The 144179-nt window shown below is 43.2% G+C and overlaps 1 protein-coding gene across 1 annotated transcript; it reads right to left on the bottom strand.

Moving 5' to 3' along the window:
* Window positions 1-30773: 30773 nt before the first annotated feature.
* LOC138356763 (peroxisome proliferator-activated receptor gamma coactivator-related protein 1-like) lies at window positions 30774-119458 on the bottom strand. Its single transcript, XM_069313085.1, has 3 exons — window positions 118923-119458; window positions 38725-38838; window positions 30774-30910 (listed from the first exon to the last, which is right to left on the bottom strand). The coding sequence occupies exons 1-3, from the start codon at window positions 119308-119310 to the stop codon at window positions 30774-30776; spliced, it is 639 nt and encodes a 212-aa protein (XP_069169186.1). The 5' UTR covers window positions 119311-119458.
* Window positions 119459-144179: the final 24721 nt, after the last annotated feature.

Here is a 144179-nt window from a genome sequence, read left to right as displayed (position 1 = left end):
GGCTGGTGGTGGTGAGAGAGACATATGGTTAGTTGTTCTCAGACCTTCAGTGGTGAAGGGTGTGTCCCAGCTGGCCGCCACCAGCCGCCACCCGCCGCCCACCACCAGCCGCCGCCCACCACCAGCTGCCACCCGCCACCACCCACCACCAGCCGCCACCCACCACCAGCCGCCACCCGCCACCACCCACCACCAGCCGCCACCCGCCACCACCAGCCGCCACCAGCCGCCACCCGCCGCCACCCACTGCCACCCACCACCCGCCGCCACCCGCCACCCACCACCAGCCGCCACCCACCACCAGCCGCCACCCGCCACCACCCACCACCAGCCGCCACCCGCCACCACCCACCACCCGCCACCACCAGCCGCCACCACCCACCACCAGCCGCCACCACCCACCACCAGCCGCCACCCGCCACCACCCACCGCCACCCTCCACCGCCACTCACCACCCGCCGCCACCCGCCACCACCCACCACCAGCCGCCACCCACCACCAGCCGCCACCCGCCACCACCCACCACCAGCCGCCACCCACCACCAGCCGCCACCCGCCACCACGCACCACCAGCCACCCGCCGCCACCCGCCGCCACCCACCGCCACCCACCACCAGCCGCCACCCGCCGCCACCCACCGCCACCCGCCGCCACCCACCGCCACCCACCACCAGCCGCCACCCGCCACCCGCCACCACCCATCACCTGCCGCCACCCGCCACCAGCCGCCACCCGCCACCCGCCACCACCCACCACCAGCCGCCACCCGCCACCACCCACCACCAGCCGCTGCCACCCTCCACCGCCACTCACCACCCGCCGCCACCACCCACCACCCGCCGCCACCCGCCACCCACCACCCGCCGCCACCCGCCACCACCCACCACCACCTCTCCGTTAGTAAATAATTATAATTGTTAGTAAATAATAAAAGAAATATAAATTATTAGATTTTTTTTACCCTTAAATTGGATTTAATATTTAAATTGAAAATAATAATATAATATAAAATATAATTTAATTTCAAGAAACTTAACTTTAAACACAAAGATGTGAAAATGGTTCAGATTATTGGCTCAAACCTTTCATAAGAGATTCATATTGGTGTATGAATGGATTATGAATGACTCATCTTAGGAGTGTAAAGTTGCCACAACATCTCAAATTAGTGTTAGATACATATGTCTTGGTTATAAGTTTTGGAAACCTATTTAAGTCCACACACAATATCGTATCTGATACGATAAAACAAACGTTTCGAATACTTTCAAATACTTTCCAGATATGTTGTGGCAACCTAAAATTGTTTGCTGGGTAGTTCTCACATCCATATGATTGGGTCTTCGAAGCGGGATAGTCTAGAGAGCTAGACTATTATTAAATAAAAAAATCAGTAAACAATATCTTATAAACAAATACCCAGTCACAGACTGGCCACCCAGCTTAGTCTCAGTGGTTTTCACCGAGTTTAACCATGAATTGTGTGGCGTTTTTATATCTTCAGAGTGACACCGCATAAAATAACTCCAGCCAAATTGAGGCTACATCTTCGCAGAGTTTATCCACACAAAATTTGTAGTGTTTATTAAATTATTTTCTCTTTTGAAAGTGTTAATAACCCTTCCATGAGTATGGATATGTTAACAGAAAGTCGAAATTGTACTTAAACCCGCCAAACACACACCGAAACTACGACGTTGGTACAACGTTCAAACAAGTTTTAACACCTCCTTACCAGTTATAACAACCAATATAGAAAGTTGTAACAACGTTCTAATACGTCATAAACATGTTAAGCCAAGATGTAACAACTTTATTACAAGTTGTAACGAGCGGAAAATAGAGACAGTTACAGTTTGTGTTTCCAGGGTTACTTTGGTTGCAATGGGGTCCGGAAAATGGCTTGTGACTTCATGATTTGGTGGTCGTCCGTGACACAGACTCCCGGAGCCAGTCGCCTGCCAGCTTCAACATGCACGAGTTCCCACAAATATTTTTTGTTCATTTGCGTTCATTTCCATATACATTTGTTTTGTTTTTTCCTGCCAATCCTATGTATAATGAACACATACACAATATTATGGCAGTAGAACATCCGCAATGTCCCAAGACTGTGTTATATGTGTCTCATATGTGTCTACATATATTGCTCATATATCTGATGTTTCATGTTCATTTATGTATATTTTCAACATATTTACACACTATACACTATCAAACACTATATACATTCACCATCAACACACTCAGAACTCTGCAATTGTGAGCTGCCACCCTTCTCTCACTCCTCTAACACCTAGCTTACTCCTTACACCTTACTCGCCAACGTTCCTCTCTGGAGTTCTAATTTCATCTTTTCCAGCTGGAACTGTCTCTCCTTGTCATCACGCTGTTGCTGCATCTGGAGCTCTAACTGGAACCTCTCCAAGCTCCTATTCCGGCTACTCCTGCTACTGCGGCTACTCCTGCTGCTCCTACTTGATCCCTGGGATCTCACTTCATCCTGCCCATCATCCTCCTTTCCACTTTCAGCTCCTTTCTGGGCTCCTTGTTCTGCTGCTTCATTTTTGGCTCTTAACTGCCTCAGGATCTCATCCTTCATCCCAGCTACTTTAGATGCTTTCAACCTGATGCCACATTTTTCTGCTATTTGTTTCAATTGATCCCTCGTGCAACCTTCCAAGTCCTCAGGCTTGCCTGACTCCACAAACGCTTGCACCTTATCCATCTTTGTCCTGTGAGTCTCCCCAAGAGAGAGAATATACACCTGCGGTCACACAGTTTATCTATTTCAGCAAGGGTGTACAAATCCACTCTTGGACAGGGTGTGGGTGTGTCAGTTCACTCTCCCGGACACAGGCCCCCAATTTATTATAGTTGGTGTTGGTTGGTGGTGTTGTCGCTGTCGATCCTTCTCTACGGACAACCCAACCCACAACTCGGTAGAGTGCTTATACCTCCCTAGGAGATCACCCTTGGCGCTTCTGGCTCTTGGAGAGGGGCTCAACGTCACACGTTTAGGGGATGCGGCTCCAACACTTAGCCTCGTTGTCACGTGCACATACCCACTCGAGCCGCTGTGACTCCCCACTCTCTCCTTAGGTGATATGATCTCCTCAATCCCCTTTTGACTTATTAGTATTACCTTCTACCCTGTCCACAGCAGTGGTTCTTGTTTCTTTCTCTCTCTCTCTCTTCTTCTGTACTATTTCATGGGAAGCCTCACTAGGACAAGGGCAAACACCAGCAAATTGGGATACATTTACTGGACAAAGCACATACACAATACATACACATATAATAATAATGAATCCGATACTCTATAATATTACAATCGGGTTGCACTCCAACACAACCAGAACTCTACCATCAGCTTATCAAGTGGTATCCTATCTCCTGGTTCACCACCTGATACTATCAACCTCCTCAAGTTGATCAAGTCTACATACACTGTTGCACCATCAACAAGAGAAATATATATATATATATATATATATATATATATATATATATATATATATATATATATATATATATATATATATATATATATATATATATATATATAAATGTGTACAATGAAAATCAGCATGTGAATGCAATAACATATATCGGCATAAATGTTCCTTGATACACCGCAATGATCAATTGATCACCCTATCAGTCCTAGAACGCATACAACTGCAGGTAACCCAGCCTACGCCTGCAACTCTAAACTTCAGTATAAAACACTCCTTGACATAAGAATGCAAACAATCACTCACCTCTCACTGCGTCTTGCACGCTAATGACAACCAAACACTATCAACTCCCTACAAGTAATCCACCAGAACTTCCCTTCCACTTCTGGAAGTTCACTACCCTGATATCTTCAGGTTCTTCCGGGCTTCACTACCAGGATCCTCTGCAGCTCCTCCAGGCTGCTATCATGAAGTTTCCTTGAGCAACTATGGTGCTCTACTACTTCTGCTAGGTTTCTCCACAGCTCTCTTGGCTGCTACACCATGAAGTTTCCTCGAGCAACTATGGTGCTTCACCACCTCTACAGAAGCACGTGACACTCCTCTTCACCGCTTCTCCTCACAGCTCGAGGTCCTCTGCTCCACTACCTTGGAGTCTCATCAGCTACTTCGTCTGTGCTGGCTTCGAAGTTCTCAGCAACTTCTTCACCAAAGACAAACCTGCAACCCATCGACACTCCAATAAAAATGTTTCCCCTTTAACACATAAACAAAAAGAATCACACAATATGTTTGCCTCAAATCTCTATCTGTCCTCTACATACAGTGAGAGTGGACTCCCCCGTTTTGGGCGGGTCCATACTCCACCTCGCCCGGCGGCGGTCCTCACTCACTCCGCCTCACTCACTCAGGGAGGGTCCTTCGCCGTCTGGAGCTCTCAGTCACCTGCCAGCTCTCAGAGGGGACGGACGTCGCTCCGTGTTCCTCCCTCTTCACTCTCTTATTTTAGGCTTTCTGCCTTATTAAAACATGTCTAACTTATAAATAAACATTGCTACTGTCGCTGGGCACACGACCAACTACAAGCAATCACTATGAACTGGCGTATACTGGGCTTACCACAGATCGTCTGGTCGAGGGCGCTATCCCTCTGACAGAGATTGGTCAAGGCGCTTCCACGGCACACAATAATGCCTCTGGGCGGTTTAAAACTCTCCCCTTCGACCAGGACTTGAGACCACAATGTTCCCAGCTCAGTTCCACAGCTGGCACGTCTGCACACTTCTCTTCTCTTCGAGATATATCACTAGGGGTTCCCTTCTGACGGGAGCTCAACGGAGCGCGGCTTTCCCCTGCGATGTCTGGCACTCATGTGAGGTCAAAGCCCCTCCAGAATCGAGCCTCACGCCTCCAGCAAAATATCCACATCTCCTAGCCAGTCATTTATCTGTTTTCTTCTTCATTGCCCATAATCTTAAATTGTTATATATATCCAAGCAACTTTTTTACATATGGGTTATTACCTCAATATTTGCTAGACCTTCTAATCAGGTCAGGCTTGCTGAATAACTCTCAAGGAGGGAGACTCGTTTCTCCTGCAGGCTGAGATCATAACAATATGTATATATATATATATATATATATATATATATATATATATATATATATATATATATATATATATATATATATATATATATATATATATATATATATATATATATATATATATATATATATATATATAAATATATATATATATATATATATATATATATATATATATATATATATATATATATATATATATATATATATATATATATATATATATATATATTATTAAATATGACCGAAAAAGTAAGATTAATAATTCTAACACGAATTTTCTCAATCTTTCGTACATTTCTTTTCACTGTTGGAGGTAATTCAAAAATCAATTCTCCAAAATTCATTTTTATTTCTATTCTGACGTGACACGAGCGCGTTTCGTAAAACTTATTACATTTTCAAAGACTTTAGTTTACAAATACACAACTGAATAGAACTTACACATCTTCGATTTTGTTTATATCTACATTTGAGTGAGGTGGATGGGGTGAGGTGGCATTAATAGGGTATTAATTTCATCAACACAAGACAGAACAAGAGGTGGCATTAATAGGGTATTAATTTCATCAACACAAGACAGAACACGAAACAATGGGTATTGAAATGGAAGTGATTGTAGAAAGCCTATTGGTCCATATTTCTTGATGCTTCTATATTGGAGCGGAGTCTTGAGGTGGGTAGAATATAGTTGTGCATTAATTGGCTGTTGATTGCTGGTGTTGACTTCTTAATGTGTAGTGCCTCGCAAACGTCAAGCCGCCTGCTATCGCTGTATCTATCGATGATTTCTGTGTTGTTTACTAGGATTTCTCTGGCGATGGTTTGGTTGTGGGAAGAGATTATATGTTCCTTAATGAAGCCCTGTTGTTTATGCATCGTTAAACGCCTAGAAAGAGATGTTGTTGTCTTGCCTATATACTGGGTTTTTTGGAGCTTACAGTCCCCAAGTGGGCATTTGAAGGCATAGACGACGTTGGTCTCTTTTAAAGCGTTCTGCTTTGTGTCTGGAGAGTTTCTCATGAATAGGCTGGCCGTTTTCTTTCCGTTGGCCCGGAAAGTAGAGTTGGAAATTCTGTTGGACGACATATTCGACCTCGAGACACAAAAGAAGGTCACTACCAAAGATACCTTACAAGCAGAACTTATTGCAGAAGGAGGAAAGAATCAAGGCAATTACAGAAGCACCATACTGTCCCCCGAGCTCAAAGCGGCAGCTAAAAGCCTTCGTGAGAACAAGGAGATAGTTGTCAGGAGAGGTGACAAGTCGCCAATATATGTCATTCTTAAAAAAGACGAATATCTGGCGAAAATGAACCACATACTCTCTGACCAAACTAAGTTACAAATGGTAACGAAGGACACTACAGCCGAATTGAAAGCAAAGGTCAACAAACTGATCGAAACTGTGAACGCCAAGAAATCCGGACTCCACCTGCCAAAGATCATTGGGGAATATAAACCTGGATATGCGCATGGAAATGTCAAGACACACAAGCCTGGAAACCCACTTCGGCCAATCATTAGCCAGATACCCACACCCACGTACAGACTGGCGAAGCGACTCAACCGCCTGCTGACTCCTTATGTTCCTTGCGCCTTCAGCCTGAAGTCTCCAAAGGAATTTGTTGACTTACTGCGGGGCACACGGGCCACAGGGATAAGAGCCTCGTTGGACGTAGAATCGCTGTTTACCAACGTACCTGTGGACGAGACAATCGGGATGATAGCCGACAGAGTGTGTCGTGATCCAGCCTGTACTCCTCTTGACATACCCGAAAATATTCTAAGGAAACTACTCCAAGCTTGTATTAAAGAGGCACCCTTCTTGAGCCCGGATGGGCACATGTATAAGCAAGTAGATGGGGTCGCCATGGGTTCTCCCCTAGGTGTCCTGTTTGCAAACTTCTACATGGGTACCATCGAGCAAAAAGTCTTAGTCGACATGAACTTGAAACCGGCCATATAATGCAGGTATGTTGACGACATTTTTACACAGGTACCTGATGTCAGACATCTGCAGGAGCTGAAGGAGGCATTTGAGCAGAGTTCCATGCTGCGTTTCACTTACGAGATGGAAAAGGATGGGAAGCTGCCCTTTCTAGATGTAACAGTCATGGAAAAGAGCGGAGGTTTCCACACTGCAGTCTACACTAAGGAAACGAACATAGGAATGTGCCTAAATGCCAACAGCGACTGCCCAGACAGGTGCAAGAGGAGTGTTGTTAACGCATATGTCGACCGTGCTCTAAGCCACAGCTCAGAATGGAAGCAAGTCGACGAAGAACTCTGTAGGGTAAGGCAGGTCCTAGTCAACAACGGCTTCTCCAATTGTTTCGTCGAAGACATCATAAGAAGGAAAGTGAAACGCCATGCAACCTCTAAAGAGACAACTAACACAACACCTATACCCCCTATTAGACTATTTTACAGGAACTTCTTTTCCACAGCTCATAAAACAGAGGAAAGGGTCCTGAAAGATATTGTTAATAGAAACGTTATCCCTACAGACAAAAATCAGAGGATACAACTGACGATTTACTATAAAACCAGAAAAACAGCCAGCCTACTCATGAGAAACTCTCCAGACACAAAGCAGAACGCTTTAAAAGAGACCAACGTCGTCTATGCCTTCAAATGCCCACTTGGGGACTGTAAGCTCCAAAAAACCCAGTATATAGGCAAGACAACAACATCTCTTTCTAGGCGTTTAACGATGTATAAACAACAGGGCTCCATTAAGGAACATATAATCTCTTCCCACAAACAAACCATCGCCAGAGAAATCCTAGTAAACAACACAGAAATCATCAATAGATACAGCGATAGCAGGCGGCTTGACGTTTGCGAGGCACTACACATTAAGAAGTCAACACCAGCAATCAACAGCCAATTATTGCACAACTATATTCTACCCACCTCAAGACTCCGCTCCAATATAGAAGCGTCAAGAAATATGGACCAATAGGCTTTCTACAATCACTTCCATTTCAATACCCATTGTTTCGTGTTCGGTCTTGTGTTGATGAAATTAATACCCTATTAATGCCACCTCACCCCATCCACCTCACTCAAATGTAGATATAAACAAAATCGAAGATGTGTAAGTTCTATTCAGTTGTGTATTTGTAAACTAAAGTCTTTGAAAATGTAATAAGTTTTACGAAACGCGCTCGTGTCGCATCAGATTAGAAATAAAAATGAATTTTGGAGAATTGATTTTTGAATTACCTCCAACAGTGAAAAGAAATGTACGAAAGATTGAGAAAATTCGTGTTAGAATTATTAATCTTACTTTTTCGGTCATATTTAATAATATATGTCTACAGGAAAGACTGCTACCAAAATATACTAATATATATATATATATATATATATATATATATATATATATATATATATATATATATATATATATATATATATATATATATATATATATATATTTATATATATATATATATATTTATATATATATATATATATATATTATTAAATATGACCGAAAAAGTAAGATTAATAATTCTAACACGAATTTTCTCAATATTTCGTACATTACGCTTCACTGTTGGAGGTAAATCAAAAATCAATTCTCCAAAATTCATTTTTATTTCTAGTCTGACGAGACACGGGCGCGTTTCATAAAACTTATTACATTTTCAAAGACTTTAGTTCACAAATACACAACTGAATAGAACTTACGTATCTCCGATTTTATATCTACATTTGAGTGAGGTGGAAGGGGTGATGTGGCATTAACACAAGACAGAACAAAATGTGGTATTAATAGGGTATTAATTTCATCAACACAAGACAGAACAAGGGTATTAATAGGGTATTAATTTCATCAACACAAGACAGAACACGAAACAATGGATATTGAATAGAAGTGTTTGTAGAAAGCCTATTGGTCCATATTTCTTGATGCTTCTATATTGGAGCGGAGTCTTGAGGTGGGTAGAATATAGTTGTGCAATAATTGGCTGTTGATTGCTGGTGTTGACTTCTTAATGTGTAGTGCCTCGCAAACGTCAAGCCGCCTGCTATCGCTGTATCTATTGATGATTTCTGTGTTGTTTACTAGGATTTCTCTGGCGATGGTTTGGTTGTGGGAAGAGATTATATGTTCCTTAATGGAGCCCTGTTGCTTATGCATCGTTAAACGCCTAGAAAGAGATGTTGTTGTCTTGCCTATATACTGGGTTTTTTGGAGCTTACAGTCCCCAAGTGGGCATTTGAAGGCATAGACGACGTTAGTCTCTTTTAAAGCGTTCTGTTTTGTGTCTGGAGAGTTTCTCATGAGTAGGCTGGCCGTTTTTCTGGTTTTATAGTAAATCGTCAGTTGTATCCTCTGATTTTTGTCTGTAGGGATAACGTTTCTATTAACAATATCTTTCAGGACCCTTTCCTCCGTTTTATGAGCTGTGGAAAAGAAGATCCTGTAAAAGAGTCTAATAGGGGGTATAGGTGTTGTGTTAGTTGTCTCTTCAGAGGTTGCATGGCTTTTCACTTTCCTTCTTATGATGTCTTCGACGAAACCATTGGAGAAGCCGTTATTGACTAGGACCTGCCTTACCCTACAGAGTTCTTCGTCGACTTGCTTCCATTCTGAGCTGTGGCTGGGAGCACGGTCGACATATGCGTTAACAACACTCCTCTTGTACCTGTCTGGGCAGTCGCTGTTGGCATTTAGGCACATTCCTATGTTTGTTTCATTAGTGTAGACTGCAGTGTGGAAACCTCCGCCCTTTTCCATGACTGTTACATTTAGAAAGGGCAGCTTCCCATCCTTTTCCATCTCGTAAGAGAAACGCAGCACGGAACTCTGCTCAAATGCCTCCTTCAGCTCCTGCAGATGTCTGACATCAGGTACCTGTGTAAAAATGTCGTCAGCATACCTGCAGTATATGGCCGGTTTCAAGTTCATGTCGACTAAGACTTTTTGCTCGATGGTACCCATGTAAAAGTTTGCAAACAGAACACCTAGGGGAGAACCCATGGCGACCCCATCTACTTGCTTATACATGTGCCCATCCGGGCTCAAGAAGGGTGCCTCTTTAGTAAGAGCTTGGAGTAGTTTCCTCAGAATATTTTCTGGTATGTCAAGAGGAGTACTGGCTGGATCACGATACACTCTGTCGGCTATCATTCCGATTGTCTCGTCCACAGGTACGTTGGTAAACAGCGATTCTACGTCCAACGAGGCTCTTATCCCTGTGGCCCGTGTGCCCCGCAGTAAGTCAACAAATTCCTTTGGAGACTTCAGGCTGAAGGCGCAAGGAACATAAGGAGTCAGCAGGCCGTTGAGTCGCTTCGCCAGTCTGTACGTGGGTGTGGGTATCTGGCTAATGATTGGCCGAAGTGGGTTTCCAGGCTTGTGCGTCTTGACATTTCCATACGCATATCCAGGTTTATATTCCGCATGGAATATAAACCTGGATATGTGTATGGAAATGTCAAGACGCACAAGCCTGGAAACCCACTTCGGCCAATCATTAGCCAGATACCCACACCCACGTACAGACTGGCGAAGCGACTCAACGGCCTGCTGACTCCTTATGCTCCTTGCGCCTTCAGCCTGAAGTCTCCAAAGGAATTTGTTGACTTACTGCGGGGCACACGGGCCACAGGGATAAGAGCCTCGTTGGACGTAGAATCGCTGTTTACCAACGTACCTGTGGACGAGACAATCGGAATGATAGCCGACAGAGTGTATCGTGATCCAGCCTGTACTCCTCTTGACATACCAGAAAATATTCTGAGGAAACTACTCCAAGCTTGTACTAAAGAGGCACCCTTCTTGAGCCCGGATGGGCACATGTATAAGCAAGTAGATGGGGTCGCCATGGGTTCTCCCCTAGGTGTCCTGTTTGCAAACTTCTACATGGGTACCATCGAGCAAAAAGTCTTAGTCGACATGAACTTGAAACCGGCCATATACTGCAGGTATGTTGACGACATTTTTACACAGGTACCTGATGTCAGACATCTGCAGGAGCTGAAGGAGGCATTTGAGCAGAGTTCCGTGCTGCGTTTCACTTACGAGATGGAGAAGGATGGGAAGCTGCCCTTTCTAGATGTAACAGTCATGGAAAAGGGCGGAGGTTTCCACACTGCAGTCTACACTAAGGAAACAAACATAGGAATGTGCCTAAATGCCAACAGCGACTGCCCAGACAGGTACAAGAGGAGTGTTGTTAACGCATATGTCGACCGTGCTCCCAGCCACAGCTCAGAATGGAAGCAAGTCGACGAAGAACTCTGTAGGGTAAGGCAGGTCCTAGTCAATAACGGCTTCTCCAATGGTTTCGTCGAAGACATCATAAGAAGGAAAGTGAAAAGCCATGCAACCTCTGAAGAGACAACTAACACAACACCTATACCCCCTATTAGACTATTTTACAGGAACTTCTTTTCCACAGCTCATAAAACGGAGGAAAGGGTCCTGAAAGATATTGTTAATAGAAACGTTATCCCTACAGACAAAAATCAGAGGATACAACTGACGATTTACTATAAAACCAGAAAAACGGCCAGCCTACTCATGAGAAACTCTCCAGACACAAAACAGAAAACTTTAAAAGAGACTAACGTCGTCTATGCCTTCAAATGCCCACTTGGGGACTGTAAGCTCCAAAAAAACCAGTATATAGGCAAGACAACAACATCTCTTTCTAGGCGTTTAACGATGCATAAGCAACAGGGCTCCATTAAGGAACATATAATCTCTCCCCACAATCAAACCATCGCCAGAGAAATCCTAGTAAACAACACAGAAATCATCGATAGATACAGCGATAGCAGGCGGCTTGACGTTTGCAAGGCACTACACATCAAGAAGTCAACACCAGCAATCAACAGCCAATTATTGCACAACTATATTCTACCCACCTCAAGACTCCGCTCCAATATAGAAGCATCAAGAAATATGGACCAATAGGCTTTCTACAAACACTTCTATTCAATATCCATTGTTTCGTGTTCTGTCTTGTGTTGATGAAATTAATACCCTATTAATACCCTTGTTCTGTCTTGTGTTGATGAAATTAATACCCTATTAATACCACATTTTGTTCTGTCTTGTGTTAATGCCACATCACCCCTTCCACCTCACTCAAATGTAGATATAAAATCGGAGATCCGTAAGTTCTATTCAGTTGTGTATTTGTGAACTAAAGTCTTTGAAAATGTAATAAGTTTTACGAAACGCGCCCGTGTCACATCAGACTAGAAATAAAAATGAATTTTGGAGAATTGATTTTTGATTTACCTCCAACAGTGAAGCGTAATGTACGAAAGATTGAGAAAATTCGTGTTAGAATTATTAATCTTACTTTTTCGGTCATATTTAATAATATATGTCTACAGGAAAGACTGCTACCAAAATATACTAATATATATATATATATATATATATATATATATATATATATATATATATATATATATATATATATATATATATATATATATATATATATATATATATATATATATATATATATATATATATATGTCGTACCTAGTAGCCAGAACTCACTTCTCAGCCTACTATGCAAGGCCCGATTTGCCTAATAAGCTAAGTTTTCATGAATTAATGGTTTTTCGACTACCTAACCTACCTAACCTAACCTAACCTAACTTTTTCGGCCACCTAACCTAACCTAACCTATAAAGATAGGTTAGGTTAGGTTAGGTAGGGTTGGTTAGGTTCGGTCATATATCTACGTTAATTTTAACTCCAATAAAAAAAAAATTACCTCATACATAATGAAATGTGTAGCTTTATCATTTCATAAGAAAAAAATTAGAGAAAATATATTAATTCATGAAAACTTTGCTTATTAGGCAAATCGGGCCTTGCATAGTAGGCTGAGAAATGAGTTCTGGCTATTAGGTACGACATATATATATATATATATATATATATATATATATATATATATATATATATATATGTCGTACCTAGTAGCCAGAACGCACTTCTCAGCCTACTATGCAATGCCCGATTTGCCTAATAAGCCAAGTTTTCCTGAACTAATATATTTTCTCTAATTTTTTTCTTATGAAATGATAAAGCTACCCATTTCATTATGTATGAGGTCAATTTTTTTTTATTGGAGTTAAAATTAACATATATATATGACCGAACCTAACTAACCCTACCTAACCTAACCTAACCTATCTTTATAGGTTAGGTTAGGTTAGGTAGTCGAAAAAGTTAGGTTAGGTTAGGTTAGGTAGGTTAGGTAGTCGAAAAACAATTAATTCTTGAAAACTTGGCTTATTAGGCAAATCGGGCCTTGCATAGTAGGCTGAGAAGTGAGTTCTGGTTACTAGGTACGACATATATATATATATATATATATATATATATATATATATATATATATATATATATATATATATATATATATATATATATATATATATATATATATATATATATATATGTCGTACCTAGTAGCCAGAACGCACTTCTCAGCCTACTATGCAAGGCCTGATTTGCCTAATAAGCCAAGTTTTCCTGAATTAATATATTTTCTCTAAATTTTTTCTTTTGAAATGATAAAGCTACCCATTTCATTATGTATGAGGTCAATTTTTTTTCATTGGAGTTAAAATTAACGTAAATATATGACCGAACCTAACCAACCCTACCTAACCTAACCTAACCTATCTCTATAGGTTAGGTTGGGTTATGTAGCCGAAAAAGTTAGGTTAGGTTAGGTTAGGTAGGTTAGGTAGTCGAAAAACAATTAATTCATGAAAACTTGGCTTATTAGGCAATTCGGGCCTTGCATAGTAGGCTGAAAAGTGCGTTCTGGCTACTAGGTACGACATATATATATATATATATATATATATATATATATATATATATGTCGTACCTAGTAGCCAGAACGCACTTCTCAGCCTACTATTCAAGGCCCGATTTGCCTAATAAGCCAAGTTTTCATGAATTAATTGTTTTTCGGCAACCTAACCTACCTAACCTAACTTAACCTAACTTTTTCCGCTACCTAACCTAACCTATAAAGATAGGTTAGGTTAGGTAGGGTTGGTTAGGTTCGGTCATATATCTACGTTAATTTTAACTCTAATAAAAAAAAATTGACCTCATACATAATGAAATGGTTAGGTTTATCATTACATAAGAAAAAATTAGAGAAAATATAATATTTCATGAAAACTTGGCTTATTAGGCAAATCGGGCCTTGAATAGTAGGCTGAGAAGTGCGTTCTGGCTACTAGGTACGACATATATATATATATATATATATATATATATATATATATATATATATATATATATATATATATATATATATATATATATATAAATATATATATATGTATATATATATATATATATATATATATATATATATATATATTGTGACGGGAAAGTGTTGGAGTATAGATGTTCGGCAGTCCTCCAATGGCAGGTGTCAATGCCTGGTCACACTTACAAAAAAAAGATAGACTGCTTGCCTGTTGTCTGTGGTATGTTAGAGGGAGGAACCCATAAAACACAAAGTATGAACAATGAAACTTTAATATATTTACTTTAAACATAAATAAAAATAAAGACAAATCTCGGGTAAATGACTGGTGTAATTAAATGACAAAGATAAATGCAAAAACACAATAGATTAAATATAATGGTGAAATTTTGCTGAGAATATTGGCTTTAGCTGAGACCTCCCTTAGTATACGAATGTCAGAGAGCTTAGTATGCCAGAGAGAGATGTCAACTCTAAGAGCACAAAGAATATTCTGAAGTTGATGGCTGCTTCAGGCTCAGACGTCGACTCAGGTAGATGGCGCAGAGGTGCAGGGTGCAGGTGCGCGGTCGGCGAGTCACCAATCAGGAGCAGGCAGGCTGGGATGGGTAGTTTGGTGGTTGACGACGAGCCGGCGTGGAGGGTGTGTGGAGTAGGGAGGTTTTTGGGTACGTTTTGCATCCTGGTCAAAACGTTTTGTGCTACTGGTGACGTATCTTAAATGTAGCATCTTATACATGTAGAATTGACGTAACTTTAGGTAGGGAAGAGCAGGCTCAATTTCTCTTGAAAGAGATTATCATCACATCTCTCTCCCGAAGCCTGCGGTTCCGAGTGAAGTTATGTCTTCAGGAGGTAGAGTGATAGGTGGAGCTGCCTCTACCTCATAGACTCTGGAGAGTGCGTCTGCTATGATGTTGTCAGACCCCTTGATGTAGAGATCTCCAGGTTGAAATTCTGCAGGTATCAAGCCCATCGTAGAAGCCGTCGATTGTTGAATTAGGCTTGCTGCAGGAAGCGTAGGGGATTGGTGTCCGAGTAGATGGTAGACCGAGCACTTTTCAGGTTTGGTTCGAAGTGCTGCAAGTTCAGGACGATGAGTAGCTCCCTTTCGATCGTGTTGTAGTTCCTTGTAGCTGTAGTAGCTAACAGGTAGAATCTCCTCGCCTCGTTGTTGCATCAGGTCACCCCCGATGCCGGTACCACTGGCGTCGACTTGGAGGATGAAAGGCTTCGTGATATCTGGCGAGGCGAGAATAGGATTAGAACATGGTAAAGGAGCACTATTATAGTCCTGTAAAATGGGATGAAGATCAGGTAGGATTTCTGATTTGGAAAGCACCGACTCAATGTTAATGCTTTTGGGAGAAGCAGGGAAGTTTTCACTGTGGAGGTATGGACCTTTAACTGTGGAGACTGATACCAAGACCGTGGGGGGAATACCTTGATACTGCTTCAGGAGGTTGACGTGGCACAGCTGGGTCTTCCGCCGCTTATCTGGAGTCTCAAGAACGTAGTTGTTGTTGTTTCTGCACTCCTTAATGCGGTAGGGTCCTGAAAACTTGCTTTGCAATGGAGAACCTGGGATAGGAAAATATGCCAACACGAAGCTCCTGGTTTAAATTTCCTTAATTTGCTGCTTTGGTCAAAATGAGTTTTCATCCTCTCCTGTGCTTTCAATAGATTGTCATTAGCAAATTTACGTACTCTCTCTAGAATGAGTTTTAAGTTTTGAAGAAACTGAGGCACATTCTGGGGGTCACTGAAGGTGGCATTACGATAGAGAGTCCTTGAAAGCTTTGAGAGGAGTACGGCACTTACGTCCGTAGAGCATCTCATAAGGAGATACTCCTAGAGACTCATTGGGGAGACTTCTGAAAATACACATAATGAGATCAAGTTGTTTATCCCAGTCCTTCAAGGTGTCATTGCAGAATTTCTTTAGGAGTGCTTTAATAGTCTGATGACTACGTTCAAGAGAACCCTGTGAAGCAGGATGATAGGGGCTGGACAGTACCTGTGTATACATGTTGAACTCCTCCAGTGTCTTCTTGAAAGTTGGTGCCACAGTCGCTTTGCACCTCTCTTGGAAATCCATACTGGGTGAAGATCTTCAAGAGGTGTTTCACCACAGTAGCAGCCGTAATGTTCTTTACTGGAACTGCTATGGTGAACCTGGTGGTAGGACACATGATAGTTAATATATATCCGTTGCCAGAACTGGTCCGGGGTAAAGGACCAACACAGTCTATGATGAGTCTGTGAAAAGGTTCCGCAGGCACCTGGATGGGTTTTAGTGGAGCCTGGGGAATAGAGATGTTAGGTTTACCTGCCTTCTGACATGTATGACACTGTTTTACGTATTTTTTAACGTCTTTTACCATACCTGGCCAGTAGTAGTCTTGTCTGATTCCGTGGTAGGTTTTGTTGAAACCATAGTGAGAGAGAGCTCCGTGGGCCAGGTGTAGAATATCGGGCCGTATGCTGGTGGGAATCACTAGTTGTTCGACATTGGCCCAATCGTCATCCTCCTTCAGCTTGCTGGGTCTGTATCTGCGGTAGAGCAACTGATTTTCTAGGAAGAACCCAGGGATACTGTCAGGTTGAGTCTCAGCCTGGAAGAATAATGGTGTTAATGATTGATCTTCCCTCTGTAACTAACGGAACTCCAACTTGGTAAGATTTGGAGGTAGATTCTGAGGGTCTTGAGAGACAGCGGTAGCAGTAGAATCAGCTGGTTGGGGTCGTGCAGCTTGTGCACGGGTGGTCACCAAAGCTGGAAGAGAAACTTGATCACTTTCTTGGACCTCTGCTGTAACACATTCAAAGATGGGATTATCCATTACAGAATTACACACCTGGGGTTTGTCCGTGATGATCAGGTTGGGCGGTTGCAGATCTTCTGCCAAGTCGTTGCCCAGGAGAAGTTGCACTCTAGGCATGGGAAAAGGCTTTTCCCTGATGGCGTCTTGGACTTCATTGGACACGAAGGGACAATCCAGGTGGACTCTGGCGAGAGGATATGGAGTGGTAGCAGTGAGGTCAGTGATAAGGACGGTTTCCCCGGTGTAGGTGACGTTAGGCTCAGCCGATTTCATTATGATGGACTGATGAGCCGCTGTATCCCTCAAGATCTTCAATTCGAAACGTCCCTCCGAATCTGTACCGTTGGTAGAGACAGTTCCAGGATACAGGTGTTTACTGAAGAGAGAAAGATCATTAACATGAACACCAACATTCATCACAGGCTTACCGGACTTAGGAGGAGTCTGTTTGGGTTTAGTAGATTCATTGCTCTTGTATTGAGCCTTCACACATCTATCTATGGTATGTCCATAGAGTTTGCAATACTTACAATACAATTGTGAGCTCGCTTCCTCTGTACTCACTTTATCGTAACTGTACCAAAACTTCTTACTGGGAGGTGGTGATGGTGTCAGCCGGTGGATGAGGCTGTAGGTGTCAGCCGACTTCGCACATTTGATGTAGTCGGTTTCTTCTTCATCTGCTAAATATAAACGGACGGAAGGGGGAACACGTCTCAAGAATTCCTCAACTAGCATGAGGTTGATGAGTTTTGCAAATGTAGAGACATGTGCTGCTTCCAGCCATTTCATAAAATATCTTTTCTTGGTATTGGCAAATTCTAGAAAGGTGGTGGTACTTGCCTTAAGATGATCACGGAATTTTCGTCTGTAGCTTTCGGTGGAAAGAAGGGAGGCATCCAAAACTGCTTGCTTCAAGGTCTGGTAGTCATTCCCAGACGGTAAGGTACTGAGAGTAACTGCAGCTCTACCTGCAAGATGCACTCTGAGAAGGGTAGACCATTGGTCAGCAGGCCAGCTAAGTTGATTAGCTAGGGTCTCAAAGGTGGTAAAAAAGACATCAATCTCTGTCTCAACGAATGGTGGCATTAACTTACTTGCATGGGAGATATTGAAACTTACTGGAAGACTGGCGGTAGCTTTCTGGCGTTGAGTGAGGTGTGTACTTTCCAACGTGAGTTCTTGTTGACGACATTCTATAGCCATTGCCGCTTGCTGTTTGTCATGCTCGCGTTGTATCTCCAGGTGGCGTTGTTTTGCTTCAAGCTGTACTCGCTCTCTGAATAGGGTCATCTCACGTTCTTGCTCTTCTTTCCTCATTGCAGCTTCTCTTTCCCTCAGTTGTAGAGCTTCTTTCGCCAGGGCAGCCTCTCTTTCTTGTTCTTCTTTCCTCAAGGTGGCCTCTTGTTCTTGTTCTTCTTTCCTGATTGCAGCTTCCTCTTTCCTCTGCTCCCTTTCGAGCTTGGCGAGTTCAAGTTTGAGTTTCATAGTTGCCAAATCAGGTTTATCTGCAATAGAATAAGTTTTGTGAGTTTCAGAGTCAATTGTCCCTTCATCTAAGAGGTGATCCATGATTAAGTTATATAATTCATTTTTGTTGGCTCCATGGGGAACATCTAGTTGATACTTGTGTACAAGAGTTTGTAATTCAGTCCTCTTGGCACGACGTAATGTCCCTATTTCACCTGCTGGATCGTTACGGAAAGCTTGGAGACGAAACATGGTGAAAGATAACAAATAAATGTACAACGAATATTGTTGTGATATGGTAAATGTCAGAAACAGGATAACGTGGCAACTGGTAACTATCCTGTGGAATTTTAATCTTTAACAATTAACGTTAATTATAGGATGGTAAATGATTAGTCAATCAAAGTCGCAGGAAATCTTGTACCTGGTACTCAATGTAAGAGAACAAGGGCAAGAAAATCCTACTAAATAAATGAAACTGAGTTTCTAAAACAAATGAAACATTTAATTGCTCCAAAAGTGAATTAGGTAGTCCAAGAATGTAGGCATACCTTGCCGAGTCTATAGAACATAAGCAAGGGTTTCCCACTAAATGAATATGATACTTACAGAATTAGCGAACTTTGTGCTCTGTAAAAAGAAAGCTAATTCCCTACCTAAGTAAATATCATCATCTCTGACCGACGTGTAGGGGTGCGAGTGTCAACTAGTGACGAGAACTGCTGCTGAGGTCCCAACTCAGCAACGTAGTCCGTGCTAGAGGAACTATGGCCCTCTTATCCTCCTTCGGTCGGATTGCAGAAGATAGGGTGCTTTAACCCGAAGACAAACCAAAGTACCAGGATACCACAATGATGATCTGCCGATAATATGAGAAATATCCTAGGGACAAAAGGTGGTAAACACGAGTAATAACACAGAAGGAGAGATAACCAATTAAGAGAATGACTGAGGCCTACAGTCACCACGTAATCCAAAGTTATCCCACACTCACCATATGCTACTCTCGGAATGCACAATACACACAGCACCATATAAATATGAAAATTAATGATAATATTGAAAAGCAACTTTAGCAAAGCGAAGTACGCTTACTACAAATTGACGTTCTGGTACTAGTACCTGAGTAAAGCTCACGGACAGGCCCCCGTTAAATGTGACGGGAAAGTGTTGGAGTATAGATGTTCGGCAGTCCTCCAATGGCAGGTGTCAATGCCTGGTGACACTTACAAAAAAAAGATAGACTGTTTGCCTGTTGTCTGTGGTAAGTTAGAGGGAGGAACACGTAAAACACAAAGTATGAACAATGAAACTTTAACATATTTACTTTAAACATAAATAAAAATAAAGACAAATCTCGGGTAAATGACTTGTGTAATTTAATGACAAAGATAAATGCAAAAACACAATAGATTAAATATAATGGTGAAATTTTGCTGAGAATATTGGCTTTAGCTGAGACCTCCCTTAGTATACGAAAGCCAGAGAGCTTAGTATGCCAGAGAGAGATGTCAACTCTAAGAACATAAAGAATATTCTGAAGTTGATGGCTGCTTCAGGCTCAGACGTCGACTCAGGTAGATGGCGCTGAGGTGTAGGGTGCAGGTGCGCAATCGGCGAGTCACCAATCAGGAGCAGGCAGGCTGGGATGGGTAGTTTGCTGGTTGACGACGAGCCAGCATGGAGGGTGTGTGGAGTAGGGGGTTCTTGGGTACGTTTTGCCTCCTGGTCAAAACGTTTTGTGTTACTGGTGACGTATCTTGAATGTAGCAACTTATACTTGTAGAATTGACGTAACTTTAGGTACGGAAGAGCAGTCTCAATTTCTCTTGAAAGAGATTATCGTCACAATATATATATATATATATGAATGAAAACTCACACCCCAGAAGTGACTCGAACCCATACTCCCAGAAGCAACGCAACTGGTAACTACAGGGCGCCTTAATCCGCTTGACCATCACGGCCGTCAAAAGGAAGTGATAGCCGAGGCTATTTGAGCCACTTCCCCGACGGCAACTCGGATGGTAATCTTGGGCATAGCATTTCACCAAATCACCTCATTCTTTGGGGCACACGTGAGGAACACAAATGCGAACAAGCCTGAATGGTCCCCAGGACTATATGCGAATGAAAACTCACACCCCAGAAGTGACTCGAACCCATACTCCCAGAAGCAACGCAACTGGTAACTACAGGGCGCCTTAATCCGCTTGACCATCACGGCCGTCAAAAGGAAGTGATAGCCGAGGCTATTTGAGCCACTTCCCCGACGGCAACTCGGATGGTAATCTTGGGCATAGCATTTCACCAAATCACCTCATTCTTTGGGGCACACGTGAGGAACACAAATGCGAACAAGCCTGAATGGTCCCCAGGACTATATGCGAATGAAAACTCACACCCCAGAAGTGACTCGAACCCATACTCCCAGAAGCAACGCAACTGGTAACTACAGGGCGCCTTAATCCGCTTGACCATCACGGCCGTCAAAAGGAAGTGATAGCCGAGGCTATTTGAGCCACTTCCCCGACGGCAACTCGGATGGTAATCTTGGGCATAGCATTTCACCAAATCACCTCATTCTTTGGGGCACACGTGAGGAACACAAATGCGAACAAGCCTGAATGGTCCCCAGGACTATATGCGAATGAAAACTCACACCCCAGAAGTGACTCGAACCCATACTCCCAGAAGCAACGCAACTGGTAACTACAGGGCGCCTTAATCCGCTTGACCATCACGGCCGTCAAAAGGAAGTGATAGCCGAGGCTATTTGAGCCACTTCCCCGACGGCAACTCGGATGGTAATCTTGGGCATAGCATTTCACCAAATCACCTCATTCTTTGGGGCACACGTGAGGAACACAAATGCGAACAAGCCTGAATGGTCCCCAGGACTATATGCGAATGAAAACTCACACCCCAGAAGTGACTCGAACCCATACTCCCAGAAGCAACGCAACTGGTAACTACAGGGCGCCTTAATCCGCTTGACCATCACGGCCGTCAAAAGGAAGTGATAGCCGAGGCTATTTGAGCCACTTCCCCGACGGCAACTCGGATGGTAATCTTGGGCATAGCATTTCAAAGGCGCCATAGCATTTGATTAAGGCGCCCTGTAGTTACCAGTTGCGTTGCTTCTGGGAGTATGGGTTCGAGTCACTTCTGGGGTGTGAGTTTTCATTCGCATATAGTCCTGGGGACCATTCAGGCTTGTTCGCATTTGTGTTATATATATATATATATATATATATATATATATATATATATATATATATATATTTATATATATATATATTTATATATTTCGTACCTAGTAGCCAGAACTCACTTTTCAGCCTACTATGCAAGGCCCGATTTGCCTAATAAGCCAAGTTTTCCTGAATTAATATATATTCTCTAATTTTTTTCTTATGAAATGATAAAGCTACCCATTTCATTATGTATGAGGTCAATTGATTTTTATTGGAGATAAAATTAAAGTAGATATATGACCGAACCTAACCAACCCTACCTAACCTAACCTAACCTATCTTTATAGGTTAGGTTAGGTTAGGTAGCCGAAAAAGTTAGGTTAGGTTAGGTTAGGTAGGTTAGGTAGTCGAAAAACAATTAATTCATGAAAACTTGGCTTATTAGGCAAATCGGGCCTTGCATAGTAGGCTGAGAAGTGAGTTCTGGCTACTAGGTACGACATATATATTTATATATATATATATATATATATATATATTTATATATATATATTTATATATATATATTTATATATATATATTTATATATATATATTTATATATATATATTTATATATATATATTTATATATATATATATATATATATATATATATATATATATATATATGTATATATATATATATATATATATATATATATATATATATATATATATATATATATATATATATATATATATATATATATATATATTACACTTATTTGTATAATTTGCACGACGTTTCGAACCTCCATGGTTCATTCTCAAGTGAACAGATCTTACAATACTAGTTGATTTTATACCCGCATTAGGTCAGGTGATAATACAATGAAGGTGAAAAACATGGGGGGATACATAAGGGATAAACATAGGCGCTGCAGAAGGCTTATTGGCCCATACGAGGCATCTCCTATCTAAACACAAAGATTAATCCAGTGTAATTGGCCTGTTATGTTGGACATTGTCTTCTGTGTTGGCATCGATATGTTCTTGTCTTGTCCTTACTCTCATGGTGGGTAGAGTAAATAGTTCCGTGATTTGGGTGTTCATGGTAGGTCGCTCTATTCTTATGTGAATTGCCTCAAGAATTTGTAATCTTCTTGAATCTTGGGTTTTGTCTATTATGCAAGTATTCTTGTTCAACATTTCTCTTGTTAGAGTAATGTCATGGGCTTGTCTCATGTGATTCCTAGGGGCACCAGATTGAAGATGGCATGTCAAACGCCTCGTCAGCTTGGTCGACGTCATACCTATGTACTTACATTGAAGGTTACATCCTTCGTGGGGGCAAGTGTACATGTATACAACGCTTGACTGCTGTAGAGGGTTCTCCGTCGGCTTCGGGCTGTTTTTGATAAGGAGTTCGGAAGTCTTCTTGGTTTTGTAGAATATTATCAGGTTTATGTTTTGGTTAGGAGTAGTGCTTTTTACTCCTTTACGGATTATTTCTTTCATTATTCTTTCCTCTTTTATATGTTCACTGTGCATGGTTGATTTGTAATATAATTTTATTGGGGGTGTTGTGGTTTCTGTTCTAGGTTCTGAATTATACCAACGGTCCAAGTGTCTTCTTATAGCAGCGTTTATTTCCGCGTTGCTATATCCGTTGTTCACCAATACCTGAGTTACTCTTTCAAACTCTCTACTCACGTTGCTCCATTCAGAGCAGTGGGTAAGCGCTCGACGAATATAAGCATTGAGAACACTGGCTTTGTATCTTTGGGGGCACTCACTTCTACCGTTCAGGCATAATCCTATGTTGGTGGGCTTGGTATATACGTTGGTGCTTAAAGAGGTTCCTGTTTTTGTTATTAGTACATCCAAGAATGGCAGACTGTTATTTTCACTATTTTCATGTGTAAATCGGAGTACTGACTCTCTCTCTAGGTGTCTTTTTAGGTCAATTAGTTCATCTGAGTCTTTTACTATTACGAATATGTCATCTACATAACGGCAGTATACAGTTGGTTTTTGTCTGCTACTGAAGACCCTATCTTCGATGGTTCCCATATAAAAATTAGCAAATAAAACTCCTAAGGGGGAGCCCATTGCTACTCCGTCTATTTGTAAATACATGTCTCCTTGTGGACTGATGAAAGGGGCTTCCTTTGTACATGCTTCGAGAAGACTTTTCAAGTGTGGCTCAGGTATGTCTAATTTGGGGGTGCTCTCGTCTCTGTATACTCTGTCCAGTATCATTCCTATGGTTGTGTTGACTGGGACGTTGGTAAAAAGGGGTTCAACGTCCAGGGAAGCGATGATTCCATCGGGCTGGGTAGATTTGATCAATTCTAGGAAATCTGCTGATGATTGTAGACTAAACTTACTTGGAGTGTATGGAGTTAGGAGTTCATTGAGTTTCTTTGCCAGGTGATAAGTTGGGGTTGGTATTTGGCTGATTATAGGGCGTAGTGGGTTACCTGGTTTATGCGTCTTAACATTGCCGTAGGCATTTCCTAAGCCATAGTCGCCTTGAAGTTTATTGAAATGCACACTACCTTTCTTTGCGTTGATTGCTGTAATTGTTTTGTTTACTTTCCGCTTAAGGTCTTCTACGGGGTTCCTCGTGATTCGTTGAAATTTGGAGTCGTCACTTAGGATGTCGCTAATTTTGTTCATGTATTCATGGGTAGGAATCAATACATATGCTGCTGTTTTGTCGGCTTTTCTTATTGTTACATCTTTCAGAATTTTTAGTTGTTTCGCTGCTTCTTTGAGTCGTGGGGTTAAGATTGTAGATGAATATGTTCCTCGTTTTTTCCCTGCTTCTACAAGTAGTTCAGCTTGAAGTGTGTCAGTGGTGATGACTTTTTTGTTGTCTTCTAGCTTATGGATATCGTCCAGAAGCATTTCGATTTCCAGGCGTTTTTGATGCATCTTTGGTTTAGATAAGAATTGACAATTTAGACCAAGATTTAAGAGGTCTCGTTGGTCCTGGGTAAGATCATAAGAAGTCAGGTTAAAGTAGCCATCTTTAGGACGAGGGATTTTTAGCTGTCCACCGTTTAGGGATGTTAACTTACGGAGTGTCTTTGTTTCTACAAAAATCTGAAAGACGTAACAATAAGAAAAGCCGACAAAACAGCAGCATATGTATTGATTCCTACCCATGAATACATGAACAAAATTAGCGACATCCTAAGTGACGACTCCAAATTTCAACGAATCACGAGGAACCCCGTAGAAGACCTTAAGCGGAAAGTAAACAAAACAATTACAGCAATCAACGCAAAGAAAGGTAGTGTGCATTTCAATAAACTTCAAGGCGACTATGGCTTAGGATATGCCTACGGCAATGTTAAGACGCATAAACCAGGTAACCCACTACGCCCTATAATCAGCCAAATACCAACCCCAACTTATCACCTGGCAAAGAAACTCAATGAACTCCTAACTCCATACACTCCAAGTAAGTTTAGTCTACAATCATCAGCAGATTTCCTAGAATTGATCAAATCTACCCAGCCCGATGGAATCATCGCTTCCCTGGACGTTGAATCCCTTTTTACCAACGTCCCAGTCAACACAACCATAGGAATGATACTGGACAGAGTATACAGAGACGAGAGCACCCCCAAATTAGACATACCTGAGCCACACTTGAAAAGTCTTCTCGAAGCATGTACAAAGGAAGCCCCTTTCATCAGTCCACAAGGAGACATGTATTTACAAATAGACGGAGTAGCAATGGGCTCCCCCTTAGGAGTTTTATTTGCTAATTTTTATATGGGAACCATCGAAGATAGGGTCATCAGTAGCAGACAAAAACCAACTGTATACTGCCGTTATGTAGATGACATATTCGTAATAGTAAAAGACTCAGATGAACTAATTGACCTAAAAAGACACCTAGAGAGAGAGTCAGTACTCCGATTTACACATGAAAATAGTGAAAATAACAGTCTGCCATTCTTGGATGTACTAATAACAAAAACAGGAACCTCTTTAAGCACCAACGTATATACCAAGCCCACCAACATAGGATTATGCCTGAACGGTAGAAGTGAGTGCCCCCAAAGATACAAAGCCAGTGTTCTCAATGCTTATATTCGTCGAGCGCTTACCCACTGCTCTGAATGGAGCAACGTGAGTAGAGAGTTTGAAAGAGTAACTCAGGTATTGGTGAACAACGGATATAGCAACGCGGAAATAAACGCTGCTATAAGAAGACACTTGGACCGTTGGTATAATTCAGAACCTAGAACAGAAACCACAACACCCCCAATAAAATTATATTACAAATCAACCATGCACAGTGAACATATAAAAGAGGAAAGAATAATGAAAGAAATAATCCGTAAAGGAGTAAAAAGCACTACTCCTAACCAAAACATAAACCTGATAATATTCTACAAAACCAAGAAGACTTCCGAACTCCTTATCAAAAACAGCCCGAAGCCGACGGAGAACCCTCTACAGCAGTCAAGCGTTGTATACATGTACACTTGCCCCCACGAAGGATGTAACCTTCAATGTAAGTACATAGGTATGACGTCGACCAAGCTGACGAGGCGTTTGACATGCCATCTTCAATCTGGTGCCCCTAGGAATCACATGAGACAAGCCTATGACATTACTCTAACAAGAGAAATGTTGAACAAGAATACTTGCATAATAGACAAAACCCAAGATTCAAGAAGATTACAAATTCTTGAGGCAATTCACATAAGAATAGAGCGACCTACCATGAACACCCAAATCACGGAACTATTTACTCTACCCACCATGAGAGTAAGGACAAGACAAGAACATATCGATGCCAACACAGAAGACAATGTCCAACATAACAGGCCAATTACACTGGATTAATCTTTGTGTTTAGATAGGAGATGCCTCGTATGGGCCAATAAGCCTTATGCAGCCCCTATGTTTATCCCTTATGTATCCCCCCATGTTTTTCACCTTCATTGTATTATCACCTGACCTAATGCGGGTATAAAATCAACTAGTATTGTAAGATCTGTTCACTTGAGAATGAACCATGGAGGTTCGAAACGTCGTGCAAATTATACAAATAAGTGTAATACACTCTATATATATATATATATATATATATATATATATATATATATATATATATATATACATATATATATATATATATATATATATATATATATATATATATATATATATATATATATATATATATATATATATATATATATATATATATATATATATATATTAAATATGACCGAAAAAGTAAGATTAATAATTCTAACACAAATTTTATCGATCTTTCTTATGTTTCTTTTCACGGTTGATGGTAATTGAAAAATCAATTCTCCAAAATTCATTTTTATTTCTAGTCTGACGCGACACTTGAACGCGTTTTGTAATAACTTATTACATTTTCAAAGACTTTTAGTTTACACACACACAACTATTACCTGCAAACACTAAACAGAGTTCTTACTATGCTATGATTTAAACAGCTTTCATTTTTAATTTTATACCCGCATTTTGGGTGAGGTGATACGTTACAACAGTTTTGGATGTGGTGAACAAAACTTTCAACACAGGCTAGAACACGAAACAATGGGTATTGATGGTAAGAATGGAAGCAAAGGGCCTATTGGCCCATATTTCTTGATGCTTCTATATTGGAGCGGAGTCTTGAAGTGACCACTTCAAGACTCCGCAAGACTAGGGACCCAGAAAACTTTCATTACTCAGAAAGCGGCAGAGGCACTTAAATTAAAATCAATCACACAGGTGAAATTAAACTTGTCAGGACTCGTGATAAGTAGAGGACGCCTAGAATATACAGTAGTACAACCGCTCATACGCCTAGGTGGTTATGTCAGGTGATATGATCCCAGGTAGCTGAAAAAATGAGTCTCCCCCCTGAGAGTTATTCTGCCAGGCCTGACCTAACTAAGAGGTTAAAGAAATATTGACTTGGAAATACATATAGTAAACACTTGATTAAATTTGACGACTAGATTAAAAGTATGAGCAGTGAATAACAATATAAATAAATGAATTGACATGAGATGTGGAGAATTTGCGTGAAGTGTGAGGCTCGCTTCAGAGGGGTTTGACCTTACTTGAGCTGCAGATATTGTGATGGGAGGTTGTGCTCCGTTTGAGCCCCTGTTGAAGAAGAACCCCTGAGTGATATACATTCAAGAAGATGGAAGTGGACAGACGTCTCGCTTATGGAATAAGTCTGTGGACGTGTCCGCTCAAGTCATGGACTGCAGGGAGAGTGTGGAGCAGTCTTTAAAGCTGTTTTGTGGGCAGCTTAGAGTGCCCTGGTGGTGACCGCTCAGTCAGTGAATGCCACTTGCGGACCAAATTCTGTGGTAAGCCATTTTAAACCAGTTGATAGTGATTGCCTGTGGTTGTCGTGTGCCCAGCGATAGTAGTAAGTGTCTATTGATATATTAGGCATATTTTATTAAGGCAGAAAGCCTAAATAAGAGAATAGAGATGTGGGAACCAGCTAAGGAGAGGAGCAGCACATCCTCTCCCGCCGAAAGCTTGGAGGTAACTGACTGGGCCCAGTGGCTGACAGTCTCAGGCGGGCTGCCACAGGAGGGTGGAGAATGGACTCACCCGGGCATTAGCAGTCACTTTATGGCAGGTGGGAATCAGAGGAATTTTGAGTGGAGATATTTATTGTTCAGTTTATTTTAGTTATATGTTTGTAGAGGAAGATCTTTATGACGTGTCAATGGGTTGCAGGTTTGTCTGGGGAAGCAGTTCCTGAGATAACTTCGAGGTCAGAGGAGGAGTCTGTGGATGGAACTCCAAGGCTATTGAAGAAATACTGAGCTCTGTGGAAGAGCAGTCCCATAGCGAGGAACTGGACCTCAAGCTGTGAGAGGAGAAGCAGTGGAGTGGAGTTTCACGGGCTTCTGTGATACCAGTGGTGAAGCATCATTGGTGTTCAGGGAAAACTTCATGGTGCAGCAGCCTGGAAGAGCTGCAGAGGACCATGGTAGATAATTGTGGAGGAAACTAGAGACATTCTTCGTAGTGGACCGCTAGATGTAGAGAGGAGGTTCTTAATGTCCACTGATAGAGGGTTGATAGTGTTTGAGTGTCATTAATCTCTATGATCCTACTCAAGTTCAGAGAAACCAAATCTTGGTGGGAATATAGTGTAATGTTTAAAGGTAAAAGTAAAAGAACACTTAAAATAACCCATTAACATTTTCCCTTCACCATTATAATATTTACAAGTCTATGCGATGTCAACCGGATTGGCATTGCTAGCCCTTACGCTAGCCTGCTTTACAGATGACGACCACAAGGTACCTCTGATGAGTTCTTCGTTGCGCACTGTTGGTACGCTCAAGCAACAAAATAGGCAATGCCTGACCAGCCCCACTGGCTGTTACCTTCCAGAAACGTAGTCTACAGCGCTCAACCGAAGCGTCTCATCTAGTCTCACTGGCTAGCACCTCCGGGAGTGAAGTCTATAGCGCTCAACCAGCCCCCTTGGCCAGCCTTTCCAGGAGTAAAGTCCACAGCGTTCAACCAGCCCACTTGGCTAGTACCTTCCAGGAGTAAAGTCTACAGTGCTCAACCAGCCCACTTGGCTAGTCCTTCCAGGAGTAAAGTCCACAGCGCTTGTCCAGCCCAATTGGCTAGCACCTTTAGGTCGACCTACGTCTTCTACTGTCCCGGCTTCACTTACTTCCCTAGCCCGCCTCTGGTTTCTCATCACCTTTCAGCCGGGCAGACTAAAAGATGGGAAACGCTATTTAATGGGAGGGTCAACTGCTGTAGTTTGGCACCAGGATTGTTGATGGCGCCAAGGTCTGTGACAATTAGCATGCATGACGCAGTGGAAGGTGAGTGACTGGTCGTTTGAATCAAGGAATTTTTATATTGATGTTTATGTTGTTGCAGCCTTAGGCTGGAATCCTTGTGTATATTTATATATATTCCAGGGCTGATAGTGCCATATTGTATTACAAGATTTAATCCACTAGTGAGGTTGGTAGCATGAGTGGTAAGCCAGGAGTTGGGCTACCACTTGATATAAGCAGCTGATAGAGTCCTGATGGGATTAAATGCAACCTGACTATAATAGCATAGAGTGTTGGAGTCATATTATTATTCTTGTATGTATGTTCTACATGTTCACTGTCTAAGTAAATGTATATAGTTTCCCAGTGTTTGCCCATGTCCTAGTGAGGCTTCCCAGAAAGTAGGAGAGAAAGAGAGAGAAAGAACCACAGCTGTAGACAGGGTGGTACAGAATTATAGTTCAAAGAAAGGGGGATTGAGGAGGTCATACCAACCAAGGAGAGAATGCGGAGTCACAGCGGCTCAAATTGGGTGTGTACACATGACAACAAAGCCAGTGTTGGAGCCGCACCCCTCTAAATGTGTGACGCTGAGCCCCTCTCTTAGAGCAGAAAGCATACAAGGTGATCTCCTGACCAAAGTACAAGCACTCTACGGGTTTTGGTTGGTTATACGGAAGGGACGTACGCACCCTACCTACAACACACATAATAATAGTTGGGGGCCTGTGTCCGGGAGAGTAAACTGACCCACCCACACCCTGTCCGGGAGTGGATTGGTACACCCTTTGTGGAAATAAGTAGACTTTGTGCCCGCAGGTGTATATTCTCTCTCTTGGGAAGACTCACAGAGCACGATGGATAAGGTGCAAGCGTTTGTGGCGTCAGGCAAGCCTGAGGACTTCGAAGGTTGCACCAGGGATCAGTTGAAACAGATAGCGGAAAAATGTGACATCAGGTTGAAGGCATCTAAAGTGGCTGGGATGAAGGATGAGATCCAAAGGCAGCCGAGAGCCAAGAGTGAAACGGCAGAACAAGGAGCCCAGAAAGGAGTTGGAAGGGGAAAAGGAGGATGATGGGCAGGATGAAGTGAGATCCCAGGGATCTAATAGGAGTACTAAGAGTAGCCACAGATAGCCGCTATTTCATCCCAGAAGCAGGAGTAGCCGGAATAGCAGCTTGGAAAGATTGCAGCTAGGGCTCCAGATGCAGCGTGAGGAGAGACAGTTCCAACTGGAAAGGTTGAAGTTAGAACTGCAGATGAAAAATGAACAAGAGAAAGAAAAAGAGAAAACCGGACTGGAGGTAGAAAAGAGAAAACCAGACTGGAGGTAGAAAAATAGAAAGCCAGACTAGAGGTGGAAAAAGAAAGATAGGACCAAACAAATGCAGATAGAAGCAAATAGAACCTTGGCTGAGCAAAGGATTGAACAAGGGTTGCCAGAGAGCATCACCCAGGTATCACACCCACCAGATAATAGGGTTAGGGAAAAGGATATTCCCCTATTTGTGCCCGAAAAGGCAGAAAGATTCTTCGAGCATTTCGAAAAAGTAGCCAATATCAAGGAGTGGCCACAGGAGGAATGGGCCCAACTGGTTCAGTTGAGATTGGCCGGCGCAGCCACTCGTTATTCAACAACATTGTCATAATCTACTTGTTAACGACCTGATGATCCGCTAGTTCAGTAACAATATCATTCTCGATCATGACGAACAAACCTCAGTAGTAAACATGTCTTTTTCAAGAATTTGCATGCATGCCCGTTATAAACATCAGCTGTCTTACATCTGCGTTGAATGAGAACTCATAGACACCAAGTCATGGACAGCCAAATCATATGACCATCAACCACCAGCTGGAGCAGCCTATCCTCCAAACAAAGACCCAAAATCCATTCCATGCAACCGCCAAACCCCCTTTTTATGAATGAAAAACGGTTTACGCATGACTACCAACTGGTGACGTCCAAACACTTCCGGAACAAGTGCTTCGCTGACGACTTTTGTTTGAACTACAATGCTGTAAATGCTTCACCCACATACTACAAATAATTGCCAACAGAACCTAGACACCTGGCCTATCCTAACTAGTGCCTAAATATGACCAATATGATAATATATAATAATATTAATTTATATGAAAAAGTTCTCTTTTGAATAAACAGAATGTTAAAACTGATGAATGCCTTTTTGGGGTAGACCGCTGGATAGAATGGACTTGGTTCAAGCACGGGTTGACTGGTGTGTGTCAAAGCACGTCTTCGCTCGTCGGTAGTCACTCCCAGTCTCCTTCGAATAATTGCTAATTAACAATCTTTTTCTCTAATCCAAAAGTAAGTTTGACGAATGAGTTTCCACCACCCGTTATTCAACAACATTGTCATAACCTTCTTGTTAATGGCCTGATGATCCGCTAATTCAGTAATATTATCATTCTCGCTCTTGACGAACAAACCTCAGCAGAAAACATGTCTTTTTCAAGAATTCGAACGCAACTTCATCGAGTCCCAGACCTAGTTGAATTTATATGATTAACGAGTGAGTTATTAGCCAATTTTCGAACTTACGACCGAAAACATCCTTCGTAATCATGAAAGGAATGAGAATATAGTCAGAGCCAAAGAAACTGTAGCAGCAATGAATACAAATGTGGAAAAACGAGGACCATCCGAGGATTACCCATATCCTACCCTGTGAGGGGCCAAGGTAATGAGCCATGGTTTCCAGGAGCCATTGACCCATCCTAACCACTGATGGATTTCCCCTTGTGCCAGATGTACTTAAGAAAAAAATCCCATATATATAAAATTTAAAAGATTGCCTTCGTGTGGTAACAAATCAAATAATTAAAGCTCTGATCTCCTAAGGCTAATAAGGGTGGGTTACACTTGACGGATTCCTCACAGTGTGTACAATATTATTTACCAGAGTGTGAGACATAAATCCGTCCTGGCAAGATCAGTGGCCGACGAAAGCAATCGTCAGCAACTTATCAAAAGAAAGCTTACCGAGTAAGATGTGAACCTGACCATTAGTTACTTAGTAATTTTGTGATAATAATACATTTGCTTGGTGTTGGATTTATGACTTGTTTTTCCTTAGGAATGGTTTTATGGTAACAACAGTAGCTTATTTACCAACCAGCAAGTATTCTGTAGTACAGAAAATAGTCCAGCATTAAAGTTCATTGCTAGAGTAGTTATCATTATGTGCCGTTTCTTCTGTGAGCGGTGTTTATAGTGCAAAACTGTGTATACAATTAATGTTGAGTTTTATAACGGATAAAAATTATTTTGCAAAGGCTGCAAGTAGGTTTTATAGTGTAAAATAGAATCTAGAATCTATATGAATAAAAATGTAAATGTTCATTTTTTTCAAAATTGCTAATCTCCGAAAGATCTTCACCGATTGCTTTGAAATTTTTACACAACATTCCATTCACATATCAGTGTGTCTTGATATACCTACTATATAGATGTCTTTCTGTGACAGGTAAAAACATGTTTCTTTAATGTGTTTTTCATGTGAGATTTCATGTGTGGGAAATCTCTGAAACATCTTTATCGATTGCTTTCGTATTTTGACACAACGTTGCATTCAAATACGTGCATGTTTTTATGTACCTACTATATAGATGCCACACCTGTGACAGGCAAAAACAATTTTTTGGGGGAAAAACAATGCCATCTTTTGCACGTAAAAGCAACACATGCTATTCTAAATATGTTACGATTCCATTTCAATGTTTCTGATGGCATTGATAAATTGAATTTTCATAGATTTTGATTTATTTCATTTTATTTTAATTATTTTGTGTGACTCTGCATTGGAATTGAGCTGTGTTGTTTACCATACTGTTAATTTCGTGAGTATAGTTTTTGTTTATTTTTTCGTTTTTTTCATTTCAAATTTTTTAACTGATCTTATTTTTTCAGTGATGGGAACATCAGATCATTTGCTGTTGTCATTTTTCTGATGGGAACATCAGATCATTTGGGAACGCATAGGTCGAGGGAGTGAAGAATGGTGGGGAGGACAAGGGGGACAGTATTAGGGGATGGTGGGGAGGATGACAGGACAATGGTAGGGAGAACAAGGGTAGAGAGTAGTGGGGAGTACGAGGGGACAGAAGAGGGGGGAATGGTGAGGAGGACAAAGGGATAGCGGAGTGGAGGATGGGGGATTGGGGGATGGTGAGGAGGACGAGGGGACGGGGTGGGGGAATTTTGGGGAAGACGAGGGGACGGAGGAGCGGGGAATTGTGGAGGGGAATGGGGAATGGTGGGAAGAACGAGGGGACAAGGGAGTGGAGGATGATGGGGAGGAAAAGGAAACATGGGAGGGGTGAATGGTTGGGAGGACGAGGGGGACGGGGGAATGGGAAATGGTTAGGAGGACGAGGTGATGGGGGAGGGAGGAATGGTGTGGAGGACTGGCGGACAGGGAAGGATTGATGTGGCTCAGCAACGTGCATGCGTTGTTGAACCACAACAACGCATTGCTGGGTAAAGCGTGTGTATAAATAATTTTGTTTCTCTCCTTAGGTGCATGCGCTGAGGATGAATTCAGGTGCTTGAATGGTTCTATTTGCCTACCCATGACGTGGCAATGTGATGGCAACCGTCACTGCGATGATAACTCCGACGAACTTTCTTGTGGTAAGTCAGGATGTGTGTTGCACTCGAAAGACTTCACTCAAATATCAACATTTATTAATACCTAATATTTCATAAGTAATACTTCTAAATATTCTTGGCTTGAAATAGGAGCGGCCAGTACGCTCATTCACTGATCCATAGGAAACTTGACAAATGATTTGTTATTGTTACAATAAAGGAAATGTTAAGTTTACTTCTTAATTTGATAAATCAAACAAAAGATAATAATATTTTTGTCATATATTCTATGTTGTTGTCCTCTATTCTACTTGCCAGTTTTAGTTGAGCCAATAATTTTGAATACTGTAAATGGGATTAGTGGGATTAAAATTTGCCACATCTCCAACTATTATCCATGATGCCATAAAGAGAAATATTATATTATAAATAAAGCAGAGTAGAATTCATCAGATTGTATATTGCTTCAGAAAGAAGGCGACGTGACAGCATCATGCTACACTGCAAATTTATTCAATCAAATTATACAAATCACAAGGTAAGAGATAGAAATCTCACACAAGTTCAATGTTGCAAGGTGTGAGAAGTTTAAGTTTTGTACGGGATATCCTGCACAATAAGTGGAGTAAGAGAAGATTATATTGCAACTTGAAAGCGTGAATCCTTTAAGAACGTCCTCTAATATATTTTGATAAACAGCATGATAGGAATGCTGAAACATTGAGGTTGGTTAAAATATTATAGATATTTACTTAAGGCTACAGCGAATCCTTGTAAAGATTAAATGACAATACCAAACTCATCTAGTTTAATACACACACACACACACACACACACACACACACACACACACACACACACACACACACACACACACACACACACACACACACACACACACACACACACATCAAAGGTTTGCCACCAGACTAGTACCCGAGCTGAGAGGTATGAGCTACGAGGAGAGACTACGGGAATTGAACCTCACTTCGTTGGAAGACAGAAGAGTTAGGGGGGACATGATCACCACATTCAAGATTCTCAAGGGAATCGACAGGGTTGATAAAGATAGGCTATTTAACACAAGGGGCACACGCACTAGGGGACACAGGTGGAAACTGAGTGCCCAAATGAGCCACAGTGATATTAGAAAGAACTTTTTTTGTGTCAGAGTGGTTGACAAATGGAATGCATTAGGAAGCAATGTGGTGGAGGCTGACTCCATACACAGTTTCAAGTGTAGATATGATAGAGCCCAGTAGGCTCAGGAACCTGTACACTGTTGATTGACGGTTGAGAGGCGGGACCAAAGAGCCAGAGCTCAACCCCCGCAAGCACAACTAGGTGAGTACACACACATAGGAGAAGATGAACCAGCAATGCTTGATTTGATATTTACCCTAAATGAGTGGGATATAAGGGAAGTCAAGATGGAAGCACCCTTGGGAATGAGTGATCACACTGTATTGAACTTTGAGTTCCTGATAGAGCTAGGAATTATCTCCCCCCAAAAAGAACTAGGGAACAAAAGGCTGGCATACAGAAAGGGAAATTATGAGGAGATAAGAAGCTTCCTAAGGGAAATACCTTGGGACACAGACCTCAGAGATAAGTCTGTACAAGATATGATGGACTATGTCACCCAAAAGTATCAGGAGGCAGTAAGCAGATACATCCCGGCCCAAAAATGAAAAATCCGAGAAGCAAAAGAAGAATCCATGGTATAATAGGGCATGTATGGAAGCGAAGAAACTGAACAAAAGAGTGTGGAGGAACTTCCGGAATAACAGAACACCAGAAAGCAGAGAGAGATACCAGAGAACCAGGAATGAGTATGTCAGGGTGAGAAGAGAAGCAGAGAAAAGTTATGAAAATGATATAGCAAACAAAGCCAAGACCGAACCAAAGCTACTCCACAGTCACATCAGAAGGAAAACAACAGTGAATGAACATGTAGTGAAACTTAGAACAGGCGAGGACAGGTATACAGAAAATGACCAAGAGGTGTGTGAAGAACTCAACAAGAGGTTCCAGGATGTCTTCACAACAGAACAAGGTGAGGTCACTATGCTAGGAGAACGGGAAATAAACCAGGCGGCCTTGGAAGGGGTTCGAAATTACGAGGGAGGAGGTCAAGAGACACCTGCTGGATTTGGATGTTAGAAAGGCTGTTGGTCCAGACGGGATCTCGCCATGGGTACTGAAAGAGTGTGCAGAGGCACTTTGCTTGCCACTCTCCATAGTGTATAGTAGATCCCTGGAGATGGGAGACCTACCAGAAATATGGAAGACGGCGAATGTGGTCCCAATATTCAAAAAGGACGACAGGCAAGAGGCACTGAACTACAGGCCGGTGTCCTTGACTTGTATACCATGCAAGTTGATGGAGAAGATCGTCAGAAAAAACCTGGTATAGTGACTCCTAGCATAGTGACCTCACCTTGTTCTGTTGTGAAGACATCCTGGAACCTCTTGTTGAGTTCTTCACACACCTCTTGGTCATTTTCTGTATACCTGTCCTCGCCTGTTCTAAGTTTCACTACATGTTCATTCACTGTTGTTTTCCTTCTGATGTGACTGTGGAGTAGCTTTGGTTCGGTCTTGGCTTTGTTTGCTATATCATTTTCATAACTTTTCTCTGCTTCTCTTCTCACCCTGACATACTCATTCCTGGTTCTCTGGTATCTCTCTCTGCTTTCTGGTGTTCTGTTATTCCGGAAGTTCCTCCACACTCTTTTGTTCAGTTTCTTCGCTTCCATACATGCCCTATTATACCATGGATTCTTCTTTTGCTTCTCGGATTTTTCATTTTTGGGCCGGGATGTATCTGCTTACTGCCTCCTGATACTTTTGGGTGACATAGTCCATCATATCTTGTACAGACTTATCTCTGAGGTCTGTGTCCCAAGGTATTTCCCTTAGGAAGCTTCTTATCTCCTCATAATTTCCCTTTCTGTATGCCAGCCTTTTGTTCCCTAGTTCTTTTTGGGGGGAGATAATTCCTAGCTCTATCAGGAACTCAAAGTTCAATACAGTGTGATCACTCATTCCCAAGGGTGCTTCCATCTTGACTTCCCTTATATCCCACTCATTTAGGGTAAATATCAAATCAAGCATTGCTGGTTCATCTTCTCCTATGTGTGTGTACTCACCTAGTTGTGCTTGCGGGGGTTGAGCTCTGGCTCTTTGGTCCCGCCTCTCAACCGTCAATCAACAGTGTACAGGTTCCTGAGCCTACTGGGCTCTATCATATCTACACTTGAAACTGTGTATGGAGTCAGCCTCCACCACATTGCTTCCTAATGCATTCCATTTGTCAACCACTCTGACACAAAAAAAGTTCTTTCTAATATCACTGTGGCTCATTTGGGCACTCAGTTTCCACCTGTGTCCCCTAGTGCGTGTGCCCCTTGTGTTAAATAGCCTATCTTTATCAACCCTGTCGATTCCCTTGAGAATCTTGAATGTGGTGATCATGTCCCCCCTAACTCTTCTGTCTTCCAACGAAGTGAGGTTCAATTCCCGTAGTCTCTCCTCGTAGCTCATACCTCTCAGCTCGGGTACTAGTCTGGTGGCAAACCTTTGATGTGTGTGTGTGTGTGTGTGTGTGTGTGTGTGTGTGTGTGTGTGTGTGTGTGTGTGTGTGTGTGTGTGTGTGTGTGTGTGTGTGTGTGTGTGTGTATTAAACTAGATGAGTTTGGTATTGTCATTTAATCTTTACAAGGATTCGCTGTAGCCTTAAGTAAATATCTATAATATTTTAACCAACCTCAATGTTTCAGCATTCCTATCATGCTGTTTATCAAAATATATTAGAGGACGTTCTTAAAGGATTCACGCTTTCAAGTTGCAATATAATCTTCTCTTACTCCACTTATTGTGCAGGATATCCCGTACAAAACTTAAACTTCTCACACCTTGCAACATTGAACTTGTGTGAGATTTCTATCTCTTACCTTGTGATTTGTATAATTTGATTGAATAAATTTGCAGTGTAGCATGATGCTGTCACGTCGCCTTCTTTCTGAAGCAATATACAATCTGATGAATTCTACTCTGCTTTATTTATAATATAATATTTCTCTTTATGGCATCATGGATAATAGTTGGAGATGTGGCAAATTTTAATCCCACTAATCCCATTTACAGTATTCAAAATTATTGGCTCAACTAAAACTGGCAAGTAGAATAGAGGACAACAACATAGAATATATGACAAAAATATTATTATCTTTTGTTTGATTTATCAAATTAAGAAGTAAACTTAACATTTCCTTTATTGTAACAATAACAAATCATTTGTCAAGTTTCCTATGGATCAGTGAATGAGCGTACTGGCCGCTCCTATTTCAAGCCAAGAATATTTAGAAGTATTACTTATGAAATATTAGGTATTAATAAATGTTGATATTTGAGTGAAGTCTTTCGAGTGCAACACACATCCTGACTTACCACAAGAAAGTTCGTCGGAGTTATCATCGCAGTGACGGTTGCCATCACATTGCCACGTCATGGGTAGGCAAATAGAACCATTCAAGCACCTGAATTCATCCTCAGCGCATGCACCTAAGGAGAGAAACAAAATTATTTATACACACGCTTTACCCAGCAATGCGTTGTTGTGGTTCAACAACGCATGCACGTTGCTGAGCCACATCAATCCTTCCCTGTCCGCCAGTCCTCCACACCATTCCTCCCTCCCCCATCACCTCGTCCTCCTAACCATTTCCCATTCCCCCGTCCCCCTCGTCCTCCCAACCATTCACCCCTCCCATGTTTCCTTTTCCTCCCCATCATCCTCCACTCCCTTGTCCCCTCGTTCTTCCCACCATTCCCCATTCCCCTCCACAATTCCCCGCTCCTCCGTCCCCTCGTCTTCCCCAAAATTCCCCCATCCCCGTCCCCTCGTCCTCCTCACCATCCCCCAATCCCCCATCCTCCACTCCGCTATCCCTTTGTCCTCCTCACCATTCCCCCCTCTTCTGTCCCCTCGTACTCCCCACTACTCTCTACCCTTGTTCTCCCTACCATTGTCCTGTCATCCTCCCCACCATCCCCTAATACTGTCCCCCTTGTCCTCCCCACCATTCTTCACTCCCTCGACCTATGCGTTCCCAAATGATCTGATGTTCCCATCAGAAAAATGACAACAGCAAATGATCTGATGTTCCCATCACTGAAAAAATAAGAACAGTTAAAAAATTTGAAATGAAAAAAACGAAAAAATAAACAAAAACTATACTCACGAAATTAACAGTATGGTAAACAACACAGCTCAATTCCAATGCAGAGTCACACAAAATAATTAAAATAAAATGAAATAAATCAAAATCTATGAAAATTCAATTTATCAATGCCATCAGAAACATTGAAATGGAATCGTAACATATTTAGAATAGCATGTGTTGCTTTTACGTGCAAAAGATGGCATTGTTTTTCCCCCAAAAAATTGTTTTTGCCTGTCACAGGTGTGGCATCTATATAGTAGGTACATAAAAACATGCACGTATTTGAATGCAACGTTGTGTCAAAATACGAAAGCAATCGATAAAGATGTTTCAGAGATTTCCCACACATGAAATCTCACATGAAAAACACATTAAAGAAACATGTTTTTACCTGTCACAGAAAGACATCTATATAGTAGGTATATCAAGACACACTGATATGTGAATGGAATGTTGTGTAAAAATTTCAAAGCAATCGGTGAAGATCTTTCGGAGATTAGCAATTTTGAAAAAAATGAACATTTACATTTTTATTCATATAGATTCTAGATTCTATTTTACACTATAAAACCTACTTGCAGCCTTTGCAAAATAATTTTTATCCGTTATAAAACTCAACATTAATTGTATACACAGTTTTGCACTATAAACACCGCTCACAGAAGAAACGGCACATAATGATAACTACTCTAGCAATGAACTTTAATGCTGGACTATTTTCTGTACTACAGAATACTTGCTGGTTGGTAAATAAGCTACTGTTGTTACCATAAAACCATTCCTAAGGAAAAACAAGTCATAAATCCAACACCAAGCAAATGTATTATTATCACAAAATTACTAAGTAACTAATGGTCAGGTTCACATCTTACTCGGTAAGCTTTCTTTTGATAAGTTGCTGACGATTGCTTTCGTCGGCCACTGATCTTGCCAGGACGGATTTATGTCTCACACTCTGGTAAATAATATTGTACACACTGTGAGGAATCCGTCAAGTGTAACCCACCCTTATTAGCCTTAGGAGATCAGAGCTTTAATTATTTGATTTGTTACCACACGAAGGCAATCTTTTAAATTTTATATATATGGGATTTTTTTCTTAAGTACATCTGGCACAAGGGGAAATCCATCAGTGGTTAGGATGGGTCAATGGCTCCTGGAAACCATGGCTCATTACCTTGGCCCCTCACAGGGTAGGATATGGGTAATCCTCGGATGGTCCTCGTTTTTCCACATTTGTATTCATTGCTGCTACAGTTTCTTTGGCTCTGACTATATTCTCATTCCTTTCATGATTACGAAGGATGTTTTCGGTCGTAAGTTCGAAAATTGGCTAATAACTCACTCGTTAATCATATAAATTCAACTAGGTCTGGGACTCGATGAAGTTGCGTTCGAATTCTTGAAAAAGACATGTTTTCTGCTGAGGTTTGTTCGTCAAGAGCGAGAATGATAATATTACTGAATTAGCGGATCATCAGGCCATTAACAAGAAGGTTATGACAATGTTGTTGAATAACGGGTGGTGGAAACTCATTCGTCAAACTTACTTTTGGATTAGAGAAAAAGATTGTTAATTAGCAATTATTCGAAGGAGACTGGGAGTGACTACCGACGAGCGAAGACGTGCTTTGACACACACCAGTCAACCCGTGCTTGAACCAAGTCCATTCTATCCAGCGGTCTACCCCAAAAAGGCATTCATCAGTTTTAACATTCTGTTTATTCAAAAGAGAACTTTTTCATATAAATTAATATTATTATATATTATCATATTGGTCATATTTAGGCACTAGTTAGGATAGGCCAGGTGTCTAGGTTCTGTTGGCAATTATTTGTAGTATGTGGGTGAAGCATTTACAGCATTGTAGTTCAAACAAAAGTCGTCAGCGAAGCACTTGTTCCGGAAGTGTTTGGACGTCACCAGTTGGTAGTCATGCGTAAACCGTTTTTCATTCATAAAAAGGGGGTTTGGCGGTTGCATGGAATGGATTTTGGGTCTTTGTTTGGAGGATAGGCTGCTCCAGCTGGTGGTTGATGGTCATATGATTTGGCTGTCCATGACTTGGTGTCTATGAGTTCTCATTCAACGCAGATGTAAGACAGCTGATGTTTATAACGGGCATGCATGCAAATTCTTGAAAAAGACATGTTTACTACTGAGGTTTGTTCGTCATGATCGAGAATGATATTGTTACTGAACTAGCGGATCATCAGGTCGTTAACAAGTAGATTATGACAATGTTGTTGAATAACGAGTGGCTGCGCCGGCCAATCTCAACTGAACCAGTTGGGCCCATTCCTCCTGTGGCCACTCCTTGATATTGGCTACTTTTTCGAAATGCTCGAAGAATCTTTCTGCCTTTTCGGGCACAAATAGGGGAATATCCTTTTCCCTAACCCTATTATCTGGTGGGTGTGATACCTGGGTGATGCTCTCTGGCAACCCTTGTTCAATCCTTTGCTCAGCCAAGGTTCTATTTGCTTCTATCTGCATTTGTTTGGTCCTATCTTTCTTTTTCCACCTCTAGTCTGGCTTTCTATTTTTCTACCTCCAGTCTGGTTTTCTCTTTTCTACCTCCAGTCCGGTTTTCTCTTTTTCTTTCTCTTGTTCATTTTTCATCTGCAGTTCTAACTTCAACCTTTCCAGTTGGAACTGTCTCTCCTCACGCTGCATCTGGAGCCCTAGCTGCAATCTTTCCAAGCTGCTATTCCGGCTACTCCTGCTTCTGGGATGAAATAGCGGCTATCTGTGGCTACTCTTAGTACTCCTATTAGATCCCTGGGATCTCACTTCATCCTGCCCATCATCCTCCTTTTCCCCTTCCAACTCCTTTCTGGGCTCCTTGTTCTGCCGTTTCACTCTTGGCTCTCGGCTGCCTTTGGATCTCATCCTTCATCCCAGCCACTTTAGATGCCTTCAACCTGATGTCACATTTTTCCGCTATCTGTTTCAACTGATCCCTGGTGCAACCTTCGAAGTCCTCAGGCTTGCCTGACGCCACAAACGCTTGCACCTTATCCATCGTGCTCTGTGAGTCTTCCCAAGAGAGAGAATATACACCTGCGGGCACAAAGTCTACTTATTTCCACAAAGGGTGTACCAATCCACTCCCGGACAGGGTGTGGGTGGGTCAGTTTACTCTCCCGGACACAGGCCCCCAACTATTATTATGTGTGTTGTAGGTAGGGTGCGTACGTCCCTTCCGTATAACCAACCAAAACCCGTAGAGTGCTTGTACTTTGGTCAGGAGATCACCTTGTATGCTTTCTGCTCTAAGAGAGGGGCTCAGCGTCACACATTTAGAGGGGTGCGGCTCCAACACTGGCTTTGTTGTCATGTGTACACACCCAATTTGAGCCGCTGTGACTCCGCATTCTCTCCTTGGTTGGTATGACCTCCTCAATCCCCCTTTCTTTGAACTATAATTCTGTACCACCCTGTCTACAGCTGTGGTTCTTTCTCTCTCTTTCTCTCCTACTTTCTGGGAAGCCTCACTAGGACATGGGCAAACACTGGGAAACTATATACATTTACTTAGACAGTGAACATGTAGAACATACATACAAGAATAATAATATGACTCCAACACTCTATGCTATTATAGTCAGGTTGCATTTAATCCCATCAGGACTCTATCAGCTGCTTATATCAAGTGGTAGCCCAACTCCTGGCTTACCACTCATGCTACCAACCTCACTAGTGGATTAAATCTTGTAATACAATATGGCACTATCAGCCCTGGAATATATATAAATATACACAAGGATTCCAGCCTAAGGCTGCAACAACATAAACATCAATATAAAAATTCCTTGATTCAAACGACCAGTCACTCACCTTCCACTGCGTCATGCATGCTAATTGTCACAGACCTTGGCGCCATCAACAATCCTGGTGCCAAACTACAGCAGTTGACCCTCCCATTAAATAGCGTTTCCCATCTTTTAGTCTGCCCGGCTGAAAGGTGATGAGAAACCAGAGGCGGGCTAGGGAAGTAAGTGAAGCCGGGACAGTAGAAGACGTAGGTCGACCTAAAGGTGCTAGCCAATTGGGCTGGACAAGCGCTGTGGACTTTACTCCTGGAAGGACTAGCCAAGTGGGCTGGTTGAGCACTGTAGACTTTACTCCTGGAAGGTACTAGCCAAGTGGGCTGGTTGAACGCTGTGGACTTTACTCCTGGAAAGGCTGGCCAAGGGGGCTGGTTGAGCGCTATAGACTTCACTCCCGGAGGTGCTAGCCAGTGAGACTAGATGAGACGCTTCGGTTGAGCGCTGTAGACTACGTTTCTGGAAGGTAACAGCCAGTGGGGCTGGTCAGGCATTGCCTATTTTGTTGCTTGAGCGTACCAACAGTGCGCAACGAAGAACTCATCAGAGGTACCTTGTGGTCGTCATCTGTAAAGCAGGCTAGCGTAAGGGCTAGCAATGCCAATCCGGTTGACATCGCATAGACTTGTAAATATTATAATGGTGAAGGGAAAATGTTAATGGGTTATTTTAAGTGTTCTTTTACTTTTACCTTTAAACATTACACTATATTCCCACCAAGATTTGGTTTCTCTGAACTTGAGTAGGATCATAGAGATTAATGACACTCAAACACTATCAACCCTCTATCAGTGGACATTAAGAACCTCCTCTCTACATCTAGCGGTCCACTACGAAGAATGTCTCTAGTTTCCTCCACAATTATCTACCATGGTCCTCTGCAGCTCTTCCAGGCTGCTGCACCATGAAGTTTTCCCTGAACACCAATGATGCTTCACCACTGGTATCACAGAAGCCCGTGAAACTCCACTCCACTGCTTCTCCTCTCACAGCTTGAGGTCCAGTTCCTCGCTATGGGACTGCTCTTCCACAGAGCTCAGTATTTCTTCAATAGCCTTGGAGTTCCATCCACAGACTCCTCCTCTGACCTCGAAGTTATCTCAGGAACTGCTTCCCCAGACAAACCTGCAACCCATTGACACGTCATAAAGATCTTCCTCTACAAACATATAACTAAAATAAACTGAACAATAAATATCTCCACTCAAAATTCCTCTGATTCCCACCTGCCATAAAGTGACTGCTAATGCCCGGGTGAGTCCATTCTCCACCCTCCTGTGGCAGCCCGCCTGAGACTGTCAGCCACTGGGCCCAGTCAGTTACCTCCAAGCTTTCGGCGGGAGAGGATGTGCTGCTCCTCTCCTTAGCTGGTTCCCACATCTCTATTCTCTTATTTAGGCTTTCTGCCTTAATAAAATATGCCTAATATATCAATAGACACTTACTACTATCGCTGGGCACACGACAACCACAGGCAATCACTATCAACTGGTTTAAAATGGCTTACCACAGAATTTGGTCCGCAAGTGGCATTCACTGACTGAGCGGTCACCACCAGGGCACTCTAAGCTGCCCACAAAACAGCTTTAAAGACTGCTCCACACTCTCCCTGCAGTCCATGACTTGAGCGGACACGTCCACAGACTTATTCCATAAGCGAGACGTCTGTCCACTTCCATCTTCTTGAATGTATATCACTCAGGGGTTCTTCTTCAACAGGGGCTCAAACGGAGCACAACCTCCCATCACAATATCTGCAGCTCAAGTAAGGTCAAACCCCTCTGAAGCGAGCCTCACACTTCACGCAAATTCTCCACATCTCATGTCAATTAATTTATTTATATTGTTATTCACTGCTCATACTTTTAATCTAGTCGTCAAATTTAATCAAGTGTTTACTATATGTATTTCCAAGTCAATATTTCTTTAACCTCTTAGTTAGGTCAGGCCTGGCAGAATAACTCTCAGGGGGGAGACTCATTTTTTCAGCTACCTGGGATCATATCACCTGACATAACCACCTAGGCGTATGAGCGGTTGTACTACTGTATATTCTAGGCGTCCTCTACTTATCACGAGTCCTGACAAGTTTAATTTCACCTGTGTGATTGATTTTAATTTAAGTGCCTCTGCCGCTTTCTGAGTAATGAAAGTTTTCTGGGTCCCTAGTCTTGCGGAGTCTTGAAGTGGTCACTTCAAGACTCCGCTCCAATATAGAAGCATCAAGAAATATGGGCCAATAGGCCCTTTGCTTCCATTCTTACCATCAATACCCATTGTTTCGTGTTCTAGCCTGTGTTGAAAGTTTTGTTCACCACATCCAAAACTGTTGTAACGTATCACCTCACCCAAAATGCGGGTATAAAATTAAAAATGAAAGCTGTTTAAATCATAGCATAGTAAGAACTCTGTTTAGTGTTTGCAGGTAATAGTTGTGTGTGTGTAAACTAAAAGTCTTTGAAAATGTAATAAGTTATTACAAAACGCGTTCAAGTGTCGCGTCAGACTAGAAATAAAAATGAATTTTGGAGAATTGATTTTTCAATTACCATCAACCGTGAAAAGAAACATAAGAAAGATCGATAAAATTTGTGTTAGAATTATTAATCTTACTTTTTCGGTCATATTTAATATATATATATATATATATATATATATATATATATATATATATATATATATATATATATATATATATATATATATATATATATATATATATATATATGTATATATATATATATATATATATATATATATATATATATATATATATAGAGTGTATTACACTTATTTGTATAATTTGCACGACGTTTCGAACCTCCATGGTTCATTCTCAAGTGAACAGATCTTACAATACTAGTTGATTTTATACCCGCATTAGGTCAGGTGATAATACAATGAAGGTGAAAAACATGGGGGGATACATAAGGGATAAACATAGGGGCTGCATAAGGCTTATTGGCCCATACGAGGCATCTCCTATCTAAACACAAAGATTAATCCAGTGTAATTGGCCTGTTATGTTGGACATTGTCTTCTGTGTTGGCATCGATATGTTCTTGTCTTGTCCTTACTCTCATGGTGGGTAGAGTAAATAGTTCCGTGATTTGGGTGTTCATGGTAGGTCGCTCTATTCTTATGTGAATTGCCTCAAGAATTTGTAATCTTCTTGAATCTTGGGTTTTGTCTATTATGCAAGTATTCTTGTTCAACATTTCTCTTGTTAGAGTAATGTCATAGGCTTGTCTCATGTGATTCCTAGGGGCACCAGATTGAAGATGGCATGTCAAACGCCTCGTCAGCTTGGTCGACGTCATACCTATGTACTTACATTGAAGGTTACATCCTTCGTGGGGGCAAGTGTACATGTATACAACGCTTGACTGCTGTAGAGGGTTCTCCGTCGGCTTCGGGCTGTTTTTGATAAGGAGTTCGGAAGTCTTCTTGGTTTTGTAGAATATTATCAGGTTTATGTTTTGGTTAGGAGTAGTGCTTTTTACTCCTTTACGGATTATTTCTTTCATTATTCTTTCCTCTTTTATATGTTCACTGTGCATGGTTGATTTGTAATATAATTTTATTGGGGGTGTTGTGGTTTCTGTTCTAGGTTCTGAATTATACCAACGGTCCAAGTGTCTTCTTATAGCAGCGTTTATTTCCGCGTTGCTATATCCGTTGTTCACCAATACCTGAGTTACTCTTTCAAACTCTCTACTCACGTTGCTCCATTCAGAGCAGTGGGTAAGCGCTCGACGAATATAAGCATTGAGAACACTGGCTTTGTATCTTTGGGGGCACTCACTTCTACCGTTCAGGCATAATCCTATGTTGGTGGGCTTGGTATATACGTTGGTGCTTAAAGAGGTTCCTGTTTTTGTTATTAGTACATCCAAGAATGGCAGACTGTTATTTTCACTATTTTCATGTGTAAATCGGAGTACTGACTCTCTCTCTAGGTGTCTTTTTAGGTCAATTAGTTCATCTGAGTCTTTTACTATTACGAATATGTCATCTACATAACGGCAGTATACAGTTGGTTTTTGTCTGCTACTGATGACCCTATCTTCGATGGTTCCCATATAAAAATTAGCAAATAAAACTCCTAAGGGGGAGCCCATTGCTACTCCGTCTATTTGTAAATACATGTCTCCTTGTGGACTGATGAAAGGGGCTTCCTTTGTACATGCTTCGAGAAGACTTTTCAAGTGTGGCTCAGGTATGTCTAATTTGGGGGTGCTCTCGTCTCTGTATACTCTGTCCAGTATCATTCCTATGGTTGTGTTGACTGGGACGTTGGTAAAAAGGGATTCAACGTCCAGGGAAGCGATGATTCCATCGGGCTGGGTAGATTTGATCAATTCTAGGAAATCTGCTGATGATTGTAGACTAAACTTACTTGGAGTGTATGGAGTTAGGAGTTCATTGAGTTTCTTTGCCAGGTGATAAGTTGGGGTTGGTATTTGGCTGATTATAGGGCGTAGTGGGTTACCTGGTTTATGCGTCTTAACATTGCCGTAGGCATATCCTAAGCCATAGTCGCCTTGAAGTTTATTGAAATGCACACTACCTTTCTTTGCGTTGATTGCTGTAATTGTTTTGTTTACTTTCCGCTTAAGGTCTTCTACGGGGTTCCTCGTGATTCGTTGAAATTTGGAGTCGTCACTTAGGATGTCGCTAATTTTGTTCATGTATTCATGGGTAGGAATCAATACATATGCTGCTGTTTTGTCGGCTTTTCTTATTGTTACGTCTTTCAGATTTTTGTAGAAACAAAGACACTCCGTAAGTTAACATCCCTAAACGGTGGACAGCTAAAAATCCCTCGTCCTAAAGATGGCTACTTTAACCTGACTTCTTATGATCTTACCCAGGACCAACGAGACCTCTTAAATCTTGGTCTAAATTGTCAATTCTTATCTAAACCAAAGATGCATCAAAAACGCCTGGAAATCGAAATGCTTCTGGACGATATCCATAAGCTAGAAGACAACAAAAAAGTCATCACCACTGACACACTTCAAGCTGAACTACTTGTAGAAGCAGGGAAAAAACGAGGAACATATTCATCTACAATCTTAACCCCACGACTCAAAGAAGCAGCGAAACAACTAAAAATTCTGAAAGATGTAACAATAAGAAAAGCCGACAAAACAGCAGCATATGTATTGATTCCTACCCATGAATACATGAACAAAATTAGCGACATCCTAAGTGACGACTCCAAATTTCAACGAATCACGAGGAACCCCGTAGAAGACCTTAAGCGGAAAGTAAACAAAACAATTACAGCAATCAACGCAAAGAAAGGTAGTGTGCATTTCAATAAACTTCAAGGCGACTATGGCTTAGGAAATGCCTACGGCAATGTTAAGACGCATAAACCAGGTAACCCACTACGCCCTATAATCAGCCAAATACCAACCCCAACTTATCACCTGGCAAAGAAACTCAATGAACTCCTAACTCCATACACTCCAAGTAAGTTTAGTCTACAATCATCAGCAGATTTCCTAGAATTGATCAAATCTACCCAGCCCGATGGAATCATCGCTTCCCTGGACGTTGAACCCCTTTTTACCAACGTCCCAGTCAACACAACCATAGGAATGATACTGGACAGAGTATACAGAGACGAGAGCACCCCCAAATTAGACATACCTGAGCCACACTTGAAAAGTCTTCTCGAAGCATGTACAAAGGAAGCCCCTTTCATCAGTCCACAAGGAGACATGTATTTACAAATAGACGGAGTAGCAATGGGCTCCCCCTTAGGAGTTTTATTTGCTAATTTTTATATGGGAACCATCGAAGATAGGGTCTTCAGTAGCAGACAAAAACCAACTGTATACTGCCGTTATGTAGATGACATATTCGTAATAGTAAAAGACTCAGATGAACTAATTGACCTAAAAAGACACCTAGAGAGAGAGTCAGTACTCCGATTTACACATGAAAATAGTGAAAATAACAGTCTGCCATTCTTGGATGTACTAATAACAAAAACAGGAACCTCTTTAAGCACCAACGTATATACCAAGCCCACCAACATAGGATTATGCCTGAACGGTAGAAGTGAGTGCCCCCAAAGATACAAAGCCAGTGTTCTCAATGCTTATATTCGTCGAGCGCTTACCCACTGCTCTGAATGGAGCAACGTGAGTAGAGAGTTTGAAAGAGTAACTCAGGTATTGGTGAACAACGGATATAGCAACGCGGAAATAAACGCTGCTATAAGAAGACACTTGGACCGTTGGTATAATTCAGAACCTAGAACAGAAACCACAACACCCCCAATAAAATTATATTACAAATCAACCATGCACAGTGAACATATAAAAGAGGAAAGAATAATGAAAGAAATAATCCGTAAAGGAGTAAAAAGCACTACTCCTAACCAAAACATAAACCTGATAATATTCTACAAAACCAAGAAGACTTCCGAACTCCTTATCAAAAACAGCCCGAAGCCGACGGAGAACCCTCTACAGCAGTCAAGCGTTGTATACATGTACACTTGCCCCCACGAAGGATGTAACCTTCAATGTAAGTACATAGGTATGACGTCGACCAAGCTGACGAGGCGTTTGACATGCCATCTTCAATCTGGTGCCCCTAGGAATCACATGAGACAAGCCCATGACATTACTCTAACAAGAGAAATGTTGAACAAGAATACTTGCATAATAGACAAAACCCAAGATTCAAGAAGATTACAAATTCTTGAGGCAATTCACATAAGAATAGAGCGACCTACCATGAACACCCAAATCACGGAACTATTTACTCTACCCACCATGAGAGTAAGGACAAGACAAGAACATATCGATGCCAACACAGAAGACAATGTCCAACATAACAGGCCAATTACACTGGATTAATCTTTGTGTTTAGATAGGAGATGCCTCGTATGGGCCAATAAGCCTTCTGCAGCGCCTATGTTTATCCCTTATGTATCCCCCCATGTTTTTCACCTTCATTGTATTATCACCTGACCTAATGCGGGTATAAAATCAACTAGTATTGTAAGATCTGTTCACTTGAGAATGAACCATGGAGGTTCGAAACGTCGTGCAAATTATACAAATAAGTGTAATATATATATATATATATATATATATATATATATATATATATATATATATATATATATATATATATATATATATATATATATACATATATATATATATATATATATATATATATATATATATATAAATATATATATATAAATATATATATATAAATATATATATATAAATATATATATAAATATATATATATAAATATATATATATAAATATATATATATATATATATATATATATAAATATATATGTCGTACCTAGTAGCCAGAACTCACTTCTCAGCCTACTATGCAAGGCCCGATTTGCCTAATAAGCCAAGTTTTCATGAATTAATTGTTTTTCGACTACCTAACCTACCTAACCTAACCTAACCTAACTTTTTCGGCTACCTAACCTAACCTAACCTATAAAGATAGGTTAGGTTAGGTTAGGTAGGGTTGGTTAGGTTCGGTCATATATCTACTTTAATTTTATCTCCAATAAAAATCAATTGACCTCATACATAATGAAATGGGTAGCTTTATCATTTCATAAGAAAAAAATTAGAGAATATATATTAATTCAGGAAAACTTGGCTTATTAGGCAAATCGGGCCTTGCATAGTAGGCTGAAAAGTGAGTTCTGGCTACTAGGTACGAAATATATAAATATATATATATATAAATATATATATATATATATATATATATATATATATATATATATATATATATATAACACAAATGCGAACAAGCCTGAATGGTCCCCAGGACTATATGCGAATGAAAACTCACACCCCAGAAGTGACTCGAACCCATACTCCCAGAAGCAACGCAACTGGTAACTACAGGGCGCCTTAATCAAATGCTATGGCGCCTTTGAAATGCTATGCCCAAGATTACCATCCGAGTTGCCGTCGGGGAAGTGGCTCAAATAGCCTCGGCTATCACTTCCTTTTGACGGCCGTGATGGTCAAGCGGATTAAGGCGCCCTGTAGTTACCAGTTGCGTTGCTTCTGGGAGTATGGGTTCGAGTCACTTCTGGGGTGTGAGTTTTCATTCGCATATAGTCCTGGGGACCATTCAGGCTTGTTCGCATTTGTGTTCCTCACGTGTGCCCCAAAGAATGAGGTGATTTGGTGAAATGCTATGCCCAAGATTACCATCCGAGTTGCCGTCGGGGAAGTGGCTCAAATAGCCTCGGCTATCACTTCCTTTTGACGGCCGTGATGGTCAAGCGGATTAAGGCGCCCTGTAGTTACCAGTTGCGTTGCTTCTGGGAGTATGGGTTCGAGTCACTTCTGGGGTGTGAGTTTTCATTCGCATATAGTCCTGGGGACCATTCAGGCTTGTTCGCATTTGTGTTCCTCACGTGTGCCCCAAAGAATGAGGTGATTTGGTGAAATGCTATGCCCAAGATTACCATCCGAGTTGCCGTCGGGGAAGTGGCTCAAATAGCCTCGGCTATCACTTCCTTTTGACGGCCGTGATGGTCAAGCGGATTAAGGCGCCCTGTAGTTACCAGTTGCGTTGCTTCTGGGAGTATGGGTTCGAGTCACTTCTGGGGTGTGAGTTTTCATTCGCATATAGTCCTGGGGACCATTCAGGCTTGTTCGCATTTGTGTTCCTCACGTGTGCCCCAAAGAATGAGGTGATTTGGTGAAATGCTATGCCCAAGATTACCATCCGAGTTGCCGTCGGGGAAGTGGCTCAAATAGCCTCGGCTATCACTTCCTTTTGACGGCCGTGATGGTCAAGCGGATTAAGGCGCCCTGTAGTTACCAGTTGCGTTGCTTCTGGGAGTATGGGTTCGAGTCACTTCTGGGGTGTGAGTTTTCATTCGCATATAGTCCTGGGGACCATTCAGGCTTGTTCGCATTTGTGTTCCTCACGTGTGCCCCAAAGAATGAGGTGATTTGGTGAAATGCTATGCCCAAGATTACCATCCGAGTTGCCGTCGGGGAAGTGGCTCAAATAGCCTCGGCTATCACTTCCTTTTGACGGCCGTGATGGTCAAGCGGATTAAGGCGCCCTGTAGTTACCAGTTGCGTTGCTTCTGGGAGTATGGGTTCGAGTCACTTCTGGGGTGTGAGTTTTCATTCATATATATATATATATATTGTGACGATAATCTCTTTCAAGAGAAATTGAGACTGCTCTTCCGTACCTAAAGTTACGTCAATTCTACAAGTATAAGTTGCTACATTCAAGATACGTCACCAGTAACACAAAACGTTTTGACCAGGAGGCAAAACGTACCCAAGAACCCCCTACTCCACACACCCTCCATGCTGGCTCGTCGTCAACCAGCAAACTACCCATCCCAGCCTGCCTGCTCCTGATTGGTGACTCGCCGATTGCGCACCTGCACCCTACACCTCAGCGCCATCTACCTGAGTCGACGTCTGAGCCTGAAGCAGCCATCAACTTCAGAATATTCTTTATGTTCTTAGAGTTGACATCTCTCTCTGGCATACTAAGCTCTCTGGCTTTCGTATACTAAGGGAGGTCTCAGCTAAAGCCAATATTCTCAGCAAAATTTCACCATTATATTTAATCTATTGTGTTTTTGCATTTATCTTTGTCATTAAATTACACAAGTCATTTACCCGAGATTTGTCTTTATTTTTATTTATGTTTAAAGTAAATATGTTAAAGTTTCATTGTTCATACTTTGTGTTTTACGTGTTCCTCCCTCTAACTTACCACAGACAACAGGCAAACAGTCTATCTTTTTTTTGTAAGTGTCACCAGGCATTGACACCTGCCATTGGAGGACTGCCGAACATCTATACTCCAACACTTTCCCGTCACATTTAACGGGGGCCTGTCCGTGAGCTTTACTCAGGTACTAGTACCAGAACGTCAATTTGTAGTAAGCGTACTTCGCTTTGCTAAAGTTGCTTTTCAATATTATCATTAATTTTCATATTTATATGGTGCTGTGTGTATTGTGCATTCCGAGAGTAGCATATGGTGAGTGTGGGATAACTTTGGATTACGTGGTGACTGTAGGCCTCAGTCATTCTCTTAATTGGTTATCTCTCCTTCTGTGTTATTACTCGTGTTTACCACCTTTTGTCCCTAGGATATTTCTCATATTATCGGCAGATCATCATTGTGGTATCCTGGTACTTTGGTTTGTCTTCGGGTTAAAGCACCCTATCTTCTGCAATCCGACCGAAGGAGGATAAGAGGGCCATAGTTCCTCTAGCACGGACTACGTTGCTGAGTTGGGACCTCAGCAGCAGTTCTCGTCACTAGTTGACACTCGCACCCCTACACGTCGGTCAGAGATGATGATATTTACTTAGGTAGGGAATTAGCTTTCTTTTTACAGAGCACAAAGTTCGCTAATTCTGTAAGTATCATATTCATTTAGTGGGAAACCCTTGCTTATGTTCTATAGACTCGGCAAGGTATGCCTACATTCTTGGACTACCTAATTCACTTTTGGAGCAATTAAATGTTTCATTTGTTTTAGAAACTCAGTTTCATTTATTTAGTAGGATTTTCTTGCCCTTGTTCTCTTACATTGAGTACCAGGTACAAGATTTCCTGCGACTTTGATTGACTAATCATTTACCATCCTATAATTAACGTTAATTGTTAAAGATTAAAATTCCACAGGATAGTTACCAGTTGCCACGTTATCCTGTTTCTGACATTTACCATATCACAACAATATTCGTTGTACATTTATTTGTTATCTTTCACCATGTTTCGTCTCCAAGCTTTCCGTAACGATCCAGCAGGTGAAATAGGGACATTACGTCGTGCCAAGAGGACTGAATTACAAACTCTTGTACACAAGTATCAACTAGATGTTCCCCATGGAGCCAACAAAAATGAATTATATAACTTAATCATGGATCACCTCTTAGATGAAGGGACAATTGACTCTGAAACTCACAAAACTTATTCTATTGCAGATAAACCTGATTTGGCAACTATGAAACTCAAACTTGAACTCGCCAAGCTCGAAAGGGAGCAGAGGAAAGAGGAAGCTGCAATCAGGAAAGAAGAACAAGAACAAGAGGCCACCTTGAGGAAAGAAGAACAAGAAAGAGAGGCTGCCCTGGCGAAAGAAGCTCTACAACTGAGGGAAAGAGAAGCTGCAATGAGGAAAGAAGAGCAAGAACGTGAGATGACCCTATTCAGAGAGCGAGTACAGCTTGAAGCAAAACAACGCCACCTGGAGATACAACGCGAGCATGACAAACAGCAAGCGGCAATGGCTATAGAATGTCGTCAACAAGAACTCACGTTGGAAAGTACACACCTCACTCAACGCCAGAAAGCTACCGCCAGTCTTCCAGTAAGTTTCAATATCTCCCATGCAAGTAAGTTAATGCCACCATTCGTTGAGACAGAGATTGATGTCTTTTTTACCACCTTTGAGACCCTAGCTAATCAACTTAGCTGGCCTGCTGACCAATGGTCTACCCTTCTCAGAGTGCATCTTGCAGGTAGAGCTGCAGTTACTCTCAGTACCTTACCGTCTGGGAATGACTACCAGACCTTGAAGCAAGCAGTTTTGGATGCCTCCCTTCTTTCCACCGAAAGCTACAGACGAAAATTCCGTGATCATCTTAAGGCAAGTACCACCACCTTTCTAGAATTTGCCAATACCAAGAAAAGATATTTTATGAAATGGCTGGAAGCAGCACATGTCTCTACATTTGCAAAACTCATCAACCTCATGCTAGTTGAGGAATTCTTGAGACGTGTTCCCCCTTCCGTCCGTTTATATTTAGCAGATGAAGAAGAAACCGACTACATCAAATGTGCGAAGTCGGCTGACACCTACAGCCTCATCCACCGGCTGACACCATCACCACCTCCCAGTAAGAAGTTTTGGTACAGTTACGATAAAGTGAGTACAGAGGAAGCGAGCTCACAATTGTATTGTAAGTATTGCAAACTCTATGGACATACCATAGATAGATGTGTGAAGGCTCAATACAAGAGCAATGAATCTACTAAACCCAAACAGACTCCTCCTAAGTCCGGTAAGCCTGTGATGAATGTTGGTGTTCATGTTAATGATCTTTCTCTCTTCAGTAAACACCTGTATCCTGGAACTGTCTCTACCAACGGTACAGATTCGGAGGGACGTTTCGAATTGAAGATCTTGAGGGATACAGCGGCTCATCAGTCCATCATAATGAAATCGGCTGAGCCTAACGTCACCTACACCGGGGAAACCGTCCTTATCACTGACCTCACTGCTACCACTCCATATCCTCTCGCCAGAGTCCACCTGGATTGTCCCTTCGTGTCCAATGAAGTCCAAGACGCCATCAGGGAAAAGCCTTTTCCCATGCCTAGAGTGCAACTTCTCCTGGGCAACGACTTGGCAGAAGATCTGCAACCGCCCAACCTGATCATCACGGACAAACCCCAGGTGTGTAATTCTGTAATGGATAATCCCATCTTTGAATGTGTTACAGCAGAGGTCCAAGAAAGTGATCAAGTTTCTCTTCCAGCTTTGGTGACCACCCGTGCACAAGCTGCACGACCCCAACCAGCTGATTCTACTGCTACCGCTGTCTCTCAAGACCCTCAGAATCTACCTCCAAATCTTACCAAGTTGGAGTTCCGTTAGTTACAGAGGGAAGATCAATCATTAACACCATTATTCTTCCAGGCTGAGACTCAACCTGACAGTATCCCTGGGTTCTTCCTAGAAAATCAGTTGCTCTACCGCAGATACAGACCCAGCAAGCTGAAGGAGGATGACGATTGGGCCAATGTCGAACAACTAGTGATTCCCACCAGCATACGGCCCGATATTCTACACCTGGCCCACGGAGCTCTCTCTCACTATGGTTTCAACAAAACCTACCACGGAATCAGACAAGACTACTACTGGCCAGGTATGGTAAAAGACGTTAAAAAATACGTAAAACAGTGTCATACATGTCAGAAGGCAGGTAAACCTAACATCTCTATTCCCCAGGCTCCACTAAAACCCATCCAGGTGCCTGCGGAACCTTTTCACAGACTCATCATAGACTGTGTTGGTCCTTTACCCCGGACCAGTTCTGGCAACGGATATATATTAACTATCATGTGTCCTACCACCAGGTTCACCATAGCAGTTCCAGTAAAGAACATTACGGCTGCTACTGTGGTGAAACACCTCTTGAAGATCTTCACCCAGTATGGATTTCCAAGAGAGGTGCAAAGCGACTGTGGCACCAACTTTCAAGAAGACACTGGAGGAGTTCAACATGTATACACAGGTACTGTCCAGCCCCTATCATCCTGCTTCACAGGGTTCTCTTGAACGTAGTCATCAGACTATTAAAGCACTCCTAAAGAAATTCTGCAATGACACCTTGAAGGACTGGGATAAACAACTTGATCTCATTATGTGTATTTTCAGAAGTCTCCCCAATGAGTCTCTAGGAGTATCTCCTTATGAGATGCTCTACGGACGTAAGTGCCGTACTCCTCTCAAAGCTTTCAAGGACTCTCTATCGTAATGCCACCTTCAGTGACCCCCAGAATGTGCCTCAGTTTCTTCAAAACTTAAAACTCATTCTAGAGAGAGTACGTAAATTTGCTAATGACAATCTATTGAAAGCACAGGAGAGGATGAAAACTCATTTTGACCAAAGCAGCAAATTAAGGAAATTTAAACCAGGAGCTTCGTGTTGGCATATTTTCCTATCCCAGGTTCTCCATTGCAAAGCAAGTTTTCAGGACCCTACCGCATTAAGGAGTGCAGAAACAACAACAACTACGTTCTTGAGACTCCAGATAAGCGGCGGAAGACCCAGCTGTGCCACGTCAACCTCCTGAAGCAGTATCAAGGTATTCCCCCCACGGTCTTGGAATCAGTCTCCACAGTTAAAGGTCCATACCTCCACAGTGAAAACTTCCCTGCTTCTCCCAAAAGCATTAACATTGAGTCGGTGCTTTCCAAATCAGAAATCCTACCTGATCTTCATCCCATTTTACAGGACTATAATAGTGCTCCTTTACCATGTTCTAATCCTATTCTCGCCTCGCCAGATATCACGAAGCCTTTCATCCTCCAAGTCGACGCCAGTGGTACCGGCATCGGGGGTGACCTGATGCAACAACGAGGCGAGGAGATTCTACCTGTTAGCTACTACAGCTACAAGGAACTACAACACGATCGAAAGGGAGCTACTCATCGTCCTGAACTTGCAGCACTTCGAACCAAACCTGAAAAGTGCTCGGTCTACCATCTACTCGGACACCAATCCCCTACGCTTCCTGCAGCAAGCCTAATTCAACAATCGACGGCTTCTACGATGGGCTTGATACCTGCAGAATTTCAACCTGGAGATCTCTACATCAAGGGGTCTGACAACATCATAGCAGACGCACTCTCCAGAGTCTATGAGGTAGAGGCAGCTCCACCTATCACTCTACCTCCTGAAGACATAACTTCACTCGGAACCGCAGGCTTCGGGAGAGAGATGTGATGATAATCTCTTTCAAGAGAAATTGAGCCTGCTCTTCCCTACCTAAAGTTACGTCAATTCTACATGTATAAGATGCTACATTTAAGATACGTCACCAGTAGCACAAAACGTTTTGACCAGGATGCAAAACGTACCCAAAAACCTCCCTACTCCACACACCCTCCACGCCGGCTCGTCGTCAACCACCAAACTACCCATCCCAGCCTGCCTGCTCCTGATTGGTGACTCGCCGACCGCGCACCTGCACCCTGCACCTCTGCGCCATCTACCTGAGTCGACGTCTGAGCCTGAAGCAGCCATCAACTTCAGAATATTCTTTGTGCTCTTAGAGTTGACATCTCTCTCTGGCATACTAAGCTCTCTGACATTCGTATACTAAGGGAGGTCTCAGCTAAAGCCAATATTCTCAGCAAAATTTCACCATTATATTTAATCTATTGTGTTTTTGCATTTATCTTTGTCATTTAATTACACCAGTCATTTACCCGAGATTTGTCTTTATTTTTATTTATGTTTAAAGTAAATATATTAAAGTTTCATTGTTCATACTTTGTGTTTTATGGGTTCCTCCCTCTAACATACCACAGACAACAGGCAAGCAGTCTATCTTTTTTTTGTAAGTGTGACCAGGCATTGACACCTGCCATTGGAGGACTGCCGAACATCTATACTCCAACACTTTCCCGTCACAATATATATATATATATATATATATATATATATATATATATATATATATATATATATATATATATATAAATATATATATATATATACATATATATATATATATATACATATATATATATATATATATATATATATATATATAAATATATATATATATATATATACATATATATATATATACATATATATATATATGTCGTACCTAATAGCCAGAACGCACTTCTCAGCCTACTATTCAAGGCCCGATTTGCCTAATAAGCCAAGTTTTCATGAATTAATGTTTTTTCGTCTACCTAACCTATCTAATCTAACCTAACCTAGCTTTTTTTGGCTACCTAACCTAACCTTACCTATAAATATAGGTTAGGTTAGGTTAGGTAGGGTTGGTTAGGTTCGGTCATATATCTACGTTAATTTTAACTCCAATAAAAAAAAATTGACCTCATACATAGTGAAAAGGGTAGCTTTATCATTTTATAAGAAAAAAATTATAGTAAATATATTAATTCAGGAAAACTTGGCTTATTAGGCAAATCGGGCCTTGAATAGTAGGCTGAGAAGTGAGTTCTGGCTACTAGGTACGACATATATATATATATATATATATATATATATATATATATATATATATATACATATATATATATATATATATATATATATATATATATATATATATATACATATATATATATTTATATATATATATATATATATATATATATATATATATATATATATATATATATATATATATGTCGTACCTAGTAGCCAGAACGCACTTCTCAGCCTACTATTCAAGGCCCGATTTGCCTAATAAGCCAAGTTTTCATGAAATATTATATTTTCTCTAATTTTTTTCTTATGTAATGATAAACCTAACCATTTCATTATGTATGAGGTCAATTTTTTTTTATTAGAGTTAAAATTAACGTAGATATATGACCGAACCTAACCAACCCTACCTAACCTAACCTATCTTTATAGGTTAGGTTAGGTAGCGGAAAAAGTTAGGTTAAGTTAGGTTAGGTAGGTTAGGTTGCCGAAAAACAATTAATTCATGAAAACTTGGCTTATTAGGCAAATCGGGCCTTGAATAGTAGGCTGAGAAGTGCGTTCTGGCTACTAGGTACGACATATATATATATATATATATATATATATATATATATATATATATATATATATGTCGTACCTAGTAGCCAGAACGCACTTTTCAGCCTACTATGCAAGGCCCGAATTGCCTAATAAGCCAAGTTTTCATGAATTAATTGTTTTTCGACTACCTAACCTACCTAACCTAACCTAACCTAACTTTTTCGGCTACATAACCCAACCTAACCTATAGAGATAGGTTAGGTTAGGTTAGGTAGGGTTGGTTAGGTTCGGTCATATATTTACGTTAATTTTAACTCCAATGAAAAAAAATTGACCTCATACATAATGAAATGGGTAGCTTTATCATTTCAAAAGAAAAAATTTAGAGAAAATATATTAATTCAGGAAAACTTGGCTTATTAGGCAAATCAGGCCTTGCATAGTAGGCTGAGAAGTGCGTTCTGGCTACTAGGTACGACATATATATATATATATATATATATATATATATATATATATATATATATATATATATATATATATATATATATATATATATATATATATATATATATATATATATATATATATATATATGTCGTACCTAGTAACCAGAACTCACTTCTCAGCCTACTATGCAAGGCCCGATTTGCCTAATAAGCCAAGTTTTCAAGAATTAATTGTTTTTCGACTACCTAACCTACCTAACCTAACCTAACCTAACTTTTTCGACTACCTAACCTAACCTAACCTATAAAGATAGGTTAGGTTAGGTTAGGTAGGGTTAGTTAGGTTCGGTCATATATATATGTTAATTTTAACTCCAATAAAAAAAAATTGACCTCATACATAATGAAATGGGTAGCTTTATCATTTCATAAGAAAAAAATTAGAGAAAATATATTAGTTCAGGAAAACTTGGCTTATTAGGCAAATCGGGCATTGCATAGTAGGCTGAGAAGTGCGTTCTGGCTACTAGGTACGACATATATATATATATATATATATATATATATATATATATATATATATATATATATATATATATATATATGTCGTACCTAGTAGCCAGAACTCACTTTTTGGCCTACTATTCAAGGCCCGATTTGCCTAATAAGCCAAGTTTTCCTGAATTAATATATTTTTTCTAATTTTTTTCTTATGAAATGATAAAGCTACCCATTTCATTATGTATGAGGTCAATTTTTTTTTATTGGAGTTAAAATTAAAGTAGATATATGACGGAACCTAACCAACCCTACCTAACCTAACCTAACCTATCTTTATAGGTTAGGTTTGGTTAGGTAGCCGAAAAAGTTAGGTTAGGTTAGGTTAGGTAGGTTAGGTAGTCGAAAAACAATTAATTCATGAAAACTTGGCTTATTAAGCAAATTGGGCCTTGCATAGTAGGCTGAGAAGTGCGTTCTGGCTACTAGGTACGACATATATATATATATATATATATATATATATATATATATGTCGTACCTAATAGCCAGAACTCATTTCTCAGCCTACTATGCAAGGCCCGATTTGCCTAATAAGCAAAGTTTTCATGAATTAATATATTTTCTCTAATTTTTTTCTTATGAAATGATAAAGCTACACATTTCATTATGTATGAGGTAATTTTTTTTTTATTGGAGTTAAAATTAACGTAGATATATGACCGAACCTAACCAACCCTACCTAACCTAACCTAACCTATCTTTATAGGTTAGGTTAGGTTAGGTGGCCGAAAAAGTTAGGTTAGGTTAGGTTAGGTAGGTTAGGTAGTCGAAAAACCATTAATTCATGAAAACTTAGCTTATTAGGCAAATCGGGCCTTGCATAGTAGGCTGAGAAGTGAGTTCTGGCTACTAGGTACGACATATATATATATATATATATATATATATATATATATATATATATATATATATATATATATATATATATATATATTAGTATATTTTGGTAGCAGTCTTTCCTGTAGACATATATTATTAAATATGACCGAAAAAGTAAGATTAATAATTCTAACACGAATTTTCTCAATCTTTCGTACATTACGCTTCACTGTTGGAGGTAAATCAAAAATCAATTCTCCAAAATTCATTTTTATTTCTAGTCTGATGTGACACGGGCGCGTTTCGTAAAACTTATTACATTTTCAAAGACTTTAGTTCACAAATACACAACTGAATAGAACTTACGGATCTCCGATTTTATATCTACATTTGAGTGAGGTGGAAGGGGTGATGTGGCATTAACACAAGACAGAACAAAATGTGGTATTAATAGGGTATTAATTTCATCAACACAAGACAGAACAAGGGTATTAATAGGGTATTAATTTCATCAACACAAGACAGAACACGAAACAATGGATATTGAATAGAAGTGTTTGTAGAAAGCCTATTGGTCCATATTTCTTGATGCTTCTATATTGGAGCGGAGTCTTGAGGTGGGTAGAATATAGTTGTGCAATAATTGGCTGTTGATTGCTGGTGTTGACTTCTTGATGTGTAGTGCCTTGCAAACGTCAAGCCGCCTGCTATCGCTGTATCTATCGATGATTTCTGTGTTGTTTACTAGGATTTCTCTGGCGATGGTTTGGTTGTGGGGAGAGATTATATGTTCCTTAATGGAGCCCTGTTGCTTATGCATCGTTAAACGCCTAGAAAGAGATGTTGTTGTCTTGCCTATATACTGGTTTTTTTGGAGCTTACAGTCCCCAAGTGGGCATTTGAAGGCATAGACGACGTTAGTCTCTTTTAAAGCGTTCTGTTTTGTGTCTGGAGAGTTTCTCATGAGTAGGCTGGCCGTTTTTCTGGTTTTATAGTAAATCGTCAGTTGTATCCTCTGATTTTTGTCTGTAGGGATAACGTTTCTATTAACAATATCTTTCAGGACCCTTTCCTCCGTTTTATGAGCTGTGGAAAAGAAGTTCCTGTAAAATAGTCTAATAGGGGGTATAGGTGTTGTGTTAGTTGTCTCTTCAGAGGTTGCATGGCTTTTCACTTTCCTTCTTATGATGTCTTCGACGAAACCATTGGAGAAGCCGTTATTGACTAGGACCTGCCTTACCCTACAGAGTTCTTCGTCGACTTGCTTCCATTCTGAGCTGTGGCTGGGAGCACGGTCGACATATGCGTTAACAACACTCCTCTTGTACCTGTCTGGGCAGTCGCTGTTGGCATTTAGGCACATTCCTATGTTTGTTTCCTTAGTGTAGACTGCAGTGTGGAAACCTCCGCCCTTTTCCATGACTGTTACATCTAGAAAGGGCAGCTTCCCATCCTTCTCCATCTCGTAAGTGAAACGCAGCACGGAACTCTGCTCAAATGCCTCCTTCAGCTCCTGCAGATGTCTGACATCAGGTACCTGTGTAAAAATGTCGTCAACATACCTGCAGTATATGGCCGGTTTCAAGTTCATGTCGACTAAGACTTTTTGCTCGATGGTACCCATGTAGAAGTTTGCAAACAGGACACCTAGGGGAGAACCCATGGCGACCCCATCTACTTGCTTATACATGTGCCCATCCGGGCTCAAGAAGGGTGCCTCTTTAGTACAAGCTTGGAGTAGTTTCCTCAGAATATTTTCTGGTATGTCAAGAGGAGTACAGGCTGGATCACGATACACTCTGTCGGCTATCATTCCGATTGTCTCGTCCACAGGTACGTTGGTAAACAGCGATTCTACGTCCAACGAGGCTCTTATCCCTGTGGCCCGTGTGCCCCGCAGTAAGTCAACAAATTCCTTTGGAGACTTCAGGCTGAAGGCGCAAGGAGCATAAGGAGTCAGCAGGCCGTTGAGTCGCTTCGCCAGTCTGTACGTGGGTGTGGGTATCTGGCTAATGATTGGCCGAAGTGGGTTTCCAGGCTTGTGCGTCTTGACATTTCCATACACATATCCAGGTTTATATTCCATAATATATGCGGAATATAAACCTGGATATGCGTATGGAAATGTCAAGACGCACAAGCCTGGAAACCCACTTCGGCCAATCATTAGCCAGATACCCACACCCACGTACAGACTGGCGAAGCGACTCAACGGCCTGCTGACTCCTTATGTTCCTTGCGCCTTCAGCCTGAAGTCTCCAAAGGAATTTGTTGACTTACTGCGGGGCACACGGGCCACAGGGATAAGAGCCTCGTTGGACGTAGAATCGCTGTTTACCAACGTACCTGTGGACGAGACAATCGGAATGATAGCCGACAGAGTGTATCGTGATCCAGCCAGTACTCCTCTTGACATACCAGAAAATATTCTGAGGAAACTACTCCAAGCTCTTACTAAAGAGGCACCCTTCTTGAGCCCGGATGGGCACATGTATAAGCAAGTAGATGGGGTCGCCATGGGTTCTCCCCTAGGTGTTCTGTTTGCAAACTTTTACATGGGTACCATCGAGCAAAAAGTCTTAGTCGACATGAACTTGAAACCGGCCATATACTGCAGGTATGCTGACGACATTTTTACACAGGTACCTGATGTCAGACATCTGCAGGAGCTGAAGGAGGCATTTGAGCAGAGTTCCGTGCTGCGTTTCTCTTACGAGATGGAAAAGGATGGGAAGCTGCCCTTTCTAAATGTAACAGTCATGGAAAAGGGCGGAGGTTTCCACACTGCAGTCTACACTAATGAAACAAACATAGGAATGTGCCTAAATGCCAACAGCGACTGCCCAGACAGGTACAAGAGGAGTGTTGTTAACGCATATGTCGACCGTGCTCCCAGCCACAGCTCAGAATGGAAGCAAGTCGACGAAGAACTCTGTAGGGTAAGGCAGGTCCTAGTCAATAACGGCTTCTCCAATGGTTTCGTCGAAGACATCATAAGAAGGAAAGTGAAAAGCCATGCAACCTCTGAAGAGACAACTAACACAACACCTATACCCCCTATTAGACTCTTTTACAGGATCTTCTTTTCCACAGCTCATAAAACGGAGGAAAGGGTCCTGAAAGATATTGTTAATAGAAACGTTATCCCTACAGACAAAAATCAGAGGATACAACTGACGATTTACTATAAAACCAGAAAAACGGCCAGCCTACTCATGAGAAACTCTCCAGACACAAAACAGAACGCTTTAAAAGAGACTAACGTCGTCTATGCCTTCAAATGCCCACTTGGGGACTGTAAGCTCCAAAAAACCCAGTATATAGGCAAGACAACAACATCTCTTTCTAGGCGTTTAACGATGCATAAGCAACAGGGCTCCATTAAGGAACATATAATCTCTTCCCACAACCAAACCATCGCCAGAGAAATCCTAGTAAACAACACAGAAATCATCAATAGATACAGCGATAGCAGGCGGCTTGACGTTTGCGAGGCACTACACATTAAGAAGTCAACACCAGCAATCAACAGCCAATTATTGCACAACTATATTCTACCCACCTCAAGACTCCGCTCCAATATAGAAGCATCAAGAAATATGGACCAATAGGCTTTCTACAAACACTTCTATTCAATATCCATTGTTTCGTGTTCTGTCTTGTGTTGATGAAATTAATACCCTATTAATACCCTTGTTCTGTCTTGTGTTGATGAAATTAATACCCTATTAATACCACATTTTGTTCTGTCTTGTGTTAATGCCACATCACCCCTTCCACCTCACTCAAATGTAGATATAAAATCGGAGATACGTAAGTTCTATTCAGTTGTGTATTTGTGAACTAAAGTCTTTGAAAATGTAATAAGTTTTATGAAACGCGCCCGTGTCTCGTCAGACTAGAAATAAAAATGAATTTTGGAGAATTGATTTTTGATTTACCTCCAACAGTGAAGCGTAATGTACGAAATATTGAGAAAATTCGTGTTAGAATTATTAATCTTACTTTTTCGGTCATATTTAATAATATATATATATATATATATATAAATCTATATATATATATATAAATATATATATATATATATATATATATATATATATATATATATATATATATATATATATATATATATATATATATATATATATATATATATATATATATTAGTATATTTTGGTAGCAGTCTTTCCTGTAGACATATATTATTAAATATGACCGAAAAAGTAAGATTAATAATTCTAACACGAATTTTCTCAATCTTTCGTACATTTCTTTTCACTGTTGGAGGTAATTCAAAAATCAATTCTCCAAAATTCATTTTTATTTCTAATCTGATGCGACACGAGCGCGTTTCGTAAAACTTATTACATTTTCAAAGACTTTAGTTTACAAATACACAACTGAATAGAACTTACACATCTTCGATTTTGTTTATATCTACATTTGAGTGAGGTGGATGGGGTGAGGTGGCATTAATAGGGTATTAATTTCATCAACACAAGACCGAACACGAAACAATGGGTATTGAAATGGAAGTGATTGTAGAAAGCCTATTGGTCCATATTTCTTGACGCTTCTATATTGGAGCGGAGTCTTGAGGTGGGTAGAATATAGTTGTGCAATAATTGGCTGTTGATTGCTGGTGTTGACTTCTTAATGTGTAGTGCCTCGCAAACGTCAAGCCGCCTGCTATCGCTGTATCTATTGATGATTTCTGTGTTGTTTACTAGGATTTCTCTGGCGATGGTTTGTTTGTGGGAAGAGATTATATGTTCCTTAATGGAGCCCTGTTGTTTATACATCGTTAAACGCCTAGAAAGAGATGTTGTTGTCTTGCCTATATACTGGGTTTTTTGGAGCTTACAGTCCCCAAGTGGGCATTTGAAGGCATAGACGACGTTGGTCTCTTTTAAAGCGTTCTGCTTTGTGTCTGGAGAGTTTCTCATGAGTAGGCTGGCTGTTTTTCTGGTTTTATAGTAAATCGTCAGTTGTATCCTCTGATTTTTGTCTGTAGGGATAACGTTTCTATTAACAATATCTTTCAGGACCCTTTCCTCTGTTTTATGAGCTGTGGAAAAGAAGTTCCTGTAAAATAGTCTAATAGGGGGTATAGGTGTTGTGTTAGTTGTCTCTTTAGAGGTTGCATGGCGTTTCACTTTCCTTCTTATGATGTCTTCGACGAAACAATTGGAGAAGCCGTTGTTGACTAGGACCTGCCTTACCCTACAGAGTTCTTCGTCGACTTGCTTCCATTCTGAGCTGTGGCTTAGAGCACGGTCGACATATGCGTTAACAACACTCCTCTTGCACCTGTCTGGGCAGTCGCTGTTGGCATTTAGGCACATTCCTATGTTCGTTTCCTTAGTGTAGACTGCAGTGTGGAAACCTCCGCTCTTTTCCATGACTGTTACATCTAGAAAGGGCAGCTTCCCATCCTTTTCCATCTCGTAAGTGAAACGCAGCATGGAACTCTGCTCAAATGCCTCCTTCAGCTCCTGCAGATGTCTGACATCAGGTACCTGTGTAAAAATGTCGTCAACATACCTGCATTATATGGCCGGTTTCAAGTTCATGTCGACTAAGACTTTTTGCTCGATGGTACCCATGTAGAAGTTTGCAAACAGGACACCTAGGGGAGAACCCATGGCGACCCCATCTACTTGCTTATACATGTGCCCATCCGGGCTCAAGAAGGGTGCCTCTTTAATACAAGCTTGGAGTAGTTTCCTTAGAATATTTTCGGGTATGTCAAGAGGAGTACAGGCTGGATCACGACACACTCTGTCGGCTATCATCCCGATTGTCTCGTCCACAGGTACGTTGGTAAACAGCGATTCTACGTCCAACGAGGCTCTTATCCCTGTGGCCCGTGTGCCCCGCAGTAAGTCAACAAATTCCTTTGGAGACTTCAGGCTGAAGGCGCAAGGAACATAAGGAGTCAGCAGGCGGTTGAGTCGCTTCGCCAGTCTGTACGTGGGTGTGGGTATCTGGCTAATGATTGGCCGAAGTGGGTTTCCAGGCTTGTGTGTCTTGACATTTCCATGCGCATATCCAGGTTTATATTCCCCAATGATCTTTGGCAGGTGGAGTCCGGATTTCTTGGCGTTCACAGTTTCGATCAGTTTGTTGACCTTTGCTTTCAATTCGGCTGTAGTGTCCTTCGTTACCATTTGTAACTTAGTTTGGTCAGAGAGTATGTGGTTCATTTTCGCCAGATATTCGTCTTTTTTAAGAATGACATATATTGGCGACTTGTCACCTCTCCTGACAACTATCTCCTTGTTCTCACGAAGGCTTTTAGCTGCCGCTTTGAGCTCGGGGGACAGTATGGTGCTTCTGTAATTGCCTTGATTCTTTCCTCCTTCTGCAATAAGTTCTGCTTGTAAGGTATCTTTGGTAGTGACCTTCTTTTGTGTCTCGAGGTCGAATATGTCGTCCAACAGAATTTCCAACTCTACTTTCCGGGCCAACGGAAAGAAAACGGCCAGCCTATTCATGAGAAACTCTCCAGACACAAAGCAGAACGCTTTAAAAGAGACCAACGTCGTCTATGCCTTCAAATGCCCACTTGGGGACTGTAAGCTCCAAAAAACCCAGTATATAGGCAAGACAACAACATCTCTTTCTAGGCGTTTAACGATGCATAAACAACAGGGCTTCATTAAGGAACATATAATCTCTTCCCACAACCAAACCATCGCCAGAGAAATCCTAGTAAACAACACAGAAATCATCGATAGATACAGCGATAGCAGGCGGCTTGACGTTTGCGAGGCACTACACATTAAGAAGTCAACACCAGCAATCAACAGCCAATTAATGCACAACTATATTCTACCCACCTCAAGACTCCGCTCCAATATAGAAGCATCAAGAAATATGGACCAATAGGCTTTCTACAATCACTTCCATTTCAATACCCATTGTTTCGTGTTCTGTCTTGTGTTGATGAAATTAATACCCTATTAATGCCACCTCTTGTTCTGTCTTGTGTTGATGAAATTAATACCCTATTAATGCCACCTCACCCCATCCACCTCACTCAAATGTAGATATAAACAAAATCGAAGATGTGTAAGTTCTATTCAGTTGTGTATTTGTAAACTAAAGTCTTTGAAAATGTAATAAGTTTTACGAAACGCGCTCGTGTCACGTCAGAATAGAAATAAAAATGAATTTTGGAGAATTGATTTTTGAATTACCTCCAACAGTGAAAAGAAATGTACGAAAGATTGAGAAAATTCGTGTTAGAATTATTAATCTTACTTTTTCGGTCATATTTAATAATATATATATATATATATATATATATATATATATATATATATATATATATATATATATATATATATATATATATATATTTATATATATATATATATATATATATATATATATATATATATATATATATATATATATATATATATATATATATATATATATATATATATATATATATATATATATACATATTGTTATGATCTCAGCCTGCAGGAGAAACGAGTCTCCCTCCTTGAGAGTTATTCAGCAAGCCTGACCTGATTAGAAGGTCTAGCAAATATTGAGGTAATAACCCATATGTAAAAAAGTTGCTTGGATATATATAACAATTTAAGATTATGGGCAATGAAGAAGAAAACAGATAAATGACTGGCTAGGAGATGTGGATATTTTGCTGGAGGCGTGAGGCTCGATTCTGGAGGGGCTTTGACCTCACATGAGTGCCAGACATCGCAGGGGAAAGCCGCGCTCCGTTGAGCTCCCGTCAGAAGGGAACCCCTAGTGATATATCTCGAAGAGAAGAGAAGTGTGCAGACGTGCCAGCTGTGGAACTGAGCTGGGAACATTGTGGTCTCAAGTCCTGGTCGAAGGGGAGAGTTTTAAACCGCCCAGAGGCATTATTGTGTGCCGTGGAAGCGCCTTGACCAATCTCTGTCAGAGGGATAGCGCCCTCGACCAGACGATCTGTGGTAAGCCCAGTATACGCCAGTTCATAGTGATTGCTTGTAGTTGGTCGTGTGCCCAGCGACAGTAGCAATGTTTATTTATAAGTTAGACATGTTTTAATAAGGCAGAAAGCCTAAAATAAGAGAGTGAAGAGGGAGGAACACGGAGCGACGTCCGTCCCCTCTGAGAGCTGGCAGGTGACTGAGAGCTCCAGACGGCGAAGGACCCTCCCTGAGTGAGTGAGGCGGAGTGAGTGAGGACCGCCGCCGGGCGAGGTGGAGTATGGACCCGCCCAAAACGGGGGAGTCCACTCTCACTGTATGTAGAGGACAGATAGAGATTTGAGGCAAACATATTGTGTGATTCTTTTTGTTTATGTGTTAAAGGGGAAACATTTTTATTGGAGTGTCGATGGGTTGCAGGTTTGTCTTTGGTGAAGAAGTTGCTGAGAACTTCGAAGCCAGCACAGACGAAGTAGCTGATGAGACTCCAAGGTAGTGGAGCAGAGGACCTCGAGCTGTGAGGAGAAGCGGTGAAGAGGAGTGTCACGTGCTTCTGTAGAGGTGGTGAAGCACCATAGTTGCTCGAGGAAACTTCATGGTGTAGCAGCCAAGAGAGCTGTGGAGAAACCTAGCAGAAGTAGTAGAGCACCATAGTTGCTCAAGGAAACTTCATGATAGCAGCCTGGAGGAGCTGCAGAGGATCCTGGTAGTGAAGCCCGGAAGAACCTGAAGATATCAGGGTAGTGAACTTCCAGAAGTGGAAGGGAAGTTCTGGTGGATTACTTGTAGGGAGTTGATAGTGTTTGGTTGTCATTAGCGTGCAAGACGCAGTGAGAGGTGAGTGATTGTTTGCATTCTTATGTCAAGGAGTGTTTTATACTGAAGTTTAGAGTTGCAGGCGTAGGCTGGGTTACCTGCAGTTGTATGCGTTCTAGGACTGATAGGGTGATCAATTGATCATTGCGGTGTATCAAGGAACATTTATGCCGATATATGTTATTGCATTCACATGCTGATTTTCATTGTACACATTTATATATATATATATATATATATATATATATATATATATATATATATATATATATATATATATATATATATATATTTCTCTTGTTGATGGTGCAACAGTGTATGTAGACTTGATCAACTTGAGGAGGTTGATAGTATCAGGTGGTGAACCAGGAGATAGGATACCACTTGATAAGCTGATGGTAGAGTTCTGGTTGTGTTGGAGTGCAACCCGATTGTAATATTATAGAGTATCGGATTCATTATTATTATATGTGTATGTATTGTGTATGTGCTTTGTCCAGTAAATGTATCCCAATTTGCTGGTGTTTGCCCTTGTCCTAGTGAGGCTTCCCATGAAATAGTACAGAAGAAGAGAGAGAGAGAGAAAGAAACAAGAACCACTGCTGTGGACAGGGTAGAAGGTAATACTAATAAGTCAAAAGGGGATTGAGGAGATCATATCACCTAAGGAGAGAGTGGGGAGTCACAGCGGCTCGAGTGGGTATGTGCACGTGACAACGAGGCTAAGTGTTGGAGCCGCATCCCCTAAACGTGTGACGTTGAGCCCCTCTCCAAGAGCCAGAAGCGCCAAGGGTGATCTCCTAGGGAGGTATAAGCACTCTACCGAGTTGTGGGTTGGGTTGTCCGTAGAGAAGGATCGACAGCGACAACACCACCAACCAACACCAACTATAATAAATTGGGGGCCTGTGTCCGGGAGAGTGAACTGACACACCCACACCCTGTCCAAGAGTGGATTTGTACACCCTTGCTGAAATAGATAAACTGTGTGACCGCAGGTGTATATTCTCTCTCTTGGGGAGACTCACAGGACAAAGATGGATAAGGTGCAAGCGTTTGTGGAGTCAGGCAAGCCTGAGGACTTGGAAGGTTGCACGAGGGATCAATTGAAACAAATAGCAGAAAAATGTGGCATCAGGTTGAAAGCATCTAAAGTAGCTGGGATGAAGGATGAGATCCTGAGGCAGTTAAGAGCCAAAAATGAAGCAGCAGAACAAGGAGCCCAGAAAGGAGCTGAAAGTGGAAAGGAGGATGATGGGCAGGATGAAGTGAGATCCCAGGGATCAAGTAGGAGCAGCAGGAGTAGCCGCAGTAGCAGGAGTAGCCGGAATAGGAGCTTGGAGAGGTTCCAGTTAGAGCTCCAGATGCAGCAACAGCGTGATGACAAGGAGAGACAGTTCCAGCTGGAAAAGATGAAATTAGAACTCCAGAGAGGAACGTTGGCGAGTAAGGTGTAAGGAGTAAGCTAGGTGTTAGAGGAGTGAGAGAAGGGTGGCAGCTCACAATTGCAGAGTTCTGAGTGTGTTGATGGTGAATGTATATAGTGTTTGATAGTGTATAGTGTGTAAATATGTTGAAAATATACATAAATGAACATGAAACATCAGATATATGAGCAATATATGTAGACACATATGAGACACATATAACACAGTCTTGGGACATTGCGGATGTTCTACTGCCATAATATTGTGTATGTGTTCATTATACATAGGATTGGCAGGAAAAAACAAAACAAATGTATATGGAAATGAACGCAAATGAACAAAAAATATTTGTGGGAACTCGTGCATGTTGAAGCTGGCAGGCGACTGGCTCCGGGAGTCTGTGTCACGGACGACCACCAAATCATGAAGTCACAAGCCATTTTCCGGACCCCATTGCAACCAAAGTAACCCTGGAAACACAAACTGTAACTGTCTCTATTTTCCGCTCGTTACAACTTGTAATAAAGTTGTTACATCTTGGCTTAACATGTTTATGACGTATTAGAACGTTGTTACAACTTTCTATATTGGTTGTTATAACTGGTAAGGAGGTGTTAAAACTTGTTTGAACGTTGTACCAACGTCGTAGTTTCGGTGTGTGTTTGGCGGGTTTAAGTACAATTTCGACTTTCTGTTAACATATCCATACTCATGGAAGGGTTATTAACACTTTCAAAAGAGAAAATAATTTAATAAACACTACAAATTTTGTGTGGATAAACTCTGCGAAGATGTAGCCTCAATTTGGCTGGAGTTATTTTATGCGGTGTCACTCTGAAGATATAAAAACGCCACACAATTCATGGTTAAACTCGGTGAAAACCACTGAGACTAAGCTGGGTGGCCAGTCTGTGACTGGGTATTTGTTTATAAGATATTGTTTACTGATTTTTTTATTTAATAATAGTCTAGCTCTCTAGACTATCCCGCTTCGAAGACCCAATCATATGGATGTGAGAACTACCCAGCAAACAATTTTAGGTTGCCACAACATATCTGGAAAGTATTTGAAAGTATTCGAAACGTTTGTTTTATCGTATCAGATACGATATTGTGTGTGGACTTAAATAGGTTTCCAAAACTTATAACCAAGACATATGTATCTAACACTAATTTGAGATGTTGTGGCAACTTTACACTCCTAAGATGAGTCATTCATAATCCATTCATACACCAATATGAATCTCTTTTGAAAGGTTTGAGCCAATAATCTGAACCATTTTCACATCTTTGTGTTTAAAGTTAAGTTTCTTGAAATTAAATTATATTTTATATTATATTATTATTTTCAATTTAAATATTAAATCCAATTTAAGGGTAAAAAAAATCTAATAATTTATATTTCTTTTATTATTTACTAACAATTATAATTATTTACTAACGGAGAGAGGGGAGGCTGGACGGCGGAGAGTGGCGGACAGTGGCGGCGGTGGCGGATAGTGGCGGCGGGCGGACAGTGGTGGCGGGCGGACAGTGGCGGCGGCGGGCGGACAGTGGCGGCGGCGGGCGGACAGTGGCGGCGGGCGGACAGTGGCGGCGGTGGCGGATAGTGGCGGCGGGCGGACAGTGGCGGATGGTGGCGGCGGGCGGGCGGACAGTGGCGGCGGCGGGCGGACAGTGGCGGCGGTGGGCGGACAGTGGTGGCGGCGGGCGGACAGTGGTGGCGGCGGGCGGACAGTGGCGGCGGTGGGCGGACAGTGGTGGCGGCGGGCGGACAGTGGAGGCGGCGGGCGGACAGTGGTGGCGGCGGGCGGACAGTGGTGGCGGCGGGCGGACAGTGGTGGCGGTGGCAGACAGTGGTGGCGGTGGCAGACAGTGGTGGCGGTGGCAGCCAGTGGTGGCGGTGGCGGATAGTGGCAGCGGGCGGACAGTGGCAGCGGTGGCGGATAGTGGCGGCGGGCGGACAGTGGCGTCGGGCGGACAGTGGCGGCGGGCGGACAGTGGCGGCGGTCGCGGATAGTGGCGGCGGGCGGACAGGGTTGGCGGCGGGCGGACAGTGGTGGCGGGCGGACAGTGGCGGCGGGCAGACAGTGGCGGCGGGCGGACAGTGGCGGCTGTGGCGGATAGTGGCGGCGGCGGGCGGACAGTGGAGGCGGCTGGCGGACAGTGGAGGCGGCGGGCGGACAGTGGAGGCGGCGGGCGGACAGTGGTGGCGGCGGGCGGACAGTGGTGGCGGCGGGCGGACAGTGGTGGCGGCGGGCGGACAGTGGTGGCGGCGGGCGGACAGTGGTGGCGGCGGGCGGACAGTGGTGGCGGCGGGCGGACAGTGGTGGCGGTGGCGGACAGTGGCGGCGGTGGCGGACAGTGACGGCGGTGGCGGACAGTGGCGGCGGTGGCGGACAGTGGCGGCGGTGGCGGACAGTGGCGGCGGTGGCGGACACTGGCGGCTGTGTCTGGCGGTGGTGGCGGGCGGTGGCGGGTGGCGGCGTCTGTGATGAGTGGTGGCGGCTGGCGGTGGTGGGTGGTGGCGGCTGGCGGTGGTGGGTGGTGGCGGCGGCGGCGGCTGGTGGTGGAGGGTGGTGGCGGCGGTGGTGGTGGGTGGCGGCGGCGGCTGGTGGTGGTGGTGGGTGGTGGTGGCGGCGGTGGTGGTGGGTGGTGGTGGCGGCGGCGGCTGGTGGTGGTGGCGGCGGGTGGTGGGTGGCGGCGGCGGCTGGTGGTGGTGGGTGGTGGCGGCTGTGGTGGGTGGTGGCGGGCGGTGGCGGGCGGTGGCGGGCGGCGGCGGCTGTGGTGGGTGGTGACGATCGGCGGTGGGGGGGGCTGGTGGCGGCTGGCGGTGGCGGCTTGCGGTGGCGACTGTGGCAACGGGCGGTGACGGCTGATAGCGGGCGGTGGTGGCGGCTGGTGGCAGGTGGTGGTGGCGGTGGCGGTGGTGGCGGCTGGTGGTGGCGGCTGGTGGTGGTGGCAGCTGGTGGCGGTGATGGCGGCTGGTGGTGGTGGCAGCTGGTGGCGGTGATGGCGGCTGGTGGTGGTGGTGGTGGCGGCTGGTGGTGGTGGCAGCTGGTGGTGGTGGTGGTGGTGATGGCGGCTGGTGGCGGGCGGTGGCGGCTTGTGGCGGCTGGTGGTGGCGGCGGTGGTGGGTGGTGGTGGTGGGTGGTGGTGGTGGGTGGTGGTGGCGGCTGTGGTGGGTGGTGGCGGTGGTGTCGGCGGCGGCTGTGGTGGGTGGTGGCGGCGGCGGCGGTGATGGGTGGTGGCGGCGGCGGTGGTGGCAGTGATGGGTGGTGGTGGCGGCGGCGGAGGCTGGTGGTGGTGGGTGGTGGTGGTGGGTGGTGGCGGCGGGTGGCGGTGGTGGGTGGCGGTGGTGGGTGGCGGTGGCTGGTGGCGGCTGGTGGTGGGAGGTGGCGGCGGGTGGTTAGTGGCGGTGGTGGGTGGCGGTGTTTGGTGGCGGGTGGCGGCTGGTGGCGGCTGGTGGTGGGTGGCGGCTGGTGGTGGGTGGTGGCAGGTGGCGGCTGGTGGTGGGTGGTGGCGGGTGGCGGCTGGTGGTGGGTGGCGGCTGGTGGTGGGTGGCGGGTGGCGGCGGGTGGCGGCTGGTGGTGGGTGGCGGGTGGCGGCGGGTGGCGGCTGGTGGTGGGTGGTGGCAGGTGGCGGCTGGTGGTGGCTGGTGGCGGGTGGCGGCTGGTGGTGGGTGGTAGCGGCGGGTGGTGAGTGGCGGTGGTGGGTGGCGGTGGCTGGTGGCTGGTGGCGGGAGGTGGCGGGTGGCGGCTGGTGGTGGGTGGTGGCGGGTGGCGGCTGGTGGCGGGTGGTGGCGGGTGGCGGCGGGTGGTGGGTGGCGGGTGGCGGCGGGTGGTGGGTGGTGGCGGCGGGTGGTGAGTGGCGGTGGAGGGTGGCGGCGGCTGGTGGTGGGTGGTGGCGGGTGGCGGCTGGTGGTGGGTGGTGGCGGGTGGCGGGTGGCGGCTGGTGGCGGGTGGCGGCAGGTGATGGGTGGTGGCGGGTGGCGGGTGGCGGCTGGTGGTGGGTGGCGGTGGGTGGCGGCGGGTGGCGGTGGGTGGCGGCGGGTGGCGGCTGGTGGTGGGTGGCGGTGGGTGGCGGCGGGTGGCGGCGGGTGGCTGGTGGTGCGTGGTGGCGGGTGGCGGCTGGTGGTGGGTGGCGGCTGGTGGTGGGTGGTGGCGGGTGGCGGCTGGTGGTGGGTGGCGGCTGGTGGTGGCTGGTGGCGGGTGGCGGCGGGTGGTGAGTGGCGGTGGAGGGTGGCGGTGGGTGGTGGCGGGTGGCGGCTGGTGGTGGCGGGTGGCGGCTGGTGGTGGGTGGTGGCGGCTGGTGGTGGGTGGTGGCGGCTGGTGGTGGCGGGTGGTGGGTGGTGGCGGGTGGCGGCTGGTGGTGGGTGGTGGCGGGTGGCGGCTGGTGGTGGGTGGCGGCTGGTGGTGGGTGGAGGGTGGCGGCGGGTGGTGGGTGGCAGTGGGTGGCGGCGGGTGGCGGCTGGTGGCGGCTGGTGGTGGCGGGTGGCGGCTGGTGGTGGGTGGTGGCGGGTGGCGGCTGGTGGTGGGTGGCGGCTGGTGGTGGGTGGTGGCGGGTGGCAGCTGGTGGTGGGCGGCGGCTGGTGGTGGGCGGCGGGTGGCGGCTGGTGGCGGCCAGCTGGGACACACCCTTCACCACTGAAGGTCTGAGAACAACTAACCATATGTCTCTCTCACCACCACCAGCCTAGTGTTGCCAGCTCGCGCTCTCAAAATGTTTCCTTCAAAGATTGTATATTATCTTTGAACAACAAGTTTGATTATCAAGGAAATAATGCATATATTATTGTCACATTAATACTGTGCAATATCTTATTACATTCCTGCTAAATAATTATAATTTGAAACAGGACAAAAAATCCAACATATCTATAAAAACCAACATTAGAGATCACGAGGCCTAGGCCTCGCCTGTGACCACACATCCTGCCTCCCTGGCCTGCTACACTCACACACCTCACACTCTTAACTCTCTCATAATCACTCTCACTCTCTTACTCTGTCACTCTTACTCTCTGTCACTCTTACTCTCTGTCACTCTTACTCTCTGTCACTCTTACTCTGTCACTCTTACTCTGTCACTCTTACACTGTCACTCTTACTCTCTGTCACTCTTACTCTCTGTCACTCTTACTCTCTGTCACTCTTACTCTCTGTCACTCTTACTCTGTCACTCTTACTCTGTCACTCTTACACTGTCACTCTTACTCTCTGTCACTCTTACTCTCTGTCACTCTTACTCTCTGTCACTCTTTCTCTCTGTCACTCTTACTCTCTGTCACTCTTACTCTCTGTCACTCTTACTCTGTCACTCTTACTCTGTCACTCTTACTCTCTGTCACTCTTACTCTCTGTCACTCTTACTCTCTGTCACTCTTACTCTCTGTCACTCTTACTCTGTCATTCTTACTCACTCTCAGTCACCCTTACCCATTCATACTCACTCTCTCACTCTTACTCTCATACTCTTACTCTCAATTACTCTTACTCTCAATCACTCCTACTCCCAATCACTCCTACTCCCAATCACTCCTACTCCCAATCACTCCTACTCTCATTCTTACTCTTACTCCCAATCACTCTTACTCTCAATCACTCTTATTCTCATTCTTACTCTTACTCTCACTCTTACTCTTACTCCCATTCACTCTTACTCCCAATCACTCTTACTCTCAATCACTCTTACTCTCAATCACTCTTACTCTCAATCACTCTTACTCTCATTCTTACTCTATCTCACTCTTACTCTCAATCACTCTTATTCTCATTCTTACTCCTACTCCCAATCACTCTTACTCCCAATCACTCTTACTCTCAATCACTCTTACTCCCAATCACTCTTACTCTCAATCACTCTTACTCTCAATCACTCTTACTCTCAATCACTCTTACTCTCATTCTTACTCTTACTCACTCTTACTCTCAATCACTCTTATTCTCATTCTTACTCCTACTCCCAATCACTCTTACTCCCAATCACTCTTACTCTCAATCACTCTTACTCCCAATCACTCTTACTCCCAATCACTCTTACTCTCAATCACTTTTACTCTCAATCACTCTTACTCTCAATCACTCTTACTCTCACTAACTCTCAATCACTCTTACTCTCACTCTAACTCTCAATCACTCTTATGCACTATTACTCACTCTTTCTCTCAGTCATCCTAACTCACTCTCATACTCACTCTTACTATGTCACTCTTACTCTGTCACTCTTACTCTCTGTCACTCTTACTCTCTGTCACTCTTACTCTCTGTCACTCTTACTCTCTGTCACTCTTACTCTCTGTCACTCTTACTCTCTATCACTCTTACTGTCATTCTTACTCTGTCACTCTTACTCACTCTCAGTCACCCTTACCCATTCATACTCACTCTCACTCTTACTCTCATACTCTTACTCTCAATTACTCTTACTCTCAATCACTCTTACTCCCAATCACTCCTACTCCCATTCACTCCTACTCTCAATCACTCCTACTCTCATTCTTACTCTTACTCTTACTACCAATCACTCTTACTTTCAATCACTCTTATTCTCATTCTTACTCTTACTCTCACTCTTACTCCCAATCACTCTTATTCCCAATCACTCTTACTCTCAATCACTCTTACTCTCAATCACTCTTACTCTCATTCTTACTCTTACTCACTCTTACTCTCAATCACTCTTATTCTCGTTCTTACTCTTACTCTCACTCTTACTCCCAATCACTCTTACTCCCAATCACTCTTACTCTCAATCACTCTTACTCTCAATCACTCTTACTCTCATTCTTACTCTTACTCACTCTTACTCTCAATCACTCTTACTCTCACTCTTACTCCCAATCACTCTTACTCCCAATCACTCTTACTCTCAATCACTCTTACTCCCAATCACTCTTACTCTCAATCACTCTTACTCTCAATCACTCTTACTCTCAATCACTCTTACTCTCACTAACTCTCAATCACTCTTACTCTCACTCTAACTCTCAATCACTCTTACTCTCATACTCACCCTTACTCTCAATCACTTTACTCTCACTCTTACTCATTCTGTCACCCTTACTCTCACTCTTACTCACTCTGTCACTCTTACTCACTCTCAGTCACTCTTACTTATACTCACTCTTACTCACACTTACACACTCTCTGGCACTCTCACTCACCTTCAGTCACTCTTACTCACTCTTACCCACTCTCGCTCACTCTTACTCACTCTAGTTAATAAGAACACGCCAATATAAGACAACAAAACGTTTTCAGATTCTTTCTCACCACTTTCCAGCAACTTTTATAATTTATATAAATTATCTTAGGGAATAATACATAAATTATATATTTAAACATGATATTAGTGTTTAGTGGAATGCATAAGGAGTCAAATTGTGTTAAAAAGAGCGATTTTTAGAAAATTTGGAAAACTACTTTTTTTTGTTCATATTATAACTAAATGGATTTTAAAGGTTTCACTCAGCCAATATATATCATTCACAATTTATTAATGAATTTTACAAAAAAACACCATAAATTTTATATTTAAACATGTAAAAACTATTTGTTTTACATTTGGAAGAAAATAATTGTAGAAAAACAATTTATAATTAAACCTTTGTGTTTGGATTTTTTGAGTAAAAGTTTCTCAAAGGCTCTCCTGCACCATTCTCAATGCAAATCATTCCCAAACCTATGGGAAGAGATAGGCGAACGTTGTGTAGATGATTTGTGTTTGCTGGGTAGTGTATTTCTAGATATAATGAAAAACTGGCTAGTTCTGGTTCATCCGGTTTGATGTAGACCAATCATGTTGGGAAAACTGACTTATGGGATTTATTTATTTATTTATTTGATTTATTTATTTAGTAATTTATATTAATTTATTTCTTATGTTAATGTATTTGTTTCAATAATGAACGGTTTGATACTAAATTCCCACAAATCATTTCCTACACAAGCTGGGGCGTTCATTAATTATATGATATATCAACCGAAATTAATCGATTGGTAGACATTTACTACAAATGTCAAGACACCTTGGTTAGTAAACTAAATTAAACAAATGCAGCTTATCTGTATGGTTGTTTATGGCCTGGTCAACCAGATATGAACCCCAATGATCAATAGACTAATACTCCCCTAGGTGATGCTAGTGTAATCACATGTCATGTATTGTAACAGTTAATTGTTGCTAATTCTTCTTTACCTTCAATTACACTTGTCAAAAGAGTATGGAATACAGTAATAATCGTAACCAATATATGACGGCTATATCAGGGGAAATTACTGTAGTTTATTAGTTAAGATTGAAATAGTATTTACGCTGTTGGGTGGCTCACTGCGTGTCCTGTTAAGTACTCCTAGCTGGATACGTATATAAATTTAAATAAACTTATTTTGTTCCATTTCATCATTGCGTGTATATGTGTGGGACATTTGGGGCTTGACTCTAATTATTTAAATATTAATATAGTAAATTCAATTACGAAGGACCACCCACTTTTATAGTAAAAGAGGGAAACTGAGAAAATATGATCATTAAAAAATTCTAGATGAACCAGTAACTATGGATAAAATACTAGAGAATATGATCATAGAAATAATTAATGGGTTGTATAATTAAATGAATCAAAGCCTCAAACACCTACATTGGGGGGGTATTACTGGAACTCAGTACGTCCAGGAACTAGTGTGGTTCGTTCACCAGTCCAATGTGTAATAATCTAATCCTATGAATATTTATGAAATCATCATCGTTATCATTAATGGGAACATAGGTTATGAATATGTATAATAATAATTATAATAAACACATTTTAATCCAATGAACAGGGTTCTGCATGTAAAAGAGTACAGATAATAATCAAGGAATACAAAGAAATCTTAGCTTAATGACGATTCCTTAGAAGTTAGTTACGACTCATCTTCTGATTCCCCTGGACTCGTCATGGAACACTGGGAGGTGATTAACATGAGAAATGACAGCTCGGAGAATTCTTCACCCACGCTGTAAATCAAATTAGCTTCAGTAGTAACAAATTAAACTACTAGAAATCTATGTTCATGAAAACGAGATTAAACATCAGAAAAATAATAACCTGTAATTGTTTATTGTCGCACGTCGTCACGACAAGCTACCCAGCTATAAACCTGCCCCCTATTAGATGCATCAAATAAGGATAAGGATACTTAGCTAATATGGGCACTGTGTAAGTTAAGGCTTGCCGAAATTCGCGTCCTAGGCTCCGGTCTAGCCTATCCTAGATACTGACGCGCTTCACTGGCCGGTCACGTGGAGTTACATAGAACCAAATTTAACAGGTTCCGTAAATGACACTGACACCAGGTGAAGGAATTGTCTGCAAAGGTTCTTCACACCTCACAGTGGCGACTTTCTTCTAGAGGTCTTGATGGTGTCTACCCTGGTGGCTGGGCAATGGCGTCTCGTCGTGAGCGTGTTGTCACGTGGGCTCACGTACGCGTCACCTCGTGCGGACTCTGTCTCGTGTACTGGCGTCTCCTCCCCCCTGCCCCGCGTCCCGCGTTTGTTACTCAAATTATTTATTGTGAATATTATCATTTCTCACAGTTGTGTTTGAAATGTTCGGGTTAGGACGGGTTTATTATTTGGAGAGGTTAAATATTATTATTTGCCCGTTTTATGATAGTAAACGAACAATGGAGATAATTAAAGTCTCTCCAGGGCATTCACGCGTGACGTTAATTTTATTACTAGATAACAGCTATAACTATAAACACTCTATTTGGCTTTAGTTGGAAATCAGTTTATCTGTAATTAATTATCACACAGAACACCGTTGTTTATAGAGAATCAAATTCAATTCTCAGACACATTGGATATAAATGTGTTTATTACAATAGAATCTGACGCAATACTGGCGTCGGGTGACGTAAGAATTCTAGCCTTGTTGTACAGATGTAATTATTAGTACATGTGAGCTCTACGTTGGGTTAAATTTACTTACTACAATGATTAGTAGAATTAGTAATAATTAATGAGAATACAACAGTGTTGTATTTAGTGTTGGAAATTTCCAACATAACTCCGGGGGGAGGATTCTAGGGTCGTAGTGTAATGTGTAGTACTGACACCTATCCCGAAGTTGGTATTAACATTAGTATATTAGTATGTTAGTACACACATAACGAATGTCCCGTATTTGTCAGGTTAAATGGAACATGTTATTGTGAATTACTTATAGCCTATACAACAATTAAAGATTTTAAATCACACAATTCAAACAACAGAATCTACGGTGATGAGAATGTCTTGGGTCATAGTGACTTGTAATGGTTTGTTACTTGACACCACACCACAGTATCATCATGGCTGCTTAAATTGGGTGTAAAGTTATTTGCTCTTAGTTAAGAACTATAATAGGCTTGTAGTTTCCCTTAGTGGAAACATGTATTAAATATTGAAACATTAAATGATTAAGTTATCGGTAATCAGGAACCCTCTAAAGCTCACAATAAACTCAACAACTAGGGTCGCAGTGACATGTAATGGTGTATTACGTAGCTGCTGAATCGTAGGTAAACTCACAATAAGTTCCTAAGAACTGATAACACTATTGTATAATTATACAGTAAAGTATTTTTAGTCATTTAAGATCAAGGAGACTATGACACTACAGTAAGGTCACTGTCTAGGGTCGCTGTGACTTGTAACTATTGAGTTACTAGAAAATAACATCACACAGTATCATGATCACCCCAAATTCAAATGAGGAAATTGAATTTAATGTGTACTGCCGTGCAGTAGTCATTCTGACTGATGGTACAACTAATTTGCTAACTAGCTAAAATAATGGAAAAGTAGAGAACTGAAAAGTTTATTCATTAAAATCAAGGAAAATTCTGAGTCGACAGTGAGATTAGTAGCCTAGTCATTCTGACTTATGAGCTAATTAAATGGTAGCTCATAGGCTTGACACTGTAAACTTGTTAATACAAAATCAACCTTTTCATGAAATTGAGTTTATTAAATCAGTCTCTATAAGTATAGTCAACTGTAATTAATGGTGAGTACAGATTAGGCTAGTACTCAGTTGACACTACTAAAGTCCCTAAACCTACCTAAATAAATGGTTTAAATTTCTAACCTACCTAAGTAAGGGATTAAGCTAACTGTGAGCAAAAATGTACTCGAATTAACATTGGGAGCTATATTGAGCTCATTAAGTATGTTAACAAGGTGAGTTATAGTGAACTCGTCAACAGTGTTGACAGGGTGAGCTCGTTAACAGGGTTAACAGGGTGAGTTATATTGAACTCGTCAACAGTGTTGACAGGGTGAGCTACAGTGAGCTCGTTAACAGAGTTAACAGGGTGAGTTACATTGAACTCGTCAACAGTGTTGACAGGGTGAGCTGCAGTGAGCTCGTTAACAGAGTTAACAGGGTGAGTTATATTGAACTCGTCAACAGTGTTGACAGGGCGAGCTGCAGGGAGCTCGTTAACAGTGTTAGTTACATTGAACTCGTCAACAGTGTTGACAGGGTGAGCTGCAGTGAGCTCGTTAACAGTGTTAACAGGGTGAGTTACAGTGAACTCGTCAACAGTGTTGACAGGGTGAGCTGCAGTGAGCTCATTAACAGTTAACAGGGTGAGTTATATTGAACTCGACAACAGTGTTGACAGGGTGAGCTGCAGTGAGCTCGTTAACAGTTAACAGGGTGAGTTACAGTGAACTCGAATTAACGAGGTGGAGTATTGCATCATTCAATTATCATGGCAAGCAGTGCTCGTGGCATGGGGAACATTAAAGCGTTTGATTGTCATGGCGAGCAATATTGAGCTCGTATGCGCATGGGGAACAAGAAACACTCAATTATTACATTAATTCTAAGGTGAGCTATATTAAGCTCATGAAGCATGTTAATTAACAATGCTGATGTTTAACGATAATGCATTAAACAAAGAGAAACCTAAGATTGCTGGAAATTAAATTACTGCTACGATTAATCCTATTCAAGATAATTTGTAACATTTTCCCAACCTAAACGTTTCACGGGTTATTAGTTCTCTGTAAATTCACTTATGTATTGGTAAGTTTGCAGGTTTGTTCGTGTTGCGCTCCTACAATAATTAAGCAGAAACGAAAGAAAAACAACTCAAACAAATTGATGCAAGTATTTATCACTAACTCTTAGTGCAGAAAACATGGTATTAAGAAGGTTTTCTTGGCAAACCTTTAAGCGCAAGTATAGTGGACCAGTGGTCCTAGTGAATTTATAATTACAAAAGTTGCTTGATGACTTCATAGTATTACTAAATTCAGGAAATGCCAGTGGCATTGAGTGCTAGATTCTCTATCCTAACATTATTAATTACCAAGGGAGTACTAGATTCTCTAGCCCAACATTACAATTTACCTAGGAAGACTGAGTGTGGTCAATTATCACTTGTCGAGAATAATTCTAGGTCTGCAGTGAATTCAATGGCTTGGTCGCGGTGACTTGTACTTGTTTGAGTACGGACCATTGGTTTTCACTGAGAGCTATGAAACATCTCGGCGAGTACCAATTGCACTACATTCAATCTGAGTTTATTACTCAGCTGTGTTTCTCCTTTTAGTTTGCTGCTGGAGAATTGATTTATTGCTGACTAATTTATTATTGTTGGCAGGCTTAGGCTTGTTCACATTCAGAACTTTACCAGTAAGTAAGTAGCCACCTGCAGATTGGAGCATATTCATTCCCAATCGTTTAACATGTCCAGTTATGAACTGGTAATAGTAGTCGGCTCCTACTAGTACATCTACATTGTTAAAGCGGTCAGACGTTAACTTGTTGTCAGCCAAATTAATTTCACGTTCCTGCAGGAAGTGGGCTGTGTACCCCAGACCCTTAATGTTTAAGTCTAAAGGTATTTGATCTACAACAATGGCTTGGACAGCCTTGGTATGACTACCTAGTCGTACAAGCGGTTGAACTACTGAGTATTCATGGGTTCCTTGATATATCATGAACCCTGACAAGTTTAATTTTACCTGTCCTATTGGTTGTAAATTAAGTGCCTCTGCTGCCCTTTGAATAATGAAAGTTCTCTGAGAACCTTGGTCAAATAGTCCACGTGTGGTGATCTTGGTTCCTCTGTTCTTCACTTCAAGTTGGGCAGTAGGCAAAGCAGCATCCACTTGAGTTGCTTGTGAAGTTACGCTGTACACATCTCGCACCTTGCAGCACTGTACTGGTGTAGATTCTCTACCTCCTATTCTAGGATTGACATAATTTGTCCTAACTAATTTGCACAGTGCAGCATGATGCTTGCCCCTTCTACACCTATTGCAGGTGTTCAGTGGGGTTTCACAGCTGTTAACATTATGTGATTTGAGACACCTAGTACATTTGTGTAACTGTTTGAGACGTCTGACTCTTGTGTCTCTATTAGGATAATTGGTACATTTGTACAGAGAATGGTTTTGATTGCAAAACAAGCACATTCCCCATCCTACAGTTCGTTTAGAGGTTACCGGTTTAGGTAAAACAGTACTTGCAGGTTGTGATGGTTTTGCTGCTTGCATTTGCTTGTTATTTATTCTCTTGTGAGTACTTGGTGTACTCTGGGGAACCATTAACAGGCTGTTGGGGGTGCTCTTTGGACTATTAGGTCTCTTAGGAGCACCTGTGGGGCTCTTAGGCCTTACTGATGAATCAGTATTTGACTGATTGTTATTACATTGATTATTAGCACCTTTGTTACCTAGTGACAGTGTCACTTTAGGAGTTTCAGGTAAGGAAACAGATGTAGGTACAGTTTTGGTGCATTCAGATTTAGCATTAATTGCCTGGTCTGCTGTATGATTGCTCATATTGCGCAAACCTGTAAATATATCCTGCATTGACAGGGTATTACCATTCTGGTATACATATAATTTATTAAGTGTGTCACCAGACAATTTTCTTTGGATGATAATTTTAGTCATCCACTCAGTAGTTGGGTGATCCACCTCTTTACTGAAAGAATTTATCAGTGACTCAAGCTGGAAACTAAAGGCTTGTAAAGAGTCAACTGATTGTTCTGGTGAAGATAAATTTAATAATTGGTGCACAAGGTTTATAATAGTCTTCTCATTGTTAGCACTTACTTTAGAAGGCTGTTGGGAGTAATTGTGACCATTACTTGTGTTGCTTAAGGCTTCTTGTTTAGCCTCAGCTTTGATTACAGCTTCGACTGCTGCTGCAGCATTAGCTTTATCATTTTCTGATTCAGATTCACTGATTATTGCAGCTTCACTTGTTTCATCTGCAGCTTCAATTGTTTCTCTGGGTTCTGGTGATAAGCTAGTTAATTCAGTAGCCTTATGTATTGAACTTATAGAATCCAGGGAACATTGAGAAGATTGGTCTGAAAATTGGTCAGACTCTGTAAACAAATCATCACATGAAGCTGTATTAGATGAGAGGTTAGAAAATGAAGGTTGAACTTCAGTTGTGGATCCTTTGTAGTGATCAGTATTGATTAAAGGATTCTCCTCATCTTGAAGTAGCTCAAGTATTTCATCTGAGCTGAGTGTTGACTCGGGTACAGGTCTATTAATGATCTGATCTATCCACTCGGGAATATCTAATCCCCGAAGCACCTTATCATATTGGTCTAACCTGGTTTGAACGTTACGTTCATAGTTATCAAGATCAGATTCTGTTAGACGTAAGTCGTCTGAGACAGTATGATCGACCTGGAGTAAATTCCTGTGGGACTCGATTACAGTCTTGATATAATCAAATTTTTTTATAGCGTTCCTTATGGAACTTGCTATTCTGTAGATGTAATCTGGGTCAGTTTCTACACAGTTGTCACATCTGATAAACTGTTTTCCTAGCTGAAGTTGAAGAGCTGTCAAGAATCTTGCATTCCTTTGTAAAGGATTCATTCTTGTGGTAAATTGAGCCTGATAGGGCTTATGTAGCTATTTGTATAGCTATGGTATCTGCTCCTTGATGTAGAGCAGGTATAATTATTGACAGCCTGGTATTTTCTTGAGGCTGGTTGTAATTTACCTCATTTAGAGGTTAGCTACCTACCCAATAATAAGCAACTAAGATTTGAGTGGTACCTTGGTCTCACTACAGGTGTTCCTCAGCTTAGCTCTTCTAAATCAGCCTCGGATGGGTAGTGGACTTACAGTAACACTCAAAGACATACATAGAAATATGCAATAAATATAATTACACAATAAATGGTTAATCCCACCCTTGATAGGATCAACACAAAAAGAATAATATATATGCCACTAACTAGCTCAAGCCTAGTCGTGAGAATTTCTACTTAAGAAACTACAACTATATTTAGTCTATGTTTGTGCCAAATTCAACACAATCACTGCCTAAATTGCTACCTAATAAAGGTTGGCAAAGATTATATTGTGGTGCAATAATGTGCAAATAATTGTGCAGTGTTTTTGGGTTTTTTGGATTTTATATAATATACACTTGTATAATTATGTGTATAAGAAATTAAATGAACACAAGAGAATTAATTGTGTTTGGCAAGTATTCTACTGCCGTAAATATTATCTAACTCCTGAATGTACTCCTAATTGTGGAATAAAATGTTATCAGGGTTAGTAATGATTAACTAGTATGAGATCAGTAATTTATATTAGTATACTGGATCCCTAAATGTTAATGATCCACTGACTTGAGTGAATCAGTAATTATAACATGGATTCAGGCTATAATGGACAGTCTGTTGACAGCCATATATTGAAACATTTGTATAGCCTAAATGGTTAACACATAATTGGTGTTAGTGATTAATATACAGGTTATGAGCTGTTGCTCCTGGTGACCTAAAGATTCTTACTTCAGTATGAAGTGTAGGCCTAAATGTTGTGGGCAATAAACTGCATCCCACGAGTGCTACCTTATACATAAGGGATGAGTAGCAATGAATTGGTGTGACTTAGGCTAACCTATGTGTTACGTTGTTAGTAGACACAATTAATTAAAAGGGTTAGTCTAGTTTACATCACACAAGGATTAGTTATTATTAATTCGTATTTGTAATTATAATTTATGTTTATCCGGTTCGAAGGACCATAATGTGGGACATTTGGGGCTTGACTCTAATTATTTAAATATTAATATAGTAAATTCAATTACGAAGGACCACCCACTTTTATAGTAAAAGAGGGGAAACTGAGAAAATATGATCATTAGAAAATTCTAGATGAACCAGTAACTATGGATAAAATACTAGAGAATATGATCATAGAAATAATTAATGGGCTGTATAATTAAATGAATCAAAGCCTCAAACACCTACATTGGGGGGGTATTACTGGAACTCAGTACGTCCAGGAACTAGTGTGGTTCGTTCACCAGTCCAATGTGTAATAATCTAATCCTATGAATATTTATGAAATCATCATCGTTATTATTAATGGGAACATAGGTTATGAATATGTATAATAATAATTATAATAAACACATGTTAATCCAATGAACAGGGTTCTGCATGTAAAAGAGTACAGATAATAATCAAGGAATACAAAGAAATCTTAGCTTAATGACGATTCCTTAGAAGTTAGTTACGACTCATCTTCTGATTCCCCTGGACTCGTCATGGAACACTGGGAGGTGATTAACATGAGAAATGACAGCTCGGAGAATTCTTCACCCATGCTGTAAATCAAATTAGCTTCAGTAGTAACAAATTAAACTACTAGAAATCTATGTTCATGAAAACGAGATTAAACATCAGAAAAATAATAACCTGTAATTTTTTATTGTCGCACGTCGTCACGACAAGCTACCCAGCTATAAACCTACCCCCGATTAGATGCATCAAATAAGGATAAGGATACTTAGCTAATATGGGCACTGTGTAAGTTAAGGCTTGCCGAAATTCGCGTCCTAGGCTCCGGTCTAGCCTATCCTAGATACTGACGCGCTTCACTGGCCGGTCACGTGGAGTTACATAGAACCAAATTTAACAGGTTCCGTAAATGACACTGACACCAGGTGAAGGAATTGTCTGCAAAGGTTTTTCACACCTCACAGTGGCGACTTTCTTCTAGAGGTCTTGATGGTGTCTACCCTGGTGGCTGGGCAATGGCGTCTCGTCGTGAGCGTGTTGTCACGTGGGCTCACGTACGCGTCACCTCGTGCGGACTCTGCCTCGTGTACTGGCATCTCCTCCCCCCCTGCCCCGCGTCCCGCGTTTGTTACTCAAATTATTTATTGTGAATATTATCATTTCTCACAGTTGTGTTTGAAATGTTCGGGTTAGGACGGGTTTATTATTTGGAGAGGTTAAATATTATTATTTGCCCGTTTTATGATAGTAAACGAACAACGGAGATAATTAAAGTCTCTCCAGGGCATTCACGCGTGACGTTAATTTTATTACTAGATAACAGCTATAACTATAAACGCTCTATTTGGCTTTAGTTGGAAATCAGTTTATCTGTAATTAATTATCACACAGAACACCGTTGTTTATAGAGAATCAAATTCAATTCTCAGACACATTGGATATAAATGTGTTTATTACAATAGAATCTGACGCAATACTGGCGTCGGGTGACGTAAGAATTCTAGCCTTATTGTACAGATGTAATTATTAGTACATGTGAGCTCTACGTTGGGTTAAATTTACTTACTACAATGATTAGTAGAATTAGTAATAGTTAATGAGAATACAACAGTGTTGTATTTAGTGTTGGAAATTTCCAACAATATGTATATATATTATATTTTTGTAATTTATCGTTTAGTGTGGCAATAACAGTGAGACAGGAGCGCAGATTACTAGTCAGGTATTAGACCTGTGATAGTCGAGTCAACTTCCTGATATAATACAGGAAGCTGGTATTGTGTAGTTGCCAGTAGTTTCACTTTTATTAGTATAAATGAATAATTGTATTTATTACAACATACATTATCTATGTTTATGCATGTAAATTTAATCATTCTTATTTAGGTTATTTTAATGTTTATTTTTGCACAGTGTTGTTGCTCATTAAACAAAATTAATTTTATATAAATTTACCATTCGTTATGTTGTGAGCGAGTGTGGGGCGTCCCAACGCCATGTTTAGTTCAGTAACTGGGAGACGAGCGTAGCGTCAACTGATCTGGTCTGATAAGTGTCTGTGTTGTTTTTATTTTTCTGATTTTGCTTTTGTAGTACAATTATCTAGTATGACAACATTACGATAGAGTTAAATAATAAGCCAGTTTGATTATTGTTATACATAAATAACCTTTTTTTAGTTTTATAAATATATATTGTCATTACTTACATAGTTTATATTCGTGTGAGTTTCCTAATCCCTGGTGAAGTCAATTTTACTTTTATTGAATGTGATGTACTGATGAGACGCCCTGGTTGGACGCCTTTAGATACAGGTTCTCAAATCTATTCCTAGAATTATAACGTCTTATCCCCGTAAGTCCAACGAGCGGTGTGTACAAGTCATGACATATTTTGGGGGCCTAGGTCCGGGAGATGTTGTTTCCCACGTATATTTAAATCTTTGCTAATCTAACCTTGCCTTCCTAGGAATCTGTGTGCTTTAAGAAACTTGCAGTATGCCATGCCAGAGTCGTCCTGTGTAACTAGTAACCTACGCTTCAAGATTTTTGGAGGTAAGTCATCCAAATTTTTGTTTGTGCAGTGAGGCCAAGCAAATTTTCAGTGTCTGTGTCAATATAAAGTGAAGTGTGTAGTGCCGTGCCATTCTGTTTAATTATTTTAGTCGGTAAAATCCCAAGTGTTAGTTAACAGTAGACGATCAAGTGGTGTCGCTGTTGGCTAATCCAGACTTTGAGGGAATTAAAAGTCTAAAAAAGTCAGCCTTAATAAATATGGCAAATAAGTTAGAATTAACGGCCAACAATAAAATGAATAAGGCACAAATTCTGAGAGTCATAGTGACCCATTTAGTAGAAAATGGTGAGTTAGGAGAAATTTTTTTAGATGAGGTCAAAGAGGAGACTAGTGAGCAAATTGGTTTAAGGCGTCTTGAGTTAGAAGCACAAGTAGCATATGCTAAGCTTGAAGCTCGAGAGAAAGAATGAATTTGAAAAGCAACAGAAAATATTAAAGATTGAAGCTCAAAACCAACAGAAAATATTAGAGGCTGAAGCTCAACAGATAGAGCTTGACGCTCAATGGTTAGAAATTGTGGCTCAGGCTAGACAGCAACAGCTAGAAAATGTGGCACAAAATCATAGGCTTATAGATCTGTTGCAGCTGGAACAACAAAGAAACAGCAGTTAGAAATTCAAAAACAAATGACTGAGGATAACAACAGACTCGAGACAGGGATTGGCAGCTGAGCATGGTAATACTAGCAATATTCCTAATAGTAATGATAGTAATCCCATTAGAATAAATAAATACATAGTTACCCAAGTTCAATGAGGAGGACCCTGAGGTTTTCTTTTCACATTTCTCTAAAATTGCAGTCAGTATGAACTGGCCAATGGATCAGTGGGTTGCAATCATGCAAAGTCAATTAAAAGGGAGAAGTCAGGAAGTTTTTGCATCCTTTCCTGATGAAAATAGTTTTGACTGTGAGTTTGTTAAGAAAAGCATCTTAAATGCTTACCAGTTAAACCCTGAAGCACACAGACAAAAGTTTAGGAACTTAAAGAGGGAAAGTGAACAGACAATTGCAGATTTCACCAGATTAAAAACTAACTATTGTAACAGATGGCTTAAATCACTTTTTATCACAGAGTATGATGCTCTTAAGAATCTTCTTATAACAGAAGAAGTGTTGTCATGTCTCCCAGATAAATTGTCTAATTTTATGGCAGAGCAGAAAAGCATAACAGACATTTATGAGCTGTCAAGCTCGCTGATGAGCATGAGTTGTTACCTAAGGCCCAGTTTAAGGCCCAATCACCTAAGTTTAACCGTAGAGTAAATTATAGAACTTAGAACTTATAAATTATAGCTCATAGAACTCCTTATCAGAACCAATCCAGTACTAGTACTCCAGTTACTCCCATGAGCTCTTCTCTTACAAAACCTAATCCTGCTACTTCATTGTCAGGAATATCAAATATTAGTAATGTTAATTCTAAACTTACAGTTGGTTCCACAGGTGTGTCCACTGTAAGGATGTTACGAACCCGGATCCAGCGTCCGAGCCTGGAGCAGTGACAAACACGCCATCTGTGGGTCAGCTCCCGAAACCCCCGCCAAACGAACGACGACACCTAGTGAGGACAGCGTGTACTGGCCTCGAGGACCAGTTTCCAGTCTGGTTCAGCGCTCAACACCGCCGCTCCTGACCTCTGGTGAGGTGGTGCTCCGACGACAGCGCCATCTATGGACTGGATACGTCAGGCGTTAGTATCTGAGCCTGTGAGTGTGGTGTATTAGTGTCCCAGTTATTGATGACGTGTCTGCTTACAGAGCCGACCTGGGACCACTGTGTTGAAGGTGAAGTCAGTCTACCCGAGGCAGCCAGTCTCCATACTGTGAAGTTTGCTGCAGCTGTTGTGACGTCGTCCCCCCGGAAGAACACTGTGGTGTGTTAAGCCTGCCAGTGGAGTGGCAGTGAAAGGATTTACCCGGGACCGACGGTTGGAGACGATAATCCACTGGGGTATTGAGGACAGGAGGGTGATTGGTGATATCACACGAGACTCCTGTCTAGGGCGTACCCCTTTCATCGTTCGTGGAGTGGCCATACCAGCCTTGGTGGCTCAGTACCTGCCAGCAGACCTGCTGGACGTGTGGTTGACGGCCTCCACGACGGTGCCCCCAGTGGACCTGTGTTGTGGCTGACCTGTGGCCAGGGTAGGCTCGGCGTTCTCAGAGGACACGTCTTGAGGCCACGAAGAAAGCACTGCGGACTCAGCACCTAGCTTCTTAATCAAGAGTCTTCAGCAGAAGACTAGATTGTGCACGATCCCCTTGTAAAGTGTTAATACCCCTCCCCCTTGTGTACTCTTTTATTCTATCTATTTAAACGGTGATGGTGAACATTATATTATATTAAGTTCTTAGCTTTCTTTCCCTACTTCCTTTAAGTTACTTGCGTCACGGATCTCATCCCTTGATAGCCACTTCTGGCTTGGGAACGGATACATATATCTTCCTCTAACAACATCAGAGTGAGAACCCCGTTGCGTCCCGAGAGGGCCGTAACAAAGGAACTGTACCATGTACAGGCCATGTGATTTCTTCATGTTTTATTCTGCACCCTCAATTACGACCAACTGGTCTCATTTATTGTAGAGGTGTGCAGAATAAATTAACTAATGTACATGTAACTGTAAACCCCAATTGGGTGAAACAGCATTCTCCATATATGTCTTCAGGTAAAGTTTTCCGTGTAAATGGGAAGGGGAAGCCAGTGGTTCTTGTTCGTGATACGGGTGCTTCCCAAACCTTAATTTCTGCCAGTATACTTTCTAGTGTTGCAGAGAGATACTGGTAAGTTTGTAGTTCTTCAGAGTGTTGCAGGATGTAAAACTGTACTTCTGATAGATGTTAATTTGAGATCCACCATTACCCCAGGTTTATGCACTGTGGGTGTTAGTGCACAGTTGCCCATCCCAGGTGTGGATGTATATTGGGTAATGATGTGGCCATAAATCATGTTGTGGGTGAGATTGATCCCCGTTTGTGTAAACAGCCAGTTGCAGACCCTGTTGTTTGTTCTGCCTATGCTGAAGTTTAGTTATATGAATGAACAATCTGTTGTAGTAGATGGTTTTGTCCACTCTACCTGTGCTTATGTCAGTACTCTTATTAATCTAGTTGTCAGTTCTGATGTTGCTCAAGTAATTGTTCCAGTAACCAGTTCCCCTTCAGTAGAGAAGTGGGATGTGGATGTTCCAGATTCATGTGTGGCCAACCTAGTTGTTGAGAGTAAGCCTGGTACTATGACTGCTTTATTCCAATTTGGGAAAGGATGTCCATGTACCATTGTCTTGCCCGCTCACTACGAACGTTGTGCCAGGAGTTGAGAGAAACTGAAAAGCGACGTGTCTATTGTATTCTAGCCAAGTGAATGGTTTGGGACAAGATGTCGGGTTGGCAAAAGTATTCCCGCTCACTCTAAGTTTAGAATCATTTGACCAGTTAGCATCAGTTGTCGAGAGTAAGTGTTGTAAGGCCCCGCCTCACCCTATTGAAGGTGATAGTATAGGGGAGGAGGTCAAACTACCTGTTACTTGCCCGCTCGCTTCAGATGCCTTTAATTTATGTAATTTGAGTAGAACTGACCCCAAGATTTCAGAGAGAAGCAAGGAGAGTCTGTATTGTAGATCCAGTTCTGGAGAGTGTGGGGAAGTAGCCAGAGGATCAGCTTCTGTCCAGTAGATGGAGACTGTGACGGTAACGCGTTGGTGTTCGGCTGTTTAAGGCTAGGGGTATGGCCTCGTCACATAGTTATAAAAAAAAATAGAAAAACTGGAACTTCGTCTGTGGTAAGGTAAGGAGAAGACACAAAACACAAGTAAACTTTAACAATGAAATTTTAATTACGTTAAATAAATCAAAACATGAAAATAATGCACAAACAAATTCTTATAATAAAATCAATGAATCAAAATAATAAGAATACTTAAATGACAAAATGAAAGTTACGTTAAGGCAAAATAACAAGAAGTGCAATACAACAGTTAAGTGGGAGGTGCTGGAATATTGGCTTAAAGCCACCACCTCTCTCAGTACACTCTAGAGTCTAGCTGGGAGGTGTGCTGGCTACGAAAGCACTGAACATTCTGAGGACTGATGTTGGGGCGACCCCAGACATCAGGTAGTATTGGGGGCGAGTGCAGGTGCAGCCAGACCGGCGACCAATCAGCGGAGCCGTAGCGATCAACGGGTAGTTTGGTGGTTGGAGTTCGAACAGGTGGCTGGTTGCATACGTTTCTGCTCACCCTGGCAAGCCTTGCTGGTGCTGGTGTTGTTGTCGTTGTTGGACATTTCTTCCATAGTCTTTTTATATAATTGTGAAGACGTAATTTTGGAGGGAAGAGCAGGCTCAATCTCTTGAAGGAGATTATCGTCACAACTCTCCCCCGAAGCCTGCGGTTCTGGAAGAAGTACGTCGTTATGTGGTGGAGTAATGGATGGAGTCGCTTCTACTTCATACACTCTGGAGAGATCAGGGGCTAAGATGTTGTCAGACTCTTGGTATAGCGTGTCTCCAGGTTGAATTTCTGCAGTTAGCAAGCCCATAGTAGAAGACGTTGAGATGAGAAGGGGGCGTGCTGCAGGAGGTGTAGGGTGGTGTGGTCCGTGTTGATGGTGGACCGAGCACTTTTCAGGGATGGAGTGAAGTGCTGAAGCTTCAGGAGGAGGACGAGTAGCTCCTTGCCAATTGTTCCGTCGTTCCTTGTAGCAGTAGTCGCTGACAGGTGTATTCTCCTCGCCTCGTTGCTGCATCACGACACCACCATCGTCGGTACTATTGGCGTCGACATGGAGGATGAAGGGCTTATCTGACGAGGTGAGAGTGGAATTAGAAGAGGGCATAGGAGCACGATTATTATCCTGAAAGCATTTGGGAAGATCATTAAGGATTTCGGAATTAGAAAGCGCTGACTCCTTGTCAGTGCTTTCGGGAGGAGAAGCTGGGAAGGTCTCACTGTGGATGTAGGGTTCTGTGAATGTGGAATAGTTAGTCAAGACAGTGGGAGGAGTACCATTATATTGCTTCAGGAGGTTGACGTGGCACAGCTGGGTCTTCCGCCGCCTATCTGGAGTCTCTATCACGTAATTATTATTATTCCTGCACTCTTTGACGCAGTAGGGTCCTGAAAATTTGTTTTGTAAAGGTGAACCTGGGATAGGAAAATAGGCAAGGACGAAGTCTCCCGGCTTGAATTTTCTTACTTTGCTGGTCTGGTCGTAATGAGTCTTCATTCTCACCTGGGCTTTCAATAGATTATCATGGGCAAAGCGGTGGACTCTCTCTAGAATGTGTTGAAGGTTTTGAAGAAACTGGGGCACATTCTGATGCTCACTGAAGGTGGCATCTCTGAGAGAGTCTTTGAAAGCCTTAAGGGGAGTACGGCACTTACGGCCGTAGAGCATCTCATAAGGAGATACTCCTAGGGACTCATTGGGGAGACTTCTGAAAATACACATTATTAGGTCAATCTGCTTATCCCAATCCTTTGAGGTTTCACTACAAAACTTTTTCAAGAGTGTTTTGATGGTCTGATGACTACGTTCAAGAGAACCCTGTGAAGCAGGATGATAGGGGCTGGACAATACCTGTTTGATGTTGAACTCCTCCAGTGTCCTTTTGAAGAGATCACTGGTGAAGTTGGTGCCACAGTCACTTTGAATCTCCCTGGGAAATCCGTATTGAGTGAAGATCTTCAATAGATGTTTGATAACCGTAGCAGCCGTGATGTTCTTCACTGGAACTGCTATGGGAAATCTGGTGGTAGGACACAGGATGGTTAGGATGTAGGCGTTACCTGAACTGGTCCGAGGTAAAGGACCAACACAGTCTATTATGAGTCTGTGGAAAGGTTCCGCAGGCACCTGTATGGGAATCAGTGGTGCTCTGGGAATGGAGACGTTCGGTTTGCCTGCCATCTGACATGTATGACACTGTTTTACGTACTGTTTGACGTTGTTTACCATACCTGGCCAGTAGTAGTCTTGACGAATCCCATGGTAAGTCTTGTTGAAGCCGTAGTGGGAGAATGCTCCGTGGGCCAGGTGTAGAATAGTGGGCCGCAGGCTGGTGGGAATCACAAGTTGTTCGGTGTTGGCCCAATCGTCCTCCTCCTTCAGTTTACTGGGCCTATATCTGCGGTAGAGCAAGTCGTTCTCTAGGAAGAACCCAGGAATACTGTCGGGTTGAGTCTCAGCCTGGAAAAACAATGGTGTTAAAGTAAGATCTTCCCTCTGCAACTTACGGAACTCCAACTTGGTCAGATGCGGGGGTAGTTTCTGAGGGTCTTGAGGGACAGCGGTAGCAGTAGAGTCAGCTGGCTGTGGACGTGCGGCTTGTGCACGGGTGGTCACGAGAACCGGAGGAGAAACTTCATCACTCTCTTGAACCTCTGCTGGAACATACTCGAGAATAGGATTTATTGGCACAGAGTTACACACCTGGGGTTTGTCCATGACGATCAGGTTGGTCGGTTGCAGGTCTTCTGCCAAGTCGTTGCCTAGGAGAAGTTGCACTCCAGGCATGGGAAAAGGCTTTTCCCTGACGGCGACTTGGACTTCCCCCTTCACGTAGGGACAATCCAGGTGGACTCTGGCGAGAGGGTATGGAGTAGTAGCAGTGAGGTCAGTGATGAAGACTGTTTCCCCGGTGTAGACTATGTTGGGCACAGCCGACTTCAAGATGATTGATTGTAGAGCCGCTGTGTCCCTCAAGATCTTCAATTTGAAACGTCCCTCCGGATTTGAACCGTTGGCAGAGACAGTTCCAGTATACAGGTGGTTACTGAAAAGAGAAAGATCATTAACATCAACACCAACATTCATCACAGGCTTACCGGACTTAGGAGGAGTTGGTTTGGGTCGTTGTTGGTCAGTGGTTCCCTTGTATTGAGACTTACCACACTTGTCTATGGTATGTCCATAGAGTCTACAATATTTGCAGTACAGTTGTGAACCAGCTTGATCGGGGCTCACCTTCTCGTAACTGTACCACGACTTCTTACTGGAGGATGGTTCAGGTGTCAGCCGGTGGATGAGGCTGTAAGTGTCAGCCGACTTAGCACACTTCAGGTAGTCTGTTTCTTCTTTATCTGCTAAGTAGAGGCGGACAGGAGGCGGCACACGTCTCAAGAATTCTTCAACAAGCATCAGGTTGACGAGTTCTGTAAAAGTAGAGACATGTGCTGCTTCCAGCCATTTCATGAAATACCTCCGTTTCGTGTTAGCAAACTCGAGGAAGGTAGTGGTACTTGCCTTCAGGTGGTCACGGAATTTCCTTCTATAACTTTCGGTGGAAAGTAGGTAGGCGTCCAACACTGCTTGTTTCAGAGTGTAGTAGTCATTCTCAGACGCCAAAGTACTGAGTGTGACTGCAGCTCTACCTGTAAGATGGACTCTGAGAAGTGTGGCCCATTGGTCGACAGGCCAACTGAGTTGATTAGCAAGGGTTTCAAAGGTGGTAAAGAACACATCAACTTCTGCTTCTACAAAGGATGGCATTAACTTACTTGCATGTGATATATTAAAACTGACGGGAAGATTGGCAGTAGCTTGCTGGCGTTGAGTGAAGTGTGAAGTTTCCAAGGCGATTTCGCGTTGACGACACTCTAGAGCCAGAGTCGCTTGTTGCTTGTCATGTTCGCGTTGTATTTCCAACTCGCGTTGTTTTGTTTCAAGCTGTACTCTCTCACGTTCATGGAGCAAGGCGACCTCGCGTTCGTGTTCTTCTCTCCTCAAAGCAGCTTCGCGTTCTTGTTCGTCTCTCCTCAAAGCGGCTTCGCGTTCGTGTTCTTCCCTTCGTATGGCAGCTGCTTCTCTTTGCTGCTCACGTTCAATCTTGGCCAGCTCTAGTTTAAGTTTCATCGTAGCCAAGTCAGTTTTCTCTGCAATATAGTAAGTTTCATGAGTTTCAGAGTCTATCTTACCTTGCTCTAAATAGTAATCCAGCAACAGGTTGTGTAGGTCATTTTTGTTGGCTTGGTAGGGAACTTCTAGTTGATACTCATGTGCAAGAGTTTGTAGTTCAGTCCTCTTGGCACGACTCAAAGTCCCTATTTCACCTGCTGGATTTGCACGGAAAGTTTGGAGACGAAACATGGTGAAATTAGCAAATAAAGGTACACGAATGTTCAATAATGAAATGTCAGAAACAGGACAACGTGGCAACTGGCACCTATCCTGTGTGATCTTTAACAATTAACGTTAAGTGAAAGATATTAAATGATTAAATTAAATCAAGGGCGCAGGAAATCTTGTACCCGGTACTCATGTAAGAGAATAAGGGCAAGAAAATCCTACTAACAAATGAAACAAAGTTTCGAAAACAAATGAAACAGTTAAATGCTTCAAAAGTAAAATTGGTAGTCCAAGGATGTAGGCATACCTTGCCAAGTCTCTAAAGGACATAAAGCAAGTTTTTCCCACTGAATTTAATATGATACTTACAGAATTAGCGAACTTTTGTGCTCTGAAAAAATAAGCTAATTCCCTACCGTTGTATGTATCATCATCTCTGACTGACGTGTAGGGGTGCGAGGTGTCAACTGGTGACGAGAACTGCTGCTGAGGTCCCAATTCAGCAACTAAAGTTCGAGCTAGAGGAACTATGGCCCTCTTTGTCCTCCTACAGTCAGATTGCAGAAGATTGGGTACTCTTGACCCGGGGCAGACCACAGTACCAGGGTACCAATATGATGATCTGTCAGAATGAGAAATATTCAAGGGACATAGATGGTAAATACGAGTAATAACACGGAGGGAGAGATGCCCAATTAAGAGTATGACTGCGGCCTACAGTCACCACGTAATCCAAAGTTGTCTCACCTTCACTATATGTTACTCTCGTAATGCACAATACACCGCACCTTATAAAAAATGAAATTGAATGAAAAATAGTAAAGCTACGTTAACAGAGTTAAATACGCTTACCATAAATTACCACTTGGCACCAGTACCTGAGTGAGGCTCCTAGGACAGGCCCCCATATAACTTGTGACGGTAACTTGTTGGTGTTCGGCTGTTTAAGGCTAGGGGTATGGCCTCGTCACATAGTTATAAAAAAAAATAGAAAAACTGGAACTTCGTCTGTGGTAAGGTAAGGAGAAGACACACAAAACACAAGTAAACTTTAACAATGAAATTTTAATTACGTTAAATAAATCAAAACATGAAAATAATGCACAAACAAATATGTATAATAAAATCAATGAATCAAAATAATAAGAATACTTAAATGACAAAATGAAAAGTTACGTTAAGGCAAAATAACAAGAAGTGCAACACAAAAGTTAAGTGGGAGGTGCTGGAATATTGGCTTAAAGCCACCACCTCTCTCAGTACACGCTAACGTCTAGCTGGGAGGAGTGCTGGCTACGAAAGCACGGAACATTCTGAGGACTGATGTTGGGGCGACCCCAGACATCAGGTAGTATTGGGGGCGAGTGCAGGTGCAGCCAGACCGGCGACCAATCAGCGGAGCCGTAGCGATCAACGGGTAGTTTGGTGGTTGGAGTTCGAACAGGTGGCTGGTTGCATACGTTTCTGCTCACCCTGGCAAGCCTTGCTGGTGCTGGTGTTGTTGTCGTTGTTGGACATTTCTTCCATAGTCTTTTTATATAATTGTGAAGACGTAATTTTGGAGGGAAGAGCAGGCTCAATCTCTTGAAGGAGATTATCGTCACAAGACCCATTGAGCCTCCCTCTTCAGTTGTCTGTGAGGATGTGACCCAGCTTGGTAGTGTTATTGATTGTGAACAGACAGTACTCCAAGCAGCTCCAGATGTCATGGGAGGAAATTTTGGTAAATCATGTATAACCATTAAGGGTGGTAATGTATCTTTTGGATCTAAGTTGCAGAGTTTTGTGGATTGTGATTCTTATTCGATGTGGAGTAAGTATTTGTCATTGTGTAAATTGAGTCAGTGTTTGTAGGATGTTGTTGCAATCTACTTTTATTCCGCAGGAGCCATTCTCTCTTGTAGCAATGGACTGTGGGAAATCTTTGTCCAGCCTTGTGGTTGAGCAGAGAGAGTTTACTCAAGTAGGTTGTGCATCCAGTTCTGAGAAAGTGGTGAGTTATACTAGAGCAGTGTCTCTATTTTCAGATCCAGTTTGTTTTGATGTACGAGTAGTGTACAACATATATGTTCCACTCAAGTGCGGTGTTCACTTTCAGAGTCATATTGGTGTTGACGGATTTAATCATACTTGGGAGCAGATGTTTGAGGCTCGAGGTGTGTGTTTCAAGTTGGGGGATAAGGTTATCCTTCCTAGTGTTAGTAATTGTGAAGGGTTACAGATTATCCTTGGGAGGTTCCCAGGTAATCTGCTGTGCATCTTCAAGAGGATGAGACCCTTAAATCTCTTGTTTGATTGTTTGTCACCAGAAGGAAATCCCTTGGGAAGTGAAATCTATGGTGAGGGTTGTCCAGGTTTCAGCATGTTTTTTTTTTAGTTTTGAAGACTAGAAGGCTTTTGTGAGTGTGTTGTGTTCAAGTCCACCATCAGAGGGTGTGAACTTGTTTTTGGAGTTGATTGAGATATGGTGCCTAGGCATAAGCCTGTTTTCTTTCACTGATCGTCATGACAGAGTTATGAGAAAATTGACTTATGTGTTCCTTATGGATAATCTGAGTTAGTTTGATCAGGTAGTCTTTGCACTTATCTTGGAGTTGTATTTATTGGTTTGGAGGTCAAAGATTTGCTAAATCGTTGTGTTGTGTTTCTGCAGGTTCTATGAGTGAAGAAGTTTTATATGAAATTGTGAGGTTTAACGCTAATTTCTCTTAATTTTAGTATCCATTGGGCGAGAGTATGTGTTCCACAGAGGATCAAGTGTGATGAGAAGCAGATGTCTTTGTCAGAGCATACCCAGGAGAAGTCCCTAAACTACCTTACATCCAGTCAGCTTCAATTATGCAGTTCAGCTCCAGAAAAAGGGAGTAATGGAAAAGGGAGTCTGTCTAGGAAAATTTCACCAATTAGAAAAGGGATAATCTGGAAACATGAGACTGATCTCAGAACAGTAGTAGAAACAGATGGAAAGATAAATGACGGTATTGACTTTGTGAATGCAATTACCTTTATTGACAATTCTATTCATGCAAATAATAATAATGTTGTTGATAGGAATGTGAAATATAATCTGAAACTAAATGAACTAAATGAGATAGTACCCTGGAGAGATAAAGTTACATACTCCAGAGGAACATATGTAAAATCCCTGATATGTAGAAACAGTGATGTAGAACAAGATCACAAGACTGAACTTCTTAATTTTCTTGTAAGAATATATTGGAAGTGTTTTCATTTTTGTTCAGAAATATGTCCTTATTGCTTTTACATGTTTGATGTAATTAATTCAATAAATCTCAAGTGTCACACATTTTTATTTTCAGAAAAAATGCCATTGATCTTCAATCAATTGCATTTTTTTTTCTTGGAAGTGGAAGTGTTACGTATTCCTAGCCGGATACGTATATAAATTTAAATTAACTTATTTTGTTCCATTTCATCATTGCCTGTATATGTATATATATTATATTTTTGTAATTTATCGTGTAGTGTGGCAATATCAGTGAGACAGGAGCGTTGATTACTAGTCAGGTATTAGACCTGTGATAGTCGAGTCAACTTCCTGCTATAGTACAGGAAGCTGGTATTGTGTAGTTGCCAGTAGTTTCATTTCTATTATTATAACTGAATAATTGTATTTATTTTATCATACATTACCTCTGTTTATGCATGTAAATTTAATCATTCATATTTAAGTTATTTTAATGTTTGATTTTGCACATTGTTGCTCATTAAACAAAATTAATTTTATTGATTTTGCACAGTGTTGTTGCTCATTAAACAAAATTAATTTTATATAAATTTACCATTCGTTATGTTGTGAGCGAGTGTGGGGCGTCCCAACGCCATGTTTAGTTCAGTAACTGGGAGACGAGCGTGGCGTCAACTGATCTGGTCTGGTAAGTGTCTGTGTTGTTTTTATTTTTCTGATTTTGCTTTTGTAGTACAATTATCTAGTATGACAACATTACGATAGTTAATTAATAAGCCAGTTTGATTATTGTTATACATAAATAACCTTTTTTAGTTTTATAAATATATATTGTCATTACTTACATAGTTTATATTCGTGTGAGTTCCCTAATCCCTGGTGAAGTCAATTTTACTTTTATTGAATGTTATGTGAGACGCCCAGGTTGGACGCCTATAGATACAGGTTCTCAAATCTATCCCTAGAATAATAACGTCTTGTCCCTGTAAGTCCAACGGGCGGTGTGTACAAGTCATGACATGTCCTAACCGGTATACCCCTAATCTACCTGCATTACTGGCAAGGAATGACTAGATTTAATTAATGGGTTATCGGGTAAAGAACACTTCCCTTATTATTGACGAAGATCGTGATGATAATGGGAGTTTGTACTTCACTTAATTCTGCGTCTAATGGAATATAATTGTGTAGCTACAAGTATTTTCCAAGCGAGACTTCTTGATGTTAAAATAAACGGTGTTTGCCTCCTTCCCGGCTTGAGAGATGTATCTCTCGCCAGTTCCTATAATGTCCTTTTATTGACAATGGGAGGCAGACTAGTTTTTTAGTAATTATATTAGATCCAGTCATATAGAATACTTTTCGTTAATTCGAAAGTGTTACGGACCCGAGCCCAGCGTCCGAGCACGGAGCAGTGACGACCGCGCCATCTGTGGGTCAGCTCCCGAAACCCCCTCCAAATGGACGACGCCATCTAGTGAGGACGAGATATACCGGCCACAGGGGCTGGTTTCCCGTCCTAATCAGCTCGTGACATAGCCGCTGCTGACCTCTGGTGAGGTGACGCTTAGACAGCAACGCCATCTATGGAGTGGATAGGTGGGCGTTTGTGTCTAAGCCTGTAAGTGAGGTGCCCTAGAGTGTAACCAGTACTGATGACGTGTCTGATTACAGAGTCGACCTGGGACTGCTGAATCGGACGGTGGATCAGTCTACCCAGGGCAGCCGTAGTATCTTCACGCATTTGCTGCAGAAGCTGTGAGTCACCCTCGCAGATGAACACTGTTATGTTAGCCTGCCTGTGAGGTGGCAGAACCAGGGATTGTCGTACCCGGGGCTGACTGGCGGAGAAGACTAGCCACTGGGGTGTTGTGGTGAGGAGAGTGATCTGTGAAATCACACGAGGCTCCTGCCTAGGGCTCGCAACCCTAGTATTGGTCGTGGAGTGGCCTACACAGCGTACCTGATTGGAACCTGCCAGCTACAGGCTGGATTTGTGGTTGACGGCCTCCACGATGGTGCACCCAGTGGGACTGTGATTTGGCTGGCCTGTGGCCGGGGTAGACTCGCCGAGAGAATCTACGGATTCGTCGTGAGGCCACAAGAAGGGAACCAGGGCCCTTCATCTTGAGCACCGTGGAACACTCCGCCTCTTCAGAGGAAGACCATATTGTACATTATAGTGTTTATGCCCCCCGTGTGATAGTTTATATATTTATTTATTGGTGATGGTAATTATATATTTAAGTTTAGTGCCTTTGTCTCCCTTCCCCTTTAATTTACTTGCGTTACGGAACACACCCCTTGAAAGCCACTACTAACTTGGGGCCGGATACCCAAACTCTAATAACATCAGAGAAAAACTTAGTTGCGACCCAATAGGGCTGTAACAGGAAGCATAGACTGGTGTTTAAAGTGATTCACATTATTATTAGCTGGTAAATTTAATTGGGACATGGCAGTGATATCTCGTTTGTCTTGAGGAAAATTCCACCGCAATCTCGTTTGTTTGAATGAATTTGTTAGTACAAAAACAGCTGCAATATTAACTGAATATTGTATTAAAGGTTTGTAAATGGTGTCAGTTCTTCTGATCTTCATCTTAAATCTTCAGAAGATATATAAAGTAAATCTTCAGAAAACATTAATAAACATCCACATCCAACTAACTGTGGTGTGGCCAGATAATGAAGCGGTACTGCAATTGAAATACAACTATAGGAGCAAAATGCTCTATGTCAGTAACAACTCTAAAGTAATTAGAGACTTATCATTTGGATACAAACTCTGATAGTCCCAACTAAGGAGAAACCAGCTGATAATCTATCTAGAGGACTGACATTAAAGCAAATAACTAAAGCCGTGATGTGGTTCCATGGGCTTCAGTGGATAGGTAATTAATTACCTATCCACTGAAGTGGATAGGTAGTGGCCTGAACAAAAGTCACAAGTCATAGTGACCAATGTCACTGTTCGCACTGAGGTCCCAAGCCTCACTTTACTTCAGTAATTGACTGTTCTCGGTGCTTTGTTCTGAATAAACTACTCAGAGTAACCCAAAATGTGTTTGATTTTTTGCAGAAAGTAGGTATCAAGCAGAAGTAGATATTAAGAGCACAAGGTGCTCCTAAGTACTAGGTCAAATATGCACAAGTGTAAACCTACAGTGAGTACTATGAAACTTCTCACCAAAAAATACAAATGACTTAAGTCTTTGGATTGACCCAGACAATCAGAACGTTCTGCATTGCGGGGAAAGATTAAAGCACACAGACGTTGATCTTGAAGTAAACAACCTCAGTTCCTCCCCCCGGAATCTTTAGATAAGTAGATTGCTTGTGCTTTACTTTCACGACCACTGCGCACTCTATGGTGGGGTACTGGCTTCCCTAAGGTTCCTAAACTGTTAAGTCAATTCTTAAATCCTGTTTGCCTGAGGTGCGATGCTCGATGTGTCCTTTCCCTGGACCTCCACCACATCCAAGGGACCGAGAACTGCACCTTCATCCTTTTGAAACCACTGTGGTAGACATCACAGGAGCTATTATTCTAACAGGCACCAGGGATAAAGTCCCCGTTAAAGCTGTTAAGGCCTTTTTATTTGTGCCACCACTCGAGGAGCTTACCTGGAAGTGACTCCCCAATGAATGCTGAATCATTCATCCAGGCCTTCCACAGGTTTGCTGTATGTAGATCCTGCCCCAAGCTGAAGATACCCGATAACGGGTCCACCTTGGTGAATGGTGAAGCATGCCTATTGGAGGTCTGGCACCACCCAGTTGTTCAGACTGCCCTGAATCAATGGCAGTGATACTGGCAATTTTACCACCCAGAACACTGTGGCACGGGTGTTCTACAAGAGGATAGTAGGGACAGTGAAACGCTGTCTAAGGAAAAAACTTTGCACTACCAGAAAATAGATCTCCATGAACTCCAAACCGTTGTCACAGAAATTAAGTCCCGAGTCAATAACCGACCATTGACTTACCTTTCTGACGACAACTCACAACACGAGCCTGTTAGACCATCTCATCTGATGTATGGAGGATCTGTCACCCCTATTGCCTCCCTCACTGATGAAGAACGTAGAGATCCTTCAAACGTTGGGGAAAATGGTTTACCTCGGAGTTATAAACACCTGTCACAGGTAATCAGTCGGTCGAATGAATTTTGGACATGGAAGAATTAACTGTTCTGCGTGAGTATCACAATGGGGCTACCAAGCCCTATAACCGAATTCACTTACAACCATGGCGATGTTGTTCTAATGGACAGCAACAGCCGCACGTTCAGAGTGGCTTATAGGTTGTATTGTTTGTGTTCACCCACACAGCCAGGGAACCTTGACGATAGTAAAAGTAAAGTGCAAAGGCACCACTAGCCTCAAGACATTATAAAAGTTAGTACCACTGGAGATGGCTGGAGAAGAAGTCGCCAAGAAACCTCCAATACTGGACGTCCATCTTGTACGTACTGCTGCACAGGAGTGCACAGTAAAATTAAAACAATATTTAAAAAATTCTGAAAAGGAGTAATGAAGTGTTCGGACATTCCTAAACAGTGGGTTCCGATCCATGTTTCTTTTCCCTGGAATTATGTGGGAAATTTCCCACACAATATTTATTTATAGTTAATTTATTTTACTTAACTAAATATACATCAGGAAAAGATAGTTTCTGTTGCTGTGTAGAACCATCAAAACAAAATTAAAGTTAAGTTTATCTTCAATAGGAAGAAATGTAAATAATTCCTCCACCCATTGTGGAGAAAATGTGACCGCCACGTCACAAACATGTAGAGTACAGAGCGTATTTGTGTCTATACATAAATATTTAATTCATAGAGCCTGGTTACGGTTTTCAGCATAAATTAACAAAATAAATAAAAGCTGAAATCATTTTATAGAAAGTAAAATTTAAATACCTCTCCTCTGGGATTGCGATAAAATTTAAATGGGCAAGAGCGCTCCTTCACTGAGAAAGGAGACTCGCCATATTACACTTAACCCAAACGGAACACACTCTAAGGGAGTACCTAAGTAACAGAAGACAGCGAGTCACTGTGCGGGGGTGAGGTCTCAGATTGGCGAGACGTCAGCAGTGGGGTCCCGCAGAGTTCAGTCCTTGGACCCATACTGTTTCTTATATATGTCAATGATCTCCCAGATGGTATAGAATCATTCCTCTCATCGTTTGCTGATGAGGCAAAAATTATGAGGAGGATTAAGATGGAGGAAGACAGTATGAGACTACAAGATGACCTAAACAGACTGCATGAATGGTCCAACAAATGGCTACTAAAGTTCAACCCGAGTAAATGTAAGGTAATGAAACAAGGCAGTGGAAACAGGAGGCCAGACACAAGATACAGAATGGGAGATGAGGTCCTTCATGAAACGGGCAGAGAGAAGGATCTAGGAGTTGATGTCACACCAACCCTGTCTCCTGAAGCCCACATCAAAAGAATAGCATCTGCGGCATATGCGAGGCTGGCTAACATCAGAACTGTTTCAGGAACCTGTGTAAGGAATCATTCAGAACCTTGTATACCACATATGTAAGACCAATCCTGGAGTATGCTGCCCCAGCATGGAGCCCGTACCTTGTCAAGCACAAGACGAAGCTTGAAAAAGTTCAGAGATATGCCACTAGGCTAGTCCCAGAACTAAGAGGCATGAATTTCGAAGAAAGGCTGCGAGAAATGCACCTCACGACATTAGAAGACAGAAGAGTAAGAGGAGACATGATCACTACCTACAAAATTCTCAGATGATTGACAGGGTAGATAAAGATAAACTGTTTAACACAGGTGGTATGCAATCAAGGAGACACAGGTGGAAACTGAGTACCCAAATGAGCCACAGGGACGTTAGAAAGAACTTTTTCAGTGTCAGAGTAGTTAACAGAGTGAATGCATTAGGCAGTGATGTGGTGGAGGCTACCTCCATACACAGCTTTAAACGTAGATTTGATAGAGCCCAGTAGGCTCTGGAATCTGTACACCAGTTGATTGACAGTTGAGAGGCGGGACCAAAGAGCCAAAGCTCAAACACCGCAAGCACAATTAGGTGAGTACACTGTTAGGAACCCAAGTCCATCGTCAGAGCATGGAGTAGCGACGTCAACGCCATCTGTGAGTCCGCTCCCGAAACCCCCCACAACATGGACAACGCCATCTAGTGATGACGGGAATATGCCAGCAAGAGGCTCTAGATTCCTGTCCTAGTCGGCTCGTGAGGTAGCTGGTGCTGACCTCTAGTGAGGTGGTGTTTAGAGAAGCAGCGCCATCTATCATAAGCGGAGTAGGATATATGTGTCTACATAAGTAAGTGATGTTTCCTAGTAGTCCCATGTAGTGTCCCAGTGTACTGATGATGTGTCTGTATCCACAGAGTCGACGTAGGGCTGCTGTGATCCAAGGAGAGGCAGTCTACCCAGGGCAGCCAAGGTCTCTACACCATTCTGCTTTAAGGAAGCAGTGAGCCGCCACCGGAAGAGATCTGTGAAGTGTTCTACTGTCTGGCTGTGGAGTGGCAGTAACAGGATTCGCCGTACCCGGGGCTGGCTGATAGAAGAGGCGACTGACTAAGGTGCCGAAAGAGGAGAGTAACCAGCGAGTTACACGAAGCTCCTGCCTAGGGCTCGCAACCCTAGTATTCGCTCGTGAAGTGGCCCAGCAGCGCGAGGCTGATGGTATCTGCCAGCACCAGGCTGGACTGTGATTGTGGGCCTTCACGAAGAGGCACTTAGTGGGATTGTGGTTTGCCTGACCCATGGCCAGGGTAGACTTATTGTTGTTTCTCGGTACCAGCTGAGGGTAGTACCACGGATGAGGAAACACGGTATAAGACTGCATTGATTGAGCTTCGCCGAATGTTTAGTGTCTTCTGCCCCCTCCCCATCCGGCCCGTTGGCGTCGTGAGGGGGCTTGGTGGACGGCTGCCGGAGTGTGATGCTCCGTGGGGCAGTCCTCTGTCCTTTTCTGGCCTTGCACTCCTGCTGCTGTCTTCTCTAATTGTGCCGGATCGCTTTTTCTTGTCCTTATGTTTCGTTTTTCTCCCCCCTCTTCTCCTATCTGCTTGTCGTTTCCTGCCGACCTTTTGCTTGTTTTAGATTATTTCTTTGGACTTCTTCTATTTTGACGCCCAGGTGCTTGAGGAGGCCTACTCTTGCACCCGTAGAACTGTAGTACCCAACGTCTCGAGCGAGGGGAACCTTTTATTGTCAATCCCCCTTTCGTCGCTGAACCCGATCTCGACGGACTGACGGTTCTTAAGGTGGCGTTTGTGGAGCGTATACTCACGACGCACCCCTAGGGGGCCCCGGCATGATCGGCGATAGCTTCTTGTTGGGTGTCCTGCCTCAAATTGTGGCTCCATGGTGGGTATGGGGGCACATTCGTGGATGAATTTCTTTCTCTTCGTCTCTGTCGATGAATGTTTCCGTTGTACCCTCTCAGGCTCGTGGGGTGGGCGACCAAGCCCCCGAGTCGGCCTGTATTGGAAGACCAGGCTCTGTAGCTCCTGCTGCGTTGGGTCCCGACCTTGCTCCTCCTTTGACCGTCCTGACTTCTTCCCCCAGCTCCCCTCCCTCCTCTGTGGTTGGGTCGAGCCTCCAACCCCCAGTGGTGACCACTTCGTCCCCTGGTGCGGCTAAGTCTCTCGTTGTGACTACTGCGTCTTTTTACCCCTCTCTCTCTAGGGGTTCTCAACGCCGTTCGCGCCACACTCGCTCGATTCCTTCCCGTGCTGATGCGTATCAGGCCTTGTTTGGTCCTGCTTCATGGGCTAGATACTTTGATCTCCTCCCTCTTGATCCTGCGCCTCCTGACGATTTCTCCCTCCATCGGCATCTTGTAGTTTCCGTGGATGCGTTTGTTACTTTCAACCCCACTCGTCTCGGTACACGTGTCGTTGCTGCTCCTTCTCAGGATGCAGCTTCCCGCTTGGCGTCCTTATCTTGCCTTGGCGAGATCCCTGTTCGGGTCTCCAAGAACGTTCAGATGAATGCCAGTGTTGGCATTATTCCCTCCCACCCCATGTTGCAACCGGTGTTCGGAATCTGCATAATTGCCACGATGATATTCAGCATATCCTTGATGCCCAAGGCCATTCTGTCCTCCAGGTTGACTCGTTTACTCGTCCCCCTCGTGGTCGTCGCCGTCAATCCCTTCGCGTTGTGAAGATCACCTTTGATGGTAGGACCCTTCCATCCTCTGTCATTCTTGCTGGTGCTAGGTGCTCTGTCCAGGAGTATATTCCTTCTCCTCGACTTTGTAACAAGTGCTGGAGGTTTGTGCATGGTGCCCTCCGCTGCTCTGGGACTGTGTCTCTGTCCTTTGTGTGGGGGTGAAGGTCACTCTAAGTTGGAGTGCACTTCTCCCCAAGCTCGCTGCCTCAACTGCGGTGAGGCCCATTCTACCTTCTCCCGTGCCTGTGTCCATTACAAGCTTGAGGCAGCCGTCCTCAACCTGAAGCAACGGGAGCGTTTATCTTTTCCTGAGGCGAGACGTCAGGTTCGCCGGCTCACGCCTTATACTAACATCTCTTATGCTCGCGTGTTGCGCTCTTCCTCTCCTCGTCCTTCCCGCCTTCCTCAGACTCACAACCGTTTCCAGGCCTTGGACCCTGATACGCCCACTGCCCCCTCCTCTGTGCCTTTGTGTTCTGTCCCGAGGGGTCCCCCTCCTGGTCCTCTGTCTGGGGTTCCCCTTCTTTCTACCCGGTCTGTCATGTCTCCTGTGTCTTCTTCCCCGTCCCCCTCCGATCCTCCTTCCCATCCTCTTCCTCCATCTATCGGCTCTCCCCGCCGCCTGTCGGTGCAGGCGGATGTCCATCGCTCTCTTAACGGCCGTCGTGTGTGCTCTCGTTCAGCTTCTCCTGTTGAGACACTGGAATCCGTTGCCCGGTACGTAGTTGCTGGGACACCAGTCTCTTTAAGTCAGAAGCGTAAGCCTGGCTCCTCTCCTTCCTCCTCGGTGGGTAAAAAGGCTTCGCTTTCTTCCTCGGCTCCTACTTCTGGCTCTGTTGCTCCTTCCCCTCCCGTTTCAATGATTGCGCCCCCTGTTCGTGCTATGGAGGTTTCTTTGACCCCTGCTTCCCTTTCGGTTGCTGCTCTTGCTGGGGTGCACTCCCCTCTTTCTACTCCCCCTATTCCTGCTGCTGTCCTTGACTGCTCCTCTCCATTGTCTCCTCCTCTTCCTTCTCCTCCTCCTCCGGACCCCGCCCGCCCACCTCTGATCTGTTCTCCCGTTTCCTTCCCTCCGTCTTTGCTCAGTTTACCCATGCCCCCTAACCCTGACTTTGCTGACCCTGATATTCTTTAACGTGCTCTGTTGCTCTTTCGCCTTTGTTTCTTCCTTGTTCTCTGTTTTTGTCCTTTCTCTTCTCGTCGTTGTCCATTCTTCAATGGAACGTTCGAGGTTATTACGCCAATTTCCTCGAACTCCAACTTATGATTTCGCGGTTTTCGCCCCTTTGTGTCTGTCTCCAGGAGCTGATGCTTGGTGCTCGTCCTGGTCGTTTTCGTGGCTATTCTTTTCTCTCTCCCCCCCCCCCCCCAGCCGTTGCTGGGGCTTCTAATTCTTCTGCTCTCTTGATTCGTGCTGATGTTCCCTTTGTTCCTTTACTTTTTCCTTCGCCTCTCCATTGTTCTGCTGCTCGTATCTTTGTGGGGAAATGGTACACAGTTTGTTCCATTTATCTCCCCCAAAGTGTCCCGCTTTCTCTTCCTGATTTGAAACACCTCCTAGACTCCTTGCTGGAGCCTGTGCTCCTGCTGGGTGACTTCAATTGTCGTCATTCTCTTTGGAGTGACGTTCTGACGAATACCCGGGGTCACCTTCTTGAGCCGTTTCTCCTCTCTTCTTCCCTGCCTCTTCTGAATTCAGGTGAGCCCACTCATTTGGACTCTCGGACTCGCACCCTTTCTTGTCTTGATCCTTCTCTCTGCTCTTCTTCTCTTTACTTAGATTTCACGTGGCAGGTTCTTGATGACCTCCATGGAAGTGATCATTTCCCCATCCTTGTTTCCTTTTTCTCTTTTCGCCCTTCCTTCTCTTTCCCTAGGTGGCAGTTTGCTAAGGCGAACTGGACCCTATTTACCCTCAGTGCTGCTCTCTCTGACCTCTCCCTTCTGCCTCTCTCTCTCGCTCTCCTCCTTTTTCATGACACTTGTCTTCAACGCTGCCCTCCGCTCTATTCCTCGCTCTTCCTCTCGGGGTCCACGGAAGTGCGTTCCCTGGTGGAATGCGGACTGTGCTCGGGCTGTCTGCTGTAAGCGTGCAGCCTGGAAGAGGCACCGCCGTAGGCAGACGACCGATTCTTTTCTTTTCTTTCGGAAAGCGAGTGCGGTGGCCCGTAGGGCCATCCGTATGGCTAAACGTGAATGTTGGGCATCTTATGTCTCGACAATTACTTCCGAAACCCCTCTGACCCAGATCTGGAAGCGTATCCGCAAGATAGCGGGTAAGTTCGTTCCCGATGTTTCACTGGTCCTACACCTCCATGATACTCTTGTGGCGGACCCGTTGCAGGTCGCTTCCGTACTGGGTTCCCACTTTTCTTCTGTTAGCTCTGGTCTTCATCTTCCCCGATCTTTCCTTCTTCGTAAACCTGTCCTTGTGTCTCGTCCTTTAGATTTCTGCACTCGTCTTCAGCTTCCCTATAATGATCCCTTCTCTCTCTCTGAACTTCGTTCTGCCCTGGCCTTCTGCGGTTCTACGGCGGCGGGCTCCGATGGAATTCATTATGAGATGTTTCGCCATCTCCCTCCGTGTACGTCTCAGTATTTACTGAGTCTGTATAATCGGATCTGGGAGTCGTCAGTCCCTGAGGACTGGCTCGATGCCGTTGTCCTCCTTGTTCGCAAACCGGGGTCTCTGGGTACTTCCCCTAAGGATTTTCGCCCTATTGCCCACACAAGTTGTGTCTGCAAACTCTTTGAACGTATGGTTAACGTTCGTCTGATGTGGTTCCTGGAACACCATCACCTCCTCTCCCCTTCTCAATTTGGTTTCCGCAAGTGCCGCAGCACGACAGATGTCCTAGTGAACTTGGAGGTCTATATTCGTACTGCTTTTGCTGCGAAGACCTCCGTTGTTGCCGTCCTTTTTGACCTGGAAAAGGCTTACGACACCACTTGGCGGTATCATATTCTATCTCAACTTCATTCTTTTGGCCTTCGTGGTCGTCTCCCTCTCTTCCTCCGCAGCTTCCTCTCTCGTCGTTCCTTTCGGGTTCGCCTTGGTACCGCTCTCTCTGCCTCTTTTCAGCAATACGAAGGTGTGCCCCAGGGTAGTGTTCTGAGCACTACTCTTTTTCTGGTTGCCCTCAATGGTCTTCTTTCCTCTCTTCCTTCAGGTGTCTTCTCCGCTCTCTATGTCGATAATCTTACCCTTTGCTGTCAGGGTGATGATTCGCCTCTCCTTCAGCGTCGGCTTCAACTTGCAATTGATGCCGTGTCGTCTTGGGCCACCGATCATGGCTTCAAGTTCTCTACTTCTAAGACTTGTGCCATGACTTTTACGCGGAAACTGGTAAAAGTCCCTCTTTGTCACTTTATGGTCATCCCCTTGAGTACAGATTCTGCGAATCTTTTGGGGTTATTCTTTGACACTCGTTTTTCTTGGTCTCCCCATATCTCTTACCTCCGTGTTGAGTGCTTTAAGGCCCTTGCCCTCCTTCGGGCAAGGGCCCATACTTCTTGGGGGGCAGATAGGCGCACTCTCCTTGCTTTACATTCCTCTCTCGTCCTGTCTAAGCTCGATTATGGTTGCCCTGCTTACTCGTCTGCTTCTTCTTCTACTCTTCACCGTCGTGATGCTTTGCACCATACTGGGTTGCGCCTCAGTTCTGGTGCCTTTCGTTCGACTCCCGTCCTTAGCTTGTATGTTGACACTGGTTTCCTGTCTCTCCAAGACCGCCGTGATCGCTACTGTCTTCGCTATCTTGCGTGGTCCTTACAACATCCTTCCTCTCGCCTCTGTCGTGCTTTAACTTTTAACCCTCCTGTGGTTCCTGTTCCTCTTCACCACCTCCCTCTTTCTGTCCGGTTATAGCCTACAGGACTTTCTTTCCGTTCGTATTTCTAATGTTTCTCCTCGTGTTGTTCCTTCTTTGCCCCCGTGGAGAGTCCCTCTTCCGCAGTTTTGTACATCCTTGACCCGTATCACTAAAGCTTTTACCCCTCCTACGGTTCTAAAACGCCTTTTCCTTGAGCACTTTTCTTCTCATTCCCGCTCCGTTTCTGTCTTCACCAATGGGTCTAAGTCTGCGGACGGTGTTGGCTACTCTGTTGTTTTTCCTGATTGCACTTTTATGTGTCGCTTACCTCCGGAGACTAGCATCTTTACAGCGGAGCTTTATGCTATTCTCTATGCTCTTCGTCTCCTGCTTTCTCGTTGTCAGTCTTCCTTTGTAGTTGTTGTTGACTCTCGTAGTGTCCTCATGGCTCTCGGGTCCTTTAATCTGGTTCATCCAGTAGTTGTCGAGATCCAGCAGTGGCTGTTTCTTGTTCACAGTAAATTTAAGTCGGTTGAGTTTTGTTGGGTTCCCAGCCATATTGGTGTGTCTTTAAATGAGCGTGCGGATGCTGCCGCCAAGGAAGCTGTCCGCTCTTGTCCCATCTCTTGTAAAGGTATTCCGTATTCCGACTTTTACCCGGTTATCCATTCCTCCGTCCTTACCCGTTGGCAGGCTTCTTGGTCGTCTGTTACTGGTAACAAACTACGTGCTCTTAAATGTTGTGTTTCCTCGTGGCCGTCCTCCTTCCACCATAACTGGCGGTGGGAAACAGCTCTGGCGAGGTTGCGTATTGGCCATACTCGCTTAACCCATGGTCACTTGATGCAGCGCTGCCCTGCTCCTTATTGTCCTAGTTGCATTGTCTCTCTTACGGTCGTGCATGTCCTTCTTGAATGTCCTGACTTCCAGGACGAGCGTGTGTCTTGCTTTCTGACCGCCCCTTGCGGTAACCTGTCCTTCAATAGAATTCTTGGTGACTCAGGATACTTTTGATATCGTTCGCCTTATGCGTTTTTGTTCTCATATTGGCATCCTTGGTGATATTTAGCGCCCTCTGATTATTTTGCGCATTTGATGGTGCTACATAGCCTTCCCGGTTTGGTGCCTTCTTTTGATAATTACTTACTTAGTGTCTTCTGAGAGAGACGTTGATGTACATATAGTGTATTAATACTTCCTTTTAAGACTTATATATATATAGATGGTGATGGGAAAGAAATTATATATATGGATAAAGTGATGAACTGTTGTATTTAATGTACCTCCCCCTTTTGTTTTACTTGTATTACTGAGCTCACCCCTTGAAAGCCTCTCCTAACTTGGGGCTGGACACCAGAACTTTAGTACCACCAGAAAAGAACCCGGTTGCGCCCCATTAGGGCCGTAACATACACTTGATGCAGGGCTGGAGTTTGGAAGAGTATTAAGGTTCTATGGTACACTCCGTTGATTGACTTCTTCTACAATAAGGAAAGTGCCTTGTTCCATTTTTTATGGTTATAGGGAGTGGCTCTTCTTAGTTTACCAGCCTGATATGGTTATGTGGCATGTTCAACCAGCCCAGATGGGTAAGTATTCCCGATAATAAATCACCCTAATTCGTGATTTAATAATTCAATAAATTTTCTATGCATTACTGCAATGTATATTGTAGGCAGGCTGGTGACCAGACTGAGAGCAAGACTGTATAGCAAAGCAACGCTTTAAATCCAAATTCTTAACTTAATTAACAGATTTTTTTAAGATTAGTTATTTATGGTTTTAAATATCCCGCCCCCCCCCCCAAGTGTGTAAGGAATCAGTTGTGCAGACTGATTCAGTCCACTACTTTTAATAAAATAAACTTATAATGTAATTAAATATATAATTAACCAAAATTTAAAATAATTATTCATATAAAATTAAACTTAATAAATATTGCTCTCATAAGTAAATTCCCACAGTCCTTCCTTGGTGTCCATGGGAAGAGGTGGGTCTGACTAAAGGCGCCCATGGGAAGAGGTGGGTCTGACTAAAGGCGCCCATGGGAAGAGGTGGGTCTGACTTAAGGTGTCCATGGGAGGAGGTGGGTCTGACTAAAGGCGCCCATGGGAAGAGGTGGGTCTGACTAAAGGCGCCCATGGGAAGAGGTGGGTCTGACTTAAGGTGTCCATGGGAGGAGGTGGGTCTGACTAAAGGTGCCCATGGGAAGAGGTGGGTCTGACTAAAGGTTCTGATACTCTAGCTTGCCAGAGTTAGTTGCCATTATTAATCTGATAAAAATGCAGCATGTCTTTAGGGTCCCAAACTACTCTATATATACTGATCTGTTTAACAATTCCTCCATCATATATTTAAGGCTCAGACACAACCAGATTAACCACTTGTGGTTACTGACCATCTTAACTCAAGGCTGCCTCCTATCTGCCCACCTTTCACCTTTCCCAACCTGCCTGTCAGCTACCTCAGGTTCTGACTAAACTGACTGACTGGTCCTGTCAGCGACCCTCAGGTTCTTGATTCTGAAATTTCCTTTATCTACAAATCATTCTCTCGCTTTGGTTACCCGTTTTATTTTATCAACTGTGTATATTCTCAAGCAAAACGAAATTTCTTTCATCCTAAACCTACTTCCAACACAATTAGCACTGCTCTGCCTTCCCTTCATTTCTGAACTTAAAACTCCTACTAATACCTTTCGTCCTCTTGACATAAAGCTCGCCTTTCGACAAACTAACACACTTCATAGCAATCTAGTTCACACTGCTCCTCCTGCTTCTAATGCTGCTGGTGTCTAATCTGTTCGCTGTTCGTCTTGTCCTCTCCAATACTTTGGTGAAACTGGCCGAACACTGAATGACAGACAAAACGAACACAAAAGAAGAGTTAAGTCCGCAGACACAAACAATGTTCTCTTCTGTCATGTTAGAGATCCTAATCATCCTATTCATTGGTCTTCCTCTAAAATAATCTTTCCTACGCCGTCTTGTCGAATCGGCTCTGATACAAAACCTAGTCCTGGCTTTGTTGCTGTTGACTCTTCCCTTTCACAGTATGTACTCAAATGGCTTACACTTTCTAACAAACGTAACCTAACATAATCCTACCCTTCCTTTTATCTTTGTTTTTCTTTCTCTTACGATCCCTTTCTTATTCCTATTATTACACCCTTTATTACACTTTACCTTCCGTACCTTTTGCCTTGCTCTTATCTTCCTCTAAAATTTCCATCTCCTCATTTCTCTCTCTTGCCTACTTAATGCCCTTGCCTCCCGCGTCTCATCACAATCGACTTGATAATGGTCCAAGACGGACCGAAACGTCGTCGTCTCTTAAATTTCTAGTAAGTGGTTTGGTCAACATTTTTCAGCCACGTTATTATGACTCATCATCTGAATATATAACTATACATGAATAAATGGATCCAGATAATATGTGCATAGAGATAGAGATGTTATACTCACCTGACAATCACTCTAACGTCAGATTACAGGTCGAAGGCACAACTTGAGGATTCCTGAGGTCCCTTTCTGCCTCTTTAACTCAAACTTCAAGACATAGTCAGTAATGATTATAAATTGTCAGGTGAAGAGCATTGTAGTTGCACAAGTATATCAAGTTAATATTAGGGAGAGAGGTAAAGTGTTCAGTCAATCCCTCTTATACCGGCCCAATAACAGGGATTTAAGTATCCATATGATGCAGACGAAGGGCTGCTCGCTGCTCCAGCCCATTCTCCCATACGTTTCTAACGTTCTAAACTGATTTACTAAATTACCTGAACTTACCCTACACGAGGACCGACTAACAGAAAACAGAGTACGAACATTTTGCGAGCCGCTACGATTTATAGTGTTCAGTTTTTGGCCTAAGTAACTCTATGTCAAATTCCGATGTAATTTTGGAGCAGCAAGCTCCCATTCCTTAACATTTTCTATATTTACACATTTACCAGTGGTAAATAATTATTAATAATATTACTATTAATAACTTATTAATAATTATCTTGATAACATAATTATTTATAGTTTGATGCTAAATTTAATGTGCTCATAATTGTGATTATTGTGCAGCATTGAATTGTGTCAAATGTGGAAAGATCAGACTGTTTTAAATTTCAAATAATACAAATCGTGTTTGTCGCGATTCAATTGTTGAGTTTATTTTATTAACTAGGCTATCGTTCTGGTGTTAAAAGTTCCAAATTCAAGATATTGTATTGTGTTGATATTATTTAATGGCAAAGCTTACTCTGCCTGTTATTTCTCCCTACCACGTGGAAAACTCTTTCCCTCATTAGAAACTTATAGAAAGAGTTTACAAGATTTTTGTCACTTAAGCAGTTTCTCAAATTTTTTATTGACAATAAAATTTTTATTACTTTATATAAAACAGTGGAAATATTATGTTAAATTGTAACCCACTTATTGAATACTTGACCCTAAAACAATTATTTAACCTAAAGGTAAAAAGGGTAATTAATTGTTGGAGTAGTTGCCCAGTAGTACATGTTCTACATCTACTACTTCTATAGACAAACTGACTTTTAACTCTGGGAGGCAGTAAAGTTGCTAGCTTTCTCACTCCGCATAGCCAAGTATACTTTAACAGACACGTGTAGCTAAAATAACAGGTAACATAGCATGTATTATATATACCTAATAGCAATGAAACATCTCCAGGTATGTAGTATATTGGCACCCACGAAAAACCCGTTACAAAGTATAATATTTCTGAAATCAGTGGTATACATCCGTCCCTTTAAACAACAGCTGGAAATGTAGCAGAATTGCACCTTCAGCTGGTGTATGAAATTTCATGACAACTCTGTCGACCATTAAATTAAAGCTATATGGACATAAGGCACCTCTGTTCAATTACTTTATAACTCTTAAGGTATGGTAACTTTGCTTACAAACTGCTTTTGATCTATTACGCTAGTCTCTGTGAATCACAAGAAAAACTACAACCTAATGCATGAAACATATCAAGACATTAGCCTAGTTTCTTGATACGTTATTACATAGACATAAAACAGGATTTGTATGTTATTCCAAATTAGGTACTAACATTTCAAAATGCTGCCATCACAAATAAGAATTAACTAAAACATTCAATTTCCCACGTAAACTTAACACATTACATGCCTACTGATCAATTTGCATATGCTGACTGTTTTCTTAATCATAAACTTTCATTTACATATTTAACATGCCACATGTACTTTTGTAAGTAATCTGTTCTCATCTGGTGTGCAATTTCACCTACGGTAATGAACCTTTGTTATTTTAAATTATGAAGAACAGCCTTGTTCATAACATGATAACACATACCTTGACGAGTTGGATAAGTTGAGGACAGAGTAGATGGAAACAGGTAGGCAGTTGTCAGGTCAGCAGGTGATGGATCAGCCGGTGATAGGTTAGCAGATGATGGATCAGCAGGTGATGAGTCACCAGATGATGGATCAGCAGGCGATGGGTCATCAGGTGATGGATCAGCAGGCGATGAGTCATCAGATGATGGATCAGCAGGTGATGAGTCACCAGATGATGGATCAGCAGGTACCATGTCAGCAGGCAGAGTGCCAGCAGATAACTTTTCAACCGGCAGGATATCAGCATGCACCGTGCCAACAGGCAGAGTGTTAGTAGGAATCATGTCAACTAACTCCATGTCAACAGTCACCATGTCAGCAGGTACTGTGCCATCAGGCACCATATTAACAAGCACGGTGTCAGCAAGGGCCTGGAGAGGCAGGGTGTCAGCAGGTGCCGGGAGAGGCAGGGTGTCAGCAGGGGCCGGGAGAGGCAGGGTATCAGCAGGGGCCTGGAGAGGCAGGGTGTCAGCAGGGGCCGGGAGAGGCAGGGTGTCAGCAGGTGCCGGAAGAGGCAGGGTATCAGCAGGGACCTGGAGAGGCAGGGTGTCAGCAGGGGCCGGGAGAGGCAGAGTATCAACAGGTGCCGGGAGAGGCAGGGTATCAACAGGTGCCGGGAGCGGCAGGGTATCAGCAGGGACCGGGAGAGCCAGAGTGTCAGCAGGGGCCTGCAGAGGCAGGGTGTCAGCAGGGGCCGGGAGAGCCAGGGTGAGGACAAGAGACACCGTAGCAGCCATCACAATAAACAGCCGCAACACAGCAGAAGTCGTCACCAAACTCTGCCTCTTCCTTGCCCTGTTAATCCTGACTTTCTTGTTGTGTTGTTTCCTGTGGCCATTGTGGTGGTGTTGACTCATCTTTGGCTCTGGCCACAACTGCTGCTGCTGTATAGTACTTATGGATGTGCAGCTTCTTCCTGTGATGCTGCTGCTGTTCTCAGGCACTGCTCTGTCGCCTGGTCTTGCTACAGCTGCTGTACTCATCAGATACTGCTGTTGCTCTTAACAATGTTTTCACTGTAAAAGAAAAAGAGATAAAATATTACAATTAAAATCCAATTTGTATATCAATTCAAAATGCATAACGTATTACAATGCAAAAAGTTATGCATTTTATTAAAGTCTTTATTTCTGGGAAAATTTGAACCTTTCTTTGAATCAAGTTCCTCTTTGTACCATGACCATCCATAAATAGTACAGTTTTGCTGAATAGTACAGTTTTGCATCATGATCAGCCAAGCCTGTCTGGCGAGTACATCTTTGTGCCGTGACCATCCAAACCTGCCTTGCGAGTACATCTTTATGCCGTGACCAATATGATCTTAGAGAGTATACCAACTGTTTTAGAAACCTTTTTAGTTATGTGTTGTATGTGGGTGCTGAAGATGAGTCTCTTGTCTAGGTGTAGGCTAAGGAACTTTCCATCATTTTTATTGCTAATATTTACATTATCTATCTGAAGCTGAATTGCATTTGTTGATTTACTTCCAAATAAGATGTAGTAGGTCTTTCCTATGTTTTGTGTGAGTTTGTTAGTTAACATCCATAAGTGGACTTTTTTAAATTCATTGTTTACAACATTATTTAATATGAGTTGGTTGGGGTCAGAGTAGATGAGAGTAGTATCATCAGCAAACAAAATAGGTTTTAGCATGTTAGAAACATTAGGCTGATCATTGATGTATATAAGAAACAGGAGGAGTCCTTGGATGCTGCCTTGTGGCACCCATACGGTTAGTGGTAGAGTAGGAGAGGTTATATCATTGATGGCTACATATTGGTGTCTGTCACTAAGATAGCATCGGATATATTTCAGGGCAAGGCCAAAGATTCCATAATGGTGGAGTTTAAGTAAGAGGAAGTTATGGTTAACAGTATCAAAAGCCTTTCTCAGCTCAATGAAGAGTCCAATTGGAAACTCACTTTTGTCAAGGGCTGAGTAGAATAAGTCAAGCAGACTAACAATTGCATCATTGGTACTCTATTGGAAGCGGAAGCCAAACTGCCAGGGACTTAGTGTATTGAATTTTACGAGATTGGAGTAGAGCTGTTTGTAAATACTTTTTTCAAATATTTTGGATAATAAAGGAAGATTTGATATGGGTCTGTAATTATTTATGTCTACCGTGTTACCTCTTTTATGAGCTGGCGTTACTCTTGCTTTTTTAAGGATGTCAGGGAAGGTATGACACTAGAGATTTATTGAACAGCTAAGTTATGGGTGGTGAAAGGGCATGGGAGGCACTCTTGTATACCATCGTTGGTATTTCACTAATGTTCCCAACTTTGTTTTTAGTGAGTGAATGATGGAGACAACATCTGTAGGACTGATCGGTGAGAGGAGAAGAGAGTTTAGATAGCTGCCTGAAAGATATGTGGTAACATGTGTCTGGGTCTGTGGGATTTTTCGGGCAAGGTTAGCACCAATCGATGAAAAGAAGCTATTAAATTCTTTTGTTATTTCAAGGTCTGTTGCAGGTGTATAACCATCCTTGGAGATTTTTATCTTGTTATGTGAATGTTGTTTATCTCCTGGAATGTTAGAGATGGCTCTCCGTGTGCTTTTCATGTTGCCTTTTGCTTCTTTGAATCTATTCTCATAAGAGGAACGCTTTGCTCTTCTTATTATACTGGTAAGCACTGACGAGTACTTCTCCAAGATGACCTAGACAGACTGAACGAATGGTCCAACAAATGGCTGTTAAAGTTCAACCCGAGTAAATGCAAAGTAATGAAACTAGGCGGTGGAAACCGGAGGCCAGACACAGGATACAGAATAGGAGATGAAGAAGTTAATGAAACGCACAGAGAGAAAGATCTAGGAGTTGATATGACACCAAACCTGTCTCCTGAAGCCCACATAAAAAGAATTACGTCTGTGGCATATGCGGGGCTGGCTAACATCAGAACAGCCTTCTGGAACCTGTGTAAGGAATCATTCAGAATCTTGTATACCACATATGTAAGACCAATCTTGGAGTATATGGCCCCAGCATGGAGCCTGTACCTTGTCAAGCACAAGACGAAGCTGGAAAAGGTTCAAAGGTACGCCACTAGACTAGTTCCAGAATTAAGAGTCATGAGTTTCGAGGAAAGGTTGGAGGAAAGGCACCTCACGACACTGGAAGACAGAAGAGTAAGGGGGGAGACATGATCACTACCTATAAAATACTCAGGGGAATCAACCGGGTAGACAAGGATAAACTATTCAACACGGGTGGTACGTGAACAAGGGGGCACAGGTGGAAACTGGGTATCCACATGAGCCACAGGGACATTAGAAAGAACTTTTTCAGTGTCAGAGTTATTAACAGATGGAATGCATTAGGCAGTTTTTTTTTATTTTTATTCTTTGCAGGGATATTCCTGCGCGGGCCCTAAGCCTCTGGCTGGTCCACTAAGTGTTGCTTGTTTCTGTTTTACTCGGCCGGAGTATAAGTATTTATTACTCGTATGGTCGCTTCAATAAGATTTTGCCATATGTGTTTAACAACTTCTTCTGCTCTGTTGAATCTAAGTTGAAATCTTAATGGGTTTGTAACTGTGCACTGTGTTAGATAATGTTCCAATGATCTGTCGGGCATTTCTCGACAGTGTTGACATTTCCTCTCATCTTCCAGAACCTGTAAGCCTTTTTCCCATGCACATGGGTATCCAAGCCTGAATTGTCGAACAAACGACAAGGAAGTGTGTGAGGAACTGAATAAGAAATTCCAGGAGATCCTTACCTTAGAGCAAGTAGAAATTCCAGAGATAAGAGAGGGAATAGTTAACCAGGAACCACTAGAAGAGTTTGAGATTACCAGCGGGGAAGTAAGGAAGTTTTTACTAGAGTTGGATGTGACAAAGGCTATAGGCCCAGATGGAATCTCCCCTTGGATACTAAAGGAAGGAGCAGAAGCACTGTGCCTGCCACTCTCAATGACCTAGACAGACTGAGTGAATGGTCCAACAAATGGCTGCTAAAGTTTAACCCAAGTAAATGTAAAGTAATGAAACTAGGCTGTGGAAACAGAAGGCAAGACACAGGATACAGAATAGAAGATGAAGTACTTCAAGAAACGGACAGAGAAAGATCTAGGGGTTGATATCACACCAAACCTGTCTCTTGAAGCCCACATAAAAAGAAATACGTCTGTGGCATATGCGAGGCTGGCTAACATCAGAACAGCATTCAGGAACCTGTGTAAAGAATCATTCAGAATCTTGTACACCACATATGTAAGACCAGTCCTGGAGTATGTGGTCCCAGCATGGAGCACATAGCTTGTCAAGCACAAGATGAAGCTGGAAAAAGTTCAAAGGTATGCCACTAGACTAGTCCCAGAACTAGAAGGCATGAGTTACGAGGAAAGGCTGCGGGGGATGCACCTTACGATCCTGGAAGACAGAATAGTAAGGGGAGACATGATCACTACATACAAACACACACAGCCACACACACAGGGCTACTATGTAGTGAGGAAAGAGAGAGAAGGGAGAGGAGGAGGTGGTGTAGCTTTGCTACTAAGAGAAGGTTGGAGTTTCGAAGAAATGGTAATTCAGAAGTGTGAAAGTTTCAGTGACTACATATCAGGCACCATAGCAACTGGAGGACAGAAAATTATAGTAGCAGTCATATATAACCCCCCCACCGAATGACAGAAGACCCAGACAGGAATATGATAGAAACAACTTGGCCACCATCAATATAATAGAGAGAGCAGCTTCTGTGGCTAGCAGGAACGGATCCAGACTACTAATCATGGGAGACTTCAACCATGGGAAGATAGATTGGGGGAACAGAAACCCACATGGAGGCCCAGACACATGGGGAGCTAAGCTGCTGGATGTGGAAACAAGAAACTTTCTAAGTCAACACGTCAAGGGACCGACAAGATTGAGAGGAGGGGATGAACCAGCCTTACTTGATCTGATATTTATCCTAAATGAGTCGGATATAAGGGAAGTTAAGTTGGAAGCCCCATTGAGAATGAGTGATCATAGTGTATTGAGCTTTGAGTACCTGGTTGAGCTAGGAATTATCACCCCCAAAAAAGAACTGGGAAACAAAGGGCTGGCGTACCGAAAGGGAAACTATGAGGAGATGAATAAATTCCTATGGGATATACATTGGGACACAGAACTCGGAACCAAGTCCGTACAAGACATGATGGACTATGTCACCCAAAAATGTCAGGATGCTGTAAGCAGGTTTGTCCCAGCCCGACAGGAAAAAACAGAGAAGCAAAGGAAGAATCCGTGGTTTAATAGGGAATGTATGAGAGCAAAGGAGCTGAACAAAAGGGCGTGGAGGAACTTCCGTAATAACAGAACACCAGAAAGTAGAGAGAGACACCAGAGAACCAGGAACGAGTATGTTAGTGTGAGAAGAGCAGCTGAGAAAAGGTATGAAAATGATATAGCTAATAAAGCCAAGACCGAACCAAAGCTACTACACAGTCACACCAGGAGGAAGACAACATTGATGGAACAGGTAATGAAACTTAGGGTGGGCGAGGACAGGTACACAGAGAATGACAAAGAGGTGTGTGAAGAACTCAACAAAAGGTTCCAGGAGGTCTTTACAATAGAACAGGGAGATGTCACGGCGCTAGGAGAGGTGGCAGCAAATAAGGTGACCTTGGATTGGTTCGAAATTACAAGAGATGACGTCAAGAAGCACTTATTGGAGCTCGATGTGAGAAAAGCTGTTGGGCCGGACAGAATTTCACCATAGGTATTGAAACAGTGTGCAGGAGCACTTTGCTTGCCACTCTCCATAGTGTATAGTAGGTCACTGGAAACGGGAGACCTACCAGAAATATGGAAGACTGCTAATGTAGTACCAATATTCAAAAAGGGTGACAGATAAAAGGCACTGAACTACAGGCCAATGTCCTTAACTTGTATACCATGCAAGGTGATGGAGAAGACTGTGAGAAAAAACCTAGTAACACATCTGGAGAGAAGAGACTTTGTGACAACCTATCAACATGGGTTTAGGGAGGGTAAATCTTGCCTTACAGGCTTGATAGAATTCTACGATCAGGTGACAAAGATTAAACATGAAAGAGAAGGATGGGCGGACTGCATTTTTCTGGACTGTCGGAAAGCCTTTGACACAGTCCCCCATAAGAGGCTGGTACATAAGCTGGAGAGACAGGCAGGAATAACTGGTAAAGTGCTCCAGTGGATAAGGGAATACCTAAGCAATAGAAAGCAAAGAGCTACGGTGAGGGGTGAGACCTCAGATTGGCGTGAAGTCACCAGTGGAGTCCCACAGGGCTCTGTACTCGGCCCTATCTTGTTTCTGATATATGTAAATGATCTCCCGGAGGGTAGAGACTCATTTCTCTCAATGTTTGTTGACGACGCCAAAATTATGAGAAGGATTAAGACAGAGGACAGCTTGAGGCTTCAAGAAGACCTAGAAAAACTAAAGGAATGGTCGAACAAATGGTTGTTAGAGGTTGACCCAAGCAAATGTAATGTAATGGAGATAGGTGTAGGGAGCTGGAGGCCAGTTACAAGGTATCATTTGTGAAATGATGAATTTAACAGTCTCCGTGGTGTAGTGGTAAGACACTCGCTTGGCGTTTCGCGAGCGCTATGTCATGGGTTCGTATCCTGGCCAGGGAGGATTTACTGGGTGCAATTCCTTAACTGTAGCCTCTGTTTAACTCAACAGTAAAATGTGTACTTGGATGAAAAAACGATTCTTCGCGGCGGGGATCGTATTCCAGGGACCTGCCCGAAACGCTACGCGTACTAGTGGCTGTACAAGAATGTAACAACTCTTGTATATATCTCAAAAAAAAAAAAAAAAAAATTCTTGAAGAGTCAGAGAGAGAGAGAAAGTCCTGGGGGTTCATATCACGCCAGACCTGTCCTCTGAAGCCCATATCAAGAGGATAACATCAGCAGCATATGTCAGGTTGGTTAACATAAGAATGGCATTTAGACACGTGTGCAAGGAATCATTCAGAACTTTGTATACCACCTATATCAGACCAATCCTGGAGGATGCAGCCCCAGCATGGAGTCCATATTTAGTCAAGCAAAAGACTAAACTGGAAAAGGTTCAAAGGTTTGCCACCAGACTAGTACCCCGACTGAGAGGTATGAGCTACAAGGAGAGATTACGGGAATTAAACCTAACGTCGCTAGAAGACAGAAGAGTTAGGGGGGGATATGATCGCCACATACAAGATTCCCAGAGGAATTGACAGGGTAGATAAAGACAGTTTATTTAACACAAGGGGCACACTCACTAGGGGACACAGGTGGAAACTGTGTGCCCAAATGAGCCATAGAGACGTTAGAAAGAATTTTTTTCGTGTCAGAGTGGTTGACAAATGGAATGCATTAGGCAGTGATGGCAGTGGAGGCTGACTCCATACACAGTTTCAAGTGTAGATATGATAGAGTTCAATAGGCTCAGGAACCTGTACACCAGTTGAGAGACAGGACCAAAGAGCCAGAACTCAACTCCCACAAGCACAAATTGGTGAGTACACATACACACCTAGCTGTACTCAGATATGCTCACTTGGTTGTATTCACCTAGATGTACTCATCTAATTGTACTCACCAAATTGTGCCAACTTAATTAGCTGTATTCACCTAGCTCTACTCACCTAACTGTATACTCATTTAACTGTAATCACCTAACTGTATACTCACCTACCAATACTACTCTACTTCACTTGAAGTACTCACCTAGTTGAACTAAGCTAGTTGTTTTCACCTACGTTTATTTCTATAGTTGTGTTCGCCTACTTTTACTTCTCTAGTGATTTTCACCTACTTGCAATTACTCCTACATAGCTTGTGTAATTATACTCACCCACATGTATTCACCTAGTAGTGCTCAAGTTGTACTAGCCTACATGTACTCCGACTAGATGTAATCATGTAGTTGTATTCACCTAGCTGTACTCCCTTAGTTACACCATATAGTTTTATTAACCTAGTTCTACTCACCTACTTGTACTCCCCTAGTTGCAGTCATGTAGTTGTACTCACCCATTGGTGCTTATATATTATTACTAGCAGTACCTGGCCACGCGTTGCTGTGGCTCAGCAACGCGTGTGCGTTGCTGTGCCACAGTAACCTTCCCTGTCCCCCGGTCCTCCCCACCATTCCCCCCCACCCGTCTCCTCGGCCTCCCCACCATTCCCCACTCCACCATCATCTCTTCCTTCCCACCATTCGCCACTCCCCTGTCCCTTTGTCCTCCCCACCATTCTCCATTAACCCATCTCCTCATCCCCACCATCCCAAACTTCCCCGTCCCCCGTCCTTCCCCACCATTACCCCCTCTCTTCTTCCCTCGTCTTCCCCACCATCTCTCACTTATGTCTCCTTGTCATCCTCGCTATTCCCCACTCCCTTGTCCGATGCCTTCCCAAATGGTCTGATGTTCCTATCAGAAAATTGGGAACATCAAGTGATATGATGTTCCCATCACTGAAATATAATAAAAACAATTAAAAATATATATTGAAAATATGAAAAAATGAAAAAATAAACTATACTCACGAAATGAACGGTATGGTAAACAACACAGCTTAATTCCAATGCAATTCACACAAAATAATTAAATCAAAATGAAAATAAATCAAAATATATGAAAATTCAATTTATCTATGCAATCAGAAACATTGAAATGGAATTGTAACATTTACTATAGCATGTGTGTTGCTCTTACATGCAACAGATGGCGTTGTTTTTCAAGAAAAGCATAGTTTTACCTATCACAAGTGTGGCGCCTATACCTATACTTATGAAATTAACGATATGGTAAACAACACAGCTCAATTCCAACACAATGTCACATAAAATAATTCAATAAAAAATTAAATAAATCGAAATCTATGAAAATAAAATTTATCAATGCAATCAGAAACATTGAAATGGGATTTGTGACATATTTAGTATAGTATGCATGTTGCTATTATGTGCAACAGATGGCGCTGTTTTTCAAAAAAGCATGTTTTTACCTGTTACAAGAGTGATATCTATACAGTACGTATATAAAAACATGTGCCTATTTGAAAGCAACGTTGTGTCAAAATTTCAAAGCAATCGGTGAAGAACTTTCGGAGATTACAGCGTGTGTTGCTCTTACATCCAAAAGATGGTGCTGTTTTTAAAAAAACAGCATGTTTTTTTCCTGTCGCAGATGAGGCATGTATATAGTAGGTATATAAAAAAAAACTCACCAATTCGAATGCAAAGTTGTGTCATAAATGTCAAAGCAATCGGTAAAGAGGTTTCGAAGATTTCCCTCACATGAAAAACACAGTTTTTCAGAAAAAGCATGTTTTTTACCGTCACAGACGTAACATCTATATAGTATGTATATAAAAATCTGGCCGGATGCGAATGGAACGTTGTGTGAAAATTTCTAAGCACTCGGTGAAGAACTTTCGGAGATTAGCGATTATGCACAAACACAAACATTGAACCGGAATTATAATATAGCTAGTATAGCATGTGTATTACTCTTTTATGCAACAGATGGCGCGGTTTTTCAAGAAAAAACATAGTTTTACCTGTCACAGGTGTGGCACCTAAACTTATACCTACGAAATGAATGGTATGGTAAACAACACAGCAACACAATGCACACAAAATAATTCACTAAAAAAAATATATATCGAAATCTATGGAAATATAATTAACAATGCAACCTGAAACATTGAAATGGAATTCGTGACATATTTGGTATAACGTGCATGTTGCCATTATGTTTAACAGATGGCACTGTTTTTAAAAAACGAATGTTTTTACCTGTCACAGGGGTGGCATCTAAAGTTATACCTATGAAATGAACGGTATGGTAAAAAACACAGCTCAATTCCAACACAATGTCACACAAAACAATTCACTAAAAAAAATATATATCGAAATCTATGGAAATATAATTAACAATGCAACCTGAAACATTGAAATGGAATTCGTGACATATTTGGTATAGCGTGCATGTTGCCATTATGTTCAACAGACAGCACTGTTTTTAAAAAACGAATGTTTTTACCTGTCACAGGGGTGGCATTTATATAGTAGGTATATAAAAAGACGCGCCTATTCGAATGCAACGTTGTGTCAAAATGTCAAAGCAATTAGTGAAGAACTTTTGGAGATAACAGCGTGTGTAGCCCTTACGCCCATCAGATGGGGCTGTTTTTCAAAAAAATCACGTTTTTTTCCTGACACAGGTGAGGCATGTATATAGTAGATATAGAAAGAGCCGCGCCTATTCGAATGCAACGTTGTCAAAATTTCAAAGCAATCGGTAAAGAGGTTTTGAAGATTTCTCGCACATGAAAAAACACAGTTTTTTCAGAAAAAGCATGTTGTTTTACCGTTACAGACGTGACATCTATATATTATGTATATAAAAACCTGGCTGGATGCAAATGGAACGTTGTGTGAAAATTTCAAAGCAATCGGTTAAGAACTTTCTGAGATTAGCGATTTTGAACAAACGAACATTTCCATTTTTATTTATATAGACTAGCTGTACCCAGCCACGCATTGCTGTGGCTCAGCAATGCATGTACATTGCTGAGCCACAGCAACCTCTTCCTTGTCTCCCAGTCCTCCCCACCATTCCCCCTCCCCCTTCCCCTCGTCCTCCCAACCATTCCTCACTGTCCTGTCCCTTAGCCCTTATATCCATTCCCTATTTCCCCATTCCCTCGTCCTCCCCACCATTTTCCAATCCCTCGTCCGATGCGTTCCCAAATGATCTCATGTTCCCATCAGAAAATTGGGAACATCAAATGATCTGATGTTCCTATCAAGGAAACATAAGAAAAACAATGTAAAAACAATGAGCAGCGTTTAATCCAAGATTGTCAAAAGTATTTCTTTATGTAATTTGGCAAATGCTATCTTTTCTAACATTAGTTTCTCCTTTATATGTTACAAAAATCATTTTGTCATGTTTAAACGTCAAATTCAAGTACATTACAAATATAGATATTGAATGTTGTTTCATAGCTGTAACTGTAGGAAACAATCTTAACAAATTTAGTTACTCGAAGATATATTAGATTATTATTTGCAGGCGATGTGTCACAATGATAAAATAGTTATATTTTATCATTGTGAATGAAATATTAAATAGTTATATTTATATTAATAGTTATATAAAAACATGTGCCTATTCAAATGCAGCGTTGTGTCAAATTTTCAAAGCAATCGGTAAAGAGGTTTCAAAGATTTCTCTCACATGAAAAACACAGTTTTTCAAAAAAGGCATGTTTTTTCTGTCACATACGTGACATCAACATAATATGTATATAAAAACCCGCACTGATGCGAATGGAACATTGTGTGAAAATTTCAAATCAATCGGTGAAGAGCTTTCGGAGATTAGCGATTTTGAACAAACGAACATTTACATTTTTATTTATAGATTAAATTAAATATATAAATTAGCAAATAGTGTTATTATTTTTTTTTATAAATGTTTTTGTTACGGACCCGAGCCCAACGTCCGAGCACGGAACAGTGACGACCACGCCATCTGTGGGTGAGCTCCCGAAACCCCTCCAAATGGTCGGCGCCATCAAATGAGGACAGGAAATACCAGCCACAAGGGCTAGTTTCCCGTCCTAATCAGCTCATAACAAAGCCGCTGCTGACCTCTGGTGAGGTGGAGCTTACACAGCAACGCCATCTATGGAGGGGATAGGTGGGCGTTTGGGTCTAAGCCGGTAAGTGACGTGCCCTAGTGAGTAATCGTTACTGATGACGTGTTTGATTACAGAGTCGACCTGGGACTGCTGTAATGGAAGTGGGATCAGTCTACTGAAGGCAGCCGACTTGTCTCCAAGTGTTTGCTGCAGCAGCTGTGAGTCGCCCCCACCCCCCCCCCCCCGCCGATGAACACTGTGGTGTTACCCTGCCTGTGACGTGGCAGTTGAGGGATCGTAGTACCCGGGACTGACTGGTGGAGACGCTTAACCACTGGGGTGTTGTGGCGAGGAGAGTGGTCTGTGGGATCACACGAGGCTCCTGACTAGGGTTTGCGACCTTAGTATCGATCGTGGCGTGGCCTAACCAGCGTCGCTGTTTGGAACCTGCCAGCTATCGGCTGGACTTGTGGTTGATGGCCTCCACGACGGTGCCCCCAGTGGAACTGTGATTTGGCTGGCCTGTGGCCAGGGTAGACTCGAGAGGATCGAAGGATTCGTAGTGAGGCCACAAGAGCACCAAGAGCTTAGCATCGTGAGCACCGTGAACGTCCAGAGTCTTCAGTAGAAGACAACGTTGAACATTCTAGTGTTTATAACCCCCCCCCCCCCCCCGTGTAATCTTCTTTTATATTATTTATGGTGACGGTGTTAATTATATTATTAAGTTTTTGACTTTATTTCCCTTCCCCTTTAATTTACTTGCATTACGGATCTCATCCCTTGAAAGCCACTACTAGCTTGGGGCCGGATACCCTACCTCTAACAACATCAGAGTAAGAACCCGGTTGCGACCCGAGAGGGCCGTAACATAATTGGCATCCCCAGCGGGATCCGACCCCTTGTCAAGTATGTTTGACAGGGGTGGTGAAGTGGTGTAATCCCTGTAAATAATTCCCCGTGGGTGACTGTTAGGACGTTATACGTCCTGTGCGGTGCTCGGAGTGACTAAGTGCAATATTGTGCAGTGCGGTGCTCGCTGTGATTAAGCGATTAAGTGCAATATTGTGTAGTTCGGTGCTCGGTGTGATTCAGTGCAACATTGTATAGCGAAGTGCTCGCTGTGATTAAGTGCAATATTGTGTAGCGCGGTGCCCGGTGATTACGTGCAATATTGGCAAGTGCAGTGTTTGGTGCGATAAAGTGCAATATTGACGTAGAACAGTGCTCGGTGTGTAAAGTGCTAACGTGAAAGGGGTGTGTTAAGTGTTAGTGCTCCATCTGCGACAATGGCGGAAAAAGCGACCATCGATGATCTAGATGATGTTCAGGCCTTTCTGAACAGGGAGGACTGTCTTGCCAGATTAAAATATCTGGGGAAACAAGAACTAGTGTTAGTGAGTGCCTACCTGGAGATCAAGATACGTGCCAGTGATTCCCGTGTGGAGATCTTGTCCAAGGTTCAACGGCATTTGAAGGCCGATGAGAAACAGGAAAGTGAGGCACAAGGTATAAAACAAAGTGAGGAAGTAGCTTCCACTGAAAAGGAAGATAAAGGCAGTGACATTGACAGTGATGCAGGTGAGCTAAATATAAGTTTACTTACCGTCAAAATGCGTGCCTTGGAAATAAATCGTGAGATAGAATGGAAGAAGTTAGAAATAGAACGAGAATTAAAAGAAAAAGAATTGGCGATGAGGCGTTTAGAATTAGAAAGAGAAGAAAGAAGAGAAGAGCGAGAAAGAGAAGAGAAACGAGAGAGAGAGAAGAGCGAGAAAGAGAAAGAGAAGAGCGAGAAAGAGAAGAGAAACGAGAGAGAGAAGAGCGAGAAAGAGAAGAGAAACGAGAGAGAGAAGAGCGAGAAAGGGAAGAGAAACAGCGAGAGAGAGAAGAAAAAGAAAAACAGAGACAACATGAGCTAGAAGTATTGCGGTTAGGCGGTGGTCGGAGGCAAACGACGGACACAAGTCTTTTCGATCTGGTGAGGAACATCAAAATGGTCCCGAAGTTCAACGAAAAGGAAGTTTCGAAGTTCTTCGCGGCCTTCGAGAAAGTCGCAGCCTATTTCGAGTGGCCGAGGGAGAATTGGGCCATCATGATACAGTCTGTCTTGACTGGGAAGGCCCAAGTCGCCTACTCCACGTTGTCCCTTGATGACTCTGGCGATTACGACAAGGTGAAGGTGGTGCTCATGGCGTACCAATTGGTACCTGAGGCGTACAGGCAGAAGTTAAGAAACCTGAAGAAGACCTCAGAGCACACTTTCACCGAATTCGCGACCATCAAGGAGCGACTTTTCCAGGAATGGTGTGCCTCTCGGAAGGTGGAGACCAAAGAAGACCTCGAGCAGCTCATACTGTTAGAGGACTTCAAAGACTGTCTGTCTGGAGATCTGAAGACGTACCTAGAGGAACAGCAGGTAGAGACCATGAGTGCGGCAGCCACCATGGCTGAGGAATACATCCTAACGCATAGGCCTTCTGCTAAGTACGTCCCGTGGAATTACCCACGCCGGTTTGACAAACCTCGTCTTGAAGAAGAAGAGAGACCCGTCCCACGAAGCGCTGAGAAGACGCCCCGAAGTAGCCCTCGAAGGACTAGTCCTAACAGTCCGAAACACCGGAGTCCGAGGAGGAATATGGTGTGCTGGACTTGTGGGCAGAAAGGGCATGTAGCTGCTATGTGCCGAGGCAGAAGAGGTAGCGGCCCACGTAGGGAGGTGATGTTAATGAGCTGTGTAACATCACCAGCAGGAAGCCAGTCTACGACTACTCAGGAAGAACCAAGTTTGTTCGCCCCTCACACTTCAGGCGGGTATGTATCGAGTGATCATACTGGTAGGTCAGTTGTAGTGCTCAGAGATAGTGGAGCAGCCCAGTCCCTGATCGTGAGAAGCTCGTTACCCGAGGGAGTAAGTGTGGATGGGAGACCAAAGGTTGTCCTGGTTGGGTTTCCTAGGACGCAATATGTCGCCCCCTTAGTGCCGGTACATCTCGACTCGCCTTACTTCAGCGGCACATGTGCGTTGGCAGTAGTCGATACCCTACCTATAGCTGGGATTGACGTGATACTAGCCAACGACTTGGTGACGGATTGGAGCAACAATCATCCCAAGATTGTGGACGAGTCAGCCGGAACAGCAAGGTCCAAGGTAACGGCAGGCAGTGGTAATTTCCAGGTACAGTCAGACCCGGAATCAGGTAATATGTTTAATTTGTCCTCTACCCGACAGATTGAGAATGTTCTAGCAGAGTCTCCTGATTCCTCTCCCGACAAGGAACATGCGGTTACGATGTCAGAAGCGACTGAGCCAGAAGAGAGGCATCGTGTACAAGCACCCACGGATACCAAAGAGTCTGGAGTGAAGGCGGATGAGTACTTGCGGTATGGCAAGGTACAGCGTTCATTGAACCAGCCAGAGATTCCCCAGACGTCGGAGGTATGTGAAGTATGTACGAAGGTTCTAGAGCCCTCTTCGGTCCAAACCAGGCTAATGAATATAGGTGGCTATGGACATTTCAGGCTCATGAAACTTATCCCTAAGTTAACCAAATGTTTCCTAGCGGTATTTTTTGTTCTTGTGTGTGTTCTCAGTAAGGACCAGTGAACGACCCGACAGATGATGGCTCCCATGAACATCGTGAAAAGACCCTAGGGATTGGAGACGTACACTGTGAGTAGTGCAGTCGAAGAAGGGACCTGGAAGGTGATGGTAGATACAGGAGGTACGAGAGATGATATTATGAGTGACTATTTCCGACAGGTTGACACCCCCTGCATGATTGCTGAGCCTGGATTCAGCGTTATGCGGAACGTTGGTCGACCTGACGGTGGCAGAGCGAATGCCATCCTCGATGTACGAGCAGCCCTGTTGGGACTAGGTGTGGGCCTAGTAGAGGAGTATGCTGCGAGTACTGATTTAACTGTCGCTGTGACTCTAAATAATCCGACCCCTGTATTCCAGGTTCCCGTCTCCCTGATGAACTACCGGACCGGTACTAGAAAATGCCGTCTGTAACCAGCCATCAACGGTGCCATGACACAGGGAGGTGTCGAGTCGCCCCAGATCGTGTCTACACCGATCCTTACTCGAGAGATGTGAGATTATACTCCGGATTAACATCTCGGTGGAGGTGTGGAAAAGTACATCAGGCAGGTCATTGCCTTACATCTGCAAGTTTCCTTTGTGCGAGAGTTCCCCAGTAGTACAGTTCTGTGGACAAGACAGCCTCGCCACTCCAGTTTATAGTGTACGTGAGTCCATTTGGAGTTGTATCCGCATACTAATTTAGTTTGTGTTTCTCTTTATAGAACCCCAAGCCAAATTCTTTTTGGTGGGGAGGTGTTACGGACCCGAGCCCAACGTCCGAGCACGGAGCAGTGACGACCACGCCATCTGTGAGTCAGCTCCGGAAACCCCCTCCAAATGGACGGCGCCATCAAATGAGGACAGGAAATACCAGCCACAAGGGCTAGTTTCCCGTCCTAATCAGCTCATAACACAGCCGCTGCTGACCTCTGGTGAGGTGGAGCTTAGACAACAACGCCATCTATGGAGGGGATAGGTGGGCGTTTGGGTCTGAGCTGGTAAGTGACGTGCCCTAGTGAGTAATCGTTACTGATGACGTGTTTGATTACAGAGTCGACCTGGGACTGCTGTAATGGAAGTGGGATCAGTCTACCGAAGGCAGCTGACTTGTCTCCAAGTGTTTGCTGCAGCAGCTGTGAGTCGCCCCCCTGGATGAACACTGTGGTGTTACCCTGCCTGTGACGTGGCAGTTGAGGAATCGTAGTACCCGGGACTGACTGGTGGAGACGCTTAACCACTGGGGTGTTGTGGTGAGGAGAGTGGTCTGTGGGATCACACGAGGTTCCTGACTAGGGTTCGCGATCTTAGTATCGATCGTGGAGTGGCCTAACCAGCGTCGCTGTTTGGAACCTGCCAGCTATCGGCTGGACTTGTGGTTGATGGCCTCCACGACGGTGCCCCCAGTGGAACTGTGATTTGGCTGGCCTGTGGCCAGGGTAGACTCGAGAGGATCGAAGGATTTGTAGTGAGGCCACAAGAGCACCAAGAGCTTAGCATCGTGAGCACCGTGAATGTCCAGAGTCTTCAGTAGAAGACAACGTTGAACATTCTAGTGTTTATACCACGTGTAATCTTCATTTATATTATTTATGGTGACGGTGTTAATTATATTATTAAGTTTTTGACTTTATTTCCCTTCCCCTTTAATTTACTTGCGTTACGGATCTCATCCCTTGAAAGCCACTACTAGCTTGGGGCCGGATACCCTACCTCTAACAACATCAGAGTAAGAACCCGGTTGCTACCCGAGAGGGCCGTAACAGTTTTGTACACCAAAGTAAATATTTTGTACACCTTTTATTCAACTCAGACACAACATTTATAATTAATTTTAATGTATGTTGCAAAATGACATATAAATTAATAAATGAATTTGAAAAAAAGTTTTAATATATTAAGGGAACAAATCGTGATATATAAGCCAATATAATCTACATAAAAAAAAATAATAATAATCTATGTTGACCAGACGACACACTAGAAGGTGAAGGGACGACGACGTCACAGTCAACTTGAGAATGGTCTAGGATGGACCGAAACGTCGTTGTCCCTTCACCTTCTAGTGTGTGGTCTGGTCAACATAGATTATTATTATTTTTTTTATGTAGATTATATTGGCTTATATATCACGATTTGTTCCCTTAATATATTAAAACTTTTTTTGAAATTCATTTATTAATTTATATGTCATTTTGCAACATACATTAAAATTAATTATAAATGTTGTGTCTGAGTTGAATAAACGGTGTACAAAATATTTACTTTGGTGTACAAAACATTTATAAAAAAAATAATAACACTATTTGCTAATTTATATATTTAATTTAATCTATAAATAAAAATGTAAATGTTCGTTTGTTCAAAATCGCTAATCTCCGAAAGCTCTTCACCGATTGATTTGAAATTTTCACACAATGTTCCATTCGCATCAGTGCGGGTTTTTATATACATATTATGTTGATGTCACGTATGTAACAGAAAAAACATGCCTTTTTTGAAAAACTGTGTTTTTCATGTGAGGGAACTCTTTGAAACCTCTTTACCGATTGCTTTGAAATTTTGACATAACACTGCATTTGAATAGGCACATGTTTTTATATAACTATTAATATAAATATAACTATTTAATATTTCATTCACAATGATAAAATATAACTATTTCATCATTGTGACCCATCGCCTGCAAATAATAATCTAATATATCTTCGAGTAACTAAATTTGTTATGATTGTTTCCTACATCTATGAAACAACATTCAATATTTATATTTGTAATGTACTTGAATTTGACATTTAAACATGAAAAAATTATTTTTGTAACATATAAAGGAGAAACTAATGTTAGAAAAAATTGCATTTGCCAAATTACATAAAGAAATACTTTTGACAATCTTGGATTAAACGCTGCTCATACGACTGTTGACCCAAAGTTGAAACGTATCTTTCCCACACCCCTTCGGTAACATTAGTGGAGGTTGCAGAAACGTATTGTGTTTGTTGCGTGTGAACCAATTATGATGAGGACCTTGTTGCTGGTGATGTGGACCTGGTATTGTGAGGACCATGATGCTGGTGGTGTGGACTTGGTACTGTGAGGACCATGATGCTGGTGGTGTGGACTTGGTATGGTGAGGACCATAATGTTGGTGGTGTGGACCTGGTATGGTGAGGACCGTGATGGTGGTGGTGTGGACCTGGTATGGTGAGGACCGTGATGTTGGTGGTTTGGACCTGGTATGGTGAAGACCGTGATGTTAGTGGTGTGGACCTGGTATGGTGAGGACCGTGATGCTAATGGTGTGGACCTGGTATGGTGAGGACCTTTTTTCTGGGGGTGTGGACCTGGTATGGTGAGGACCGTGATGCTAGTGGTGAGGACCTTGTTGCTGGTGGTGGTGTGGACCTGGTATGGTGAGGACTGTGATGCTGGTGGTGGTGTGGACCTGGTATGGTGAGGACCGTGAAGCTGGTGGTGTGGACCTGGTATGGTGAAGATCTTGTTGCAGGTGGTGTGGACCTGGTATGGTGAGGACCTTGTTGCTGATGGTGTGGACCTGGTATGGTGAAGACCATGATTCTGGTGGTGTGGACCTGGAATGGTGAGGACCATGATGCTGGTGGTGTGGACCTGGTATGGTGAGGACCGTGAAGCTGGCGATGTGGACCTGGTATGGTGAGGACCATGGTGGTGTGGACCTGGCACGGTGAGGACCGTGATGCTGGTGGTGTGGACCTGGTATAGTGAGGACCTTGATGCTGGTGGTGAGGACCTGGTATTATGAGGACCGTGATGCTGGTAGTGTGAACCTGGTATGGTGAGGACCATGGTGGTGTGGACCTGGTATGATGAGGACCGTGATGCTGGTAGTGTGGACCTAGTGTGGTGAGGACCATGGTGGTGTGGACCTGGTATGGTGAGGACCGTGATGCTGGTGGTGGTGTGGACCTGGTATGGTGAGGACCGTAAAGCTGGTGGTGTCGACCTAGTATAGTGAGGACCATGGTGGTGTGGACCTGGTATTGTGAGGACCATGTTGCTGGTGGTGTGGACCTGGTATGGTGAGGACCGTGATGCTAGTGGTGTGGACTTGGTATAATGAGGACCTTGATGTTGGTGGTGTGGACCTGGTATGGTGAGGACCATGATGCTGGTGGTGGTGTGCACCTGGTATGGTGAGGACCGTGATGCTAGTGGTGTGGACCTGGTATAATGAGGACCTTGATGTTGGTGGTGTGGACTTGGTATGGTGAGGACCGTGAAGCTGGTGGTGTGGACCTGGTATGGTGAAGATCTTGTTGCAGGTGGTGTGGACCTGGTATGGTGAGGACCTTGTTGCTGATGGTGTGGACCTGGTATGGTGAAGACCATGATTCTGGTGGTGTGGACCTGGAATGGTGAGGACCATGATGCTGGTGGTGTGGACCTGGTATGGTGAGGACCGTGAAGCTGGCGATGTGGACCTGGTATGGTGAGGACCATGGTGGTGTGGACCTGGCATGGTGAGGACCGTGATGCTGGTGGTGTGGACCTGGTATAGTGAGGACCTTGATGCTGGTGGTGAGGACCTGGTATTATGAGGACCGTGATGCTGGTAGTGTGAACCTGGTATGGTGAGGACCATGGTGGTGTGGACCTGGTATGATGAGGACCGTGATGCTGGTAGTGTGGACCTAGTGTGGTGAGGACCATGGTGGTGTGGACCTGGTATGGTGAGGACCGTGATGCTGGTGGTGGTGTGGACCTGGTATGGTGAGGACCGTAAAGCTGGTGGTGTCGACCTAGTATAGTGAGGACCATGGTGGTGTGGACCTGGTATTGTGAGGACCATGTTGCTGGTGGTGTGGACCTGGTATGGTGAGGACCGTGATGCTAGTGGTGTGGACTTGGTATAATGAGGACCTTGATGTTGGTGGTGTGGACCTGGTATGGTGAGGACCATGATGCTGGTGGTGGTGTGCACCTGGTATGGTGAGGACCGTGATGCTAGTGGTGTGGACCTGGTATAATGAGGACCTTGATGTTGGTGGTGTGGACTTGGTATGGTGAGGACCATGATGCTGGTGGTGGTGTGGACCTGGAATGGTGAAGATCTTGTTGCTGGTGGTGTGGACCTGGTATGGTGAGGACCTTGTTGCTAGTGGTGTGGACCTGGTATGGTGAGGACCTTGATGCTGGTGGTGAGGACCTGGTATGGTCAGGACCGTGATGCTGGTGGTGTAGACCTGGTATGGTGAGGACCGTGATGCTGGTGGTGTGGACCTGGTATGGTGAGGACCATGATGCTGGTAGTGGGGTGGACCTGGTATGGTGAGGACCGTGATGCTAGTGGTGTGGACCTGGTATAGTGAGGACCTTGATGTAGGTGGTGTGGACCTGGTATGGTGAGGACCATGATGCTGGTGGTGGTGTGGAACTGGTATGGTGATGATCTTGTTGCTGGTGGTGTGGGCCTGGTATGGTGAGGACCTTGTTGCTGGTGGTGTGGACCTGGTATGGTGAGGACCATGATGCTGGTGGTGTGGACCTGGTATGGTGAGGACCATGATGCTGGTAGTGTGGACCTGGTATGGTGAGGACCGTGATGCTGGTTTGTGAGGACCTGGTATGGTGAGGACCGTGATGCTGGTGGTGTGGACCTAGTATGGTGAGGACCATGATGCTGGTGGTGGTGTGGACCTAGTATGGTGAGGACCATGATGCTGGTGGTGTGGACCAGGTATGGTGAGGACCATGATGCTGGTGGTGTGGACCTGGTATGGTGAGGACCGTGATCCTGGTGGTGTGGACCTGGTATGGTGAGGATCATGATGCTGGTGGTGGTGTGGACCTGGTAGGGTGAGGACCATGATGCTAGTGGTGTGGACCTGGTATGGTGAGGAACGTGATGCTGGTGGTGAGGACCTGGTATGGGGAGGACCATGATGCTGGTGGTGAGGACCATGATGCTGCTGGTGGTGTGGACTTGGTATGGTGAGGACCATGATGCTGGTGGTGTGGACCTGGTATGGTGAGGACCATGAGGCTGGTGGTGTAGACCTGGTATGGTGAGGACCATGGTGGTGTGGACCTGTTAGGGTGAGGACCATGATGCTGGTGGTGTGGACCTGGAATGGTGAGGATCTTGATGCTGGTGGTGAGGACCTGGTATGGTGAGGACCTTGATGCTGGTGGTAAGGACCTGGAATGGTGAGGACCGTGATGCTGGTGATTAGGACCTGGTATGGTGAGGACCATGATGCTCGTGGTGTGGACCTGGTATGGTGAGGACCATGGTGGTGTGGACCTGTTATGGTGAGGACCATGGTGGTGTGGACCTGTTATGGTGAGGACCATGATGCTGGTGGTGTGGACCTGGAATGGTGAGGATCTTGATGCTGGTGGTGTGGACCTGGTATGGTGAGGACCATGGTGGTGTGGACCTGGTATGATGAGGACCATGATGCTGGTGGTGTGGACCTGGTATGGTGAGGACCGTGATGCTGGTGGTGTGGACCTGGTATGGTGAGGACCATGATGCTGGTGGTGTTGTGGACCAGGTATGGTGAGGACCGTGATGCTGGTGGTGAGTACCTGGTATGGTGAGGACCGTGATGCTGGTGGTGTGGACCTGGTATGGTGAGGACCATGATGCTGGTGGTGTTGTGGACCAAGTATGGTGAGGACCGTGATGATGGTGGTGAGTACCTGGTATGGTGAGGACCGTGATGCTGGTGGTGTGGACCTGGTATGGTGAGGACCATGATGCGTGTGGTGGTGTGGACCTGGTATGGTGAGGACCATGGTAGTGTGGACCTGATATAGTGAGGACCATCATGCTGGTGGTGTGGACCTGGTATGGTGAGGACCTTGATGCTTGTGGTGAGTACCTGGTATGGTGAGGACAGTGATGCTGGTGGTGTGGACCAGGTATGGTGAGGACCATGATGCTGGTGGTGGTGTGGACCTGGTATGGTGAGGACCGTGATGCTGATGGTGTGGACCTGGTATGGTGAGGACCGTGATGCTGATGGTGTGGACCTGGTATGGTGAGGACCATGATGCTGGTGGTGGTGTGGACCTGGTATGGTGAGGACCGTCATGCTGGTGCTGTGGACCGTCATGCTGGTGCTGTGGACCTTATATGGTGAGGACCAAGATGCTGGTGGTGTGGACCAGGTATGGTGAGGACCGTGATGCTGGTGGTGCGAACCTGGTATGGTGAGGACCGTGATGTTGTTGGTGTGGACCTAGTATGGTGAGGACCGTGATGCTAGTGGTGCAAACCTGGTATGGTGAGGACCGTGATGCTGGTGGTGCGAACCTGGTATGGTGAGGACCGTGATGCTGGTGGTGTGGACCTGGTATGGTGAGGACCGTGATGCTGGTGGTGCGGACCTGGTATGGGGAGGACCCTGATTCTGGTGGTGTAGACCTGGTATGGTGAGGACCGTGGTGCTGGTGGTGTAGACCTGGTATGGTGAGGACCGTGATGCTGGTGGTGAGTACCTGGTATGGTGAGGACCGTGATGCTGGTGGTGTGGACCTGGTATGGTGAGGACCATGATGCGTGTGGTGGTGTGGACCTGGTATGGTGAGGACCATGGTAGTGTGGACCTGATATAGTGAGGACCATCATGCTGGTGGTGTGGACCTGGTATGGTGAGGACCTTGATGCTTGTGGTGAGTACCTGGTATGGTGAGGACAGTGATGCTGGTGGTGTGGACCAGGTATGGTGAGGACCATGATGCTGGTGGTGGTGTGGACCTGGTATGGTGAGGACCGTGATGCTGATGGTGTGGACCTGGTATGGTGAGGACCGTGATGCTGATGGTGTGGACCTGGTATGGTGAGGACCATGATGCTGGTGGTGGTGTGGACCTGGTATGGTGAGGACCGTCATGCTGGTGCTGTGGACCTTATATGGTGAGGACCAAGATGCTGGTGGTGTGGACCAGTGGTGAGGACCGTGATGCTGGTGGTGCGAACCTGGTATGGTGAGGACCGTGATGTTGTTGGTGTGGACCTAGTATGGTGAGGACCGTGATGCTAGTGGTGCAAACCTGGTATGGTGAGGACCGTGATGCTGGTGGTGCGAACCTGGTATGGTGAGGACCGTGATGCTGGTGGTGTGGACCTGGTATGGTGAGGACCGTGATGCTGGTGGTGCGGACCTGGTATGGGGAGGACCCTGATTCTGGTGGTGTAGACCTGGTATGGTGAGGACCGTGATGCTGGTGGTGTAGACCTGGTATGGTGAGGACCGTGATGCTGGTGGTGTGGACTTGGTATGGTGAGGACCGTGATGCTGGTGGTGCGGACCTGGTATGGGGAGGACCGTTTTGCTGGTGGTGTAGACCTGGTATGGTGAGGACCATGATGCTGGTGGTGTGGACCTGGTATGGTGCGGACCATGATGCTGGTGGTTTGGACCTGGTATGGTGAGGACCTTGATGCTGGTGGTGTGGACCTGGTATGGTGAGGACCGTGATGCTGGTGGTGTGGACCTGGTATGGTGAGGACCATGATGCTGGTAGTGTGGACCTGGTATGGTGAGGACCATAAGGCTGGTGGTGTAGACTTGGTATGGTGAGGACCATGGTGGTGTGGACCTGTTAGGGTGACGACCTTGATGCTGGTGGTGAGGACCTGGAATGGTGAGGACCGTGATGCTGGTGATTAGGACCTGGTATAGTGAGGACCATGATGCTCGTGGTGTGAACCTGGTATGGTGAGGACCATTTTGGTGTGGACCTGTTATGGTGAGGACAATGATGCTGGTGGTGTGGACATGGAATGGTGAGGATCTTGATGCTGGTGGTGTGGACCTGGTATGGTGAGGACCATGGTGGTGTGGACCTGGTATGATGAGGACCATGATGCTGGTGGTGTGGACCTGGTATGGTGAGGACCGTGATGCTGGTGGTGTGGACCTGGTATGGTGAGGACCATGATGCTTGTGGTGTTGTGGACCAGGTATGGTGAGGACCGTGATGCTGGTGGTGAGTACCTGGTATGGTGAGGACCATGATGCTGGTGGTGTGGACCTGGTATGGTGAGGACCATGATGTTGGTGGTGGTTTGGACCTGGTATGGTGAGGACCATGGTGGTGTGGACATGGTATAGTGAGGACCATGATGCTGGTGGTATGGACCTGGTATGGTGAGGACCTTGATGCTTGTGGTGAGTACCTGGTATGGTGAGGACCGTGATGCTGGTGGTGTGGACCTGGTATGGTGAGGACCGTCATGCTGGTGGTGTGGACCTGGTATGGTGAGGACCATGGTGGTGTGGACCTGGTATAGTGAGGACCAAGATGCTGGTGGTGTGGACCAGGTATGGTGAGGACCGTGATGCTGTTGATGTGGACCTGGTATGGTGAGGACCGTGATGCTGGTGGTGTGGAGCTGGTATGGTGAGGACTGTGTTGCTGGTGGTCGAGTGGACCTGGTATGGTGAGGACCATGATGCTGTTGGTGTGGACCTGGTATGGTGAGGACCGTGATGCTGGTGGTGCGGACCTGGTATGGTGAGGACCGTGATGCTGTTGGTGTGGACCTGGTATGGTGAGGACCGTGATGCTGGTGGTGCGAACCTGGTATGGTGAGGACCGTGATGCTGGTGGTGTTGTGGACCAGGTATTGTGAAGACCGTGATGCTGGTGGTGTGGACCTGGTATGGTGAGGACCGTGATGCTGGTGGTGCGGACCTGGTATGGGGAGGACCGTGATGCTGGTGGTGTAGACCTGGTATGGTGAGGACCGTGATGCTGGTGGTGTAGACCTGGTATGGTGAGGACCGTGATGCTGGTGGTGTAGACCTGGTATGGTGAGGACCGTTATGCTGGTAGTGTGGACCTGGTATGGTGAGGACCGTGATGCTGGTGGTGCGGACCTGGTATGGGGAGGACCGTGATGCTGGTGGTGTAGACCTTGTATGGTGAGGACCGTGATGCTGGTGGTGTAGACCTGGTATGGTGAGGACCGTGATGCTGGTGGTGTGGACCTGGTATGGTG

This window comes from Procambarus clarkii, chromosome 74 (genome assembly GCF_040958095.1).
Source record: "Procambarus clarkii isolate CNS0578487 chromosome 74, FALCON_Pclarkii_2.0, whole genome shotgun sequence".
NCBI classification, from domain to species: domain Eukaryota; kingdom Metazoa; phylum Arthropoda; class Malacostraca; order Decapoda; family Cambaridae; genus Procambarus; species Procambarus clarkii.
This window is presented reverse-complemented; position numbering and strand designations above follow the sequence as displayed.

What these genes read in the sequence shown, in the direction of transcription:
- LOC138356763 (XM_069313085.1), bottom strand. Translation starts at nt 119,310, where the DNA reads ATGGTGCCTGATGGCACAGTACCTGCTGACATGGTGACTGTTGACATG. An exon ending in AACTTATCCAACTCGTCAAG is followed by an intron (nt 38,839 to 118,922) that starts GTATGTGTTATC and finishes TTCTCTCCTTAG; the next exon opens with GTGCATGCGCTGAGGATGAA. An exon ending in CTCCGACGAACTTTCTTGTG is followed by an intron (nt 30,911 to 38,724) that starts GTAAGTCAGGAT and finishes TTTCATCTGCAG; the next exon opens with TTCTAACTTCAACCTTTCCA.